At 38.9% G+C, this 144179-nt stretch overlaps 3 protein-coding genes across 4 annotated transcripts; 2 read left to right on the forward strand and 1 right to left on the reverse strand.

Annotated features, from left to right (window-relative positions):
- The first annotated feature begins 325 nt into the window (after positions 1 to 325).
- On the forward strand, positions 326 to 26180 carry LOC132087302 (putative N-acetylated-alpha-linked acidic dipeptidase). Its single transcript, XM_059493345.1, has 19 exons — positions 326 to 488; positions 1816 to 1924; positions 4866 to 5052; positions 5841 to 5942; positions 7489 to 7614; positions 9577 to 9763; positions 10904 to 10997; positions 12328 to 12426; positions 14096 to 14181; positions 15131 to 15250; positions 16626 to 16708; positions 16986 to 17049; positions 17572 to 17639; positions 19623 to 19714; positions 20537 to 20627; positions 21409 to 21673; positions 22523 to 22604; positions 23873 to 23965; positions 24659 to 26180. The coding sequence occupies exons 1-19, from the start codon at positions 371 to 373 to the stop codon at positions 24846 to 24848; spliced, it is 2256 nt and encodes a 751-aa protein (XP_059349328.1). The 5' UTR covers positions 326 to 370; the 3' UTR covers positions 24849 to 26180.
- Positions 26181 to 30422: 4242 nt separating this feature from the next.
- Positions 30423 to 60977, forward strand: LOC132087303 (N-acetylated-alpha-linked acidic dipeptidase 2-like). 2 transcript variants are annotated; one of them, XM_059493346.1, is made up of 19 exons: positions 30423 to 30550; positions 32031 to 32142; positions 35059 to 35245; positions 36807 to 36908; positions 37710 to 37835; positions 38503 to 38689; positions 39739 to 39832; positions 40162 to 40260; positions 41943 to 42028; positions 42682 to 42801; positions 43206 to 43288; positions 46028 to 46091; positions 48005 to 48072; positions 51043 to 51134; positions 52564 to 52654; positions 53309 to 53573; positions 56781 to 56862; positions 58086 to 58178; positions 59748 to 60977. In XM_059493346.1, the coding sequence occupies exons 1-19, from the start codon at positions 30463 to 30465 to the stop codon at positions 59935 to 59937; spliced, it is 2229 nt and encodes a 742-aa protein (XP_059349329.1). In that variant the 5' UTR covers positions 30423 to 30462; the 3' UTR covers positions 59938 to 60977. The 2 variants fall into 2 exon arrangements, with proteins under 2 accessions (XP_059349329.1, XP_059349330.1); XM_059493347.1 differs by lacking the exons at positions 30423 to 30550; positions 32031 to 32142 and adding an exon at positions 34433 to 34482.
- Positions 60978 to 67599: 6622 nt separating this feature from the next.
- CHORDC1 (cysteine and histidine rich domain containing 1) lies at positions 67600 to 83865 on the reverse strand. The gene is made up of 11 exons (XM_059467127.1): positions 83742 to 83865; positions 80308 to 80357; positions 78234 to 78290; positions 77594 to 77754; positions 76925 to 77025; positions 75955 to 76013; positions 74872 to 74942; positions 74491 to 74596; positions 73298 to 73417; positions 72612 to 72674; positions 67600 to 72088 (listed from the first exon to the last, which is right to left on the reverse strand). Exons 1-11 carry the CDS (start codon positions 83803 to 83805, stop codon positions 71945 to 71947), a joined length of 996 nt encoding a protein of 331 aa, XP_059323110.1. The 5' UTR covers positions 83806 to 83865; the 3' UTR covers positions 67600 to 71944.
- Positions 83866 to 144179: the final 60314 nt, after the last annotated feature.

A 144179-nucleotide genomic window follows, 5' to 3' on the forward strand; every position in this document is an offset into this window, starting at 1 on the left:
ATGGGCCCAAGGAGGTGGTGCAGTAACCATCCTTGGAGGTGTTAAAGGAAGGACTGGATGCGGCACTTGGTGCCATGGTCTTGTTCATGTGTTGGTGTTTGACCGTAGGTTGGACTCGATGACCTCAGAGGTCTTTTCCAGCCTATTTGATTCTGTGGTTCTATGAAACACGGGGCGGCAGGATGCCCGGCAGAGGGGAGGTGGGCAGCCCGGGGCAGCCGCCTGCGCTCAGGAACAGCTCACCCCGGGCCTGCCGGCGGGAGGGCCTCACCCCGGGCGGGACGGGGCGGGACGGGGCGGGGAGAGCGGGGTCGGGCGGCCGGGGCCAGGCCTGGGCACTGCGGGCGGCGAGGCGGCCGGGCCTGCAGCCATGTGGACGTCGCTCGGTGCCCGCTCGGAGTCGGCCGGCCCCAGGGCAGCCAGCGGCCGCCTCTGGGCTGTCGTCCTGGGAGCCGCGGCGGGTTTCTTCCTCCTCGGGTTCCTCATCGGTACAGTGCGGACTAACCCTCTTTCGCATCGGGGGCTCGTCCAGCCGGCGAACGCGGCTCGGAGCTGGAGTAGGGGGGGAGCGGGCGGGTTTGCAGCGCCCGGGAGTGTGTGACAAGGGTGGCCGAGGTGAGTCCGTGCTCAGCCGGGCGATGCCACTTGCCCTTCACAGCGGGCCGGTGCTGTCACTGAGCCTCTCTGGGATGTCCAGCTCCTCCGCAGAAGGGATTTTGTGTCTTTGGCTTGTTTTTCTATTTACTTTTTGTTCAAGTAAATAGGAGTAAAATAGTGGGCAAGAAAAAGGGGCGCTAGGTTTGTGAGGAGGGGATAAAAGACGTACCCCTCCACCTTTCTGCTTTGAAACAGCACCAGCTGCAGGCAGAGAGGCAGGAAGGTAAACAGGGGGCTGGAGGGGCACGGACACGAAGGGAAAATAGTCTCAGTGTCTCACCTGCTCCTGGTCCCAAGCAGGCAGGACTGAGGGTTGCTGCTGCAAGAGATTCCCCATCCCTACTTTCCTTTTGGTTCACATCTGAATCATGATGAGCTTACAAAAGGAAAGAAAACAAAGGAGCCACTTGTATTTTGCAATGCCATTTGGTATCTACTTGGGATTGCTGCCATTGGGAAGCCCCGACTGAATTCCTCTCTCATGTGGAGCCTTTCACTGTGCCAGTAACCAGTGCCTCACTGGTGCCAACTTGTTACCCTCTTGAACCCACAGGTTTGTCATTCACAGTACCCGTGTGGCTGCTGCTGCACATACACTGAATGTGTCCAGTCTGACTTTAAAACAGATGTCAGGAACACTTCTCTCTCTAGCCAGCTGTTCCTCTCATCACTTACTCTGGTAGTGCTTGCTCAGAAAAGGAAGGATTCCAGAAAGAAGCCAGACAGACCAGAGAGTGAGAAAGGAGTTACAAGACATCTGTTCCTTACAAAGTGTGCCTGTGTTTTTGTGCATTTTATGTAAAGCTGCTGCCTTATTATTGAGGTAACTGTATGACTGACAGCATGACGTTCTGGCGCTCAAGGATGATAGATAAATCTCCTTAGCATCTACAGGAGAATAACTGATGAATAAATGTAAGGTAGTATTTTATATCACTCAACATCTACCCAGATGAATATTCTCTTACCATTTATGGGACTAACACCACCATCACTTTGCAGCCTGCAGTAGGTTGTAACTACTTGTATGTGCTGAAAGGAAAACAGTTCTGAAATGTAAAACAGTGAAAATCTTGTGGTGACACCAAAGAGAAGTGGTGTGTGTCATGAGAATATTGCTCTGATGTTTTTACTTTGGTATTTTCATGTGTTGTACAGGCTGGTTTGCAAAACCTACAGATAAGAAGACATCTCTGAGTACTCATGAGGACATGAGGACAGCATTTATGGCGGAAATGAAAGCGGAAAACATCAAGCAGTTTCTTTAGTAAGCAGTGTGTAGACTAATCAGTTCAGACAAGAAAAAAAAAAGTTAAATGGGAGCCAGCCCAGTGACCACAGAATCATAGAATTGGTTGGAAGGGACATTAAAGCTCCTCTGGTTCTAAACACCTTTCACTAGACCAGGTTGCTCAGAGCTCTGTCCAACCTGGCATTGAGCACTTCCAGGGATGGGGCATCCACAGCTTCTCTGGACAACCTGTGTCAGTGCCTCATCACTCTCAAAGTAAAGAATTACTTTCTAATATCCAATCTAAAGCTGACCTCTTTCAGTTTAAAGCCATTGTCCTTTCTTATGTCACTACATGCCCTTGAAAAAGTCCTTCTCCAGCCTTCTTGTTAGCCCCCTTCAGATACTGGAAAATGCTATAGGGTCTCAGAGCCTGCTCCAGGCTGAATGGCCCCAAATCTCTCAGCCTTTTTTCTCAGGAGAGATGCTCCAGCCCTCTGATCATTTTCATGGCCTCCTCTGGGACTTGTTCCATCAAGTTCTTGTCCTTTGTGTGTTGAGTCTCAGAGCTGAGCACAGCACTGCAGCTGGGGTCTCATGAAGCAGAGTAGAGGGACAGAATCACCTCTCCGACTTGTTGGTCATGCTTAAAACAATTCAAAACAATGGAACATTACAATATCAATATTTAAAAGTTACTAAAATTTAATTTATGTTATAAATATTTCTGTTTTAGTAACTTAGAAGCTTTAACTACAAGTACTTGTTACCTGATTTGTTTTAGGGATCTTGTAAATCGATTATTTTTCTCTTTGGAGAGTGTAGTATTTGTTAAAATCTTATATTTATTCCAGTCAATAATAGGCCACAAGTCATAGTTTATTGATGGGAATTTACTTTCAGTGTAAAGAAAGAGCATTTGTAGGAATAATCAACAAATTTGGATTTGCCTCATACTCCCAGTCTGATTACATAGCATGGAGTTGTGCAAAACTAAATTACTAAACCGCTATTTTCAGTTTATAGGAAGTTTGTAGCAATCCCACTGCTTCCATTTTAGGTGTATTTGCCATGAATAAATAATTGTACATTAATTAGCTCAAAAGTATGGTCTCTACTAGGTCATGTACTGGGATATAATATACACATTCAAAACCAAAGATTTAGAAGTTTTTAGAGTCTTAACCTGTATTTTGGCTTTTGCAAAGTCACCTGTTGTTAAACAGCTCTGTGAAAGGACCTTCCTGCCCTTTGAGCTCCCTGTCTCCATGTAAGCAGAAAGCATTGTACCTCATTTACTGTCATGTGGCCAGTCCTGCAGTGAAATACAGCAGATGCTTAGTCACTGCTCAGAACTACCAGTACAGGCAGTCAGCTGAGAAGAGAAAATGAAGAAAACCACAATGTTTAGTTAAATGGGAGTGTAATACAGGAAAATGTTATTGCATAAATCAACTCCTAATGAAAATGTGATACCTAAACATTTGTAACTGCTTTAGAAAACAACCATTCTCACAAATAGCATGTAAGTGTGCTCTTGGTTCAGTATATGTCATCCAGAAGATGATACTGTCACTGCAACAGTGACTTTTAGTACAGTATTAGATTTAAGCATGATCAGAGGAACATGGTTTTATCCAGCAGCACTTGGCTGCTAAGGATTTTGTCTAGTTTGGAGAAAAGGAGGTTGAGGGGCAGCCTCATTGCTTCCTACAGCTTCCTAAGGGGGGGACATGGCAAAAGAGGTGAGCGTATTTTCTCCCTAGTATCCAGTGATAGGATGCAGAGGCATAGTTCAAAACTGCACCAGAGAAAGTTCAGACTGGACATGAGGAAGAATTTCTTTACCAAGAGGATGTTCAGACTTGAAACAGACATTCTAGAGAGGTGGTCAGTGACCCAAGCTTGTCAGTGTTCAAGAGACATTTGGACAATGCCCTTAATAACATGCTTTAACTTGGTCAGCCCTGAATTGGTCAGGCAGTGGGGCTAGATGATTGTTGTAGATCCCTTACAAGCAAACCTATTTCTATCTATTTCTATTTCTATTCTATATGTATAGTTCTTTCAAAGTAGATTTCTTTGATGGATTTAGTCTTACTTGAACTCCAGAATTTAAGTTTTTCCTAATCTCACACCCCTTCATAATCAAAGATACAATTTCTTTCATTAACATTAGCTGGTGCCACACATGTTTCTTTGGCATGTTAATGGCATGGTCATATGATAGAATGAGGACATCATGATGACAGCCTCATTCAACTGAGGGTTTTTTCAGCTGGCTTCACAACTGGGCTTTCACAATGGTCTGGACTGGACAATTTTTTTTTTTTTCCCAGACAATGGGCTGTTCATCATTTATGCTCTCTTTCACTGTTTGTTATTCATGCTGGCATGACTTTTAAGTCACAAATTGTTGAGTTTTTCTGTTCCTTGTTTAAACAGTACTCAAAACTCACTCTCTTTTACTTGCCAGCAAGACACACTAGGAGTGAACTTTCAGATAAACCAGTATTCGTGCCGAAATTAATTAAAATTGTGTGATTCAAGGAGAACATCTAGTTAATTACAAGTAAGGACCAGAGAAATTGTGCATGTTTCTAAATTGAATACACAAAAATAATTGTACTCAGTTCTTTTATCACTTCACAATGATAAGGTCTTACTGTGCATAGGAGTGCATGACCTACTATAGCTTAGAAGACAAGGAGTAAAGAAAGGACAAGACCCCATAGCTGGTGTCATCACACCATTCTTGCTAAACCATGCTGCAAGCTGTGCTAAATCAGGACAGCCTGAAACCCTTAATCTCAGTTATGTGTACAACATAACAATACATAGATGCAGAGAAGTCTTGGTCCTAATTTAGCCTGAGTATATCTGATTATCCCTATGAGGTTGATTTCCAGCTAGGCTAAGAGGAGTTCTGATTATGACCTTCAGTGCCTGACCCTGCTTATTTCTCCCTTTTCTCTAGCAATTTTACACGGCTTCCTCACCTAGCAGGAACAAAGGAAAATATGCATCTGGCACAGCAAATCCAAGCTGAGTGGAAGAGATTTGGTTTGGATTCGGTTCAGTTGGTTCATTATGATGTCTTACTCTCTTACCCTGATGACACTAAGCCCAACTACATCTCAATAATTGATGAGCATGGCAGTGAGGTACATGAACAGTTTTTCCAACCAGGGAACAAAATCACTTTCATACACCTGGGAAGGCTGTGAGGGAAAACTGTCCTCTGTTCACTTAATGGTACTGGGCCTGGTACAAAGCCCATGGAAATCAGGGATTCCAGTTTGCTTTTATATTTTGCATCTTTGTTTCATTATAAGTGAATTTCATGTGTTAGGAATACTAGTATTTCCCCTGATTCATACAGCGTCCTGACATATGGATTAAAAAACAATTAGGTAAGAGAATCTCTTGATGTTAGTCAATTGTTTGAAAATTATTGTATTATTTAAAAAGAGGAAAGAAATCCTGGTCAGCGCCATTCTTTGCATTGATTCATTATACAGTACCAATGATTCAGCTAAATTCAGTTTCTAGAAGATTAGAATTTAGGTCTCAAGATGTGCTATCACAAAGGGAATGTGTTCATTCTCTTTGTGATAGCACATAGAAGCTTCAGGGATGAACAGAATGCAAGCATTTTTACCACTGTGATCTAACCTGTAATCTGCTGTACCCAGACCACTTCAGGGAATCCTGTATTCATTTATGCAGGATTCTCTGTGAAGAGTGGAGATGGGATTTGTAAATTCACACCTTTAGCATGCCTACTGAAAAGGATGCCCAGTGCCTGCTAAAATTTTGGCCACTTCTTAGGTAGAATTCTAACACCAGAGTCTTCTAGATTGCAAATGTTTGTGAAATGTTCTTGTGAATAGAAAGTATTCCTTTTTCACATTGCCTTGTTTACCTTATTCCTTTTTTCTTTTCCTATTAGGTTTTCAACACATCATTGTCTGAGCCTCCTCCTCCAGGATATGAGGCTGTTGCAGATGTGGTGCCACCCTACAATGCCTTTTCAGCCCAAGGAGTGCCTGAGGTGAGATAGTAGAATGCTACATAGTAAAAGAAATAGAGGTAGGAAAAGAAGCAGAGACAGAAATAGAAATAATAGAAATGGATAAGATGGAATACCACAGTGTACTGTACCATAGCAGAGAATATCAGAGAGCAATACAGAATAATTTGAACTTCCTTAGGCTTTAGTTCAAAACTCACCTTATCACTAGTAGGAAAGGTGACCTAACTCCAGTGTTCTTGGGATTATTGTGACAGAGCAGCGTTCAAATTGAGCAGTCATATATATGTTTAATATTTTCCTCTAGTTTGAGTCTGAGCTGGATTTTTTTTTCTTTACCTTAAAAACTGTAGTAATAAATCTTTAATATCAGTTGCTGCTGTAAACCCCCCAGACATTTCTGTAGCTATGCGCCGTTGTCTCCCATCTTGGTGAACAAATAGACTGTTACATTTATCTGGCCAAATGAACAATTTCACTTTTCAAAATGCTGCTTGTCCAAGGCTCACACTGACAGGTATAGCTGCTCAGTGTTGACTATGCTTGAAAAGCTTTTGCTGACATTTCTAGCTGGTGATAAAGGTGTTGCTGTGATCTGAATTTAACACTAACCCTTCCTGTCTTGTTATACAGATGGTATCAGCTGATGGGCTTTCTTTGATAAAGCTGGCCTGTGTAGCAGGAGTTTTCTGTTCTGTGATCATTAGGGTTTCAAATAATAGTTTGTAAGATTAGAATTTCTTGGTGTTGTTCTCAATATCTTTCCTTTCTATATGTAGAATAATTTAGGTTGACAGAACCCTGGTCCAGGCTCTGCTTTAAAGTTCCATCTAGAAAGATGCTAATGCTTCTACTCACACAGCTCAGTATTATATCAGTCATGTACTTTGTGATGTTTGTTAATAAGCTGTTCAAATCCAGAAAACAAAAGGAATACTGTGTGTATTTGCCTCAGACACTCAAAGAAAGCTGGAGAACCAGGCAGATAATCTGCACCCTAGGACATAAGAGCTTTGAGTGTTCCAAGAATTGCAGTGGGAATTTTGGAACATAGTGTAAGATAAAATTAATGGGTTTTGACCTTTTATCATAGCATATCACCCCAGAAAGATAGAACAACATCACTGCTTTGTTTGGTTTGATAAGATGTGAGAAATGATGAAAAGTTTAAAAAGCTTCTTCTTCCTTCTTTAGGAAATTGTTTTATTTTAATTAAATATAAAACTTTGTTTCCAATGAAAACAATACCTAAAGACAAGATTGTAATTTCAAAATCTGATGCTTATTTTCACCTTATAACTTAAGAGTTTGACAAGACCTCCAGGTACTTATCTAGTGCTTTTAGCAATAGCATTCTCCAGCCAACTGTTTGCATCTGTACTGCGAACAGCACAGGAAGGAAGCATGTATAAAGCTCCTCAGTGGGAATACTCAGTAGGGCCAAAGCTCTTCTGGGTTCTTGATGGTCAAGAATTCTATGTTGAAAACCATTATTATCTTATTAGATCACGCACTCCTTTCAGCATGCTCTTTGACATTATTGTTTCAAATCCTGCCTCTCTCTCAGGGTGAGTTGGTGTATGTGAATTATGGCCGCACCGAGGACTTCTTTACGTTAGAACGTGACATGGGAATTAACTGCACAGGAAAGATTGTTATTGCCAGATATGGGAAGATCTTCAGAGGAAACAAGGTAATCCCTGTGAATAAAAGCATTGCTGCCCTTCTCAGTGTTACTCCAACTCTTCTGACCTTCAGTGTTTTCAAGAGACTGAAACACTTCCCCAAGGTGTTCTGGAGATTTTAGAGTAACAGAGTTCCCATAGACCTGTGTTCAAAGATGATTCTTTAATATTTCTAGGATAAAAGTAAATCAGTTGGAAAATGTTCCATATTTTAAAAATTGTTCCAAAATATCACTAATATAGTGTCATGCACTCCAGTTCTGAACTAGATTGTTCTTCCCTGTTGGATCAGTTGTTCTTTACTATGTGTATATTGTGTTTCTTTTTAATGGTTTCTGTATACCAGAAAGAGTATATCGCTATATGTAAGTTATTTTAAATTCTGTATTTGGTTATTCAACGTCTCTGTCATATCTATCATATAAATTTATTTTTAAACTAGTTTTCACAGGCTTCCACAACATAACAGGAAAGGACATAATCCTGTACATACTTCAGGCATACACTCAAGTTATTTTCTTAGAAAAGATGTAAGAGCGTTTGGTTCTTGCTCAACAACTGTTTTGACCCTAATTTGAGCAGGACTATAATTTGTATTTGTCAGTTACCTAAGGGTGTCAAGTACTGAATTCACTGGATGCCAGTTTTTATTATATGCTGTTGATTAATCTTGTTTAAAAGCTTGTTTAAAAGTTAAAATTAAAAGTAAAATTAAAAGCTTTAAAACTTTAAAGTTTTAAAGCTTGTTTAAAAGTTAAAATTTAAAAGCTTCTTGTGTGAAGCTTTTAAATAGATAACTCACTGGTTTACATACATATAATTTTCACCAGTGAGAAGTGGTATATAACTCATATTCTGGGTCAGATAATATTTTCACTAAATTGTTTACCACTCCTCAAGATACTATCTGAATGGAAAAAACTTAAAAATTGAAGAAAGTATTACTGTCTGTGAATCTTTCCTTAGAATGAAACACAAATATCTTAGAGTTACTAATATCTAGAGAGGCAGTTTTCCTGTGGTTTGGAAATTATATGCCCTCCCCTCATTTACACAAAGGGATATACTCAGTCTTGCAATATTATTTCTAATGACTGCTTATATACTGAAGAATTTGGTAGCCTATATAAAATCTGGAGAAATGTACTGAAACTTTTTAAACTTCCTAATGGTGTGCAAAAATAGGGTAGAAGATGAAGGGAAGTACTGTATTTCCTAAAAAAAAAAAAAAAAGAAATGGAAAACAAAAGCTATGATATTTCTGAGTTAAAATGCCCAAATTTGAAACTGTTGAGGATTAGTTGTCACTCTGTCACTATCCATCACTGTCATATCTAGTAGCAAACCAGATTGGGATGTCAGAATGATATATATTATGCAATAATAAAGTCACACAAGAACACTTTTAAAACAGTATGCGGGTCAGTCCTTCTGCCGTAATGAGCCTAAAATGTAGGCTCCCTGGAGTTAGTGTTGTTCACAGCCAAAGGCAGTTTCAAGCTCTCCAATTATAATTTTCCTGTATGGACCAGACCCTGATATCCATTCAGAGATCATTTAGGTAAATAAGGTAAATACAGGACTACCTGAAAGATACTGTTGCATTAATGTGATACAGTTTTTTCTGTTCATGCTGTGTACATTTCAATAGTCAGCTGATTCTTCTGATCTGGATGACAGAATGCAAACTCAGGTTATGTAGCAGTAATGTGGAGAATGTTTTCCATGTTACTGGTGTTATCTGCTAACAAAAAGTCCAAGCAAGAGCAAACTTTTTACTTTCATATGAAACCTGATATCTGTATGTATATGTTTCAGAAAATTAGGAGACAGTTATGGGCCCTTGACTTATCCCAAGCACTGTAAAAGATCCAGAGGAAAAATTGCTGTAATTTATACTTTGTTTTGCCCCTTGAACTCTGGAGTCAATCTATAAAGGACTGGATAGGGACTGGAAATGTGCTTTGCAGGTGAAGAATGCTGAATTGGCAGGTGCCAAGGGAATTATTCTGTACTCTGACCCTGCTGACTACTGTGCACCTGGAGTAGATCCTTATCCAAATGGCTGGGACCTTCCAGGTGGAGGAGCCCAGCGTGGGAATGTATTAAACCTGAATGGAGCAGGGGATCCTCTGACTCCAGGTTATCCTGCAAAAGGTGAGTGACTCTAGAGAAGGCATTCTCTGAGGGTCTGGTACCAAGAAAGGGCAGAGGATGTTTTCTCCCTTATAACAGCACACTTCCTTTCTTAGTCTTTGTTGCTAAAAGGCAGCTTTGGGTTTTACTGCGCAAAAATGGCGCATGAGAGAAAGTGACAGGATATTAGGGGAGCCCTAGAGTACTGATGAGTATTAATCACCTTCACCTTATGCTTCTTCAGCTGCTTGAGTTGTGCCTGTTTCATTTAGCACTAAACCAGATCATTTTGATGGAAACTCATTAAGAACTATTTATGCCAGCACTTGGGCCAGCATATCTGAGAGAGGCAATCACCTCAAGAAAGGTAGTCCTTAAGTGATAGGCAGTGTTGTCTCTAGGCAGCAGAATTTGAGCTGGAAGGGGATACATGTTCAAAACAGCAGCATGTCAGAGCAGACCAGGAAGAAAATTTCTGGTTCCTCATGCCTAGAGTCAGTGATCACACAGATGAATCCCTGGCTCCCTCAATCACAAAGGGTTCCCGTGAATATTGTATTAAGGAGGAAACTATTGTGTATATGCTTTTGTCCATGAAGATTAAGATTTGCAAAAAAAAAAAAATTATTTGTATTTGAGCTTTGTCAGATCAAAACCTAGATTTTGATTTGTACACATAAACAGCAATCCAGAATATTCAGTAGTCCAGTGTATAAGCTTTTATCTGCATCTCTTTATCAACTGGCAAAGTTTTTTAGTTCCCAGCTGAATGTTCCAAGCATGACACTGTGGGCTCCTTCTTTGCTGTTGTTCTTCATGTGTAGCTTAGTCTGAACTTCTTTCCCATGAAGAGAAATATTTCTATGTAAAAGTATTTCAACTCAAAAAAAAGTTTAAAAAAAAAAAGAACAAATAATTTTAAAATTTCCAGCCATCTTCGTATGCATGCCTGCAGACACTGTGGGGGGAACCTCGATTAGTGTCTGTGAAAGTATGTTGGTAAAGCACAAAGAATGAAATTACTGGGAATATGTCAGCTCAGCTTCTGGGAAAGTGAAATGATTATTCCTGACTCCAGTGTTAAGACTGTGCTAAGAATTGTACAGCTTCCTTCTGAGACTTGTAAATATGAAAATATCTGTATCTGTCTTTTGCTTTCAGAATACATGTACCGATTAGACAAAAGCAGTGGTGTAGGTCTCCCAAAAATTCCAGTTCATCCTATTGGCTATCATGATGCAGAATCATTACTGCGGTAAGTGCATGGGAGACATGAGGTATTTTTAGCAGATTGTTTTTTGGAAGTTATGAGAGCATTTGAAAAGAGAGTAAAATGACTTTTGCACTCTGCTTCTCCTGTAGCTGTTGAATTAATATGTTTGTTTCTTATTAGGACCTCTGTAAGAGGTAAGTGTGGTATCTGTTTTTACATATGAGGTATGTGCAGAGTTGTCTGGAAATGGTCATTTGTAATATGGACTAATATGTCTCCAAGTTTTCTTATCTTTTAAACTTTATAGTTATCTCTGTTATCAGAATTACTGCTCATAATGATAAAAATATAGATAAAAAAAAACTCTTTTATCCACTGCCAACTAGTAGTAGTGATAGAGCAGATTACTATGTATAAATTTGATGTAGCCAGATATTTCTGTTCGTTAAGTATTAAATAATACTAGAACTTGGTTTTAATAATTATGAATAAAACCTAAATCCTTTAAAAATACTGGGTCCTTGTTTTCACTTTTGTCTTGAGAAGTCATAGCATCTTGTTATTCCTGCTATCATATTTTTATATGATTTACAATTTACTCAGTGCCTGAACACATGTTGAAGTTGTTCTGTGGACTGAAGTATGTATTTACAGTAAAAGACATGCTTGCATTTACAAGAAATATATTTTGCTTCCCAAGAACCAGAACATTCAGCATACTTGCTTTGTATCTCAGAAGTTCATGTCAAAAATAAAAGTCCTTCAAGGGAATCAGTCTGGGTGATTGTGATCCACTGAATTACTGCATTTCCAGTTGTGTTAAGAGGAGAAGCATGACACTTCTGACAATGGAACAAGAATGGGTGACTTGGACTGATCATATTTCTCTACTTTAGCCATCTTTGACATGCATCAACTGCCTATGCTATAAGATTAAGTAGTGTGCAGGGACATGCACCATAAAACTACTGCCTGTGCTGTTAAGTTAAGGAATGGCCCAAGTTGCCTTTTGCTAATTCAAATGCAAATGCAGTTCAAGGTATGAGAATGTTCCAGGGACTATTTACAAGAGGCAGTTTATATGCAAAGCCTTTTGGCCAACACTTCCTTCCAGGATAGCTGTAGACCATTCCAAGCTGATCTCTATGCAGAGGATTATTGTTCTGTATTAATTTACTAGTATTCGTGTAGCTGTAGCTAAAACTCCAGATTGTTCTCCTGCCAAAGCTTGTAGTATAGATTGTCTAAAACAATGACCAACACTGGCTTACATGCATATGGGACCTAGCATGGTGTGGTTTCTGGGTCCTCATTTGTTTGGTGCTGTTGTAAGAGCTCTGTAACTGATAATGATTTTTTTTTTCCATAACAGTAATATGGGAGGACCTGCACCACCTCACAGTAGCTGGAAAGGAAATTTGAATGTATCTTACAATGTTGGTCCTGGATTTACAGAAGATCATTCTTCAAGGTCAGTTTTGTTTCCTAAGGAGAGTGTTCTTGGGATCAGGGGAAAAAACAGGTAGAGCAATAGAGTTTGACCAAAGATAGAGTAGCTGGGTTTATTTATATCATTCCTTTGATTTTGGCTGTTTCCATGGCTGAAATGTGCTCAGTGCAAAGCATTAGTACATTGTCTTGATTGGATGGATATGACTACCTTGCTTTAGTTTCTAGCTAGTCTTGAACCAGTTTCATTTGAAAAGCATCTAGTCTTTGATAAACTATTTGTTGAGAGGTTTTGGGGGGGTTTTTTTTGGAGTTTTTTTTTTTTCCTGAGTGCTTTTGTTTCCTTTTAGGTTCATGTGAGTTCAGCTTCTGGTCTTAGCTTTTTACTTATATAAAGCAGTAATTAACTGCTTCTTATAAGCAGTTTTTCTACTCAGCTTTTCCAGAAAAAGAGGAGCTTAAACTCTCATATCAGTCAATTTTATTGCTTCAGATTGTTTTTAGCTGAATTAGTAATTACAGTTTAGGACTTAAGTCTATGTGTTTTAATGTTGTCAGAGTACAATGTATTGACTTCATATGAACTGTGTAACATGGGGCTGAGTTGTTGCACCTTCAGCTGTGGTACAGATAAACAACTCTTGATGTTGTAGACAAAAAATCTCTTGATGCAACTCAGGTTGTCTTGTTTTCTGCTGCCTGAGATGCTGCAGTAATATGGACTGTGCTGTAATGTTCTTGTTTTGGCTAGGGTAGAGTTCATTTTCTTCACAGTGGCTGGTATGAGGCTGTTTTGCATTTCTCATGAACACAGGGTTGATAATATAGAGATGTTTTTGTTATTGCCGACCAGGGCTCACACAGAGCCAAGGCCTTTTCTGCTTTTCATGCTGCCACACTGGTGAGAGAGTGGGGGGTACATGGGAGGCTGGGAGGAGGCACAACCAGGACAGGTGAGCCCAGCTGAGCAAAGGGATACTCCAGACCATCTGGCATCATTCTCAGTACATAAAGGGGGGGATGAAGAAGGAAAGGGGAGACATCTGGAGTGATGGTGTTTGTTTTCCTAAGTCACCATTACTTGTGATAGGGCTCTGCTCTTTTGGAGATGGTTGAACAGTTTTGCTTTGCTTGTTTCCATGGATTTTGCTTTGTGTATAAAATTTTCTTTATCTCAGCCCATGAGTTTTCTACCTTTTACCCTATAGATTCTCTCGCTGCTAGTGGGGGAGTGGGTGAGTGGCTGTGTGGGGTGTGGTTGCTGGCTGGGATTAAACTGTGACATGGAGTCAGTTCTGATTTATAACAAACTGCAGAACATTAGAACTATTTACCTTTTGAACATTAGATGCTGTCCATTTTTCTTTCAATATTTCAAATTAAAAAAACTCGCTGCTAGTTAGTTTTTTAATTTGGTCTTTGGCGTTCTGATCCCATTATCTGTATAAATATTATTGACATCAGAAATATTATATAGCTGTCAAGGGCTAAATGCTGTTCTCATTTGTGCAAGTATAAATCCAGAAAAAAATACACTGTAATATTTTCAGATTTACTTTGGTTTAATAGGAGATAAATTTGATCAAAATGCTTTCTTTGTCATTTATATTGTACACTTTTGAAAGATGTCAAGATGTTTGTTTATCTAATCTGGTGGATTTTCTCTTTGTGTTTTCTTCCTAATACACTAGAAAGGTGAAAATGCACATTCATAGCAACAATGAAGTAAGAAGGATTTACAATGTGATTGGTACCATCAGAGGCACAGTGGAACCAGGTAAAATCATTGTCTTCAGCACAATCTGAGAGAGCAGTGACCTCTGCATGTACTTGATGGTTACAAGGGGGAGATGAGGAATATACTTTTCTCTGAAATATTGTATTGCATTATCTTTGAAATGGTGTTTGCACTAGCTTTCATATGGTTCAGGGTATGTCAGCACTTTCACTGTAAATGCTGATTTTCAAGGGGGAGTCATAACCAGGATGGAAATATTTGTCTTCGGGCAAATAACTTTGCAATTGAAAGAATATTTTGAAGGGGATATTCTTCCCTAAGAAACATGGGAATGGATTTTGCGTTCCTTTGGAAGACACTATATCCACCATTATTGACTTTTTGTCTATCTTACAGTCTCTTCCTAGAATGATGATAACATCATTTATCTTCTGACTGCAGCACTTTCCTTATGCCTAAAACACAACTGTTAACCATGTTATAGTAGCACAGAGACCTAGTCTGAATTTTATCTCAGCAATCATATCTCTGTCATGATTTAGACAACCCTTTTTGTGATTGGTTATATATATCCAGAGAAATACTGCATTCAGCACATGAATTCACAATGTTGTGAATTTCTGTGCTCTGCAGATAAAACTACAGCATCTTCACCATGAAGCACACTATTGTGAAGTATGGAAAAACGCTTCTATCTTTAGAGGAAACCTGTAGTATATTCAGTAATAAAACTAATAACATGGAGTTTGAAGTTTTAAGTCTTGTGGATCCAGTTACTGGGTTTGACAAATTCTTCCACACTGACTGAAAATGCAGAAAAATGTCTTCAGAAATTTAAAACACTTTTTTCCTTTCTATCATTTGTATTATAAACTATTAATCTCTATTGCTTGATACGTACATGGAAAATTAGAAATTACTTCAAGTTAATGTCTCTATGTCAGGAAAAAAATATTCCTAAGTAAACCTTCAAAATGAATTTCTCTAGACAGATATGTCATCCTGGGAGGCCACCGTGACTCATGGGTATTTGGTGGCATTGATCCTCAGAGTGGGGCAGCTGTGGTTCACGAGATTGTGAGGAGCTTTGGAAAACTGAAAAATGAAGGTAATGTAATAAAAGAATAAGGCACATCAAAGTAGCTGCTCTCAGCAGTGCCCATTGATTTCGGTGAGATTTAAACATATGCTTCAAATTAAAAACCTGTATCTCTGATGCAAGAGATGTTGATTCAAGATGTTTATTCAAGACTGATGTTCTGAATAAACACGCTGTTGTTGAATAAACACCTTGGTGTATGTGAAGTACTTCTGCTCAAGAGAAAGTACACCTAGAGGGAAACAAAACAAAGGGGGGATGGTGAAATAAACACTACATTTAGGTACAATTGACTGTTCTGTATTTGAGGTAGGTCAGACTGGATATGTCAGTGGTGTTATAATACTGACACAGTGGTGAACTCATAAAGGCTTCTTCAGGGCCACACTGAGAGCCCTCTCAGCACTTGACTGTGGCCTGGAGGCATATTCAAGAATAAGTGAAGGATGTCCGTGTAATGCTGAGAATGAGCTGTGCAAGCATAGTAGGAGGTAATGGTTAAAAATACCTCATGCCTGCTTGCATTAGAATAGGAACAAATGTCAGCTGCACCAGGTTTCTGTTGCTGTCAGAGCAAATGCTGTCTCCCTGTCTGACATCCCATGGAGAGAAGCTGTGACATAAATACCGTGCTAGAGAAGTGTTCTTTGCCTGCTATTACACATAAAACCTATTGACATTTAGTTTTATTTCCATTTCTTCCCAGTAATATCAGGGGAATATCAGGGGAAGCTGTCTCTGGAATGCAAATGGGGAAAAATTAAGTTAAAAAAAAGGAGTAAAAGATTAAAAGGTTCCAGTAGCTTCACAGAAAACTTTGGGCTGAGGTACAGCATCAGGGCAATAGATCCTGTTCTATTTAGCATGCTTTTAAATTGAATGGAGCGCTTCAAGTGAAAGATTTTTCTTTTGAAGGCGATTTGTCAAAGTTACGGGGAATTGCTTAAGTTTTGAAATCATTGGAAAGAAGTTCTGTAATAGATATGAAAATATGTCTCTTTTCTCTCAGAGTAGACACTGATATACAATGTATACTAGACTGAACAGAGCAAGAGGATTAGAAAAGCTTTCTTTCAAGACTTTGTGCACAGGACATTTATTTCCTTAATCAGAGTTTTAGATTCTAGAAAATTTTATTGCATTTAAAGGTGAGAGACGAAATACATTATTTGGCCCGATATTGAAGTAGAGGACAGATTGCTACAATAGCAAATCATTATTAGATAAGGTTACTGAAATTGGTGTTAAAGTTCCTTATGGATATCTCTTTCCCCACAGATCATGGTAAAAGATCAGCCCCCCAAAAATGCCATATGTTTTCACATTAGTCATGTAACAAGCAGCTTTTATTTTTGTAATAAATTTTCATTGTCTTTCATTTTAGGATGGAGACCAAGGAGAACAGTGATATTTGCAAGCTGGGATGCAGAGGAATTTGGCTTGTTAGGATCAACAGAGTGGGCTGAGGTAAACCAAGAGTGTTCAAAAAGAGATTTGCATGGTGGCTGCTCTTTGAGAAATCTGCACTAGAAAGAAGCATTTCTTCCCTCCCCCCGCTCTTTTCCTTACACACACAATCTCTCTCTCCCTTGAATTTCCTTTTGAACTACCAAGAATCTCTAGCTCCTTGCACTTTATGATATCCTTCTATGAAACAGCTGCTTCTTTTGTGAATGGGAAGATAGTTCTGAGGGACAAAAAGTTTATCAGCATTTTCTTCCTTTTTTAATTTTCTTTCTTGCAGGAAAATGCCAAAGTATTGCAAGCACGGGGAGTGGCTTATATCAATGCAGATTCTTCTGTTGAAGGTATATGGATATGACTTGTGTTTTGCAGGAATAGTGGTGGTATGACTGGGAGGGATTTTGTCTTGATGATCCATGAGACCTTCAATGTGATAATTTTTGTTGTATTAATTCAAAAACCAATATGGGGAGAAACTGTGGCTTAGAATCATAAAGTATCCTTCAGATATTCATGTTTTTTCAGGGAAAAAGTCCTTTACAGTAGTGACCCACTGTTTGGGAGGTCATAAGAGAGACAAGAAGTGTTGTGCTCTGCATTCCATGGCAACTCTTTAGAGTCAGCTTCTTCTCTTATAATGTGCATATTAGTCATGGGGACATAAGAGAAGCTTTTAAGACTTGCTTTAAGAGCTGGGCTCTAATTCAACCTAACCAATACAGTGCACCTGGAGGATCATAGGAAAACTCTTCTCAGCTTGCTCCTCATAAAGAGTGTAGCTCCCTAGTCTCTTTCCTAATAAATAACAGCATGAAATTTCAGCTGAGGGAACTTCCTTCTTCAAATAGTTTGTCATGTTTTTTCAGGAAACTACACACTGCGAGTGGATTGCACACCACTGATGTACAGCCTGGTTTATAGTCTGACTAAAAAGGTAATACCACTTGAAATTTTTAGCTGGTATGTTCAGTGGTCACTTACTTGATGGGGCTCTGTCTGTAAAAATATGGTGTCAGATCTTTCTTTTCTGATTGCAGTACCCCTTCTAGGTCAATAGCTAAGGAACTGGAGTTTTTCCTAGGATAGATAAGGGGATTCCAAGCTCATACCATTAAATTACTAACTATTTGGAATTAGGGGATTTTTTCCACTCCTCCTGTGAAAGTATTCCTTCTAAGAACAAAAGCATAAAATCATGCTGTGAACCAGAGGACAGAAACAAGCATATGCTTGGCTGCACAGATCAACTTCTAGAATGCCCGTGGTAGTAGGAGACTCTGATCCCTCTAGGCAGGGGTAGAAATTAGGGTGGCTACCATGTTGTTTTTGTGTGATGTGACAGGTTTGGTCAATGTGCTCAGCTTCTGTGTACCCTGTTAGTTATTCTTTGTCTCTGACCATGATGCTGTCACACATTTGTGTGGCACACAAAACTCAGAGATAGGGACTTTTCTCAGGAAATAGCCACACCATCTTGAATGTAAGATGTTCCTTGCTTTGGGAGGTGGTCTTAGAGCCTGGCATTTTATTTCTGCATTTTTTTTCTGTTAACTGTATCAATCAGTGAACATTTAATTAGTTTTTGTATATATTTTAGATGCTGATGTGATGTATATTCAACTACTGTGTATATTCTGTGAATTTACTCTATCTGCCTTTATCTACTTTACGTATTCAGTCATTTGATAATTTATTATCTCTTGGAAGCTGGCATTAGACTGGTGCAAAAGTAAAGGAAAAGTAGTAAATCAGTATAATAATTTTCTGGCAATTAAAAGACAGCAAATAAAATGTAGCTCTGTTAAAAATGGCTACCCAGATAAAGAGACTTCTGTCCCAAATTCAGAAAGGGTTGATCACCTGCAGTTCCCATGGTAACTTTTGCTAAATGAAGGTGTTCAGAAATGTCAGAAAACCAGGTCAGCAGAGTCTCAGTTTGGACACCAAGAGCCATCATTAAAATCTTGACCTAAATACCAGTAAAAATGCTTGTGTAACTATTCCTCAAGTTGAGAAGCAAAGGCTGATGAATGCATGTAACCACAGTTTGTTGGTAGCTGATGTCTGAAGAGAATGCTGATGAGGAAGCATGTCCCATGTGATCCCATCCGTAGTTTATCTGTGGTAAAAAGTTTTCATGCTGATAGTTCTGTTCTATGGGCAATTTCCTTCACAGACAAAACCCCAAATAAATTAGTTTTAATTTGATTCCTATTGTGGAGTAATTCTTAGATAGAAGATAGTTAGATTAATAATAGAATATATATTAATAATCTTTAATGGATTCAAAATAATAAAACCTCAGCAGTCCACCAATATAAAGGAAAGATGAAGAAACATCCAGAGTGTTTAAGCTCCTCAGTTACCTGCAAATAAGTCAGTAGTAGGAATGAACTTTAGAATGATTGCAATTTGTATTACTCTCTAGCATCTATGATCTCATAAGCACCAGGTACTATTCACTTTTGCCTTCTAAGGTTTCTTTTGCATCCATAAACATATTTTTTGTGAACTGAAAGAAGGTAGAAACAGTTTTAAATTAAACTAAGAAGAAATTTAAATTTTCTGCCAAAGTAAAGTGAAATATTTTGGTTTTGTGAGGGATTTATCTTTTGAATATTTAAATTAAATGGCTGCAAATTTCATAAAGAAATATCATAATTTAAATATTGGCTTGAAGTGTTTTGCTTTCTTTGTTTTTTCTCCCATCTAAATTTACCTACTTTTTTGCAAATAAACTATTATTCTGGAAAATGCTATGCATTTGAAGTGTTAAAATGGAAATGCAAAAAGGTTGAGGGACTTAAGATGACTCACTCATAACCCTAAGCCATAGGCTTGGTGTGATGACAGGTTGTTGACTTTTTGTTTGGTAACGTTTAAACATTTAAAATTGAACCCTTTGTCTTTTTTCTAGATACCAAGTCCTGATAAGGGATTTGAAGGAAAATCTCTTTATGAGAGCTGGTATAAAAAAAATCCATCAAGTGAATATAAAGAGGTCCCCAGGTCAGTGACAAAAGAAAATTAATTAAATACCAAACATTACATCACAAACACAAACTTGTAGAGAGTGGGTTTTAAAGAAATACTCATGAAAAGCTGAGTCCTGAAGAGAAATGGTGTGATTCTCAGCTGATATAAATTCCAGAATTTTAATGATTGCAGCTGATACACTAGTGTACAACAGGTTTGTGAACCTGTCTTTCTAGATAAGCAATATATAAAATGTGTTCTTTTAGCTTATAGAGGTTTAGACAAATAAGGATAGTATGCACAAGCCAGTGGCAATTACACAAGATGTTAACTCAACAGCTTTCCCTTGGATTTTTTCCAGTCTTCTGAAGCCTCTGAGTTTGGGTGGCTGCAGAGCACACCAGGCAGGATTTTACAACATTGTCCTACCAGGAGATTTCTACAGGATCTCAAAAACTGATTTTATTTCATGAAGCCATGCTTCATGTACTGCTGTGATTTCTTCTCTGAGTTGAGAGCTTGAGGTAGTGGAAGTTCATTGGAAGGAGGAAGGTCCCTGGTTCTTGTCAGTGATGAAAAGACAGTGAGGTACATTCTCCTCTTGAGAACTGGATATCTCTCACCCTAAAAAGGGTGACTTTGAACCTCAGAGAATGGAATTTATGAGGTGCAGGTAATTCAGGGGTCAGAGGCAGTTCATGGTATGTTGACAGAGAGCACACTGGGGAAAGACTATGTGGTGTGTAGTGACTGACTGCTGAATAAATAAATACCTGCCATGGTATACTTGGAAGCAAACTAAAATTATACCTTAAGTATTGTCACTCAAGGCATTTCCCTCTTTCTTGTTTAAAGAATAAATAAACTGGGTTCTGGCAATGACTTTGAAGCATTTTTTCAACGTCTTGGCATTGCTTCAGGCAGAGCACGTTACAGTAAAAATTGGGTAAGTCTGTGTCTTTGTAGTTTGGTCTTCCTTGTAAGTGCCTGAATAACATCATGTATAAAGGAGCCATTTAGACTTCCAGCTTTTTAGAATAGGACAGTTCAATCTGTCAGAGTGGTGTCTAATTCCTACAGCTCTATGTGCTCCCTCAAAACAAATACATAATAAATAAGAATGATCAACTTGTCACTTAGACAAAAGGACTTTTGCTCAGGGTAAATGGATGTGCTCAAAATTACCTATGGCTGATGAGGGCTTCTGAGTAGCTTATGGTGACTTTCCAATTATTTTTAACACTTTATGAAGCTTTGAATTCAAAATGGTTTGTGTTTTATTGAAAATATGGATTGGGCTCTGGAGTATACTGTGAGAGAAGATGAACTGAGAAATGTTCAAGGAGCAAACTATTCAATGTGGTCATTTCCTCTGAAAAGGAAGGAATATCCATGGACACAAAACAAATTATTATTGTATCCAAGCAAGAGAAGAAGTCCAATCTCACCTGGATTTAGCCAACTGAAAGTCATGTGTCTGTGCTTAGGTACCTTCTTTGGGCTGTGTACATGGTCAGTGGAGAGAGATTTCTCCAAATGACCATTCATCTCAGCATAGGTTAATGGCTCTCTCTAAGAGAGCTGCTACTGACCAGTTCTTCTCCTTAGACTGTTTATAGTGGCTGCATAGGATTAGCATGACCTGAACACTTAAACTTTACCAAGCCACACCGAAATAGACATTGCTGAATAATGCTTTTGTTTTGGATTGGTTTCCTTTGTTTCAGAACGTGGAAAAATACAGCAGCTATCCAGTTTACCACAGTGTCTATGAAACCTATGAAATTGTGGAACAGTTTTATGATCCCACTTTCAAGAATCATCTGACAGTAGCTCAGGTACGGGGAGGGCTGGTGTTCGAATTGGCCAACTCTGTTGTGCTTCCCTTTGACTGTAGAGATTATGCATCAGCTGTGAGCAACTATGCTCGCATCATCTATAATTTGTCAAGGAATCATGAAGAGGAGCTGGCAACATACAGTGTATCCTTTGGTACGTACAGTCTTTCTTCACATTCCTCCTCTGTTAATGCTAACAGTGCCTTAGATTAATGGATGTCTTAGTCATGAGCTGGTATCTACCTTGTGCTGTATGAACAGTAAATAAAACAAGAGCAATACCCTCCTTTATTTGAAATGGGACTATTTTGTCCCTAGCATGCCTGTGTGGGGAGTATGCCACTTCCAAATAGAGCTAAGACTTACAGTTGCATTGCTTTGACCTATGTATGATTCGCCAGTATTGACAACAATGTACCACTGTCTTGTTTCCTTAAAAAAAATATCACACGGTTTTGCAGCTTATTGTGTTGGATAATGCTGTGCCTCAGAAACTTTTTTTAATTAGCAACATTATAGAATATTCAGTTTAGGATTTGGCTTCTAATGGCCAGTATCAGGTACACATGTATGTGTCTACACACACACACACACACACACACACACACAGAGAGACATTGTCAGTCTTTCTCAAAACTCTGTGTGGAGGGACATAACAGTAAAATGCAGGTTGCTGGGATTTATAAAATCTCAGACCTACCTGAACAGTCTGATTCTGGTTCCATGATCCAGTTTTTGATATTTCTGTACATTCTTCAAGCAGAAAATACTAAACAATATTCACAACAATACTTACAGCTATTGCGTCTAAGAGAGGTTTGCACACAGATGTAGGAATGTAGGAATTTTAATGTAGGAATATGGGGTCATCTTCCTTCAGTGAGACTTATAATAATTCAGGATCATGATCACAGTGGAAGATAAAGCTTTAATTGAAGAATTTGATTTGGTAAATGACATCTGCAGAATATGAAGTTAAATAATTTGTTCCTGCTCTCTCCAGATGCTCTGTTTTCAGCTGTGAAGAATTTTACAGAAGTTGCTGCTAGCTTTCATGAGAGACTGCAACAAATAGATTTCAATAAGTAAGTTCAGCTCTTTTTTTCTTCCTGTCATGTTCTCCATGTAGTGCTCTGAGCTCAAGAGGACTTAGTCTTCATTTGCTGCCACTTAATGGAAAAAAATAAATAAACAAGATGTATTTGTGGCGTGCTTTATGATGAACTTTCAAGAAATTCTATGCACCACCTATGCCAAAAGGCCTAGGTTGCACTTGACTTAATTCTTAATTTATTCTTTTTAGGCCATGCCCAGAATGACAAGCCAGACTTCATTTTGTATATACATATATGTATGTTCCATTTCTTGGGAAGAATCTAATTTAGCCATATGCTTACCCTTATGGAACACTAACTGAGAATAAAAGCCATCTTTTTAATGGCAGCAACTTTCAGATGAAGGAGCTAACAGTAATCTCTTATGCAAAAGATGACATTTATGACATATGACATGTATCTGACATTTTCAAAATGGCTTTATTGATGGATGGCCCAAATCTATGCTTTATCTCAACTAACCAGTTTCAGTTTCTGTTTACAAAACTGTAAAATTGAAAAAAATTCCTTAATGGTAGTAGAGTTACTCCAGTTTTACTGTGATATAAATTTTAACATTTTTATTGGTGAATTGCCTTTGAAGGTCTACAAGTTACTTTGGATGTAAACCACCAACCTCTCATATATTCTGTATAACCTCATCACAGTTCTTTTATTTATTAAGCATCAATAGTATGTGCAGGGCTATTAAAAGCACACAGACACAGATGGTCTCTGCTCTAGGGAATTTAAAATCTACCATCAGAAATTCTCAGAAGTCTTAAAAGAGGATTTTAACATCACAGGGTTCCTTTTTCTGATATGTTGTGATTTTACATAAAAACAAATTCAATTTTATCGAAGTAATTTGTTGGCTTTCTGGAAAAGAGGGTCCTTAGAAAAGCTTTGTACAGAAGAAGAAAATGGTCTAAGCATCCTCATGAAAAGGAAATACAGGAATGAGAGAAAATGTGAGAGAAAGCACCTGAAACACTGTATTTTGATGTTATCATTTGGACTTTAAAAACAGCTTTAAGAGACTTTCCAGTTATGAACCAGACTCTGTCACAGCACAGATCAGCATAATTCTGTTATGCAGGTTAGCTGATGGCGTGGGCTATCTTTTGTGGCCTACAGTTAAACTTCAACTTCCCAGATTTACTGTCCTTTATAAATCCAGATGTGTATGCTGGTTTAAAAGTGGGTCAAATACACTGCTAACATATTTAACATATTCCCTTTTTTTGCTTTTTCTTTAGTCTGCTTGCTGTCAGATCACTAAATGATCAGCTCGTGTTTCTAGAAAGGGCTTTCATCGACCCTCTTGGATTACCTGGCAGGCCATTCTATAGGTGAGAAAGGCTTACTTTTCACTTTCCTCATGGAGTACCTATGAAATTCCTTTAAGATTTACAAGTCTCTAAATGGAATTATAATGATTTTATTCAACACAGCAAAACTACTTGGGACAGGAAGAATAAGATTAAAAGGAGAAACGACATTGGGGAAAACTTCAGTGTGATACACTATACAGAATGAGGAAGATTCTTGTTAGAAGCCTGATTCTTGTTGGAGGCCTATTCAGATAATTTCTCTTGGTTTGATTTGGCTTCTAAACAGATGTAAAAGTTTAGCCCTGGAGTAATTTTAAATAATTTTAATTGTAGGAAATTCAGGAAGCTGTTCCTATTAGTGGAAAGTGAAATAGTGTGAAGAACCTACAATTTGATCGATTTTAAGAGCACAGCCATGCAGGCAAATGTAGTGTGGAGGGCAGTACTGAAACAGCAGGGAAGGAATTCAGTGGTCCTCTCATCCAGGTAAAGAAGTAAATCTTACTTAAGAGGCAGTGAATCAAGTCTAGTCTAGTTTTATATTGTACCCTATGTTATTTTCTTGCTTCATGGACTTTAGCTACTATTGCTGCAATATTCCTATTTATTTACATTTCAGTGTCAAGTGATTACAGCTGGTTTATAAAACATTAAAAGTATGTTTTATTTTCCTAATACATATAGTTATTTTTTCCCTCAACTTCCCTACAGACATGTTATCTTTGCTCCAAGCAGCCACAACAAATACGCAGGAGAATCCTTCCCAGGAATCTATGATGCCATGTTTGATATTGAAAGCAAAGCTGATCAACGTGAAGCCTGGGAAGAAGTGAAGAGGCAGATTTCCATTGCAGCCTTCACTGTGCAGGCAGCAGCAGACACACTGAAGGAAGTAGCATAAATATGAACAATACAGTCGTCAGCGAAGACTAAATGTGACAGTTTGCAGAAGTCTGAAAAATTGAGCACTTGAAAACACTAGGACAATTATGATAAAGAACAAAAAATCAAAAAAACTGGGTCTTTGCAAATAATATAACCAAGTTGAATACATTTAGTAATGTTAACAAGATAATGTCCTCCATTCTGAGAGGTCAGGATTTAGATGTCTTCTGAATTGAGACTGATAATGTTTCAGATTTTCTCCCGGCTTTGTATTGTAAGAATTGCTAACCACTCAATTTATTTTCGGAGTTTTGAATTTTTCTAGCTTGATTATTATAGTGATCTCCATAGTTCTTCAGGAAAACAGAATTCATTTCATGTTTCTATCAGTTACTAATGTTGTTGTTGCCTTTTTGTTACTTACTCTGGGATTGCATAATTATACCTCAAGACAGACCTCTCAGCTCTCCTTTTCCACAAAGATTGAGATGGACATGGAGATGGGAAAGCTGTCACATACCATGTGCAGGATCTATAATAATCATAAGAAGTTTTGGGCAGCCAGCCCTGAATACTCATTCATGACATTCTTTTCCTCACATGCTGAACCTTGCAGCTGTTTGCAAATAAATTTAAGCAAGAAGATTTTAGTTACTTGAATAAAAACAAGGCAGTACATCTTGTCAGACATGTAGTCATCTCACAAAATCTTCTTTCAAGATGAAGACCCTATTGTTATACTTTTAACCAAAATCTACCCCCTGCTATGCCTTGTCTCTATAGAGGTGTTTTTAATATGAAGACAGAATCAAAGAAAACTCATCATGTCCTTAGTTTAAAAGGATACCAAATTATTTCCATTTTTGTAGCATCTGTATATCTGATGGTCATGTGCTGCTTACTCTTATGACAGACCACGAGACGACCAAGATCAGACAGAGAAGACTCAGAAAATCAGATCCCTTGATCTGAAATTTTGCCACTGGACTTTTACTAACCTCTTATACAGCTAATACTTTGTGTGATTTCATGTGTCATATTAGCTGAGACCTCTACCATGTCTAAAACTACTGGCCTGTGATCTGATGGTTTTCAGTACTATGGCATATTGATTTCTTTTCCATGAGGCTTCATTTAATCCTAAATATTTCTGCACTTCACATTAAAACCTTTTAGACAAATTGCTGTAATTAAGTCATTATTTTGCTTAACTGTTGATCTTTCTGATAAAACAATCTAGTTTATCAGATAATGGGAAATGCACTTATACCCATAGTTTTTGCCCAGTTATTTTCACATTTTTTATGAAACTGATTGGAATAAAATGATGGAGATGTCTTCCCACAAATCAGCGCTGATTGGAAACATTGCTGACTCTGTTTTTTCACTTCTGGCTGCTCCACTCCCCTACTTTTACCAGTGGAGAATTCATTATGACTGTCTATGATCCACCTCTGAAAAAAATTAGCCAGGTTAGTTTAGTTATCTTACCCTAGACGATTTTGTCTGCAGCAGTCAGGACAATGATAAGCCAAATCCACCATGCAGAGAGGAGCAGGAATAAACAGCTCCTGTTGAGGAGGTGGATGCAGTAACAGTATTTTGCTATTGCAGAGGAGGATGAACTGAAGTGCCAAACTCCAAAATTGTGGAGATCTTTCCCTATGTGACCTGTATGCTGCTTCAGCAACTTTTTCTTTCAGTCCAGAAGACATAAATTTTTAATCTCTGGCCATAGCATTATTTCATTTAAGTTTAATTACAGCCCTTTTTAGAAATAGTTAGCAAATAATATACAATGTCCTGGCCCCGGATCACACAAAGGACAGAAGTAGTTACACTCTTTAACTACCGCAATGTCCATTAAAAAAAAACCTGTTGCCTGTTCCCTAATCACTGCAGGGAACAGGATACAGGAAAAGAAATTTTCTCTCTCCTAATGACTAGAAGCTGGAGACACAGGCTTCTGTGAACCTCATGAAGTTCAACAGGGCTGAGTGCCAGGTGCTGCCCCTGGGTCAGGGAAATTGCAAGCACAAATCCAGGCTGGGCAGAGAATAGATGGAGACTAGCCCTAAGGAGAAAGACTTGGAGGTGTTTGTGGATGAGAAGCTCATCGTGACCTGGCAAAGTGCACTTGTGGTCCAGAAAGCCAGCTTCATCCTGGGCTTCACCAAGAGAAGTGTGGCCATCAGGTTGAGGGAGGGATTCTGGTCTGCCCCACCTGCAGTGCTGTGGCCAGCTCAGGGTCCCAGTGTAAGGAAGGCCTCTGCAAGGAATCTAGAGAAGGACCATTAAATCCAGGCCTGGAGAACCTCTGCTGTGGAGACAGGCTGAGAGAGCTGGGGCTGTTCAGCCTGGAGAAAAGAAAGCTCCATGGAGACTTCACAGCACCTTCCAGTACCTAAAGCACCAAAAGAAGGCTGGAGGGGGACTTTTTATAAGGACATGTGCAACAGGACAAGGAGGAATGGCCTTAAGGTGAAGTGCACAGTCCTTGTGTTCAGTGCACAATCCTTTACACTCTCAGCCTCACTGAGTACATTCTCTTGTGGAAGAAAGGGTCAAAGTTTGCAAGCTGCACTTGTCAGCTGCCAGAAATGTAAGCTTTTATTTGGAATCTGATAATGGTCCCCTGAAGCTCCAGATAAGAAAGACTCAGACTCAAAGAATCAACATCTACTACCGTTGTAATCTGATAGAAAGACTGCAGAGGCCGTGAGAGAGTTCAGGGGACTGTGCAACTGGCAGAGTCAGAAGGAAACTACTGATGTGAAGTTTCAGTGAGCATTCCCCTGTTGCCATTTTTCCTGCCAGAGCTGTCTTTCCCACAGATCAGGGTCCCTCGATCTCTCAAGCCACAAGTTCAACCTTTAGCCAGGCAGTAGGTCAAACAAAACAACAGCAGTGTATCTTTGTTGCTGCAGATATTAACCTTTAGAGCCCAGTTACTGAGCAGCTACAACCTACAGTTTACAAGCCCTGGCATTCATTCTGTGTTTCATGTACCATGACTGGCTTTACTAATTGGCTGAATAGCAGAATTATGCATTCAATACACAAATGCATGCTAGTTTTGCATTTGGCATGTGTGTACTTGCCAAATATTTTTGAGCTTTTTTGTTTACCAGGGATTTATGTGTTTTTAGTGAGTAGAGTCTGTGTAGCTACCTGCAAGTGGTCCGAGCTTCAGCTGAATCTCACTCTTGTTTTCACTGTCAGAATGAGCAATTCTCACTACTTCTGAACTCAGCATGAGGCATATGCAGTAACTAATAATTTTCATGATAATTCTAAAAGTGATACTAATTAAAAGAAGTACTGTGTGTTCAGTTTATGGTTTGGACCCTTTTCATCACCTGCACTAAGAAAATGAGTTCTTTTACCTTGTAATCTTTTCACAGTTTGTTCTGCATAATTTCTCTGACTTCTTTGGGTTGGTCTTATCTCCTTTTAGCCTCAAACTTTTGATTAAACTTAGACTGAAGTGGGTGTTTTCAAATCAGCTATTATCAGCAATGCACTTGTAGAGGTATCTCACACTGGTAATATCTTAGTTCTAGCTGGAGAAGCCCCATGTGAAATAACAGGGCGATGAATGTGGTTTTGATATTGCCAGGAAAGGACTCAAAGGAAGATGAGTATTTTGGGCTGCTGATCATCTCAAGAGCTCTAGGGTCTCTCCTTGGGTATGAAATGAGATGATCAGTACCAAGTAAGAGTGAGATGGTTGCAATGTGGGAGGTGTCTTAATTTTTGGCTTTGTTTTTCACTAGCCAAGTCTCTTTTAATTTGTAATAAATTTCTTTTCCCTGAGTGGAATGTGTTTTGCTAATGATGTTAATCAGCAAGTGATTTGTGTTCATTTCAACCCATGAGCTTTTTAATCTTATTTCCTGCCTCAGTCTTATTGAGGAGGGCATGTGATTGAAGGCAGATTTACACTGGATGTTATGCTTGCATTTAGTTGTAACATAATATACTCCACCTGTGGCTAATCCATGGCATGTGAGAACATGTCACAACTAATAACTAATAGCAATAGGGCTGTATTTTAAGTGGTAGAAGCCATTTAGCTGCTGCTTGTTGTTCAACCTCAGCATTGCTAATGCCCTTGTCACTTTAAAAAGACGTTCACATAGAAATAAATGCATTTCATACATTCTCACTGTTGCTATTCTTGCCTTCTTCCTCCACTGATGTTATTATCATGTGAGGTCTAATTTTGATAGCAATCTCCAAAAGCCCTTGTCACTTTACTGTCTATTATGTGCCAGTCCTACACCTGTGGTGCTATATAAATGCTAATAATACATCAATATGCTCATTCTTTGTGAGTTCTGTAGGTGGAGTTCCATCTGGTTTGTATATGTCAATTCAGATGCTGGTGTGAAATGTCATTGCTGTTCAGAATTTGTGATGGTTTATGAGCAGTTGGGAAATGACAGGAAAAAAAATCACAGGACTGGACCTGCTTATGATTTGAAGACATCCAGCCCTGTGCTTAAGACAGTGGCTGTGACTGGTGTGGAATACCCAAGTGGAGTAATTTTCCTCTGAAAAGCCCTAGTTTAAGTAATTGGGACATTAACCGGTCTTTCCTGCTTTTTCTGAATATTTTCAGCTCATCATAATGTATTTATGAAAGTTTTGGTACTCAGAGTACTGACATTTCCTTCACAAACAGTACTTACTTTGGGCTTTGGGAGTGTGTGGTAGGAATTTTGAGCATGCCCAGGCTCCCAAAAAAGCTTTCCTGCCTTCACCCATACAACTGGTCTCAAATGGGCAGGTCCTCAGCTCCAGAAAGATCAGTCTCAGCTTCCACGTAGCCATGAAGGAACTCGGCAGCAGGGAGTGATGCAAGGCCAGAGTAAGTTTATGCAAAATGTGATGATTCTGTGAACATATCTTTTGACTATTCCCTGGGCTGCAGTTTTTCCTTCCCCATGAGATACGGATGGATTTGACTAAATTAGGTGAGGAAAACTTCATTTTAAGAACCTTGTAATCTTAAGTGCAAGTAGCTAAAGAATATAGGAAATAAATTTGCAACTTTTCCTAGTTGCAAATTGAATTATGTCTGGCCAATCTAAATTATATTCTCAGCTGCTCTAAGTATACACTCCTTGCGAAGGATTAATGTTACCATGGATTAAAAAGGGAAGCAACTCAGCGTTTTGTTGGTAAAGAGGAAATAAATTTTCCCTTAATTTCATCTCTTGGCCACTTCCACTGGAACAGGTTATGAACAAGCCTAAATCAGGAACTTTCAAAACCAGAAAGTCCTGATAAATAGTAGAAATTAGGATCTTAAATACTACCTTGCTTGGCGCACAGCCGGGATACATATTTGTTACAGAGATACACACCCAGCTGCACAGGGGCTGTCTGGTGGGGTGAGACTAAGAAACGGAAGAGTTTAATTGCATTTGGAAAACCATTTCATCGCCATCACCCAGGGATTAAGGCTGCTTAGGCAGCACGAGAACAGAGAAGCAAAGAAGGCAGGGACAGCCCTGGGGCTGCGGGTGGGAGGAGGAGGAGGAGGAGGAGGAGGAGGAGGAGGAGGAGGAAGGCAGCTGCCTGCCAGCCCCCAGAGCCTGCCAAGTGCCGGCCAGTGTGTCAGCATGGCCGGGAGCCGGAGCAAGGCCTCCCTCCGTGTGTGGCTCGTGTTCCCTGCGCTGCTCGGCTGTTTGCTGCTGGGCTTTCTTACAGGTGAGTGCAGAGAGCCAGGGCTGAGCCCCAGCTTCCCTCCCCTGCACACACTTGTGTGTGCAAGCCCTGGTGTGCTTAACTCACCGGCAGGGAGCTTATGCTGCTCTTCAGAGGCGTGATAAAGTATTTGTCCCACTGCTTTTCTAAGCTTTTCTGTCCAGCAGTTTCAGTTTTCAGGGAGTGAGGAACAGAACAACTCTGTGCTTCAGCTCAGGACAAGCCCTGGTGAGCTGACAGCTTCCCAAAAGAGGCAGCCAGGCATTCAAAGAGAAAAAATTAGTACAAGAGTTTGAGACTTCAGCGATTGCAAAATCTCCCAGATTTATTTTGTTTTAGTTTCCTGTTTTTTACTGAAGATATTTTAAATGCTCCTATTCTGTTGCTATTTTAGAAATTAAGGGTAGAATGTAGAGGAGGAGTTTGACTGACAGCCAAGTTACTGAAGTTTTCATTATGCACAATGAACTTTACTAGAGATTATTCTCTGAAGTCACTTGCAGCATTTGATTTCAAATCAAAATTGCGTGGCCTTTTTAAACTTGTGTTGTAACACAAACCTAACTCTAAAGCATGAAACACAAATCCATGAGGGCTATTAAATATATTAAATATTATTTTAATTTTGGAGATCCCTGAGCTGCTAATTCCTGCCACTTGTGCAATGCTTATACATTTCCCTGAACATCATCTTTTGGCCCAGCTCCAAAACAGGTTACTGGGAAACATGGACTGTTAGTCTGATCAAGCATCCCTGTTCAGCTCAGAGCGTTACTACAATTGTATTTAAGTGTAACAGTTCACATATACTGTGCATGTGACAGCACGTGTATTTATCTTCCTTATGAAAATTTTTCCACTTTGGGGTTGTCTAGCTACAATAATAAAACGATTTTTGTTGTTGTTGTTGTTTTTTTTCTTAAGAAAAACTCATACATTTATATACCTCTCCTACTACTATTTATGGCTACTGAATAAACATTTTAAAACTGGCTTGGGTGACAGTTAACTTTATTCTTTCAATTATTAAATAGAATAACCCAAGTCTGTAACTATTACAATGCTGGCAGGGTGGCTGTTGTGTCCTAAACCTTCACTTTAAATATACTTACACATCTATTTCAATATACATGCATAAACTAAATAAAGTAATTTCATCATGAGTATCAGGAGTTCAAACCTCACACTACAAACAGTTAATTGAGAATTTCAACTATATTTTAAAATTAATGAGAGATGAGTCTATCTTGAAAAGGGGATTTACCAGGGATTTAGGGTTTGCTCTTTTCATTATGTCACTTTTAGGCATTTCAGTCAATGAAATATATTTTACTTTTCTGCTTAAGCCCTCAGACACTGGCAGAGAGTGCTCTAAGCCCTGTTCGTCCTTGTTGTTTTAACTGATTAATACCACAGGTTGCACCTGTGCTCAAACATGTGAGGAAATTCTTGCTAAGTGGGAAACTTTTCAAATGTGTTTCAGGATGGTTTACAAAACTGACGGAGAAAAACCCCAACTCTTCAGATGCGCATCAAAATGTGAGACAGAAACTTGTGGCTGAAATGAAAGCAGAGAACATCAAGAAATTTCTTCGGTAAGCCTTGTGCATTGTTTTTTGAACAATTTTATCAGTCAAAACCACTAAAAAAGTGATAACATCAGCTCCGAGGAAGGGCCTCTGAAAGCAGAGCTTTTAAGATGCTTTAGAATTGTTTCATTTATACAAAATGTCTTACAACTCTCCTGTTTCCCCCCTCCCCATTTTGAAGTTCTGTTTTTGAAGTGGTTGTGCAGTCAAGTGTGCTTCCCTCAGCTGCATTACTGCCAGTGCTTACCAGTCTTCATTATTTCCCTTCATCATGATTTAATGAATGAATTTTTTTTTTCTTCACAAATATCTGAATCCCTAACCTCAGATAACTGCTTTCTTTCAGACTGAGATGACTTTACTCTGTTTGGGATACAATGACTGACATGAATTTCATCTGACTGATCATCTGCTCAGTGTCTCTTTAAACTTTCAGTTTGAGTAGCTAGTCTAAGTAGAAAATTAATCTATTAAAAACCAATGCTACAAATTTGCATGGCACTGAGTTGCATGTATACTTAAAATTTATAATTCCTTTAGTGTGGCCATACTGGATAATGTGCTGTTTATTGAGAGCTCTGACATCCCATTATACCATGTCTTCTCTTTCTCAGATAAAGCGCTATGTCCATGGTCAGTTGCATGTATGGTTGGTTAAATCTTGCATGATGTTAGTAAATATACTTTTTTGCATTGTAGTGCATCCATGCAGTTCTTTAAAAACATCTAAAGTACTGGGGATATAAAAATACCCTTTTTTTTTCTTCATTCCACGAAAATTTAAAAAACCCACATTATTTGATATATTTATATTTTCTATAGAGGAACTAATATATTCACATGAAAAATAAATAAATACTCTGGCTAGTAAAATGTTTGTGTTCAGCATGTAAGTCAGCAGCTGCATCAAGAACATCAGAGGATTACTGACAAATTTGATTTCTATACATTTATTCTAAACCCAAAAGGTTTCTTACCTAACATCAATAAACTTTTTAAGTCTACAGGCTTAATCTTATTTTGTATTCATTACTTTCTGTAGATTGGAGAGTTCCTGAAAATTATGTTTGAGTAAGAATCTAGGCAACATAGCATAGCTCTGTAATTAGGCCAATGTCTCTTGGATATTAATGGTTTCTCATTTGTCTGCTTGCTTTGGTGATGGGCCAAATGCTTCATGCTGGTTGGGGATTTTTTTTTTTGCCTGAATTCAAATAAAAATCAGGAAATGCAGAGAAATTGTATTAATATACTATCCAAAAAGTTTGTCAAAGACATAAGAAAATTTGAACTTGAGAATTTTGATCTATATTCTTCATTTTTCAGACTACTACATCTGCTTTTATCACCTGGGGGGAAAAAACTATGAGACTCAGAAAATGCAGACGTTTTGATCTTAGTATTTTATCAGAGCTTTGGAAAGGATTAAACTGTTTAGAAGGGAAAATTTGGAAAAAAAATCACACGTGTTTTTCCTGATGGCATATATTTAGTATACTTAAAGAATTAAAAGTACTTAGAATACTAGTGGGAATTAAAGTGCAAGAGGCAAACAAGCAATGGGGTTTGGCAAAGGTTGCTGCCAGACTTCGGTGCATACCTTCACAGTTTAAAGAGAGGGACTGACAACAGCAGAGAGCAAAAGGTTGTTGTCTACTTAGAGAATCTGGATGCGTTCCAATCCTGGGGCCAGGGGGGACTCATGTGAAAGACCTTTATGTTATGATTGCAATGTTGCTGTAGATGAGAAATTCTGATGATTGCAAGAGGCCCCAGGTGGCTGAAAAAGGCTGGTGTTGTGCCCCTCTTTTAATAAGGACAACCTGGAGGACTCTGAGCTCGTCAGCTTCGGGTCTGGAGGGGTGACAGAACATCCTTCTGGAATCTGTTTTCAAACACACAAAGGACAGAAATATAGTTTGGAGGAGTCAGCATTTATTTACTATTTGTTTGTATGGTCGGCATATTGCCTCCTGTAAGGAAATGACAGGCTACGTGCGTGAGGGGAGACATTATTGTGGCTGTAACAACCTCGACTTTAACAAGGCTTTGGACATTATTCTTTTGAAGCTGAGGGAGTGCACACTGCAGAACAAGGGTTGAAAACAGTCTGAAGTGACAGGCTGAACTGATATTAATCATGGTATTTGCTACCACTAATTAATGGTAATTGCTGGTATCTGCCATCTGTGGGGCAGGCATTGATAAGTAGCCTGTTGGGAATTGGAAGCTGATGCAGAGTACTTGGCTGACTGATGAGCTTTCACCATTCCTTACTTGTTCACTGGGCCAAACAAATTGTACACAGATTGCTGTAGGGCAGCCCAGAGGGATGGATTCTGTTTGGTTGTGACTGTTTATCAACCTTGTGTGTTGTATCTGATATGGAAGTAAATATTGTTAAGAAGGTTTTGTTATTCAGGCTTTTGATTAAGAAAAAATATCAAATCTGTGCAGATAATTTAATGTAATGATTTTCAGGTTAAACTTCTTAGGACATTAGGACACGCTGTGACAATAGTACAAATCCAGGATCAGATACCAGAATTATCTGGAAGGCTTCTTTCTGAATACATAGCTTTCCTATATTTATTCCTGCTTTTTGCATACTGCTAATATTCTTTTGCTGAATCTTTGGCATTGATTTTCATTGCTTGTGTATAGATGTGGCTATTCCTGTTATGCAAAGAAGAAATTCAGTTGACTTATCTTAAGCCCTCAGGAAAGATCCTCTGCTCTGAGTTTATTTTTTACATGTTCTGATGCAGATTCTGATAAGCAGTCATGTTTTACAGCTCACACTTTAAGACCTTACTGTCCATGCAATGTGTCTTGAAGATTAGCTTTATAAACACTGATCCTATTTCACTTTTGTGTATCTCTGCCTTTGCTGCTTACCAGTGGTTTTCTGTTTTGTTCTAGTTCATTTACCAAGTTGCCTCACCTCGCAGGAACTGAACAGAATCTTCTTCTTGCCAAAAAAATTCAAGGCCAGTGGAAGGAATTTGGATTGGATTCAGCAGAACTTGTTAATTATGATGTGCTTCTTTCATACCCAAATGAAGAGCGGCCAAACTACATTTCACTAATTGATGAGCGAGGGAATGAGGTGATCTTTTCAATGACAAAACTTTGTTAATGTAAAACCTAAAAATCCTCCAGTGATTTCCTGTTAAAAAAGTGTCATCCTCTGCATTCTCACATACTCAGCTCAGCACGTGCTTTATATTATTAAAAAATAATCCAGTGCAAAGGGAGTTCATATTTAGAAATGGTTTTCCAGGCTATGGAGAAAACACAGCAAAGGGCCTGAGATCTCAGTGCCTCATATGGAAGAGTGAGGATGTGTGGAGAAGCTGCAGTTAACACCTGTAGACCATAAGGTGTTCGAAGGGTTTAGCTTGAGGATACATCTAGGCTAATATCCTGTTTCCATAAACAGCTTTAAGTGGATGCACAGGGATGTTTAAGAACAAAGAAATGTATTTCAGGCATGCAGTTCTTCCAGTGTCTAGCTGTTTTCAACTCAGGGCTTCTCTGAATGTGCTGAAATTAGTCTCTTGAAAAATCCTCATTAGACCTTTTCCAAGTATTTATCCAGTCAGTGACCCTCATTACATCTCTCTTCCAAGTACCTATCCAAACCCTGCTTGAACATCTGTACAATATTTGCTCCCACTACATGCTGAGGTAAGGAATTGTGGAGATACTATCAGTTTTATGTAGTATTGCCTTGTTTCCCTTGCTCTGAACCTGATCTCACTGGCTTCCTATGGTGTCTCCTAAGTTAGTGTTGGAAGTACTAATGAACTAGTCAGCCTAGGGTTTTTCTTTTGAAAACCTGGGGAAATGAAGAAGTAGATGTAAATTCTGACAAGGATCCTGAGCAAGGAGGGGAGGTGGGACTGCTAGAGAAGCATCATAGCACATAAATAAGGATGAAGAGCCAGGGGAGAAAGTAAGGAATGTGTGCTGAGGGACGACGCAAGCTTAGAGGTGAAAGAATGAAGAAGTTCTTCCAGAAACCCTGTGCAGTGTCTCAGCTGTAGTCTCACAAGGTGACAGAAGGTGGATGTGCACCTTAAAGCAACATGAGTGTTACAATGCATAGTGATGAAAGGCAGAACTGGAGTTTAACTGGGGCATCACTAGATAAGAGATAAAGATAATAATGCAGGTAGGAGAAACCACAAAAAGACACCTGGGATGGCATGGATGAACCAGATGTCTCTTTCTGTCACCACCACTTGGCAATTTTAAGCTACTTCTTTCCTTAAGTTCAGGGAGTGACAGATGAGCATCTTCTGACACGTGATCTGTCTCTTTGTATTCATATCTGCATTCTGTTACAAAGGTTCACCTCTGGATCCCTACCTGTGTCTTTGTTTGAACTTATGTGTACTAGTTAGAACTGTATTTTTTGCTATCAATTCATGGAAACTATAATTTAAACTGCTGACAAAGCTAACTAACTTGGCAAAAGCCAAGGCTTTTGATACTTTTCATCCGTAGGACTGCAATATTTTGAAATAGTAATTATTTGACAAGGAGCCTGATGCACAGAAACTGAATAACTATCTTCTGACTTTAGTTTAAACTATAATTAATGTTTTTTTAATGTGTGAATTTGTGCCTAGAATGTTTGACCAAAAACTACTGTTATTTTATAGGTTTTCAATACATCATTGTTTGAACCACCTCCACAGGGGTATGAGAACGTTACTGATATACTACCACCATATAATGCTTTTTCAGCACAGGGAGTGCCAGAGGTAAGGAAAGAAATTATGTAATGGTACTATTACCTATTTTTTGAAACACTTTCTGGGACAGAGTGCTCCAACTTCTCAAAAATTTGTTGCAGTAGTTTTAATTACCATTTGTCTTAATTAAAGAACACTTAGGCACAGATAGACATCATATTATACAAAGGTTGAGCTTTCTCAAATTGTTCAAACTCTGAATCACATAATAAGTGAAAAATTTTTATCTTGATGGAAAATTTTGGATACATCTCAGATTGTTCCATATTATTCAGTCATATGTAGAGGACTTGCTTAAGGCACAGGTAGAAGTAGCCTTTAGTAGAATAACACTAGAATATTTATATCAAGTTGAAAGACATTTTAGATTAAATTAATGCCTTCAAAGGCCACAAAAGGTCCTCACTTAATCTGCTAATTCATTATGGAACAGGTCAGGGACAACATTGCATTGCATGAATGAATGAAATTTTGTAATAGTGAGTGTTTGTGTATGTAAGTCATATCACTGCTTTGTCACAGTCAGAGAAGTTTGTCAGTTTACCAAAGTACTCTGGTTTATTTTCCAGCCTGTTTTTAGGCCTGTTAAGTGCAGGATAATAGCCAATCAGAATTTTGAGCCAAAGCTTCCTATGAAATATTGTGGATCTTTTGCTATTGTTTTTATGGGCACTGGGTCTCAGTTTTAGAAATGAAAAAATAGTTTAAAATTCTCTGTCATAGATAGTGAATGAAACTTTATTTCTGATAATGAGTATTTTGTTTGTTGACTGACCAGTGGCTACGACACTGCTTTTCCTTTCTGCCCAGGCAGATCTGGTGTATGTGAATTATGGCCATACAGAAGATTTTTTTAAGCTGGAACGTGAAATGGGAATTAACTGTACAGGAAAGATTGTCATTGCCAGATATGGGAGGATCTTCAGAGGAAACAAAGTAAGGGTTGCGTTTTAATTTTTCTTCTGTGGGTCAGACACTGTTGATGGTAGAGCTTGAGGGAATTAATAAGGGCTGTTCATTGGAACATACAAGCAGAAGGAAGCCTGCAATCTATCCATTGTGACTGCAGTCTACGAAAAACTTCCAAAGCAATAAAACCAGATGAATTTATTAAAGTCTTGAGACAGAGATGACTGCAAACTCCCCAGGCAGTTCTTGCAAGAGAATAATTCAGGGAACTGAGTAGTTTGTAGAGCCAAGTCTGTTGATACATGCCATCCATAGAACTGCAGTACTTTGAAATAATAGCAATTTGACAAGGAGTCTGATGCACAGAAACTGAGTGACTATCTCTCCTGATTTTAGACAAGAAATCTGGCAAAACTGGTGATAGTGGGGCAGTGGGGATGGTAGTCAGGTTTTGTGCCTCATTTTTATGTTCTGTTCTTCATTTCATAGCCTTGAGCAATGAAAAAAGGTTTGACACAAAAAATGAACATACTGTGTTTCACTATGCTTGATTCTTCTGCTAAATCTGGGATAATTTTCAACTCTTTCACATATTTGTCTTCTAAAACATGCCTGCATGGAAGCAAATCTCAATATTCAGACTTACTACTGCATTAAAACAAAAGCTGCATCTTAAAGCCAAATAATTTCACAGGTTAAAAATGCCATATTAGCAGGAGCCCAAGGGATCATACTTTACTCTGACCCTGCTGACTACTGTGCACCTGGAGTAGATCCTTATCCAAATGGATGGAACCTGCCAGGTGGAGGAGTCCAGCGTGGGAATGTATTAAACCTGAATGGAGCAGGGGATCCTCTGACTCCAGGTTATCCTGCAAAAGGTGAGTGCAGGTTCTGTAGCCTGGACCATCAAGTACTTCATAAACTGCTGCTGAAAGTGTGGCACTATAAGTTAATTAATTTTCAGTACAGATGCACAGAAGAAAGCTGCTTGAAATTCTTATTGACAATAGTTAATTTTCTATTGCACACTAAGTTCTGTTTCTGTCAGTCTGACTGCTTTCAGTTAGGCAGCGGAATAAAGTGTCCAGGAAACTCTTTATATGGTCCCACCCTTGTGACACTTAGAAAAGCAGGATGTGTAAGTTTACAGACTGTGAAGCAGCAGAAAATGACTGAGAATTTATAGCCATTTTAAAATATCCATGTTTCTCAAGAGGACCACTTTAGGTTATACTTTGCCATCAAAGAGGACTAATAGCTTTACTCGGAGGTATGTTTCCTTGCTAATGATAAGTTCCAGGAAAAAACAGTTTAAAATCCTTTTTAAGGGGAATAAAATTTCCTGTAGCAAAAATAAGAGCAGTCTGGAGTCTTTCAAAAGTTGGCACCATGTGCTTCTCTTGTCCTTGTTGGCATCCTAAACTTGATCTGGACTAAGATGCCTGCCAGTGCTGGGTGCTGGTGGGATGGCTGTACAGGGATGCTTCTGGAAAGCTCATGGGCTTGTGTGGCCCCTGCTGGGGACATAGGACAGTCTAAACCAGGAGAGGTTGTGTGTGCCAGGCCCAGCAGACTCAGAGAGACACTGGCGGTCTTCGACCCAGGTAAATGCATCTGTGCATGTCCTCTGCAGCTTGTCAAGCAGCTGCACGGGTGCCATTTTCACCTCTCATGCCAGCTTGGAGGAAGTGTTATAACATGGTTGGACAGCAAATCTAGCCTTGCATCAAGCATGGAGACATCTTTTGCACGGCTGTGCAGATGGTTCTCTCATTACAGTTTGGTTTTCTAGAAGCAGTGTGTGAGAAATGATGTAAGAATTAAAAAGAATCATGCACGCTGGTGGCTGCTCTGCTCAAAAGCGTTTCCAGTTTGGTTAAAGTTGCTAAGAATGCCATAAACTTTACATTTTGTTCTGTTTTCTCAGAGTACACTTTCAGGTACAAGGTTAATGAAGGTGTAGGGATTCCCAAAATCCCAGTTCATCCTATTGGATATCATGATGCAGAAGTGTTACTGCGGTGAGTATACATCAGCCCTCCTCTCCAGAAGTCAGGGTTGACAAATGTGCAGACAAATTTTTCATATTAAGATGGCAAAGTCTATGTTGTTACTTGCATTTGCTACTCTTTTGTAGTAATTGAAGTAATTCAGAAATAATAATGTAGTAATTAACGTAGTAGTAATGTAGTTATTCCAGAAAATGTGGAAAATTCAAAGCATTCTGTTTTTGCAATAATGCTTTTAAGAATTTTGTAAAACCACCTAGGTTTTGCTGCAATAATTATTAAGAGAATTTAGGGTTTCATCCTAACGATCAACTGCATTTGTCTTGGTTTTTGCTTCACAGTGCAATGGGAGGACCTGCAGCTCCAGACAGCAGCTGGAAGGGAAGTCTCAATGTGCCTTATAATACAGGGCCAGGATTCACAGGCAACTCTTCTGCAAGGTCTGTTTTAATACTTTCCTGTTCATACAATTTTGCAAAAAAAAAAAAATCTTTCTGAGGAAAAGGCTCTGAATCAACACATCTAGGGATACTCAGGAGATACTTACTTCCTTCTGCTAGGGAATATTTGGAGATAATAATTAGAATTTGAAAATAAATTCCATTACAAAAAGATAATAAATTAGCAGATCAAGCCACTTGACAATGACATTTGTCAATAAATTGCAATAAAGCTAAAGCTCACTTTTCTCTGACTTTTCCACATAAATATAGTTTCAGTTTACAGAAGGTATTATTCAGTAGGACTGTTCGTGGACCCAATGAACAGTGTGTAAAAATGGTATATCATTATCACTACTCTGTCTCCTGGATAACAAGAGTATGTCTGAATATATATATATAATTTTATAAAGACTTCATTTATCATTATTCTTTTCTGCTCTGCTTTAACACTAGCTAGCTGAAAATGAATAAAGTAGGAATAACTACATAAGAAAGCATATTTGACATAATTACAGTGCTGTTTGGAGTATCTAGAAGAGCAACAGTGAGAAAACAATATGATTCATCCACAAAACTTGTATTTTTGAGTAGAATTTTTAATATCTTCCTACTTGATAGAGTAACATTTTTGTTGTAAATATGAATTAATTCTACACATCTTTCTCAGAGCAGTTCCATATCAAAATGAACCTTTTGATTCTAGGTAGAAAGTCACTTGCACATGGGAAGTGTGCACATACATGCACGTTCAAGGCGCTGGTGTCTGTTACTTTCTGGGCAAAGATCCAGTGGCTCTCCTGAAGTGGGTTTTGATTTTGACAGCTATGCAGATTTGCTGCTGAAAAGATAACTTCAAATGTGGATCTCCTGAGTTTTTTGCCAGGCACACAACCCCCCATTGTTTGGTGCTTTGTTTCTTCCACAGCTTAAGAGGGCCGAACACGTGCTAGTTTTATCTCTCTGAATACCTGGATTCCCTTGGTTGTTATAAAATTTCATAAGTGGATTTTACTGGTGAGGGACAGGGAAGAAAAATCTGTGCTTCTAGCAGAAGGTTTTCTGCCTCTAATGGAGGATTCCCTGCCCATGACAGGGAGGTCGGAACTGGATGACCTTTAAGGTCCCTGCCAACCCAAACCATTCTGTGATTCTGTGACTGACAAATCTTAATCACTTAGATCCACTGTCCTAAACACAGATTTCAGTTTATTCCTGGATGAATATTCCTAATCTTTTTTTCTTCAAGTTCTGTATTATTGTAAGGCCTAAGCTAGGAAACCAAGGTTTATTCTCTATAAACATCTGCACATCCACAATTATAATTTTGGTCAAAATGTAGATTTTTTTTTTATTACTGTGCATGTTTTTCAGTTTATTTGTTTAGTACACAATTATCTGATTGGTTCCTATTAAAAAAAGTTCTATAAATTCTATAAATCTTTGCAAATGTATAGACTAGCCCAGCACATAGGCTTTTTTCTAAGGCATCAGCAGCAGGCTTAACTGAAATAAAAAATGTGTCTCTGAGACAGCATGACAGTGCTGAACATACATTGGATCAGTGCTGAAAACTCAAAGCAGGACAGAAGCACAAACTCTCTGGTTTATGTGTTATTGGCATTGGTTTTTTATTGTCTTATTAATCAGAAATGGTTTCTACACACTCCCTTTCATTTCAGAAAAGTCAGAATGCATGTTCATACAAGCAACAAAATCACACGAATTTACAATGTTATTGGCATCCTTAGAGGAGCTCTGGAACCAGGTGAGCATCAGTTGCTTGATGATTTTTTTTTTCCTTCTTTCTTTTGTATTTGTGTTGTACTTGTTTTGTATTTCTATTGTACTTGTGTTGTAGGAAAATTAAAATGTTTTAGATAACCGTACAATACAGAGTCTTGAGAAATTCTTAGTAGTTTTTCTCTTTCCCATCATACTATTTGTCATTGGCATTCCCAAGAATAGCATTCCCTATAAAATACAGTGATAGACATCAGAGAATGTTTTTTTTATAATGCCTGTCACTTTACAGTAGGCTTCACCTTACATCAGTCATACATTTTGCCTTTGCAAAAATTAACATAATTCAAATTGCAGAAACCTAGTGATGATTTGGAACATTAACATTATACTATTGATACTATTGATATAATATATATTGATACATTATACTATTGTAGCAGGTCATACAGAACAAAGACTTTTAGATGGAAAAATATTTATTAAATATTTATTGTCTTTAGTTGCAGACCTTAGTAGAATAGGTGAATGATTGCAGATTCCCTTAAGAAATAAACTTGTAGCACTGGTATTGAACTTCATATTTGATTTCATACAAGTAAAGATGCAATCAAAGGAAATCACAGGTAATCCTAGTGCATTTTTAATTATTAATTGATACTGTATGTTTGTTTCCAGACAGATATATTATTTTAGGTGGTCATAGAGACTCTTGGGTGTTTGGTGGTATTGATCCAACCACTGGTGCTGCAGTTCTGCAAGAAATTGTACGGAGTTTTGGTAAAATGAAGATGGAAGGTAACTTAATGCAGATGTAAAATGATAGATATGGAAAACAGCAGCTTTGAGGATCAGTGCTTCCATAAGCTGTTGTATTGATTTAACTTTTCACCTCTACAGAAAGTTTTATCTCTCATTATGAAAGTTGTAGATTCATTGAAGAGATACATATGTGGCATTGCGTGGTAGTTGGCTGAATTTATCCCCTTGTGAGTGTAATGGTACCCTCTTAGCTGTGCAGATTGAAAATATTGCATTAAGAAGAAATGCTTCTGCAGTAATATGTTCCTCTAAGGATTTTAGAGAGGATTTTTTTACTGTTATATCAGTTAAGTGCTGTTTTTAAAGCAATTGCAATTAACTGTGGTCAGTAGACTTTTAAAGTACAAGTTGAACTTTCAAATTTAATAATGTAATTGCAGGTTGGAGACCTAGGCGAACTATTATTTTTGCTAGCTGGGATGCAGAAGAATTTGGATTATTGGGTTCCACAGAGTGGGCTGAGGTAAATAAAAAAACCTGTGTAAAGTAAAGCAGAACTGGAAAGTGTGTTGCAGGTGACTGCAGTACCCAGGATCTATTACTAAACTGCAATCAAAACTCTGTGCTAAAATTGGAGTACAACAGGCTCCTTCAGGTGTTGTGAGGCACTCATGTATTTATATAAATTACCTACCTACCTAGCTTCTTACAACATAAGTGCACTAACTCTTCTAAGATTCAAAAATCTACTTTGATTCAAAGCTAATATCCCACAGTGGTCTCTATGTGGATATCTGTCTCATAATTTAACAGAATTATAGCATTTTATTTAATCCAGATTGGTCTAACTTTCTATTTGAGAAATTCCTTAGTTTCTATAAATTCAAGTCCAGATCCTGAACTTCTGATGTGTAAGCATGCCAAGCCTTTGGTACAAAAATCAATCCTACTGTGCAAATGAAAGAATAGATAATTTATGAGTGAATAGAGTCAAAATTCATGTGAATTCCAACATTGTAGATTCTCAGGGGCAGGACAGCCAATTAATTCTGCAGGAGAATCCCTGACTATATACCTGCCTGAAACAAGAATGTTGGCAAATTCAGAAATGAGGTTCTGGGTATTTCTATCTTCCTTTTCCTATTGGCCATATTCAGTTCTTATTAGATTTGTTCAACCCCAATAAGAAATATAGGTCTTACAAGAGTTTTCATTCTTTGTCTGTAAAATCCAAATTAGAAATAGAGCAGGAAGAAAACTGCCTGATAAAACACATTTCTGCTGAACTATATCAATTTATTAGTACTGAATAGTTTAACAGAAATGTGTTGTCTTATTCTTCTATTAGAATTTTATTTACAAGTTAATATTTAGCTGTGTGGATAGAGCTTTCAGAATCTATAAAATAAAAAATCTTTTAGTTTAGATTATTGGCATGTATTTCAGCAAATCACAAAATTACATAGCAAAACGGCACATGTCAGAGGAGATAACAAACCCAGAAATATGCTTCCAAACACCAAGGGGATTCCATCACTCTTCTGTTAACAAAGCTGAGATTTCAGATTTGTACTATTTTTTTCACTCATAAACTGTTTGGCTTCCAGCTTTAACAATGTCTTCATCTTACTGCTGATTTATGAAACATGAGGAAAAAGTAATTTAAATTATTTTAAATAATTTACTGAGATATTTTAAATAGTTGGCATTAAATTTTCATCCCACCTGAACTCATGAACTCCACTGGTGGCAAAAATATCTGTATGTAAAACTTTATTTATTTGTGATTTCTTTGTCTGTGTACCTTTGCATACATATAGGTGCTGTCAAGAAAAAAAAGCCACACAATTATTTTCATTATGAGGAATATGAAACAATGATGTTTAAGAAACCAATTTCTCTTGAACAAGTCATTAATAAATTAGGGAGTTTTCTTATGTTCTATTTGTTAAATATTGCTACTCCTGTTCTGTAATGGGTTTTGTGTAATAATTTGGTATCTAGTAGTCTATCATTAATTATTTCATGAAATGGCAGCTGTAAAAGGTTAGAAAACTGTAGGCACAGTTTGTATTTGAACGTGTCTTTTAATTTTATTTTTCCTTACTTCATCTTGGTGGTGTGCATTACTACTTTTTTAGACCTAAATTAGATTCAGTTTCTCTAGAGACATTCCTCACAGCTTACATTGCTCTTCTCTGCAGCTGCCAGATCTGTCACGTATTAAATCTCAAGGAAAATTAACCCATGATGTTCACCATCTTCTGTGTAACAGAAAGAATTCAGCTGTGGCAACATTCCTTTCATACACAGATGATCTCCATAGCTCATAAACAAAGATATTTATTTGTACTGCAAATACGATTTTGAGTATATGCAAGGCCCCATATAGACAAGCACAATCTTGCTCCCTCCCATCACATTCTTTTCATGATCTCCTCTCCTTGTTTTTCTTTGTTTTTTTTTACATTATGTATTTATTAATTACCAATTAAATTTTTAGTTCATGTGGCTTACGAATTATTAGTTGGGTTATAAATTGAATTACTCAAGTAACAATTGCTAACCTAATTAAAATATCTGTCACAAAGCCAAAATCTCATGAAATACCACTTGCTAATTAGAATATCAATTTCAAATATAATTACCAGTTTGAAAAAAAATAAACAAGATGTCAGCATATATTTAGCATGAAAACAATGCTTAGTGAACTCAAAATAGTCAGTCAACTGCATTTAAGAAGAAAATTTCAGTGCTTTGACTTTCCCTTTTGAAAAGGAAGATTGTAGATGTGTCAGGAGTGCTTGGTTTATCAGTGTTAAAATTGAGTTCAGTGCTGGGAGCACATATGGAAAATGATGGGATGAAAAGCATGGAGGAATTCTGGCTGAGCTCACAGTCACATGTTGCATGTTCAGAAAGTCCAGAAGTGCAGAGCTGAAATGCATGTAATAACCTAATTTTACTGTGCTACAATTCTCTCCAGTAATTTTTTCTGCTCCATTTTGCTCTTGTGTGATGCAGCAGGCAGCACCTACACTTTGTGGATGTTTTCCACAACAAATTAAGTCCCAGAAAGGAGTAATGAATTTCATATGCCCAGAACATTTACCCATCCTCAAACAATATAATTAGTAAGGTACACAGTAGTAATTATCCTGACTGAGATCTTAATGGTAATGCTCTATAAAACAATGCACTTGACCTGCTCTTGACTAAATGCCACTAATTGGAAGTAAAAATTGTACATTTACAACCCTAGGAAAATGCCAAAGTCCTTCAGGAACGGGCAGTCGCTTACGTCAACGCAGATTCTTCTATAGAAGGTGGGTCTTTTCTTTTAAACTTTACCTGCCTTTACAGCTGTAATTTTTATTAGCTCTCTGTCAGTTATTTACTGCATGAGATAACTATTGTGGTGTACAGAGTAAGTGTAGCAAATATGGAGTTAAGAGGAGAGAGAGGACAATTTAAGTTTTCACATTGCTTTCTTTTGCAAGTAGTGCCATCCATGAGCTGCAGTCCACGTGTCTGAGTCCAGAATATCTCCTCTGGAGGAGTTTATTATTCTGTGCTAATGAACTGAGCATTCTGTATGGTAAACTGTCTCTTAGCTGCATTAACTTTAATTTACAATTGCAGTTTTAATATATGACAGTCTGCTCCTTGTTCTGGTCATAGCTCCAGCTCCTTTCCCTCTGGAATTATAATATTTTGAGACAATAAATTATCATGATGGTAAGACCTCAGGCTTACATTTTGTGGGGGTGGGAGATGCTTTGGTGCTTTGAGCCAGTGCACTCACCTTTGTTGATTGCCAGGAGCAGGGAGTATGTATTTATTACAGCAGGACTTTTTTAAAAAATAGACCCTGAAAAGTGTTTCACAAAAAAACCTTATCCACCATTATCCAATTTTCTATGTCCTTCAGATTATGAGAAGAATATGCCATTTAGGAATGCTCTTAGAAACTGGCCTTTGTTTTTTTGAGAGGGTCCAACACTATGATCTATATTATGAAGTCCTTCTGAAATTGTGCTGGACTTTATTACAGAAAGACCTTTTTTACTGTTTTCTGTGCTGAAATAATAGTCAGAAGGGTCCTGTGAAGCTGCTCTGAATCATAACCTCTGTTACTTAGGGCGTTACTCTTCCCATGTCAAATCCAACTTATTTGGGCTTCCTGTGTGTGAATAAAATTGATATCTACAGGCATATTTGGGAACTCTTTTTATTCCTGTCAGCTAAAAATTTTGTCTATCACAAGAGGATTGGAAAGAAAGAAATGCCAAACCCAGTTTCTAAATGCTCAGTTGGAGCTGGGAAATAAGGAGGGTTAGAGCTGTTCCTTCATTTATGCTGCCTAGATGCTGTGTTAAAAGTAGAGCAGAATTTCACACCTAGGAAATCTCACAAATGAAATAATAGTTTACAACTTCTTCATATTCTCACCATGGATTGTAACGCATATTTTTTAGTTGGTTTGCAGCCAACATGCTGCTGCCTTAACAATTTTCTTCTGAATCTTGATTATTCAAACATGTCTCTTGCTTTATGGATTAAAGGAAATGCGAAAGCAAAACAACTGGAAAAGAAGTGTGTAATAAGGAAAAGAACACCATGTTCAGTGCACTGGCTTAAATACCTTGGACATCTCTCACCTGAGCAGTGAAATCCCCTGGGGACTCATGGCATTCATCTGCTCTGAAAATTATTTTGTTTATCATCATGTATTCTCCTCAACACTTCTTATACCACTTTTTTCTATTTATTGTCCTGTAGCAATGAAAAGAAGCAAAGCAAGTCATTGCTTTAAGCACTTTTGTGGCTTGAATTTCCAGTTTTCACATACAGACTCTCCTTGGAAACATCATTAACATTATCTGGTATTTTTTCCATCATCTCACTGTCTGCCTTCTGTTCGACAAAAGCTTTGGGAAGTGTATGAGTGACAAGGGCTTGTAGCTAATGAGGGATAATTAGGCATACTTCAGAGCCATGGGAAGGGTTAATTACATTACTGTGGATGTACTATAACCAATACTTTATTGCCTTGTAGTGGCAGTAGCTTACAAAGTGAGACCATGCAGTTTATTGCTGTATATATCTGAGGCAAAATTGTAATTTTTGCCTTAGTCAAAAAGTTCTTCTAAGAAAGGACTGCAGGGTTTAATCCATTAAGAAGATAAAGCCACTAGTACATGAAGGGAAAATTTCCATGTTTTTGTTTTATTTTCAGGTAACTACACATTAAGAGTTGACTGTACCCCTCTTCTCTACAAACTGGTGTATAATCTGACAAAAGAGGTATAGAATCAATCTACTTTTCTGCCTTTTTAACAATAAGTAAGACTCTAAGTTTATTTGATAAAATTGGGCTATCGAATAATACCAGACTCTTTTTATTACTGTGCTAGAAGATTCCACCAAAATCAATAGCAAAATATCCCATCAGCAGTACACACAGTTCCTCAGTATTCTTAGAAGGATGGAAATGTGTCACTGACATAAGTGGAATCTTATTTGCAATACACAGTAAAAAAAAAATAATAAAAGCAAAATGCTTGAGCAAGATCAATTCTCTAAAGTTATAAACATTGAAGGGAAATATTTTTGACATTGACTGGCTACCATTTTCTCTCTGTCTGTTCCCCTGAATCTCCTCCATATCTCACTCAGCCTCTGAAATATGTGATAAATATTGAAGGATTAAGAAGGTGTTTTAGCAGGTCTGATGTGTGGATTTGCTTTGTTTCAAGTGGTCTAACCATGACTCCTTTACTTTCACCTCTCGGGATATGTTATCATAATGCTGAAAGGTTGTGATTCATTAAAGCATGGAACTTTATTTTCCATATGAGTTAACCAGATTAGACTTCTGAGCTATTGCCACGACCCTCAGATGTGGATTCATCTCAGCTAACAAAAGACAGAACAACAGCAACACAGGCTCCCTGTAAAGGCATTGGGTAGAAATTGGTGCCTTTAGGATGAGATTTGTTTGACCAAATGTGGTTGCCTACCTTTGTATGTACTGAACTCAAACTATTCCCCCCCTAATCTTAAGGGAGCTCAGGTCACTTGGTCCAGTGTTAAAATCTGCCCTGCAATGGCACTTAGTAGGGGGACTCCAGCTACCAATCTCCCATTGTGCTAGATGCATTCATCCCAAGTTATTTTCAAACACAGCACACTTCTACCACCTGAAATGCCATGGTTTAGATCTGGGAAAGTTTATCTGTGCTATTCCCATGATTTTCTTTTCTGTGTTTTATTTTCCTGTCAGTTCTGTCTTAATCTTTCATCCTTGCAGAGGGAAGAAGCTGTGCTGTTCAAATATTAGCTCTGACACTTGGCACACTGAAGAGCATTCTCTTTTGTCTAAAAAAATTGTCGTGTCCTTAGTGCTGCAGGGCCCTTGATAAAATAATTTACTTTCTGTCTGCACTAAGCCACTAACTCAGGAAGACATTTCACTGTAAAAGATAAACAAAGTTACAAAAAAGTGCTCAATGCTAAAATTAGCACCTAGATCTGATCTTAAGTCAACTATTCAGCTATTGCTGGTTTGAGTAGAAAACTTCCATTAAAGTACAATGCAAAGTACTTCAGACTGACTTGTAAAAATAAATGTCACATTCACTGTTATTTTAGCTTTTAACAGTAGAAGTATGATGTTAACAATGGAAAACCTGGAAGCCTGATTGTGCCTGTCCAAAGAAAAGTTATTTCTGTTCATATTAAGGTGTCCAACATCCAGTTATCCAACATCCAAAGATCTCTTTGCCCTTCTTGTTTTTTAGTGGGCCAGTCCTCACCAGAAATAAGTCTAGTGTACACATGAAGTGTTTTCTTTCAGGGAGTTCTGCATTTAATTGTGGTCCAGCTACAGATGGGACATTGAGCTGTTGACTGTCTTCTGGGCCCTGCTTTACTGCCAGGGTTTAGACATTTGGTCACCACCAAATGGTGTCTGCAATAGTTCAACTCCAGTCCTCCTGTGATTATCACTGATTCTTTTGCATTTATACTTAGAGAACTCTTCATCTTCTCTTGAGTTAGCAGGAAGCTTATGCTGATCCTAGATTGGGATCTAAGTCAGGGCAAATATGTTTTACTGTGCTCTCAGTGTTTTATGAAAAAGCTGACTGATGTTTTTACATGACCAAAGCTGTTAGAATAACATCTTTGCCAGAGCATAGAGTGCTTTTCCTCCCACATGTCAGAGTTCAGCTTGCTCTTATTAATGTGCAGTTTTCACTTTAGCCCTAGGACTTGACCAGAGTACCCAGAAAATGACAGCAGCCAAGCAGTTATTTCACAAAGTTGTTATTTTCCTGCTAGCTGCTGACAGAATCTCAGAGGTCAGAACTCTATGCAATTTCAATTTGGAGTCTGAATGTTTTTCAAGGTCGAATTTAAGTCTCAAAAACATGGTGGGACCATGTAAGTGTCCATGAACATTTATGCTTAGTATTTTGGAAAAAAAAATTCCAATCCTCTGCACATAATAGCCAATCTTATACTTAAAGGACCATGTCTATTAAAGGTTGTTTAAGTGTAAGTGGAGACCAGGGTTGGAGTCTTGACTTATTTCTACTCTGCCACAGATTTTCTAAGAGCTTTCATCAACTTATTTTATACCCTTTCATAGTTCTGCTGGCAGCATGATGACAACACTAATACTTACCTTTTCCATCCTGGTTACAGAGTTTTTGGGGGTTTTTTTGAGGTGCAGGTGTGAGACCTACATTTGTACATACAGTGTCTTGCACAATGATTCTCCAGGCTTGGTTGAGTTCCCTTGGAACTGCTATAATTATTTTGTACCTTTCCTGCAGAACAAGCAGTCGAATTTTAGGTTTAGCCTTGTTGAGAGAATATTGCTGCTGTGCAAGGGAAACCTCAGGACAAACAGGTTGTGATTTTCATCTCCCCATGCCTGCTGAAAGGAAAACAGGTTCCAGTATACTGAGGAGTCCCACAGGATTGCATTTGCTGTTGTGTGTGTCCATGCACATTTCCCCTGTAGTAGATGAGCTCCAGGTCACATCCTTTTAACCTGTTCTTTCCTACTGTCTGTGGTTGGTTCCAAGTTCCTGTGAGATGCTTTCCTTGTTTGGGAATGCATAAATGTGAGTAACAAATGTCAATATTCACTTCCCTGCAAGCAGCAGCACTGCTGGTTAAGAATGAAGCTGGGAGCTGCAGAGATCTCCTTGATAATGAATCGAGTTAGAGGTATTTCCAATGAGATTATCATATTTCCCTCTCCAGATTTTAAGCCCTGATGAGGGTTATGAAAATAAATCTCTTTATGAGAGCTGGCTGGAGAAAGATCCCTCATCTGAAAATAATAACTTTCCCAGGTAAGTTAATATGTTTCAGGGTTTAATACCCCAATATTTTAATCATATCATGGCATGGCTACTCACTAGAATTTTTTGAGATGTGCTATTTATGGCAGCAATAAAAAACCTTTTAGTGCAAGGTGACCCTCTAGCAATAATATTTTTAATAGTAAAATAAAATAGTATTATTTTTATTTAATGATGGTGACATTATTCCTGTGATGAAATGAAGCCTCACACTTTCTAAAGTCCTTTATATTAGTAGAAAAGCAATTTGAAAAGCATTCAAAAAAAAGCAGGGTGGGGAAAGGGTTCAAAACATAGTTTAGTCGCCTACTAGATAAGATAAAATCAAAATTGTTAGGATAAGCAAACAGTTGATAGAAGCTGACTAGAGCAGTAATTAAAAAGCAGTAATTTAAAATCTTGAGATAATTATTTCTTGTTTATTCAATGAATGTAAATGTATTACATTACAAATCTATATATGAGTGCGGTAGCATTTCATATTTCAAGGTGTTGCAACTCCAAAACACTCTTTCCACCTGTGACTGAGAAAGGCTCAATCTTATTCCCAGTGTGGCGTTACTGACATAAGGCAGACAGATCTGCCCCCTTTTGTGATGTGACAAAAATCTTCTGCGTGTTTCTGGCTCTGCTAAGATGAGTTTCTGGGTTCATTAGACCCACTGAGATTTCTTCCTTTTGAAAAAGCAGCCACATTTGATCTTTCTTAGTTGATGCACATCATTCCTTATGTACACTAACTTCAGCTGGAAAAAGAGGAAACTTTTTTTTTTATTTTTTTTTTTTGGCTGATAAACACTAATTATTCATCCGGCCAGACGCATAGACCTGAAAGTTAACTTCAAATGTAAATATTTGAAAATGCTTGGGGTGCTGTGTCTGCCTTGTGCCGCCTGCTCGCCCCTGCCACGCCGCAGCTCCCCATCAGATGGCAGCGGCGGCCCGCGGTGCCGAGTGCGGGAATGCCGAATTTCCAGCGGGAATTATTTATCGACCTCGGGTTCTGCTGCGGAATGTGCCAAGCACACAGACACATCTGTCTTTACACATACTGCTGCCCGATTCGTATTAGTTTGGAAATAGATGATTGATGTTTTAAGACGGCAGGGACGTGGCTGATACAGTTTTATGGCTCCTGTGCATAAATTGTTTGTATTTTTAATGTCAGCGCTGCCATAATTAGGATTGCTGCAATTAAAAGATCTTCCTAGCAATATTGGATACTGAATCAGAGTGCTGGAATAAAATCAGTTAAGTGATTAAGCTTGCCATTCATCTAGCCTTTGATTTTGCTAGTGTCCCTGATGTGCCCTTCAGAAGAACTGACCTCAATTTCTCTGAAAAATCTGCATTTTGCATAAATTACTACCACACTGTTCAGCAAGTGCCCTTACTAAGATGTTGTCTTTTCTGCTTGCAGAATAAACAAACTGGGGTCAGGCAGTGATTTTGAAGCTTACTTCCAGCGACTGGGAATTGCATCAGGCAGAGCTCGTTACACCAAGAACAGGGTAAGTCTGACAGACTGTGTGAACAAGTTTGATAGTGCTGAGCAGTCATCCTGTTAAAAGCATTTATTCATAATTAACAAAAAAGCTTCAAAGCATCTTTGACTGGTTTGTATACAGTGATGTTTCTTAATTTAGCAAGAAACCTAAATGTTTGGAGAATAAAACATGTTACAGCGGTGTGTATATTCTATAGGATGTCAAGTTCACAGAGAGGTATTTATAGAGTCTGATTGAAGGTGGACAGTTTGTTCCACCATGCTATTAATAGTCCCCTTAATATACAAATCTTCTGTAGCTGTGTTCAGAAACAGCTACAGAAAGTAAAAAGGGGCTGTGATTGAAGACTTTTGCTATCCAAACTCCAAACTGTTTTCACTCTTGGAGAAGACAACCTCCATGCAGTGGAAAGGCAGGTCTGTGTGGGTAGAGAGAAGGAAGCCTGCTCACTTAATCCTGTGCAACAATCCATGAAATCAGATTGGTTTAATTTCTTAATACAAACACACACAAATGAAGGATATTAAATTCTGTTTTGTAACAGATAGCTTTTTTATTTGGAAACCAAACAAAGCATCAGAGTCATAAAGGGATCAATACATCTTTTAACTCCAGTCAGAATGCAGGGCATTGACAAATTTGCTTGCTCTTTTCCAGAAAGCGGACAAATTCAGCAATTATCCTGTTTATCACACTGTGTATGAGACATTTGAGCTAGTGGAAAAATTTTATGACCCCACCTTCAAGAAACAGCTAACAATTGCCCAGTTACGAGGAAAACTGGTTTATGAACTGGCAGATTCCCAGGTCATTCCATTTGACTCTAGAGACTATGGAGAAGCCTTAAAAGGATACAGCAACAGAATTTGTAAATTAGCCAAGAAGCATGAGGAACAGCTGAAACTTTACAAAGTATCATTTGGTGAGTAACAGCCACAGGTCTGGGCATTAATTAGAATCGTGCAGGGACATGTTAGATCTGTCATAGCTCTGCAAATTAATTCCTTTCTTTCCTGTTTGAAATTTGTCCTCATGGTAAAGAGCCTAATTTTTTTTTTTTTTTTCCTAAACACAACACAGGTTTAGCTCATTATTGTCTTGATAAGAGGGTGTGGTGGGTTCAGTGCTGGTCAATTACTAAGGGTTATAAGAATTTTCATGCACATTATTAATTACAGGCCTTATTACAGAGCTGACAGGCAGTCAAGGACCTCAAATGTAGGACAAAGAGGTATCTCAGCCTGGTCCTCACTTCCTTGCTTAAAAAAGAAGTCAAGTGTTTATGGCAACTGCTTGAAATTGAGGGACGTAGGTGTCCATTCCTCTTCATCCAAAACTTCATCTGACCCCGGGGAGCTCCACCATCTCCCTCAGTGCCTGGCTGCCATTTTTAAGCCAAAGGAGCACCTTTCCAGCTCTCCTGCATGAATACATCTGTTTGCTGAGCACCTGAGCACATTGTTCTGGAGCCCATGAAACAGGTCTAAAGCAGCACACTGCTGAGGATCCCAGGCTAGGATAGCTTCGACAGTCATTTTCAGTCTCCTCTTTTTTTCTTCTTTTTTCCTTCTTGCCTTGATCTCTCCTTGTGGTTCTGCACCAAGGAGATATTTCAGTCAGTCCTAATTCACTTGCTATCTGATGAACCCATGATTTAGAGACACAAATCACCTTTTGAAGATGTAGTCCTCATTTGAGGCATGTGAAACATTGTAAGAAACTCAAATTGAACCCACATTTGGGGGAAATTAAAAATTATGCTTGAAATGTCATTAATGGTTTAGGTGAAAAATTGTTGACTGTTTTGAGAAGACACCCTTTTTTGTAAAAAGGCATCTTGAGACAGAGGAAGCATCTTGTTCGATGGATCATATGGTCTGAGATTCTGTAAAACACCAAGAGTTACTTCAATGTATTCTAATGTTCACTGCAGCATGTCTTGTAAGATCAAATATTTTCCTTTTTTTTGTAGTAGTAGTACATCTATCAAAATATCTGCAAAATAATTTATTTTATTGTTTTTTTATCTATTTTCAGATTAAAAGTTACACAAACTACCTCCTGACCAATACATCTATTCTCGTTCCCAGAATTTAGAAGCAATCTTCTACTTTTAGCTTTTTTTTTCACCCAAATAACACTGAGACCTCTCCTTAATAACTTTATAAATCTGTTATTTTGACTATTTTTTACAAGGCATGTTTTTCAGTCTCATCATTATTTTCATGGTTCTTCTCTGATGCCTGATGAATTTTAAATTATTTCTTGAATGAAGCTAAATTTTCTATTTTTTTATTTATTGTATTGCACCAGAGTACATTAAATAACATAGGTAGGTTTTACAATACTGTGAAAATTAAAGTTTGTTTCACTCAGCATTTTCATAGAATTGCTTATTGTCAGCACTGAATGTCAGAAAATTGTTGATTAAGCCTAACTAAATCATATAATTGTCCTTTTAAATAATAGATTAAGGTTCTTATTTGCATTTGGATTCACATTTTAGCTGTTCATCTGCAACAATGAAGGCTGGAATGTTTTTTCCTAAAATTTGTGCATGTAGTCATATGCTATCAGAAAATAATGTTTTCAAGTGGGGAATAAAGAAATGTGATGTTTTCTAAAATAACCAACATTGACAACACTGAAGAGCTAGTGAACATGAACACCAAGTTTCTTACATTATTTTTCAGATGGTCTTTTTTTTTTCTCTCTCTTAAATCCCCTCCTACTGCTTCTGAAATATAATCTGTTGTTGTGATATGGCCATGATGTCAGCAGGGCAGGACTCTGCCCCTGGCAAACTGAGAGCTCTTGCCACAGGGTTGTGGACAAGTGTGAATTCTCACCCTCACAAGGTGACATGTCCCTCTGGGCTGCAGTCTGTAAACAGCTCGCATACATAAAATCTGTGCCTCCAATTGCACCAACTAAACAACAGCAGTAAGACAAAAATGAAGCGAGTGTAGGCTTGTGATGAATAAATAAGTTTGCTAGAAATAGAGCAAATGAGTCTGAGGAACAGTCTGAGGAACAGCTTTCAATAGCAGCCCTGGGAACAGAAAGCCTGTCACGTGAAATTGGATGATAAAGCTATAAACAGTGAAGGGATAATAGTTGGCCAGCAGAGGACTGGATTTAGGGGATGATCTAATCCTATGTCCCATCTTCCTGCACAGTTGAAGAGAGGATACTCCGATTTAGCCAAAGTCTTCAGAAACTTGTGGGCAAAATTTACAAGTTTTAAACTGTCTTCCTTTCTAGTTGAGTTGATTGTTGATGGGGCCAGAATTTGGTGTCATAACCTCCACCTGTGATTTATTCTGATAACTTGCATAAATCAGTACTTTTTCCAGGTCTGTATTAAATAGAGCCTTCCACATCACAGCTGCTACTGCCATTAAAAGGAAGGCCTGCTGCTTCTCTAAGTTGTTCCACATGTGTTGGATGTACTGGGCAGGGAAAAGCAGCGGCCGTTCCTGCCCACCTGCCTGCACACAGTCAGGCAATCCCCTGGGGGCTGAGTCGCACTGCTGGGGACAGCACGGGGGAACCTGGCACAGGCACCTCCTGTGCTGCAATTCCAGCGTGCAGCCGGCACAGGACTTGTAACCTGCTGTGCCTGTCCCTGTGTGCCTCGACAGCTGTGCCTCACCTCGCACTGCCCAAAGCACGAATCACACTCTCCTGTTGTGCTGTGAATGGCACATCGTTATCCTCAGCAACATCCTGCTGTTCTTCCACAGCCTTCTGGAACAGCTGGGGTTTCTGATCGAAGTCAGGCTTTTTATACCTGAACACGGCAGTGCATTTGTTTAACAGGAAACTGCAGAGCTCTCAGTTTGCAACGACAGCCAGTTTTTTGCTTGCAGGGCAAAGGGAAGATGTATGGTTGTGAAAGCTTTCCCAAGCACTCTGCTTTACTGCTGCTCTCATTGCAAAAGGTATTTGCTAGTAGTGCAGCTCTTTAAAGTCTGCACTAGGGAAAGTAATCAATTATGTAGAAATTACAAAATTAATGCTATTATATCAGCAAGACAAATATAGTTCTTCTCCCACTGGGCAACTGAAAGGTATATTTGGCTTAGTGAATACTGTGAAGTTGTTCACGTAGTCCTTCCATTTCTAGATCCTCTTATTTCTGCTGTGGTGAACTTCTCAAAGGCTGCTTCTGAATTTCACAGGAGACTTGAACAAGTTGACAAGAAAGAGTAAGTCAGAAAAAAAATTATTTATATATATGTATATATGAATACATTTATGTCCTGGTTTGCCTTAGGGAGCCAGAGTGGCAGTTCTTTATTTCTTCTGCTACACAAGGATTCTCTCTGATGAGTGTAGAACAGAGCTCTGAGCCCTGAGACAGGCAGTATCTTTTAAGATGAATTAGCAGATACAGGAATGTTTGGTGTGATTGATAGTATGAGCTGTAGAGCTTATTACTAGTATCAGGTTGTCATTAAAATTACTGTAATATGTGGAAAGGCAAGTAGCAATGAAAGTTAGAGTTGGACTGAGATCTGTTTAGACTATACATAAGTGCTGTAGGTGATGCCATTTGCCGGGATAGAATGTAAGAGAATAGTGCAGAAGGTAGTCTCACCCCTGAGGAGTTGCAGCTGTACTAATCACCAAAGATTAGGAACAGGCCTGCCCTTAATAGGCCACGGCTGTGTCAAATAAGAAGAAGAGTGCTACAAAAGAGTGGGTTAGCTGGGTGAGGAGAGAGTTGGAGTTTGTTGGTTGTCTGTGTTGTGAAGAAGGAGTCAGTGCTGCAAGGAGATGCCCTTGAGAAATCACTAAGAAGGTGTGGGACTTTTGCAGTATGATGACAACAATGCCAGAATTTTTCCTTTCAGCACACTTCAAAGACAGAGGATGATGACTCAGAATATCTGAGATATCCATATGATGCTTGACAGCCTAAGGCCCCTTGCAGGACTCCTATGCCCTCTGAGTGCAGTCACTGCAAGCCACATATGATACCAGTTGTGTTTAGGCAGCTGAATCCCATCCCTACTATGTTACTGTATAGACTGGAACAGGACTATGGATATTTGGTTTATGGGTAGACACTAAACTTTAGCTGTCTTCATCTGTGTAAATCTTAGTCTTCTCCATTCTCTTAAGTGCCAACTTTCCAGTGCCATTTAATAATAAACAAGTATCTGACACTCTCAGAAAGTTTCCCATTTTATTTTTGCATAGTGTAAAATGCTGTTTTCTAACCAGAAATATCAATTCATTAATATAACATGGATTTAGAATCTCCATTTGCAAAACCTCATATTTTTTTGTAAACTGTAAACCACGCTTGTCTTTTTTTCTTTTTCTGTCAAAAAAAAAAAAAAAAAGAGAAGGAAAGTGTTTTAAATGAAACTGGGAGATCATGTTTCCCTGATGTGTGATGTTTCTCTGTCTCCCTCTCCTGCAGTTTGATTGCAGTGCGCATCATGAATGATCAGCTGATGTTGGTAGAAAGAGCTTTCACTGATCCTCTGGGCTTGCCAGGAAGGAAGTTTTACAGGTGAGGCTGAAAGTTTCTTGACCTGCTGTCTGAGGCACCCTATTTTTGCAGCTGACCGGTCAGTTGAATTGCTGTATGGGTCTCACAGCAATTACAGTTCAAAACATTGCTTTAAGTACAATTCAGCAAGTAGTGGACTTTTTTTATAATCCTTAAGGAGAACTCCTTGGCTACACCAGTCTTGTGGAGCCAAATTCCTCATTTGGTTCTTTTTATTAGCTGTGGTTAAACCACAACAGCATTGTACTCTGACTTTTACTTGTAAGTGTGCAGTACTACTGCTGTTACAACTTGCTCATGTGATTGTCCGCAAAGTGAGGATTGAGTGAAGAATGAATGAACTGTATTGAAAAATAAAGTGAAAAGAGGGTAGAGTAAATGAGAACAGATGTGTAATGAGGGTCAGTTGAAGAGAGAAGCCAAGAAAGGAGAGCTTGGAGGGTTTGGAGAGAGAGGGACCCTTCAGCACAGGATAAAGGCCTGTGAGCTGTGCTGCACAGCCCCATCTGTCCCAATTTTGGCTGCTTCTGTAGGTGCTCCAAAAGATTAAACCACTAACTACTATATCCTTTCTAGAAACCCAGGGGTTTTGTTAGGAATACCTGTCAAGATGCCAGCTTTCAGTGTCAGGGGTGTAAGTACCTCACTTTGGTTTCAGTATCCCCCTTTTCCTAACAACTGGATATGTCTGACTCACTGATGGATGGCTTTCATGCCATGCCAGAAGTCTTTCAGGCAGGTAGAACTGGAATCACACTTCCATCCTCCTAGGATAAACTGTCATTAACACTTCCAGAAGAATGAAGTAATTTCTTTCTAGAAATTTTCTGTTGGGTATCATTTGGAGCTGTATGAGTTTTGTTTTTATTATTAGTTCTTACTTGCTTGCATTTATTAATGAAATTTTAATGTTTCTTTTCATTTGGGAGGACTTTTTCGCATGGTGTAAATGTGCTTTGATACTTCATAGTTACAATAAATTTAAACGCAGATCTACAGCTATTCATTATTTAGGAAAAAAAAACTATACCAAAAAATAAGATTGATATTTTGTGCAATTCTGATTCATTATGATCACATCTCTTCTCAAAAATTCATGCTTTTCTCAAGAATTCGCCCACAGATTTTTTTTCTCCCTCCTTTTAAATTCTTCCCAGGTAAGTAATCTGCTGACCATCATGCAGCTACTTAGCTGTTTTTGAGGTTTCTACTCCATTTCTCACAACACACCTGTAACTAGTTTTACTCCCTGTTCTTGACTGGCAAATTACTTAGACAGGTTTGTTGAGCTCCCATTTTCAAAAAGCGTAACATGATTTTGTTCCTAATTAGACAAATGCGTCATCTCTTCCCAAGGAGAAGGTCACCTAACCTAAATATGTGGCCTTTCCAACAGATTTTAAACTTGGGATTGTTCCTGTCCTTTTAAGGATCAATTTCCTATATGTTTAGTGAGTTCTGATCTTCCTGGGATTCATAGCTGTTTATGTAGTACACATACAATGAACCCACACCCTATTAATAGTTTCTTTTATGCAGGATAATTGCCTTTTTCTTCTTTTCCCACAGACACGTTATCTTTGCTCCAAGCAGCCACAACAAATACGCAGGAGAATCCTTCCCAGGAATCTATGATGCCATGTTTGATATCGAAAGCAAAGCTGATCAACGTGAAGCCTGGGAAGAAGTGAAGAGGCAGATTTCCATTGCAGCCTTCACTGTGCAGGCAGCAGCAGACACACTGAAGGAAGTAGCATAGGATGAGGGCTTTGAAAACTCCCACAGCAGAGTGGGGCACACAGAGCTGTCAGGCTGCTGCAGTGTCCCAGTGTCCCTGACTGCCTGAGTCCCCAGCCTCCCAAACCACATGGCAGGCGAGCAGAGCTCTGTGTGCCAGAGAGCTCCTGAGCTAGGAATTGCTGCATCTCTGCTACTGACAGAACGGCAGCTTCATGAACAACCCTGGGTGGAAGCAAATTTGGATGTGGCGAGAAGTGGGAAGGGGGGGAAGCAGGATCTTCCAGCTTTGAGGACCAATGTTTTGGATGTATAGTTATGAAAACAATTATTTGCCAACCTACATGCAAATTTTGTCCACAGCAGTGATCAACATCACACATTTTGATGGAAAAAATGCAATACTCACCCTGTACATTTTTCTTGTTCTGATAACTACTTTTATAACAGAAGACACCAAAGGCATCTCTGCCTTTCAGAATCTATTTTGCAGGACTGGTGAATGCTCTTTACACTGATTTGCTTTCTTTTCCTGGAAAAAAATAAGTAACTCTCCTACTGGTTGCCAAAGCAGTACTGGCCATTCTTGATAATCAAGGAAAACAGCTGCTTGTGCGCAGAAACCCAAAAGCACACTTTCAGTGGAGTGCACATTCATCCCTCTGATAGTCTCCATTCATGTCCCTCTTTTGAAAAAGTGCAAATCTCTCTCCCTGCTCTTCTTGGCACCTTCTCTAGTTCTGAACCCATGGCAGCTTTTGTTCCTATTTTCTCCCAGGCAATCTCTTTCATATTTTTTCATCTGAAGGAGCTGGAGGACACTTACTGTCAGCATGGAGCTTGAGATAATTCTGTCTTCAAGTAAGACCTGAATGACATTTCCCAGTAGGAGCTGATTTACATTCAAAGAGGAACTGAAAGGCTTGAGAAGGCCAGTTGTACAAAACTGTTTAGTTTGTATAAAAAGAGAAAAAAATTAAAATTTCTTGCTTCATTTGCCCTTTAGGCATAATTCTCATCTACTTGCTTTAAAACTAATAAAATTGCTAGAATTTTACTGAATCATATTCCAGCTTGTGGAAACTGACATTAGCCAATTTCATCTCTTATGTAAAATATACTACACTTTTTCTCACTACCATAAATTGCACCACGTTGTAGGAATAAAATCTTAGTTTTATGGGGAATAGAACAGATGTGGCCTTAAAAAGGAGAGAATTAGAAAAGCAGGACAGGGTTAATGTTCTCATCTCAGATGCCTTGAATTCAAACACGGGAACCAGAAATAATTTGTGGGAAGCTGTTTTGGGGGATATATGCCAGCAAGAAGAGAGGGTTTCACTGGCATTGCCTCCAATACACCTCCATGAAGGATGAAGGATTGTGTGCTTGTGGATGTTTTTCTCATACCTTACTAGTAGCTCAGTTGCTTTTTGCAGATCAAACCTTAGGCACATGAGGAGGAAATTACACTTCTACAGTCCATTCTGTTGGGAAATGGAGTGCAAAACTGACTTTGCTAGCACGCACATAAGAGACAGGAGTAGCTGATGCTGGGGCACAGAACAGGTGATTCTTTTCTCTGCTCTGGCAAGGCTCCACCTGGAGCGCTGCTTCCAGCCCTCAGGCCCCAACATAACAGCCATGTGGGACTACTGGAGCAAGTCCAGAGGAGGCTGTGAAGATGATCAAAGGGCTGGAGAATCTCTCATGAGCACAAGACTGAGATGGCTACGGTTGTTCAGCCATCTGGAAAGGGCAGGCTCTGGAAAGACATTATTCACAGCCTTTGAGTAGCTAAAGAAGGCTGAAGAGGCATTATTTACATGTGTGTAGTGATAGGACAAGGGGGGGATGGCTTCAAACTGGAAGAAGGTGGGTTTAGAGTAGAAGAAATTCTTTACTGTGAGGGTGATGAGGCACTGGGACAGGTTGCCCAAAGAAGTTGATGCCCCATCCCTGGAGCTGTTCAAGAGCAGGCTGGAAGGAGCCCTGAGCAACCTGAGGTCTAGTGGAAGGCATCCCTGCCCATGGCTGGAACTAGAGGATCTTTAGGGTCCCTTCCAACCTCAAGCATTCTATGATCCTATGAACAGTGGATACATTTTTGTTGTTTTCTTTACTTTTACCTAACTGGGGACACTCACACTTTTCATCTCATCTGTAGCTGAACTTACTGCTTAAGAATATCTTGCAAAGATGTGACTGGTACATAACTGCACTGGGTTTTTCTTCCCTTTCTCTGAATCGTGTGCCCTTCCTGCTCCATCATAACTTTACATTAACTGCAATGGGCATTTCTGAATGTGCCACCAAGGGAGGGTTAGGATATCTGGATGGTGGAAAAAAGCCATTAGTACCTCTTCCTCATGAGCAGCAGCCAACTTGGGAACTGTCAGTGGTTGCTGCTGAAGGATTATCAGAGTATAAGGCAAACAAGGAGCTTCCACATTGTAAGGAAATATTTGTTGAAATTTTCTTCTTCCTTAATTTACAGAAATGTATAAACCAGTGAACAAATGTTTCACCAGTAAACACAACTCTTTCAGTGGCAGCTAGCCTTAGAGGTTCTGTACTATTACCTTGCTGCTGCAAAAGAGCATACAATCTCTCCTTGCTTCCCTGTGCAGTTTGAAGCTGTAAGAATAAATTACAGCTCACAGCAGGCTGAATGCACAGCTGGCATTGATTGCTTTGTTCCTCTTGTCAACTTAATTGATAACTGTGTGAATGTGAGATTCATCATGACCAGCTACATCCTGAGAAATACACAAAATACATTAAATCTATTTCCATTCCTGTCTATAAAGTTCTACTGAGGCAGTGATATCCAAACCCTTATAAATAAGGAAACCAAACCACTTATAAATTGCTTATACTAACTAAATTCCACAAAATCCCTTATTCTTGGTATTTTGAGGATCAGTTACTCAGACCTCCAATTGTCTTTCCTTCCTCAATGAGTAGAATCTTAAGTTTTATAGATAAGCAAACAAGACTCTTATCTTGTTGCTCTTCCCCAGTGCAAAGTGTAGCTCTGCCTTCCCATAATTTTAAAGTATGGGAAGAGAATTTTTCATAATAATCTTTACAGATGAGTAACACTGTCCTTCCCCAATTCCAGTTGCCCAGTTACTTCACTCAGCCTGGCTGAAACAATCAGTGAATCCTACAAAGGGGAGAAACTGACCCTTCATCCTAGTAGACTGGAGCTGTGAAACAATCTGGCAAAATTAAACTTGGATGGATCAAGTATCACTTGGATATTTGGGTTGTCAATTGCCTCTTTAGAAAATCAGTTCCAAAGGGACAGTGCCTGGAAATTTATTTCAGCTTGGAAATAAACTTTTTAGTAGGACCTGTTACGTTAGTACATAAGGTAATAGTTTTGAACTAGAGAAGGGTCAATTTAGATTGGATACAAGTAGGATTTTTACAATGCAGGTGAGGAAACACCAGAACAAGTTACCCAGATTGATGCTAGACACCCCATCCCTGGAAACATCCAGGATCAGAGCTCTGACTAACCTGATCTAGCTGAAAATGGCAATGGGATTAGACTGGATAGCCTTTAAAGATCCCTTTCAACCCAAACCTTTGATGCAATGATTGAGATTCTCTTACGGTTGAAATACCTTTGCCTTGACTTTGGAAAGAAATCTGTAACCCTAGGTGCTGGAATCTCCAGGTGACACTGTCAGACTCACCTGGGGACCCCTCTCGGCAGCTGGTAGAAATTGGACATGCATGACCTGTTTTTTCCTCTCTAAATTCCCCTAGTTTTATTCATAGGATTTCAGTGTACAGTTAATAGTGCTACTGAAAAAGCTGACTGATGGTGAACATCAGGAACTTCCCTGTGGCAGAGCAGAGAAGACAACACTAATTAAATGAAATACAGAAATCTTGCTTCTGCTCTTCAGAGCAGAACCAAAGTGTTCTGTTCCTCAAAGACTAGCACCTGCTCATATAAAGTGTCCTTAGAGAAACCAGCAGGAGCTGAATTTAGAAAGCAGTCTTTGTTAAGGTAAAAGATTGTTCCCATTACATCACTGAGACTTGTGCCAGTTACAATCTATAAGGTCAAGGATGCTTCTGTCAGCATCAACAGTGCTTCTCCTGATGGATGCTGCACCCTTAAACATCTTCAGCTCGGGGAATCTAGGAGGAAGATAAGAGTGCTTTGTTAGGTACCTCATGCAGGAGGGGCTGGACCTGGTTCAATTAAACTCCAAACATGTTCCAACCTTTCATTAAGGGAAAGAACAGGAGAGGCAATAATAGAAAAGCATTTCACAGCAGGGATCGGATAAGAATAGACTTGCTAAGTTTACATGGCACCTTCCCCAGATGTGCTTTGCTAGCCTGCTGACAGTGCAGCTGACATGTTCCTGATGCTGCCATCCACACTACTTCCAAACTTGGCTGTACTTTTAGAAGGAAACCCAAGTCACAGTTGCTGGACACAGTGACGGTTGTGACAATGCACCCTTATGTAACCCGTAAGAAGCAGGAGTCCAGGCAGAGGAAACATGGCCAGCTGTGAACACTGAGCACTGAAAGATTTAGATCTGAGGTCGCTCATCCCTTCAGATATTTCTGCAACCACCACCCCCCTACTGAAGCATTGCTTTTGTTTTCTCAGCTCTGTCTCCTAAGCCATATTTCCATACTCTCCACCAGAACCTGCATGCCTAGACACCACCTGCCTGCACTAAAACTCTCTTCAGTCTGCAGCACACACCATATTATCCTGGCACTACCCTTACAGGAGTGTGGGTACTGACAGCAGTGATAGTGCTGTCCGCTGCCACGGCAGAGGAGTCACATATAAGCATCCTGCCAGTCTTATTACAGGCAGAAAAGAAATACACTTTGTAACTAAAGACAGGTTCATTGTTGGAATGCTCAAAATCTTAACTGTGTGATTGAAGAATGACTGGTCTCTACTATTAAAGAAAAAAAAAAGAAGAAATTATAGTGCAAACCTTTCAATGGAAAAGAAGTTATAATATTTATGAGCTGTTTCTCTTCCTGGGATCTCTGTTATCCAGCAATGCCCCTTCTCCAATCATCCCATATCAGTAGTCCTCTACACCACATCCCATGCCTCAGTTTTCAAGGCCCCTGCATGCATCCCTCTGCAACAGGGCACTAGAGTCAGCAGTAGGTTGCTCTACATAGTAAACCTCTTTAGTTTTAGTAGTTATGTAAAAAATAATGTCTATAACAAGCAACTACAGAATGAGAAACAAGCTAAACCAAGTAAGGCAAGAGCCACCCGGACATGGGAAAAGTTTTAACAGCCAAACAAGCCAGAACAAAGCTGCAGGCAGGTTAAAAGATTATACAAAGCAAGCCTGGCAGGTTCTGGGACCCTGCAGATCTGGAACGAAGCTTCTGCCACACTACCAGCCACAGGAATCCTGTGTTCATTGGACTGTCAGCAGAGATCAGCATCTGGGTACTACATGGGGGAGGGTCCCAAGTTTTCTGAAGAAAAATCATTAAGCACAGCTATTTATCCATAGTCATATGCACACTTAAGTGCCCAGTCGTGGTAACCTGAGAAATGGATGAAATTAACCCAGCTTTTCTTTCGGTATTTTCAAACCACCTCTGCTCACCCAATTCAGCCAGACAGGATTTTGGTTTTGCAAACACCATTCTTGTCATCTGCATTCTGATGAAAGACAACCTGCCTGAGGATCAGATACTTGTATAGGATTCAGAATGCGACTGCAGGACTTGGCACTTGCCTCTCAGGCAGCATGACACTGTTTTGTACTAAAACACAATTACCAGAATATGGAGAACCTTTAGCAAAATCTATCAGCTCTCTAACAGCTACTGCTCAGTCTGCACAAAACTATACTTCAAACTTCAGTGAAGAACACCTGCAATGCATGGAGTAAAAGGGAGGATGTACAATGCCACAGGGTTGCAATACACTCCTGAATAGTTATGCTTACTGAAATACCCTTATGGGGCAGTTTAAGGTAAAACGTAAGTGCATTATATAATGCAATTGTGAAAAGCAAAAACTCATTAAAATTACACATGGTTTAGCTTAAGAATTATGTGCTCAGCATTTGGGTATTATCACTAAACCACACTGAACTTTTGGCCACTTTTCACTGTACAAGTCCCAACTGTACTCAGGCAATGTGAGTCAATACAGCTGTTTAATTATAAATGCACATGTTGAGCTTATTATTGAGCAAAACAAGCACCGACTCTGTGCTCACACAGCAAGGAGGTAAACCCTTACAAAGGTATGTGAGAAAAGTATAAAACACTGTTAAGTTCAGCTGTTGGGAGTTTTCATTTGCATCACCCTTAGCACATCTTCTCTGAATTATTTTTCAACAACAAACATGTGACAATCTTTTTCTTAAAAGCGTATTTTCAACTACATTTCACTGTCCTCCATTCATCTTACCAACCTTCTCTTTACAGCTGTTAATTGCTCATGGAAAGCACAAGCATCCCACTTAAGTTATCCAGTAAAGTAAAACTCTGGTAACAGAAGAGCCAACAAGCTTCCAGTTCACAAAGCTGCAGTTAAAGAACTTAAACTACCTCTTTACTGTAGGTTTTGAACGTGAGTTGAGACTCCAAATGTTAACTGCTTTGACTATGAGCAGAACGTTTAAAATTTGGGTTGTTTATATACATAATGATATAACCTGATTACAAGGCATTCCCTTAAAAAAACCCCTAAATTAAGTCCCTTGGGGTATAGAAGCACACTGCATCAACTCTGCCTTGTTATACACAAGCCTGATTTCCAATTAAGGAGGAACAAATTAGGTTAAGCACATTAGCCTAGAAGTATATCAGGTTAGTTTTTTTCCCAATCATAGAATTCAGCAATAATATTGCAGTATCAGTATTTATCACAGGTTTAAATCACATTTCTGAGAACAAGGTTTCTGGACTAAAAATATTTCACAGATCATTGTAATGTAAAAGATCTGCCTCTAGGTAGCTTTAAATGAATTTTGTTGCAATGCAGCTTTAAAATTTAACAAGGAACTAATTCTTCAAATACTTGTTTCTAGCAGGTAACAAAAATATTTTATTGAAAAGGATGCTTCATTTTCTGCTTAACACTCATTTGACTGTGGATTAGTTTGTAATGTCTGTGACAATACATTGGTTACCCTCTGGTCAAAACATCTACACAAACTTTGGGAAAAGCCCAAGTATTTATTACCATAGAAGATATCAGGCTTCAAGAGGTGAACCCTTTTCTACACTGAGTGAATGCCAGAGGTCTTGGAAAGTTATCTTCTTCTTCTAAGAAACCAGAAAAAAAAATTAAAGCAACAGTACCATCAGCAACTTTAGAAACAGCCACTGTATCTGGAATTATTCCACTTCTGTTCCGTTAAGTTTGTGACAGATCAAAAGTCTTGGACTGAAGTATTTCTGTGAATGTGACAGGCCTCCATCTCAGCAACCACACTCAGATTTCTGCAAAACTCATATCCTGACTGGGCTGTAGCTTTAGAAAGCAACAAGCAAAGAAAGGAACAACAGGTGGGAAAAACCCCTTGGCGATGCAGTTTCACTCCTATATAGACCTACATGTGGAAAATGTCCACTGACAGTTTACTTCAACAACCATGCTGCAAACAGGGAAGTTCACACCCATAACAAAAGGAGTCAAACACAAACCTCAAATGCAACCAGCACGTAATAAGAATTTTATTGGATACATTTAGAAAAAAACTAGAGCATGAAGACATGAGATTAATTTCTGCGTGTACGTTTTGTGAATGTGCAGAATCAAACAGCCATGCAAAAAGTCATCTCCTCTTCAACTGTAATTCAAGACTCTTATAATGCCAAAATGATTACCACCCTTAAACAGTGTTCCAGACACGTAACTCATTACTTTAAAAAGGATCTCCTTCCTGAACAGAAGTACAAAAAATTTAGTAGCAAATTGGGAAAGACCAATCATTAACAGATATAGTATTTAATCAATACTCATGCCATGTTTAAAGAATGCAAGCCAAAAATGCATCATTATGTAGAATAGGTGTATTTTTTTCTGAAGGCAAAATTCCTAGTAAAACTAATTCCTAAACTACTGAAATGGTGACTTGATAATGTACACAATCCAGAATATACCATCCAATGGAAGATTATTCTGTCAAGTTGTATCAGCACCTTAGAGTCAATATAGCTGATCAGCCCTGTGCTTAGCAATGTATTAACATTTCACATAAATTCCAATTCCTCCAAGAAATGTTCTTACAGATACAAGAACACAGAATTGTTAAGACTGGAAAAGCCTCTAAGGTCACCAGCCACCAAGGCAGCACCACCACCATGTTCACCATTAACCCATGTCCTCAAGTGCCATACCCGTATTTTTTTTAAACGCCTCCAGGCACGGTGACTGCACTCTTCCCTGGGCAGCTTGTTCTAATCCCTGACAACCCCTTCCATAAAAACTGTTTTTTCTAACAATCTAAACCTCCCCTGGTGCAACTTGAGGCCATTTCCTCTCATCCTCTATCACTTTTTACCTGAGATGTAATGTTAGGTGTGAAATCTGTTAGATAGGAAAATGGGCTTATACATGAGGGAAAATATTAGGATTTCTGTCATAAACTTGTATACCCATGCAATTTTTTGTATAATAAAGGGATCATGAAGGTGAAGTTTTATATGCACCTGGACAGTCAGCTCTAACTCATGTGACATGCTTGTCTACATGTGTAACACATAAACCCATACTGAAACACACTACAGCTCTTAAACACTCATTTATAAAAATATAGTCAGACTGTATCAACTTATTTTGATAAGTACAGCACAAGATCTGAGAGCATGAAAAAAGGATGAATTCAACACTGAATACTCCTGCTCATATTGGTTTGCAATATAGTGTCATATTATTGAATGCTTGTGATCAGATATCACTTTGCTTCCTTGACAAATCTTGCTTTTGAGAAAGTAGCCATCATGATTGGTTTAGTACACCACAGTTGGCCTCCCTTCTCTCCATACTTACTAATAAAAGTTACAGCCAAGCCAATATTCCATCAAAGTGTTTGCTACCACTATGCATGTCAGGATGTCATTGCATGAAACACCAGGAACAACCCTTGGTGTGTTGAAGCCTGTTGTGAGCAACTGCTCAAATACAGTGAGTGATACAGCTCTTGGAGTTTCAGGATAGATGCAGACATACGGTTATAAAAAACTGCTAAGAATTGCTGCAGTTAAACAGACAGCTTATGGCAGTCAAGGCCATCTGAAGGGTTTTATACTTTTATTTTGAAAAGCATCCCAGGGCACAGAAACTATGCTGTTATTGTACGATCTATACTTTCTTGCCTGACCAAAGCTGGTGGGGTTTTCATGGGTCCTTTAATTTGTTTGCTTGCTTTTTTAACAGGTAAGCTTTAAAAGTGGTTGTTTTGCCACTGATGGGGGGGTGAGTCATTTTAGAACACCTGAAGTATCTTTTAGCTTTGTTCTGAAAGTATGAACAATAGGAGAAGAACAGGAGGAATAAAAAGCAAAAGCAAAACTGGGGACTGTGTTCACAGGAGCTTTCTCCCACTTATGGTCAAGGTGACTAAGCTACCAGCAGAACATAGTTTGGAAGAGTGTAACAAGTAGTTAAAGGATCCCAAAGTCTGCAGCATTCACATGAGATGGCCCATTCATCCACATTTCTCTCTATTTGTTAGTGCACTAAGGCAGAATACAACTTACTGAAAAACAGAAATTGTTTTCCCAAGGAATTCCATTTTCCATGTAGTTCTTTAAAATAGGTTTTACATTACATAAACCTAATGCACATGAGAATGCAAATTAAGAGAAAATATGTTTTCCATATTTTTTAACATATTTAGGATATTTATATATCCATATGCATAGACACATTTGAACTTGCTTGTTAAACAAGAACTTTATCCTGGCATTTAAGCACTACTAATTTTGCTGTCCAAGTTCAGATTTCTGCACCCACCAACACAGATGGCATGCTAGTAGCTACAGCTATCTAGAATTTTTCATCCACTGATGTTCTCAGTGTCACACTAACTAATAAGTACTCTACTTGTTGGTTCAGAACACATCAAGGAACATCTGTTCAATTTTCAGAGGACCACCTGGCAGGCATGTATTTTATAAGCTTGTACCCTATCACTTTGCAGTACCTGACATTTTCAGATTTAAAAAAAAAAAAGAGGAAAAAAAGGCATTATTAGAGGTTAACAGAATCTATACAGAAGAACTCAGAGCTGAAATTTTCTAAAAGGGCCCAAAGGAGCACACAGCCATGCTCAAACTAAGTAGTTGAAGACAAAGGATCTTGAGATTAAGGTAGAGAAGCACCAAAACAATTTTACGCGTGTGTACACATATATTTATATCACCAGTGTTACCTTCTTGGTGTTCAGGGATGGTTTCTTTGGTAATGTATTTCCTACTACTTTAAGCATGAAGTAGGATTTCAAGTACTGTTAGAGACAGAAATCTGAGTCAAATCATACCTACTGGAAAACAGCAAGATTCTCAGAAATCTGCATTTCACTTCAGAATGCCTTTACTACACCTTGCGTTTCTCCTGACACTATTCCAGGTCTGCCAAGGCTGGTAGATGATCATCCATGCATTTAACAATCCACAAACCCTCTTGTTTACGTATACAGGATTAGGCACAATAAATGGTGTGCATTTTTTATTACTTTAATAGGAAAACATCTTTATTTCAGCTGCAAGCCAAATTTAAGAAACTATTCCAACCAGAAATAGAAAGTAATGTTACTGAGTGTGTTGCTGCCTGAATTAAAAAAAAAAAAAACAAAAAAACCATCTTTACAGCTATCCTGTTTTCAGCCACACACCTTTACTGATGAACTGAAAACAAAACTAAGGTCTTGATTTCTAATTACAGTCTGCTCAAAAGATACAGTATTCTTCTGAAGTGTTGAGTCAAAGGTACAATTACAATATGAGACAGATTGTAAAGCATGTTGTTTTCCTAAGTTTTGCCCTGTATATAACTGCGCTTCTTAGATGACCATCCTCAGAGTCAAGAGATACACATATCTATTTGGAAATTGTTTTACCAAGACACTTACAGCGTGTCCTGGCTTCTCCTACTACACATATCCATCTACTTTGAGAAGAATCTTGATATTTTCAATGCTGTAAAATAGGACAGACTATACATTCTAAAGGCTGCCAAATATATACAGCACTTTGGTAATTTTACAATAGTTTGCTGTTTGCATACTCTTCACAGATGAAATGCTAAGTTATACAGCCATTTCACTGTCCATTTGCTTTTATATTTAACTACTGAAACAGCAAATATAAAAGAGTAAAAATAATCCCTTCTTGCCACCTTTTTTAAAATTTTAACCTGATCTGCTTTGATACATGAAAGACAGCAGGAGTCAGCAGTACTGAAATCCTTGGAATAACACCATTCATTTCATTCCTACATAAGCCAACAGGTACTGAAAGAAAACTTCGTTTCAGAACATGAAAGTCTACAAGCGTACAACTTCCTATTTCTGTTTATGTAACCTTTTACTCTAGATGTAGAATTACATGCCAATCAGTTCAGTCTCAGATTTTTGTATCTGCATTACTGTAAGCTTCATAACAGTGTTGAATTTAACACAGGCTACCAAATGCATTCAGACTAAACAGAACAGCTGAAAAACAAAGACACTCACTGCGAACAGAGAGCACATCTACTGGGATAGTCAGTGCATGGAAGGGAAGGCTGCAAGCAAAGGGCAATAGCTGTTTTACTCCAAATTCCCATGGAGACATCACATCTAGCATAAACATACCCATGAGAGCAAGAGCAGAAATAACTGTTACCCTTTCAAGTTTACACCCCCATTTGCTGTGCGTCAAATTTCTTTCTAGAAGGGAACAGATGAACTAGCATTAAAAAAAAAAAATCTATATAAAAGTTAAATATTTGATTACAGTAGCAAGTCACCACTTCATTATGGAAAATAACTCGTCTCTTGGAATTGTTATTGATCCGAACTCTCCTGTTTTGGTTGTGTGTTGGAGACTGGTAACTCCAGACTTGCCCATAGCAGGGGCTCTGCTTTTCTCATGGTGAGCTCAATCTTTGTAGCGGTCATGTTCACGTAACTCCTCTTTACATCGATCACCTAGAACAGTAAAGGTGTTTCATGCTTTAATTTAACAGATACTGGGGATTTAAGTTAGGGAGTACCTCATCACTAAATTTCAGTAGATGTTTAGGTAGATGAAGAACCCTCTAGTATCTTGAAAAATCAAGACTGTTTCCCATTCCCAAGCTATGGAATGCTTATGGCATAAACATATGCCGATGCATATCTAACATACATTGGCTAACATACATAACCAAGGGTTTTCTGCAATACCACTACCATGGTGCTGGATCAGAAAGGACCTTGGAAGGCCACCTTCGGTACAAAGCAATGCCCATTATGATGTCACACTTTATCTCCAGGATCATTTTATTCAGATTTAAATGTAATTTACTCAATGTCATGCAACAGAAATTATTTCAAAAAACAGAGTAATGAGGAAAACCACACCATTTTGAAAGAGAAAAAGCTAATGGCTTATGCTTCGGTTTCCTTTTGGGGTTTTTTGTTAGATTTTTTGTTTGTTTCTTTTTAATAGAAAACATATTTTTATACTTACTCCCCATAACTTCACAGTACGGTGAAACTCCTTTTCTCCTTCAAATACAATATGGATATTTACCTTAACAGGAAAAAAACCCAAAAAAATAGAAAAGTTTATCATGTTAATAAAACATCTGACACCCTGAGCATGTTTAAACAGAATAGGACTTTAGGACTTGGATCCTACTATGACCAAAGTGATAAAATTATCCCTCTGAAATAGAGATGAGTATCTATTTTAATAGATTATGATACAGTTGCAATCAACAGTGACCACTGGTATCTTATCATTTTAGATTAAGAAATAAGAGAGGCATTTAAACAGCTGTTTAATATTAGTAGCTGTGAAACAGCATACAATGAAGAATGGTATCAAATTACATTAAGTCAAATACAAGTAAATGATGACTCTATAATTATTTATACATATGGTGATGAAAACCCATCATGCTTGAGTTTTAATTATGGAAGTCAAATCAAAGATTTTTTTTTGCATACTTTATTGCAGCTTTAAAAAAACCCCACACATTAAAGTGCAGATGTCCAAACAGAAGGGAGAAAAAAGCTATACATACTTGAACAAACACAAATGCCAAGAAAAAGCAGTTACTCAAAAAAGAGTCTTATGCTATCTCTGCCTTGTAAATAAAACTGAGCAGATTTTCCTAGGTTCAAGTTGCTGAACTTAAGGTAGAGGCTCACCATTGTGCTATTAGCTTCCACGTAGCTCAGATCAGGGACAGAGTTTTTAGCATATACAGAAACAGTCACTTCTCCTCCAGTCTGGTGCCAATCATGCCTGCATGGAACTACTTTAGTACCCTATATAAGGAAAAAAGTACAGGAAGAAAAAAAGACTTAGAATTACATTTGAATATGTTTTTACAAGCTTAACAGCATAAATGCCCAGGACTTTTTTTAATAGCTAATTAGCACAGCTAATAAAGGACTGTATTTCATCTTCACAGAAGACTCAAGACTCCACTTCCAATTCTTTTTACTAAGAATTTCAGTATCTCCCTCTCAAACAAACTACAACAAAAAAAAATGTTGTACTTGGTGGATCAACTTCCTTTCCAAGGCTACAGTTAGCCAGTAGGTTATAAAAAAGAACTGAACACAGAGAAAGAATACTGTGACTCCAACAATGCTTCATAGTCCTGCAAAAAAAAAGTATTACTCTCTGTTCTCCAATGCAGAAAAAGCAAGTAAACTGTGAAAAAAACCCTCAAAATAAAAGCAAAAAGCTAAGGTAAAAAACCCCTTGCTGGATAGAAGCGGATTATCTCAATACACATACAATTAATATTCTCATGGTTTCTTTAAATGTGGAGAAACTCTTTAGTCTTTTTCTACACTCTCCTGCTTTAGACTCACCATTTCAACTTTTTTTTAATCCCTACTTTTTGCACTTGCAAATAGTTCTTGAACAAAAATATAAATATTCAAAGCAAGCAGCAATTATAAGATTTAAAAGAAGTAAAGGATTTATGAAGTAATTGCTCTGGAATGAAGTCATGAAACTACACTTTTTATAACTTATTTTTCTTTTCTTTTGTTAAATATTCATGATGTTTGCAGTGTCAAACCCTTTTTGCCTCAGCAACAGACAACACATTCATAACAAGAACTTTTTGTTCACCTGTATCCATCACGTGACCAAATACAATATTCTTAAAGAATCAGTTACTCCTGTACCCCACACTACTTCACACTCCATTTCTCAGTTTTCCTGCTATGTACATTATGTAGCTTCCACATTATGTCAAAGGTGGTGATCTGTAATAGGTCAGCTAAGGTCAGCTACAATAATAACTCAATCAAGCTACAAACTACATTTCAGTATTCAAAATTCAGAATAGCCAGTTACAGAATGCAATCTTAATGCTACTTACTGCATCCTTTTTAGTCCATACGTGTGTTCCTCTTGTGCAGCCTTCTTGAGCTAAAAATGTATTGAAGTCAGAAGTTTTTCTTTTACAACAGCTCCAATACTTCATCCTTGAAAGTTCGCAAAGTAATTAACAAACAATATTTAGGACACTGTTTACAGTGGACATTTAAGCTCTTTCTTTTATGCAGGATTACTGTTACTTCCGTATACTCTTTTCAAGCATTGTCATTTTTGATAGAAGAGGGAATAGAGAATAAATCAAGGCAACATTTACGAAGAAAGTAAGAATACACAATAAACTAGTTATAAAGACCTGAAGTTAACTGAATACTAACTCTTCACAGAACAGAGGTACAAAAATGGAAGTTAGCTGAATACTAACCCTTCATGGAAAATAGGTACACCAGAATGGTATATACATACTTCTTCTGTGCTGTGCGGTCCTTCATATGTCTGGTGGGACAAAGCATTTAAAGAGTATTACTGCTAAGGATTTGGAGCAAGGAATAAATTAAAACACAACAAAACCCAGAAATAATGACCAAAGTACGACAAAGCTTTTGGGTAAATACTCTAGATTTAATGGCTTGTTCTAGCTTTTCAAAGTTAGTGTTCAACCTTCCTTCACAGAAGGTTCTCTGGCACTGCTAAGAAGCTGTACTTTATATTACTTCAGTGGCATACATCAATGGTGACACCACCTATGCTCATAAAGGTTACTGCAGATCCTCATAGAGATTTTTGCCTTTAGAATACTCTGAGTATTCAGAGAAAACAAGAACTTAACTTGAAAATAAATTAAATCTGTCATTCATAAAACACTTGGATTCTTTACAGAAAGTAAAAATAAACAATATACAACTTAGCCACTGAATATCAGGTCAGTTCTTCCCAACACAAAGACTGCCAAAGTTCTCCTCCCACCAGAGCTTCAGTAGATAATGCAAAATCTGCCAGGTAAAATAGCTATTTAAATTTTACTGTCCCATTTTGTACAAAACAAGCCTGTCAGTGTAATTTTCACTTAAAATGACTACATAATATAATGACTAATTTTGGTACTAGATGTGTTAAAACACTGACTTTTTAATTCTTCTTGAAGGAAGCATTAACTGTTAAGATCTGTAGATACTTCTGATCTATACACATTATCAAGAGCAACTCAAGTGTTATCAGTAAGCCACCTCTCACCAACACTATATTTAATATGTTAAGTTGAAACACCTCAGTACCATGGATTTGACAAGCTCACTAATTAGAAGTTCATGACAGGCTTAGGAAAAAAAATCTTCAACTTTCTGCGAACAACTCACATTTGTTCATACTAAAGCATGCTATCAAATATGCATTTGTTAAACCCAATGGACTTTGTGCCTTTTCCAAATTAACTTGTAGCACACAAAAACCCAAAACTGCTCACTTAATAGCTGAGCAGCTGCATTTAGAGTACAACTAAACCACTTACTTTTGAACAGCCTGCATTTTTACATGCCGTCCCAATCTTGATTTCATCACTATCTTCCTCTGTAAACAGATTATTACAGAAAATAGCAAATGAATTATATAATCGACTGAACACTTTGCTTTATTAACAACTAAAATGAGCCGAGGAGGAGATTAGAAAAACCTTCCTCTTCAAGATTCTATTTTTTGCCTGACAGTGAAATCTGCTAGAGAGGTAGAGAGAAACATTCCAAAAGCTGTATTACCTATGCATCAAATTCTAGGCTCGGTATCTTTACACATTTTAAGTGGGGTAAATAAAAAAAGATGAAGAGGATCATTACAATCACAGGGGAAGTGAACAATCATTCACCTAGTTCAGTTTTGTAAAACCAAGAATGTAAAAGGCTTCAACTGCTGTCTATAAATGCACACAAGGAAATAATTTGGCTACCATGGAGAAAGAAGAGCTAAATTAGCTTGGCACAAGAACAAAAGAGCATAAAACAGCCACAAGCGTAGGCTGAAATTATAAAGTTACTTAAGGAGCAGTATAGTTCTGGAACCAAATTCCAAATAAAATGTGGGAAGAAGAAAGAGGAAAAACAGACAAGGGAGAACCAACTAGTCTTCCAAGGAATTCCACCAATTTATGAAGGCTTTATATGATACTGTCTCTGCAATAATAGGAAGTAAAGCTCATTTCTTGGTAACTCTGTCAGTCACATATTCAGAAATGGATGTTCCCATTACTGACATTCTAAACAAAATCTTAGAAAAGACACAGTTCAAATAATGCTAATGACAATGAACTGCTCCTGACAACCAAGTCTCCATGTTACCCACATCTGAACTTCAACCATCATTTCCTGGACTGGAAGGTATTTCAGATTATTAAGGAAACTATCACTTCAGAAATGACAAGATCAGCATTTCATTTATTTTTGTGACACTTAGCATCACACACCTACTTAATCTCCCTGTCTCCTTACCTTTTCTCCCTTCATTTTCTGATGACAGTTTCAGTTTATCGAGAGCTTGTTTCAAGGAAGCTGACACTTTCAGCTGCAAATTTGTCATTGGCTCATCTGGGCTAAAAAAATCCATGTATTAGTGTCAACTTACTTCATGAGAAAGAATTTATAGAAAACAAAGTAGTAACTTTTAATCTTCCTACAAGGCTCTTCCTTTCAAACCTCCCTTCAACAAACAAACTACAGTTGTAAATGCCAATCTGTACTGTTCATGAAAAAACAGACTAGAAACTTAGAAGGCAGTCAACTGGAAATCCTAAATATTCTACAAAAATAAAAATAAATCAGAGATACTAAGGAATCTCAATAGAAGCGTCCCAAAATTATTTTCATTACTGTTTAAAACATTTAAAACAGTTTCTAGTGGCATTTTAAGCTATGAGGTTATAGACTTCAATTTTCACTTATTGTGTTGAAAGATCAAGCACTTCTTTTTCATAACCAGAATTCTTTTCTCATATTTTGAAGCTCAGGATAACAACATCACTTCTACCAAAACCAAGGTCTTCTAAGGTTAATTTTAGAATTTCTAGACTTCATGAAATGTACAACACTGAATAACCAAGCAAGCTTTAACTTGACCAACTGACTACAAATTAGGAAAACCTTAAGTTGCATATACCGTACCTTGGTCTCTTAATTGTTTCCAATGGTTTTGGTGCCTGAATTATGTGTTCTTGAAATTTGGGTTTCAGTTCAGCTAGCTCCTTTCGCTCAGAGGTAGTTTTGACTTCTGGTTTAACAGGCTCAGGTGGTTTCTCGCTGTTATGGAAACCCTTTGTACAGCCCTATTGTGGAAAGCATATGTTTTAATTTATATATAAATGCAGTTTAGTGCACATACATTACAAATCAACAAAAACTGCAACAAGTCTTCTTGACTCATTTCTTCAGCTCCATCTTTTCCTGTAGCCCACTCTTAACACTGGCTGCAAAGGAAACCCTACCACTAAAGTGGAAAATACTCTCATTTTCTATATAAGTTAAAAGAAAAACACATACTTTCTGAAGTCAAGAAAGAGGCAATAGATGCTGACCATTCTTCTTAATTAGCAAGCAGTTCTAGCCAAACCTATTTTGATCATTTTAACAAAGCTTGAAAATGAGCTTTGACTTCAGCATTATATGAAAAAAAATAGAGCATATAAGAATTAAGACAGTTTCAACAGAATTAGGCTAATTTAAAACATGTAAGCACATGCACCATTTAATATTAATCACTGTCACTTGACAAGTATAGAAATTGTAAAGAATCATGAGTACATACCACAATACTTAAGAAGTCAGAAAAGTCTGTTGTTCTCCTCTTACAACATGACCAGCCCTACAAACATTTTGGAAGAGAAAAAACATAGGCATGACCACTGAACTTGACAACAGCTTTAAAAATGCAAAATATTTATTATTTTTCTTTAAAAGATGTGGCATATCAAAATTAGCAACTGTTTTCTTCCCTACTGTGGACAATAGTATCATCTGCATTTTTAAAAGTCAGGGAAGTCTTATAGTTTGCTGGTGCTGACTTAATCAAAAAGTTCAGTAAATGTGAGGCAATACTTCCATGACAAGTTAGCTGCCAACTCTGTGCAACTGAGAACAGAAATGTTACTTCATCTGATTAAGTAACATGTAAGCAAAACAAACAAAGACTACACCTGAGACCAGGCTCACCTGTGGCTCAATGCTCAAGGCCCTCTTCCAAAAATGAGAGGGATTTATTTTTTTCCTTGAGCACCACTCAGATATTTCAATTTCTTATCTTCCACCAACAGAGTTGGATATGTGCATTGCACAGCTATCCAACTACATCAATCAAGAGCACTTTTTATTATATAAACCAGAAATTCAACTTTAGAGCAAATTGCCTTGCCACTGTGAATAATATATCTTAGAACTCAAAGAAGCTTATTAGAAGCAACAGATTGACTAATGCACCACTGCTTTGAAAGCTTAAGTGGTGCAACACAATGGGTTTTAGGTAGGTGGTTCTAAAATACCCTCAAAATATAAACTATTTCCACAACTGAGGAGACAAAAGGTTCATCCTGCCCACCTAGATTATCTAGAACTCATAGCATGAAGAAAACTGCACACTTGCAATTATGATAAATTTTTAAGAGGCAAGAGGCAGGATAAGGAGAAGGAGGAAAGTGGTACTTGTTTGTAAACAGTGAGTATGTAAGAGAAAAAGGGAGTAAACATAAAGTTTTTAGCTAACTGAATAATTTCTTTCTTCATAATTATGTAGAAGATTTTTGTACTGTGCTCTGAGTACAGCTGTAATTTTGTACAAAAAATTTACCATTGTCTAAGCAACTGTACATTATTTGATCTAAGAGTGTTTGCCCCAATTTGCCAGTGAAACACGATGGTTGATTCCAGAGTCAGGTATTGCAATATAAGCAACAGCTCAGAGCAAACACACTGCCCAGCACAAATGCAGAAGCTTTCACAAGGCCAAAAGACACCACATTGTTGAGAGGAAATGCACTTCCAGCAGAAGTAGTTCCTAAGTACTAAGAAAAAAAACAACCCACTCACTCCCTCAAAGCTCATCTAAACAGCAGTTTAGTGCTCTAAGAAAAGCCACTTAGGCTACATCAGTATTAATAAAGAGCCAGGCTCCATTTTTGGACACCAGAATTTTGACTACACACAATTAAATTATTAGAATGATTTCCAGCACTGTTTCAGCAGTTATGTCTGAAATGATCCCCTGTAAGCACTTTGTATGCATCCAGTAGATCCTTGAAGAGGGAAAACAGTTTAGCACAAAACCAAGGATGGGCTGTGCAGTTGGGCTAAGCACTGGAGACCCATGACAGTTACATTTAATTCTTCACTGAAGATGGAGCCCAAGAATCCTGGACAGTTGCATAAGAGGCAGGGGTGACCAGTCCCAATTCAACCAACATTCTCATTTGGCTGATTAATGAACATGACTGTGTATTACAGCAGACAAATGTCACATACATATTAGTGCCCTGGCCACATTAGACCACAAGCAGCTGCTCTGAATTCCAAGCAGGTTAATTAATTTAAAGAGTATGAAACCTCTCAATGGCTCCACAGTCCTATTTAGAGGACCTAATTACACTGCTGAGAGACCTAAAGTCAGTTAATCAACAGGAAACAGTCATCTAGACTTGCATGGCATTTAGACCATATGAGTGGAGTTTTAAATTTCTTTTTCAGGAATTAGTAACTGTGCTTTTCTAATTTCATGGGGTTGTTCATGATAGGCTGAACATCAGTTTCTCAACACTGAAAGATATGAAATTAAAAAGATGAAAAACCAAGCAGATAATAGAAAATACTTAAAAGGACAGATGCATACTTACCTTGAGAGCATCATGAAAAACGGGCACACCTGGATGGTATGTGCATGAACCTAGAAGACAATGATTATTATTAATATTGAGGCACACCAAGAATATTTATTCATATGATTACAAACCCAGCAAAAATGCCACATTCACAATTAATGTATGCCATGAGCTGTCCCACTTCTCTGAGGGCACATCATTACTCAGAAAAATCCAGATTCCTCCAAAAAAGCAATCTGAGTGCATATAATAAACATAAATAATGAGGTCTTCTTTCTTCTTGAGGATTACACAACACAAACTAGAAAGCAGGTATCTAAGACAAACTACTACTTCCATGAGGAACAAGGAAACTCTCTATGGATCATCCCCGCCTCCATCAGTAATCAGGCCTTACAGGTATTTTGCAGAAGTAAGAAGGTGACCCTATGGCTACCTGACAGACAGAAAACACTGATTTATGGCTTCAAATACATCTTTTTGAACCTGATCAGAGCTTTGTCGAGAAGTATTCTGTTAAAAAAGTCTCTTGATACAAATCATGAGTTCATGATTTGAACAGCAACTACTTCGTTTTCTTTAAATGTTTGTAGAATCCTAAGCCACCTAAGGATTTGAACCCAAGGGTGAGTCTTCCACATGCAGGCAATTTTGATGTATCAATACTATTTATTACTAATAGATTCTGTACAAACACTACACTGTTTTTATGTGTATAATGTACAATCTCTATTAATGAAAGTGTTTGTATTCACAAATGTTTATCAACATTACACAGCTGTTCTCTTTTACTTGTATTCCTTTAACATGTAATAAAACTGCTGTGATTATATAACTTCTTACTGACAGTTACTGCATGGACAGTATTTTACTGACTTGACTAAGCACTATATTTTAGCCTTTAAAGCAAAATTAGAAACACTTAAAAGTGACACAAACAGTTACAAAGCACATAATAGGAAGCAAAAGAAAAAAATGATAAATAACTCCATTAGCAATCTGCCTACAGATATTTAATAGGAAAAAACCCAACCCAAATGGTTTTATCTTTTTTATAAAAATGTAGATTTTTAAAGAAACCTAATTTTGTACAATTTCCTTTGATTTTATATTCAGTGCCTGTGTTTAAAGCACTAATACAGTCTGAGGGATATCAGTTCCCACCTAAACTCAAAATGCACATATTTTAGGACATTAGTCCTCCAGCAAGACTTACAAATATTTCCATAAACCTCTACCAATTCCTTCAGTTTCAGCATGAAAAGCTAACACTGGCAAACCTCACAGGAAAATCAAAAAGGAAAAAGGTGGTTATTTTGCATAATGACCTGGACTTCATTGTTAAATCAAATAAAAGCAGAGGTTATTCTTTTCCAAAAGTATGAAAGTATGTCATTGTAAGTACCATGAGAGTAAAAATAAACTCTGTTTTGTAGCAAAGATTATTTCTGAGTCAGAAGACTTAAATGAACATTTCTAATTATTCACTAGAGAGATGCTGCTAATAACAGCTACCGTTTTAGAGACCAGAACCATCACAAAATCAACTAACTCAGGGGTGGCTATGCTCCAGCTCAAGGCAGACACAGACAAGTGCTGGTGGTCCATCTGGCCAAGTGCAATCCATTCTCCTCACTCCCTGGAGCCTGCCCTGCAGTAGGTACCAGGTGGAGCAAATGACAGCCTGCTTGGCTGCTGCCTCCTGAGGGCCCTGCGTGCTCCAGGGGAGGAGGTGCCAGGACAAGGAGCTCTGCAGAGCCTCAGCAGAGCCAGCGGGTTCTGACCACTGAGCCTGCTAGAGCACAGCAAAGCACCAGCCTGTCTGTGCTCACACCGAGCCCAACAGAAAATTAGGATACAAGCAGATAAAAGCTTATCCTAGTTCTGATTTGTATGAGATCAGATTGCTGCAGCTCTTGGTTGCTATTCTACATTTTCACTGAAAAAAACCCCAAACAAACAAACAAGTTACCTCTCCACTGCTGTTAACATCTTCCCTTTACCAGGAACACCAAAGTATTTCCAAGCCATTTTCTCTAACCCTCAGATAATTTCTGGAGACACAAGTACTATAATTTATCAGGTTTTTGTTTGTTTGGAGCTTTTTTTATGTCAATTTCATAGTCAAACTGATCCTACCATGCACACACTACTATCACCTTACTGCTGCATCCTTAAAGCACTTTATTAGTCCTTTCATTAAAATATCAAAGTAGATATTTGCAGGGGTCACCCATATGCAAAACCTGGTTGTCTGCAGAGATCTGTAAATAATTGCATTTGCCTTCAGAAATGCTTAGTCTAGGGCACAGTGATTCCACTACACGTTCCAGCCACTTACTGAAACAAACTGCATGCCATGAAATTGTTTCCCCAACCCAAGCACCACAGAGCTAGCATATAGCCATGCCAACCTGACCTAGTTTACTACAGCTTGATCACAAACTGTAAAGAAGTGTTACTTTTATAAGGAGCACAAGTCACAAGTCCTAATAGGATTTCTTTTTTTTTTTTTTTAAACAATAAATATCTGGTTTGCCTTTTGGGGCAAAGGGGTGTAGGGGACGGTGGTGGAATAGATCCCTAAATGTAAGCATTCCACAACTGTGCCCACTTCTGCTGTTACTAACATTAGCAAATCCTACTCAATATGTTGCCCCTGTCTATGCAAAACCACGTAGCTCAGAAAAATAAACACTCTTTATTGCCACGGTTCTAAACCATGAAAAATGTACAAGCTAGAACATGTTAGCCTACTTCTAGCCCTGGGGGTCACTAAAACTTAAATTACTACAAAGAGAGCATTCTAGAAATCCAACCAACACAGTTACTTTATAACCCAGGTGAGGGCGAGCCTTCTGAAAGAAAACTTAACTCACCCTTCTGCACCTCTGCGGAATTATGAAACCCCAAACGACAGAGGGGTTTAAATACGTTTAAACATGCTCCACTAGCTTTCTCAGCAAACACAGAAGCACTGCAAGCGCTCAAGGCACTTGGAAGAGCAGGCACATGTGTGCAATTCAGGCACATTTAATTACCTGCTGCAAATCCACACACTTAAACTAAAAAAAAAAAAAAAACAAAACCACAAAAAAACCCAAAAACAAAAACCAAACCAACCAGCCAACCAAACTAAAAACCAAAAACCCGCTGGTAACTGAGATGAATGCAACACCCACAGAGGCCGGCCCTCAGCAGAGAAGCCCACGCTGGCCTTGAGAGCCTTTGGCACACATGACAGCGCCGTGCAGCGCCGGGCCCGCCCCGGCCCCACACGCGTGTCCCCGGGCAGCCGCACCCGGGGCCGGCTGAGAGCCCCGCAGCGCCGCGGGGCCCGGGCCCGGCCGGGACGGGCTCACACCGCCCCGCAGAGCGCCGGGGCCGCCCCCGCTCCCCGCGTTGGCGGCCAGGGAGGCACCGCGCCCCGGCCCCTCCGCCGCCCTCACCCTCCGTGTTGTTCTCGGGGTCGAAGCGCTGCCCGCAGCCCCGGTTGTAGCAGAGCAGCGACATGGCCACGGCACCTCCTGCCCCGCCGCCCGGGAGAGCCCACTGGAACACGGCGGAAGGAAGAGGGGAGGAAGGAAGGAAGCCGGGCAGCAGCCCCGGGGGCGGGGCAGCTCCGGCGGCGGAAAGAGCCGGCCGGAGCCTTCCGGAATCTTCACGAAGCTTCGGGGGCCGGCGAGAGCGGGCGCGCGGCTGCGCAGGCGCTACTGTGGGGCCGCGGAACCGCCGGGCGCTGGGCCCCGCAGTGAGTGGGGCCGGGGCTGTGGGCGAATGCTCGGCCTCCGGAGAACTTCTGCCGCTTTTGAGTTTGATTTGAAATAAATGTTTGTGTGTACGTATTAAAAGGCTGTCTCATCTGCACAGAAGCACAGATGCCAGCGTCAGAAGCCTATTATGAAAAACACTAATTTATGTTCTGTTAGTTCCCTGAAAGTTTACCCGGCGGCTCCTGACAGCTGACCAACTTACACATGCTCTGTGTAGTGTGCATTATAGAGGTTGCATTTAAAATCATAGAATAGTTTGCAGTGGAAGGGACCTTCGAGATTATTTAATTCCAACCCCACCACCATAGGGAAGGACACTTCACTAGACCACGGTGCTCCGAGCTCCATCCAACCTGGCCTGGAACACCAGGGATCAGGCATCCACTGTCCCACTGCCTCAGCACCCTCAAAATAAATGTTTTCCTACTACTGAGTCTAAAATTTTCAGTTTGAAGCCATTCCTTCTCTTGTCACTACATGCTATTCTAAATACATAACTACAGGCATCTACATTACTGTGAGCAATTACAAACTGATTCCTCCTAGTTAAACACCTACAGCACAGCTTTTAAAATAGAATTGCCCAGGTGTTTGTACAGACTATGAGAAATTCTGCATGCCTGCACAGAATGAACAAAAAAAGTGCCTCTTACAAAGGAGTTTCAGGATGCAAAAGGATCATCAGGAGACTGCTTCTGATGTAGCTCTGATCTTCTGCAAACTTGTGAGTTGATGCCTGATGTCTGCTGGCATCTTTTTATGTGTGTGTCACATAAAGGTACACATTTGTTTGAGCCATTGAATACCGAGTGCTTCTTTCTGATCTGCATTTCCTACTGAGGCATCTTGTAGTTTAAAGAAAAAAACTCCGTTCTCTTGCTATTTACCAGAAGCCTTTTAGTGTATAAATGCAGGTGGTAATAAGAGTTTGGAAAGAAAGGGGATACATAAGAATGCTTCTATTTCTAGATAAAAGCATTATTTCTTTTTTGTTATATGTCTTTTAAAATAAGTAGAAGGTGGACAAAAATGTTGCATATGGGTGGACGTGCATCATTACATCATTACGTTATCAATTCTTCATAAGGTGAAAAATTGATCTTAAAACATACAATTCATGTTTCCTTGTCAGTGAAAGTGCCACATGAAAATAAAATGGGATTTATATCCATAAAATAAGTTTTGTGGTATTTCTGTGACCGTGGTTGCATTTCAGCCATAGCGTGCAAGCATACATCCATTTTAGAAGGAGCCAACATTTTGCAAAAATGCAAAAAAGTTACGCTTCTGCAGAGGCAGCTTCAATTTCTGTTCAAAGAATATTTTTTTAAAATTCAGGAGGAGTTATTTTAGCAGTATGGTATTTACTGGATTAAACAGTAGCATTCCTATGACATTAGTAATGGAGTTTGCTTCTAACACTCAGAGGAGACTTGTGAAAATAAAAATACAATCCATGTGTTCCCAAAAAGTATCATGTATAGATTCCCCACCTAATTGCTGTCTCACTGATATGGAGACCTGCCTTTATATCTTCCAGACAGAAATCAAAAAAGAATGCATTTGCTTCATAATTCAAAATTCTACAGTGTATGGCATTAAAGAAAATTCACCTGAAGACTCAGTTTGTTGTTAATTTTAACACACACAGTCAGATCTCTGAAAGTGACCAAGCTGTATCCATTGTCTTTGTATGTGATACTAAATAGAATGAGGTGTTTTGTTTCCCAGAACACTATAGAAGCAAATAATGGTTTGTAATAAGCTCTTGAAATCGTGTGTATTTGGCACAAAACAATACTAATTGACAGTACGTAATCCTCATCTCACAGAAGTCTGCACAGCTTCAAAAAGGCATTTTTTTGTGCTTGATAGGAAGGCATGAGAGGCTTTCAACACAGTTTTGGAAAGGTAGAAAGGTAGAAAGTAACTTGTTCAAATAAGATTTAGATTATCATCTTGTGGGCATGACAGACTTAAATTTAATTTATTCCTATTTATTTTGTGTAGAATCTTTTCATTTGAGATTCAGAGTGATAAGGAATAATAGTGTAATGGATGATCACTGGATTTTGGTTCCGTAGAACTTAAAATATGAAAAGTACGTAATTTTTGTGTTTTGCCCTTTATTTTCAGTTTCAAAGTCTTCCAAAGTGTTGGATTCCAGAGTGTTAGACAAGCTTTTATGGTGCCTTTAGTGATTGGATCTTGTATTAGGTGTTATAAGATATCTTATCTGAGAAATAGTGAAATATTTGTGGGTGCATGCTTTTTATTTTAAATACATCTGCTCTATTTTTCTCATGTCAGAAATGTTACAGTTAAAAAATTTTGAGAGCGGTGTTCTACCTTGAACAGACATATATATAACAGACAGAACACAGGGGAATAAACACTCTAGATTTTAGGTTTGTGTGATAGCAGAGGTATTAATATCCCCCCAACCCCCTTTTCTCCCCCCTTTTTTTTTTAATTTTATTTTTCATTGAGCTAGATTCTGTGCAAAGATTTCCCTAAAAAAAGCCACCTTGAATTTCTGCCAGTTAAAATTCATTCCATCTCATCCACGGTTAATGGGACTTAGGTGTATTTCCAATGCATTTGAAATGGCATAGCTTCCTGTAGAACTGGAATCTGTAAAGAAACAGAATGTTTCAGCTCACTTCTCAAAATGCAGAATCTTTGTAAATTGGATTTCCTTTCCAGTTTGTTGACTGAGGAGTGTTTCATCCTGGAGTCTTCAAATCAGGAAATGTCCTGATTTTGTGCAGAACTGCTGAATATGGGATTGCAAAAATGCCCCAAACTAAACCAGTTTTCAGTAAATCTGAAGGAGGGAGAGAAGGTTTTCAATACTTAAGCTTCAGGTGAGAGCTCTGTTGCATCACACCAGAATATTTTTGTTTCTAACCAGAGGCAGAGGGCATTTTGGGCTCCTTCAATTTCCTTGGAACAGAGGGTGAGTCCTTGAAATTTAAATGGATTCTAAGGACTCATTTAAAATCAAGGCAGGTAGCTCTGTTTCAGATCTGAAAATATCAAAATGTGAAATAATTAAACAAATCCTTTCCTTAGGAAGCTTAGCAGACATTTAAAATACAAATGTAAATCCTTGTAAAGCTAAAAGCCAAAAGCCTGCAGAGTTTGCAAGAAACTGTCCTGTTCATCCGAATATGTTCAGATTTGATGGGCAGAACATCTTAAAATGTCACGTTTCATGGTGAGGCAGCACAACTGACTTTTTGGGAGAGAACACTTTTCTCCCCCTTCTGTAATTTTTAAATGCCAGGTTTTCCCAGGAGGCAAGAGAGATTAAACAGCATCCGCTTCTTATAATCCGCCAGAGTGCTTGCTGCTAAAGCACGACCTGAATTTAAGTAGATGCTTCATTAAGGCTCACCACCTCCTTTGATATCAGACTTTAGCACAGGCTTGCTGTGCAATTGTTGGAATTCATTTAAGGCAGAATTTTCAAAGGTAATTTTCTAAGTAACCTAGCAGCTTGCAATATCTAGAAAACACTATAATGTTTTAGGCAGTTTTCAGAAGTCTGCTGTCAGGTGCTGCTAAGGAGACTGAAAATTTCATTACTGAGTTCAGTAGGATATGGGATAATATGTCGATGCTTCCCTATTTAAATTTTTCTAAGCCTTTGACCTTGCTGCAGAAAGTAAAACCCGTTTGATGCAATATGTACAGCCATTCTCCATAGTGCTGCTTTGTCATAACTTGTAGCAATGCATGTATTATAGTGACCTTTTTTATCCTTCCTGCAGCTGAAACAAGATTGAAATGCTACACAATCTGTGAATTATTAAACATAAATGCTATGTTGAAATTTAAAGAATTCAACTCCATAGAAGACAGAAAATAGTGAGATAATTCGTGTAGCTACATACAGCACACTAATGCTGTGACCCAAAGCAGTTCAAACACAAGTTGATGGATTACAGGAATACTGGTGGGAGAAGAACTGGAACTAAATATGCCATCCAGAGGGACTTTAGCAGACTTGAGAGGTGTGCCTGCATAAACCTTATGAAGTTCAACAAGGCCAAGTGCAAAGTCCTGCACATGGATCAAGGCAATCCCAAGCACAGGTCCAGGCTGGACCGAGAATGGAGTAAGAGCAGCCCTGAGGACTGGGGTGTGTTGGTGGCTAAGAAGCTCAACACAGCCTGGCACTCACAGCTCAGAAAGCCAGCCATGTCCTGGGCTGAATCAAATCAGCGTGGCCAGCAGGGTGAAGAAGAGGATTCTGTCCTGCTGTTCTTCTCTGATGAGATCTCACCTGCTGTATTCAGCTCTGGGGCCCTCAGCGCAAAAAAGATGTTGCCTGTTGGAGCAAGTCCAGTGGAGAGCCATGAAGATGCCAGAGGACTGGAACACCTCTCTTTTGAAGAAAGGCTGCAAGAGCTGGGGTTGTTCAGCCTGGAGAAGAGAAAGCTGCAGGGAGACCTTGGAGCATCTTTCCAGTACACAAGCAGGGCTGCAAGAGAGCTGGAGAGGGACTTTATACACAGACACATAGTGATGGGACAAGGGATAATGGCTTTAAAGGCAAAGTGGTCAGGTTTAGATTAGGTATTAGGGAGTTCTTTTCTGTGAGGGTGGTGAGGCACTGGAACAGGTTGCTTGGAGAATGGAAGTGTGAGAGGCCAGGTTGGATGGGGCTTTGAGCAGCTTTATCTAGTGGGTAGCATCACTTCCCATGGCAGGGGACTAGGTGATGTTTGGGGTTCCTCATCCAACTTAATGGTTCTATGAGTCTCTTGATCAGATATTTAGAAGTTACAGTATAGTAACATGTTCACTTTAACTTGGTGGATATTTTCATGGAGTGTTTGAGTTTCTATCTCCAGCTTTTTGTCCTTTTTTCTTATTTTCCCTTTGAGGAGGTTGAAATCTGGTTGAAGTTCTGAGCACCAGTTTCAGCAACAGAAATGGCTTACATTACAAGTGACCTGGCCTTAGTTCTGGTAAATGATCTTTACTTTGCTCTTCTACACTTTCCTCATGAGTACTCTCACTTGGTCAGTATTACCAAACTCATTCAAGGTGCTCTCTTGGACAGTTCCCCACATCTGATGTTGTTTTCAAAAGAAGGGTATTTTAAATGCCTAAATACACAGTGTAAATTTGTTTGTCATAAGGATTCTGAAACTTGAGTCTGACAGCTTCAGGCTTTTCTGGAGCTAATGTCTGGCTACTTACTGAAGAGCAAAAGAAAAAAAAGGCTGATTTTGTTCGGGAGCTGCAGAAGTTTTAAGAATAAATTGTGGCAACGGAAGAAAAGGTCTAACAGCTAAGGAGGCTATGATCTGATTATGCTCTTTTTTTTCATTCATTTTACTGCAAACAAGTATATTCAAGTAAAAACAGCTATCTGGCATACTGATTACATTTGTTTCTGATGCTGTGAAGTTAGTGGGACTAATTGAACATGCAGTGGGAGAAGTGTGCAAAACAATTTACAAGACCACTTTGTGTGAAGTATTTTTCATAGTAGTGTTAACAATGGATTTCTCTGTTTATTGATAATGAAATAAATTGGATTGAATCACAACACTTTTTTGAGAGGGATCAGACGTGGAAAAAGCCCACTTAGTTTTATGCCAAGAAGTTTAATTTTGGTTATGAAAAATACAAAACAGAAGGGTTTGCAAAATGACAGTTTGAGTTTTTGTGTGTAACTCCTATTTATGTATTAAAGAAGATGGGGCAGTAACATGTGAAGAGTGCAGACTGAAAAACAGCAAACGCATTATGAACTCAGTGTGTGCTGGTTAAATAAGTGCTAAGAATTTCTGTCAGCCAGAAGGTGGTAGCAGAATTCTCCTGTAACAGCTCTGGATTGTGTTCCAGAAGGCATTCTCAATACAAAATGATTTTGAAATGCAGTTCAGAAAACATATTTTTTTTAGTAGCAGGAACAAATAGCACTGACATTTTTTTTTTCATTTGGCAGCATCTTTGAGTAGAAAAGTGTCTGCACTTATGCCTGAGATGTCATGCATTGGGAATGCATGTAGGATCTGTTACTTGAGTTTTGTCTCTGTTTTTTTTTGCAATTGTAATTATGGCTTTTACAGACTTTTTAATGCCAAAGGGAGCCATTTATGGGCTGGAATGACAAGAGATTTATTTTCCTCATAGTATCACAAGACTAGAAGATGTCAGTACCATGAGAAGCCCAGATAACACATTATTTCCATCCAGAGGAACTCTGTCATTCTTTCACAGATGTAAACACAAACGCAAAGAGTGATATCCATCGGCTGGGACTGATGCAACACCCCAGTCATACTCTTACCAAGTGTAACAACTTGAAGATGTAAAGGGATAGGTTTTTATTACTCTGTTTTATTGTTCTGTGATGGACTTTTGTCCATCACAATGGCTCTGTGCACATAGCCATTCCTATTTCAACAGAGACGCTCTTCATCACTGCAAGAAACTTGTGGGAAATTCAGGCTCTGGAGCACAGCCTGTCCCTCATTTTTTCTTAACCATTGTGTCACAGCTCTGATGATACACAGTACTCCTCTGCAGACTTCTTTAAGAAATTGTTCTGTACCCAAGAGATAGTTTCTATGGTAACTGTGATTTTTGTGGTTTCTTGGGGTTTTTGGTTTTTTAAAATTTTTTTTAAAACTTACTGGATAGTTTGGAAATAGAGGAAGCAAGGCTTTAGTGTGACATTGGGAAGAGTCAGCACAATAAAATAACCCAGAAAAATAAAACATGCTGTGCTTGATCTAGCTACCAGTAACCTGAAACAGCAGTTCAAAAGAACATCAGTCTCCTACTTCTAAGCTGCCTGGCTTATAAGCAAGCAGGATGGAGCTGCTGGAGCTGTGCAGGAAAAAAAAAAAAAAAAAGGAGGAAGCCCAGAGCAAGTTCTGCCACTCTTACAATTTTGCACCTGATGGTCTTTTAAAAATTGGCTTTTTATAGTGACTGCAGCAGTCTCCTCTTACTGAAGTTTTGATTTAGAAAAACATTCACCTAGAAGATTAGTACAGACTATTTTATCATATGTGCTTCTCTCCCCTTTTGCTGTTTTTACAGTATAAATATGAAGTTGTTTGGGACACTGTGTGCAGAATTTGTAGTGGAGCCTCAACAATGACAGTGATGAAGATATGAAATTAACTGGTTTAAAACACAGGAGAAAATATCAGGAAATACAAATTATAAGTAGGCATGGATATCAATAGATATATAAATATTAGAATACACATATACAAAACATGGCAAAAACCAGGGGGTATATACTGTGTGAAGAAAATGCCAAGATACTGAGATAGTCACAAAATCCAAACATCCATTTTGCACATATGCTGGGAAAGCATATTCGTAGGAAAGGTCTCTTTTAGGCAAACATGTAATAAAGATGCCAGAGGTAAGACTGTAGAATACATTTCAACAGCTGGGCATTTGAAAAACCCAAGTTTTGCCAACAGCCCTGTTTTCTCTTTAGGTAGAAGCTAAGAGAGGGTTAACTCAAAATGAACTTATCCAATGAAAATTCAAATGTTTATGTAATAAATTTCCTAAGATTGTATTTAGAGATCATTGCTGTAATGCTTACCAGTTCTTTGTCTGTATTTAACTGTTTCATCTCAAGAAAAAAGGATACAAAATGTTTATTTTGTGGAACAAAAATAGTGACATGAAATCAAAGGGAGCTGATGAAGAAGAAGATGCTTTTAGTGGAGACCTTTGATATTTTGTCAGTACTGTTTAAAAAAAGCATTATACTTCTGTTTTGTTGAAAAATGTGGGAAAAAGGACCACATTATTCAGAAATTATTTGCAGATATGGAGTTCAGTTCAGCACAGTTCTGAAGTGCACAGTGACTGCAATTTCAAATGTGCAGGGTAAAAAAAATGTAATTTCTAGATAGGCACAAGTGAATCTTTTAGAAATAATATATGATTTTTTAATCTCAAAGTCTGAGAAGCTTTAATGAAACCCAAAGATGTTCCCATTTACTTTAAATTGGTATTTGGCATCTCCTTTGAGATTATTGAATGTTATTTTATCTTCATATAATGCTGAATGACTATCTGCTGAAAAATTGAGGTTCTTTTAAGGTGCCTTAGGTTGGACACTAAATTAATTGGGTTATCTGAACTCTATTAGTCATCTGAAACAACTTGGTCTCCATTTCCTGCTCCTAGTGACTTATTAATGTGGCTGTGACATGAGAGGAAAAGAGCAAAGGAGAAAATGTCAGTGCAGTTATTTGTGGGTAATGCTTCCATCTGGAGAGCGATTGCCTCCACAGTTCTTGCAAAGAGCCTGAATTCTACAAAACTTCTGGAGAGTCACTTTCCTAGAACTGAAATTAAAACCCTATAGCAGTAAAAAGGGGAAAAGCTCATATTCTGTAGGATGTCCTATGTTGACCCCTTTGAAATTTTCCATTGCGACCAAGTGAGGAATAAGGACACCCAACTGCCACATGTTCTTCACGCAGCTTGTATTTCCCTTTATCCTATTGCAATGATGTAAGTGAAGCCTGCAGCCTGTCTATTAAGCTCTAAATAAATGGACCTGTCAGTCAGTAAGAAATTTTAAAAATAGGAAAACTGTGCATCATATATAACCACCAGGAGAAACTTAAGTGCTGAAACTGCTGATGCTGATCATGTTCTCAGGAATGAGTAATTAGAAGTAGGACCAGCAAAACCAGGGTATTCATTTGTCATTTCAGCTGCTGGGCTGGTCTCAGAACTCTCCAAAGTAGCCTGTAAATAGTCATGTGACCAGCTATTTTAGCCTAAATCCATGATAAAACTAAGTTATTTCAAAATATATGCGAGCAGGCACTTAGTTACTAGTGGTCTTAACAAAAAAATCCATATTAGTTGTGCAAGGGAAGCTGGAAGTCTTTGTATCCAGACTTCTGTGGTTGTAGACTAGATCCCAGTGGATGCATGTCCTTTTCATGCTGAACTTGTGCTGGCAGTAGAAGAGCACAGAGTCTTTGGAGCAGCTCTTCTGAGAGGATGCTTAGCTGCAGAACAAGTGATGTGATGTCCAGGTCTGCCTTAGTTCAGAACCTCCACAGGAACAGTGCCTTGCAGTAATACCTAGTGGCAGATAAGTGTATTGGCAATGGGGATATGTAAACTACACAATGTGGTTTCATCTCAACATCACCTGCCAGAGGATGGGTTCTTGGTCTAGAAAGGCCGACACTCTCAATGAAAATAGTGTGACATTATGTGATACCAGACTGACCACAGATTTTACTAATTTTGAGCTTATTTGGCGAAATTGTCTGCTTTGGTTTTTTTGTTGGGTTCTCCCCCCAGGTTGTTGCTCACATCTCTACAGTTGATAGCAGTTTCCTTTCTATGTAATTTTGCCTTTATTACAGGGTGCCATAATCCTTGTTTAACATCTCCATAGAAAACTGTATTAGCAAGCAAAATATTTATCTGCACGCTAGAGTGATGAGATGGGTATTTTCATTATGATCTTCTAGGTATTTGCATTGCTGTTCCACATTGGAAAAAACAATCTCATCAGTAAGAACTGTGAGATTTCCTTGTTTTCACAGTTACGTGAATGCCACCCTTCCTCAAGTAATAATCACTTGCTAACCTTGCATTTGTTGCTCTTTCAGATTTCACAGCCGGAGCTGACTCTGCGGACAGCTTGATAAACTGTTTGCCACTTACGATGGCTTTGCCACTTCCAGGAACATTCTTTCCTGTGTATACTCACTTTGAAGAACCACTCCGATTTTTATCTGAAGCCTCTGCACAAATTAGGCAGGGTAAAAAATTGAGTTGTGGCTCAAGGAAACAGTGCTTATAATAAAAGAACAGGTTCATGTGGAAGAAGAGTTCTGTGGCACTAATAATGCAGGTACCCGTTGATGTGGATCCTATTTTCACATGGATCTTGGCAGTAAGGATGATACAGTTGAAGATAAAGTTTGCAGGTTATAACTTGCAATTCATTTCATGATCTGCTTTGGTAATTTTCTATTTGCTTTTTAGGTAATTTGGTGACAAATTTACCAATAGGTGGTGCTGCCGCTCTAAATCCTCTCTGTTCAGTCTTGAGAAAGGAATGGAATGCTGGCACTTGTGTTTCAACATTCCAGTGATTTCTCAGGCTCTGAAGAAAAATACTATGAAATATTACTCAGGTATAATCTTTTCTATGTATTCCTGGGAAGATAATTACAATAATCAATCAGGCTCTTTTATTGCAACCGTGTTATTGTGCTTGTATATAACATCTCTCAAAACAATTAGACTCATCCCACATGTGCAAGATCTTGGGCCATCTGACTCTGCTTGCCATAGTGTCAAGTAATCTGCAATGAACATTTTTTTAATACACACTGAAGTAATTATTTTCATACATAATGCTTGGGAACATAGAGAGAGATATTAAGAATGACTTGTCTGAGTCCTGTGGGAAGTCTTTATCATGAAAAGGAATGAAATACAGGTAACTTGTGTCATACCTAATTTACTTGCTGTTGGTCAGCTGCTCCTTCTTTAAGAAATAATTTGAGAAAGGATGTCTGTCTTGTCTGGCACTGACAGAAAAGTCACTGTAACATCAGAACAAGCAGGAATGTGGTTATGCTACATCTCTTTTCTAGAAGCAATGAGGCATAGCTATTTTATTACGTTTGTTGTTATTAGTCAGGGCTACTGCGTGTTTGTCTGAGGCTACCAATAAACACAGTGTGATTCATGTAGAACTGCTTGAGGGATGGCTTGACTCCAAAAGCACAGTTTAGCCTTTATTTGTCAGTTGTTTGCTTAATGCAGAAAAATGTGTTTGAAAGCTATGAAAAATGAATTTGTGCTTTAACACCCAGCTTGTAAAATCCACTTGATTTATCCTGCAGAAGATATTGCAATATAAAGGAATAATGAATACAATGCCTGCCTTCATTTTCTCTTATTTTTTGGTTATGCTGTCATCTTCAATATTATTGCAATGGATTCAGGCCTATATGGAGTCATCATGACTAATAAAATGTCTTTAAAATCAAAGATGATCTGTGACGCTGAGCTTTGAAAGGGCATTTTTTAAATCTAATTGTAACATATGTGGAATTTTCTTTCCCTTGTATGATTACTCTGATTTAATAATGAACTGAAGTGAGATATGCAGTGGAACAGAGCAGTAGAGCATTTGAAGAGGCATTGTTGCCTCTCCAGAAGTAGGTCATCCTAGATAAGTTCTGTGCTACTGTTGTAGGCTGATTATTGCCTCTGTCCTTTCCTTTGTAAAACAATGTTTTCCCTCTTTTGGCCTTTGAATCTCTGGAAATCTTTGGGCCACTTCCTTTGGGTCCTTGGTCTTAGAGAAGGTGTGGGAAAAACAAAGCATATTTCTTAAATGTGATCTACAAGGACTGCCATTTCCAATGAGAAAAATAAATATATCATGGACAAAGTAGGAAAAAGACAAAATAGTCATCAATATAAATGATGCAGAAACTGGCACATGAGAGTGAGGAATGCAAAAGTAAAAATGCAGAAACAAAAGAGATTTATGCTGAGAATAAAGCCCAGATTTTTCTACAGCCAGGTGAAGAGGGCTAAGAAGGCAATTGCCTGGAAACTCTGAGTGGTTGGATTAATCTCCATTAGCATTTAAATTTGGATCAAGAGTGGACTTTTGAATTGAAATCCCACCATCCACATTTTCTCTGCTTTCACTCAGAGTGGTCTCAGAGCACCTAAACTAGAAACATCCCAGGTGAAATCAGGATGGAAGAGGGATTCCAGGAGCACACCTGCTCCATTTTAGTTGTTGGCAATGAGCGTGCAGGAGACAGGAATAGATTAGATGTAGTCTAGTCCAGTAATCTAAAAGAAACCTCCTGAAATTGTGTAGTGCAGGCATCATATGATAAGGCTCATATGAAAGCCCTTGATGACAGGGCTTTTGTTCTGCTGATGCTAAGGACAGTGCAGCTTGGCGGCTGGTGTGCAGTGGGGCTCCACCAGTGACCATGGTGAGCCTGTGGGCCAGGAGATGCTTGGAGATGCTTCACAGTCTTCATGCTTTCAAAGCAGCCTTCTCTGGCTGGCCAAGGTGATTTTTCTGAGTGGAGAGTGGGCACCCCACGGAGAGAGGGGACCGCTGTCGGCCAGAGGGCCTACCTGGCTGACCAGCAAGGGAGCAAAGGTTTTAAGAAACTTGAAAAATGTGGCAGTCTCCCTGCTGGAGTCCTCATTATGCAGTACTGTTCCCCTAAAATGTTCATATTGTCTTGATGAAATAGTTTTTTATAGTTTTTTTTTTTTTTTAAATTTGCAGGTCCTGTTAAACACAAATTGGTTTAGCTGTGTGAATAACTCTCTACATTCCTTGATATTGCTTCCTTCAGGGTATTTAAACTGTGTTATCATCTCTCTTCAGGCTCTTTTTATCTGACAATATATATTAGACTCCTGTTTTCTCTAATTTTTATATCACAGTCTCAAATCTTGTCTTCATTTATTTGCCTGTTTCTGTCCTTAATATGGTGGATAAGCTAGCATACTGAATAGAAAATTTCTTATAATTGTAGTTAGATCATTACTGCATTATACAAAGCTTCTCAGGATTTGACTTAGACTTTTAAATATATCTACTGTTTGAGCTTCTTTTATATACATAAATAAGGGATGTTAAACTATATCTAACAGAAGGGATTTTAGGGGGTTGATTACACTTTGTTGTTGTTGGGGGTTTTTGTTGTGGTTTTTCTTGTTTGTTTGTTTTATTGTTTTGTTGTTGATGATTTTGGTGTTTGGATTTAGTTTTGCTTAGCAAATGAGATCTTCAGTAAATGTGTTTGATTAAAAGACAACTTGAAATTCTACGAAATATTTTTTTAACATGATATTTGTTCTCCTTTGCTTGCATAGGAGAGTCTGCAGTCCTGCCCCAGGAATGGATGCCTTTGCACTTGGGCATTATCTTATTAGTATCACCAGGACTTTCTACAGGCAGTAAGGTACACCAATATAAATCCAGTTTAGGGATTAAAACATAGCTATGACAACACACAAACCAAAAGAAAAGCCTTAACTAAGGAAGTGATGCATGGTTGGAGGATAAGGGACAGTGGGAATACATGGATACAGCAGATTCACAATCTGCACAGAGGCATTGTGCAGCTTCTGTGTCTCGAGGTTTCCAGGAGCAGACTGGATAAAGCTGGACAGAATGCAGGGTGATCTCAGATGTGGCCCTTCTTTGGGCAGAAGATTGAACTAGAGACCTCCCAAAGTTCCTTCCAAACTGAATTTCCCTGTGATCCTATGGAAAAGAATGATGATGTATGAGAAAATATTAACAACCCACAGGAGTAAATCAGTGTTTACTGATCTTCCTTCCGTAGTTCTTACTATATTAGATTTGAGCAACCTCAAGAAAGAACATATTTTCATTTCTTTAACAGTTGGGACCAGCCAATTGCTCCCAAAATACACACTATAGAATATTTTCTGGTGATATCTTCAAGGTGGCAGAATCAAGTTTATAAACATCTGTAGATGTTTATGTTTGACAATAGAGCCTGATTTTGGAACCACAGTATATTTTATAAGCAGTTTGCTGAAGCAAATAGCCTTTTATGTGGCCATTTTAATCAATCATGATTTGTCACTGTGAAAGGGTCAGGACCTTAAAATTTAACAGTGTATAGACTCCCTCTTAAAGAATCTTCCAATCTGCTTTAAAGTCTTATAACCTTTTATAATCTATATATATAGATTATATCTTATATAAGCTATAACCTTTTATAGCATCTTTCTGTAAATGTTCAGAATGCCTACTCACAGAACCTTGTGTTCTGAACTACCAAAATGGGGATTTTTTTATTATTATTTTTGTAGATATATTCTTCAGAATGTTTTACATATAAGTATAAATTTAGTCCAAGGTTGCTTGGCATATGAAGTCAGAGGAGATCATGACACTAGACAGCACAGGGCAGGTTTGTGACATAATTCTAAATGTGCTTTAAATTAAGGAGAGGTCAAGTATTTACCCACATTGGGTATTACACCATGGCTGAATGAGATGAAGGATATTGGTATATTTAGTATGAAGCCGCTGGAAAAAATAAACATGTTAAATAAACACAAATAAGGCATATTTATCAGAGAAAAAAATGTAGATATAAACATGCTTGTTTTGCACAAGTGCTTCCACAGAGATCTGACTGAAGAAAACACCTCATGACTTGTTCTTTGACCTCAAGAATTCACACAGCATATCTCAATGTAATCACATGTTGATTCCTGTAGCCATGGGGTAGCTGCCCATTTTCCTCCCTTCCTCCCTCTCTTGCCTGCTTCTGCCTCTCAATTTTCTTCTACTTCACTCCTGCTTTTTCTCTCTCTGTTCCCCTTCCTTTCCCCATGTCTCTCACACATCTTATAGCCTATAGCCATTTTCCTAAATATCCAGTATGTTACTGCTATAATAATACAGAAGGAAAGGGAATGAACGATAAAATCATTGGCAGATCAAGGAAAAACCTGGTCTGTATCACATGGGAGCACAGGACTCAGAATAATGTGGGGATTTTTATTTCTAAGGAAGAATTGTAATGATATGTAAATTAAAGGCAGAAGAATGGAGGCTCAGACTGCTGCATGAATAATACTTCTGTAGTTCTGAACAATGAGGAGAAGAGTTTTTCAGGTGGCTCATACAGGCACCTTTACACTGGTTACATAGAAAACCACATCCAGTTTTGTCCAGACATTTAAAGTGTCCATTTGGGGATTTCTGTTCAGGAGGTGTTCCTGATGACCTAACTCCTTGGTAGAAGGAAAAACAGAAAACTGAACACAAGCAACATTGTTGAGTCCACCAAAATGAGGGTAGGATATGTAGCTACTCACTTTTCAAGACAAGTCAACTGTGAACATCAAGTCTAATGTTCTTCAAATTATGAAAAGAATTATTAATTGTCTTATGGCTAAAGAAAATTTATTGGCATATTCAGTGGCAGGGCTTTTTGTTTTCTTTTTATGTATAGTGTTAAAATAATTGAGGAGTGAAAAATTCTTTTTAGGACTGTAATAATTAATCAAAATTGAGCACATTATAAAATATGGCTTGGATGTTCATCTGATGCAAATAAGTTCTTGTTTGAAATCAATATTGAACTGTGGCAGTTTATGCCAGCAAAGGGCTTGGCTCTTTTTCTTTTGAATGAATAATATACCCAAGCAATAATTTTTCTTTCTTATAGTTAAGTGCCAGATATCAACCTGTTCATTCACAAAGCTGTGGAGCATAATCAGTTGTAAACTACCCTGTCTCCCATAATTCAGTGCTTTTGAGGACAGGGTTTGTCACTGTACATTTTTCTCTTTAGTGTCAGCCAGGTGAAATTATGTGAGTTTAGTCATGCTTCTAGTCTGAAATTAATAGTTGAACAGGACTGTAACTTCTTCTTAACTGTGCCTCCAAAAATCTGGTGTAATACTCATGAAGTCGTCAGTGTTACAGTAATGTCAAATATTTCCTGCCCTTGGATATTTACTGACAGGAAAGAAAACAGTGGGTCTGGGCTGATGAGGAGCTGGTTTTTGACAGAGATGCAGAGGTACTTTGTCAGAGACAATGCTGCAGCATTGTAGCAACAGCGTAGGAGATCTCAGCAGGAGATTTTAGAGACGCAAGAGCGATTAAATTTTGAAACAGAGCTGATTTCATTCATTAATTCACACATTTTCACAAGCACACACAGCACCAAATCATGTATGTTCAATTATTCTGTCTTCCCTTGCAGCACCATGTGCAGGCAGGCAGACTGAGATTCCCAGTGGTGCCACAGGGACAGAGTTGTATATCACTCCCTCAGGTAACAGACAAAAGGACAAACAGAAATGGGCTCAAGTTGTGCTAGGGGAGGTTTAGATTCAACATTAGGAAAAATTCCTTCACTGAAAATGTGGTCAAGCATTGCAACAGGCTGCCCAGGGAAGTGCTGGAGTCACAGCCTCTAAAAGTATTCAAAAAAAGATGTAGATGTGGTTCTTACAGACATGGTTTATTGGTGGACTAAGCAGTGTTGGGTTACTGGTTAGATTCATTGATCTTAGAGGTCTTTTCCAACCGTAATCAGTCTATAATTCTGTTACACAGAGGATGAGAGAAATAGGCCAGGTTCTCTTCAAGTCTTTTGGATTCGGCTTAGGTTGATGATTTTGGATATGGCTTTTTTGTTCCACATATAAACTGGGGATTACTCTGTATCCTGTTCCACCTGTGGCCCCTCACGATTTTTACACTGTCTTTTCTTTCACTGTCTTTGGGTATCCTGAGAAGAAACATAGAGATGTGCTGGGATCTTGATGACCTCCTGATCTAAGTGCCATCATTCTTCTAGCCCTCCTCCTGCCACGTGATCCTTCGTGGTGCTTCCACACTTGCACATTTTTGTCTATTCCAGTTTAAACACCTCTGCTCCAATTCTCTATGCAAGACAGATGCTGTTCTCCTAATATTTAATGTAGAAATTCATTATGAACTGTGATGCTGAAAAATATGTTAATAGGTGCATTACAGAACTGATAGTGAACTCTTGTCATATTAAATAGCAGTATATCATCACTGGTGCATTACTTCCCACTAGAAGGAAGGTTGCCGTAGCAGGAGTATTGTGGGCTTGAAAGCAAACATTAAGCTTGTTTTTCATTTAATCCACAGCTGAGAATACCTCATAATACAGGTAATTGCTGTTAAGAGTTGTTAACATAATCTGCATATTTTATTCTTGGAACTGAATTAATCTCATCTAACTATCTGCAGTGCTGGCATTTACTTCTGAGATACCCTGAGTTCTGGGTTACTGGTGAAGAGAAATATACACTTCTAACTAAGATGCAGTTTTTTAAATCTGTTTTAGATACCTAGTTTAGCATAACAAAAATAACAGGTACATATGCTTATTTTCCCCTCTCTTCCCAATTTTGAAGGAAGCCTATGGAGGGTAGCTCAAATATAGAAATCTGCATTTAGTTAGTAAATACCACCCCAGATGTCTACTTTCTGTAATAATGGCCCCTTAACTATTATTGTGACCATATGTGGACAAAATAAAATTTGCCTGCTGCCCCCCAAAGAATCAAATCAGTGATGGAAATACTTTTGGAATATAAAGAATTTGAATTAAAATATCTTTTCCATGTGTATAGAATGGAGGGATTGACTTCTTTTGTGATGCAATTGAATGTATTTTCATTTATTGAGTGGGGACAAAATATATTTTTATACAAGGGGAGAATCTGATCCAGAATCACAGTTTTTCACCTGGCACATGATAAAAGTCAATCAAATGTCTCCTGCACATGACAGCATTTTGGATTCCATTTTCTTCTTACTGATAATTGAGTTGATAACCTATTTAGCTTCTCTGGTAGGTAAAGATCAGCACACAACACAACCATCTAAGGCAACTGCCTTCAGGCTGCTGTATCTTTAATATTTTGGTGTTCACTGGTTTTGACCTACTGCTGCTCTTGCTAGTTTAAAGCCTCAGGTTTCAACTTTTCCACATGTCCAATGACTCTCTGTTATCACTTCTGGTAAGTTGCAATGTCAGTGCAACTGCTGTTTTACCATTATAGTCAAGGGTTACAAATGTGGCTACTAATTTTCAGCACTCCCTCAGGAATACTTGAATCCAGCCAGAGTGGCATGGGTCTTCCTGACGACATGGCTGACAGCTCCACACTGATGTTTGAATATCCCAGTGGATCCAAAATAGTGCTATATGCTTAGGTTTAGGCATTTGAACCCTGCTCCATCTGGTTTTGAAATTCTTGGACTAAAATGCTGGACAGGGTTTTTTTTGAGCCGCATTTCAGTAAGGTAAAGGAAAAAGTAAATAATTTGTCCTGAATGGGATTCCCTTTGAATGACTCAAGGCTCGTTCGTCTACTGAAAGCCACCTTTCCTGCCCTCTCAAAGCCCCAAACCCCAAGCTCTTTTCAACATGTGTAATTGCTATTAAATCTGATCCAGATGTTAAGAAATAACAAACTGCTATTAAAAGCTAGTGGAAACATTTCCATAATGGAAGATGGTCACAAATGTGAAGTGTCCACATTGCAAGTGCTGAAGCATTTTTCAGTTTCTGACTGCAGCCCACATTAGCAAACCAAGCCTGATTCTTTCTTTTTTTGATTTCTTATATTTTTAATGTTAATTTTTTTGTACAAAAGACCTTAGGAAGTCATGCACTTGTGATGTTCAAAGAGCTTTCGTACGGGGAAGACTTGAGTTCTTTGAAAAAGCATGGAGCATCAAGAACATTGGCTATATTTACTGGCTTACAACTGTAGATAATAGTAAAATAATAGCAGTCTAAGCTAAATAACAATCAGTCGCACAGCAACATGAAAATCAGAGTATTTCACAGAACTACAATAAGTCCTTGAGCCTTTCCTCTGTTCTACCAGGTCCTGTCAAAGCAGATAAATAAGAGACAGGTTCAGAAACAAGCACTCCTTTAAAATAACAGTTGACTGCAAAAGGAGTGACTGTACCATGGAAATGGATTTTGCTATTGGAAATGGAGAGAAAAGATGTAAGAAGAGTTAAGATTATCCCTAAGACAAAGCTTCTGGAAGCAGGCTCAGTCACAGAACTCTGCTGCAGAATCCACCCCTATGAAGTGACAATGGACAACAGAACACATGTTCAAGTGCAATGCCCTGAGTTGGTGGCAGTGTGAACAGTGTCTTTGAAAGGGAAGCCCAGCAAGGACTACTCAGTTACTGGGGAAAGCTGTTTGGAGGAAGAGCTACTAATGCCACTGCATCACAGAGGTTTGATGATGGCTTACAGCCTTTCTGTAAAAGGATGAGAATATGCTATGGCTCTGCTCCTCTTATGACCCAGCATTACAAATGAGTAACAGGTCTCTGTGTGTAGATGAAAAAACATGGTTTAACTTTCTTGTCAGGAAGGCCTACTGGCACTCTTCATTCATCTCTCTTTACAGCAAAAAAAAAATGCTGTATTTGCTGAGTGAAAGCCTTGACAAAAAATGAGAAACAAGAATGGGGAAGAAGGAGGTCCTTAAAGTAATATTCTCAATAATGCTTCCCATCATGTTGAGTCTCTTCTTCTAATTTGAACTAAAATTGATGGAATTTTTTTTTTGGTGCTGATTTAGGCCTCTGTTCAGCATGATTACAAAGTTGAAAACTACAGCTTTAACTGCACTGGAGAGTGCTGATTGCAGGCTCTGTTACATTATGTCGATACTCTCATGTCATTAGTGCTGTGCTTTCATATTGCTTATTGTAGTTATCCCCCTCCTGTAGTCTATGCTGAAACTTTGCACACAGATGATCTGGCCTTGCTCTCCTTATGTACACAGTGCATTAGAGCCAATGGGTCAATAGCAGCTGGCTGAAAGATCAAGCCCTGAATTTTCAAATAACCTTTGCCAAATCTGTAGTCTATGAAATCAACATTATTATTCTTAAAATACCTCCATCTATAACTCTGAAGTGCACATTTAGGATAGTGCAATACTTAATTAAGTAATTTTATATGTGATGGATACTGTCCCAGAATGAAGGAGGAAGAACTTATTCAGTATTTTTAAGCAGAACATGCCATTGCTACCAAAGACAAACCTTCCTTGACTTCAAGATTTATTTTGTAGAAATTGTATGATAATATCCCTTCCAAAAACCTATTGTTCTTGACTGGATTACAGTGAATATTGATAGAGAATGGAATGCATGTCCACATGGTAGTTCTTTCCTAGGACCTTTCTGGATCTCTGCCTTCATTATTTTTTTAGTTTTGCATGGTAAAATATGTAGAAAGAAAATTCTTAGTTGCTGTTGTGCTGCAGGTTTCATGTCAGAAATGCTGGGAAAATATGCAGGAGTTGAGGAGGGGAAATTCTTCTTTCTGCAAATAGCCAATATAAGCTACCACCATGACTTAAATAACTGAAGGTCATCTCCTATCTGTCTTCATAAAGTAATAAATTTTACCAGCATTGTTAAAGTGAGTGTTTTAAAGTATGAATAGGCATTTAAAAGATGGCAGTGGAGTTCTTACACTGCAGTTTTTCACAAACCGCTGTGTAAAAAGCGAAGGGAGTCGACCCATCCTAATTGATCAGCATTGAACTCCAATTTATTGATCTCACACACTTTTATAGTGGTGTTAATTAAGCTCATGCGTATTGCAAAATCCGAGCTCATCATAGGTCACAGATTACACATTAACCCCTCCTTTTGTTTTCAATACCTGTGGTTTGTTATTGAATCCAAGATTTATTTTCTCACCCTGTTATGAAAGTTCTCAAGGCCTCCATGTTTGTCAACTTTTGCTTTCCCAAACCAGCCAAGGACAAGTTATTTACTCGTTATTAAAAACAACCTCAGAACCTCTGCTGTTTACATAAACGTGCCTGAGAACTTTTGTTGTTTACAGAAACAGGCTGTGAGAATTTGCTCCTCACAGCTGCCTTTTACTTTTCCATCAGCTGTATATGATTATGGCATGTCTGAACAAAACTCTGTAAGCCATTTCTGAGCAAAATTCTCCAACACCCCTGAATCTGTGGAAGTAATTGAATGGTAGGGGTGGAAATGGGGTAATTCCCTTGTCCTAACTCAAGCAGCTATGAAGACCAAATCTGAATGAATCATCGCAAGCTCTGTGTAGCTGGGGTGTTACTCATCTCATGCTAGCACAGAGACTTGTAAACTTACCTCCCAGGACTCAAAGTTTCCAAATTCACCTGTTTGCAGCATTCAGCTCTGCATATTTATAGTAGCCTATTATTACATCCATTAAGAGGTTTTTAAAAATTTTTTTTGAGTGCTTGAAGATAGCTATTCCATAATGTTAATGAGCAGACATTCTCTGCTTACAGATGAGGTATGATTCAAAGTTATTGTCAAGACTTCTGAAAGCTCAAGATAGTAGTCACTTGAAGAAAAGGTATTTATATATATGAACTAACACAATGAGTAACTTACAGAAAGGCATTAGAGGATATAAGAAGGAAGCAGTCTAAGTCCAATGATGCTCGTTCATTCAAATCAGTGATTTTGCACCTCTTACAACTTGGTGTCAATAGCAAGAGCCAGGGCCCTTGTTTACCACACACTTCACCTTTCACAGAGATTTTCAGTGGTGATTACAACAATTTTTTATTGCCAAATATCAGAAAGGTGTCTTAGGGTTGTACTTTGCCTCTTTCCTGCTTTCCTAAGCAATATGTTGCAAGTTAAGTCTTGCATTGGGTGCTTTGCCTCAAAGGCTCTTTTCTGTCATCACTGTGTATAGACCCAGGATCTGCATACTGTGGAAAATAGCATAGGTTAACTCCTTGTTAGGGTACCACCTGATTTTTTTTGAGCTCAACTACCTCAGTAGTTAAGATGATGAAGTTCAGCACCTCTGTTAGGTGTGTTTAAAGCCGTCTGCAGTGCTTTTTTGCTTGAAAATCAGTTGACAAAAGTAGAACCCAAAAGTAGAACTTCCTCTTAATATTAAACTCTCTTGCTTTAGAAAACTGGTTTAATGGTTTAGTTTTATTAGTAATTATTACTCTTTTTTCCTTGTAATGTGGTTTAGCTTGGTATTTCATTTCACAGTACCAAAGTGAGCGAAAGCTGTTGTGCAACAAAGCCTTCCCATACAATAACAGTACTACCAACTGCTTTTTTGGGGGAACAAATAACTGAGAAAAGTGTACACAATAAGTGAACAAACATTAGAGTTATATATTATTTCTGGTAAACAGAGACATAGAACCTCATAACACTATAAGTTGATTTCTTAATAGTAAATAAACCAATTTCTCCCTTTGTGAGTCAGCAATGCAGTCTAGTATTCTCTGCACTCCAACTCTGATAATTTTGTTCATTATATATCTCAAAGGCTGTTTCCATGCTGATCTTACAAGCATTAATATCAACCAATCTACTTGGTAAATATCTCTGAGATGCTTTATTGCTTAGCATCCTGGTAGTTTAATTTACTTATGTGCTAACATTGGCCACTTTTCACTTTCTCCTGACAGAGTAAGTCATGGAAAGTCTCTTTCTCAAACAAGAGCATGCTGTTTTCATTTATTTCTTTCGGAGAGAAATTTGATGCCCAGAAGTGGTGGTTTTGGAAGCAAAGGGGATGCCCTGGCTTGTACCAGCCAGTGTGATAGCCCAGAGCTCAGGAAACAGGGATGTGCTGCTGGGATGTGCTCCCAGCCTTACTCTCAGTTCAACTCAGTGCTGGTGGCAGCAACTGTCAGGAAAAGAAAACAGCTCCATCCCATCTTCTCATTTCATGCTCTCATTCCTAAGATCATGCACAGAAAAAAAAAAAAAAAGGTTTTCCAGTCTGCAGTTTGAATAATAGGGTTTGCAGAGTGAATCCTTGTTCCAGAGTACATTTCCCAAGGCATTAGGGAAATGCCCTCCACCTCCCGCACATTGGCTGTGCTGAATGGAAAAATGCTCCGTGTCAGCAGAAGAGAAAACTATGCCAAGGTGTCGTGGCAGGTTAGGAGGAAGACAGAAACCTAATCTAAAGGCAGATGGAGGCTTATGGATAGAAGAAGGATAGAAAATGTCTGAATAAGGCTGGATGACTAAACCAATGCTGACACATTCCTTTTATGCGGGGAGAAAGGAAACAAAAACATGCCTCTTTGAACTATCATAACGTGAATTTTTATAGCAAAAGAAAAGGGAAACCTTGGCCTCAGTGAGACCTGAACTAAAACTCTAATCTGTGCTAAGAACCATTTCTATAGGGACACAGAGGGAAAGAGCCTTAATATCAGAGCACATGTCTTTGCTCAGGACCCCTCTGTGATGCGGGAAGAGATCAGCATCATTCCTTTTGCTGCTGGCTGTCATTCCTTTAGTTCTGCTTTTGTGAAATAATTGCCTTTAAGCAAAAGTATATGGATTATAATAATTACTGGTTTATCCATAATCCAAATAGTGCAACTGTGAATGAAATTGAAAACTGCCATGTAAACCTCTCAAGGGGTGGATGGAGAGAACAACATCCAGCTGGTGTGTGGTGACATGCACCTGAGGTAGCATCATCCATAAGGCAGCTTGTCTGCTCTTGGCTTTGAGAGTCAATGAAATTTAGCGATTAGCCACAAAATACCTACGCCATGGTGGAAAGGCTGGTAGAGGGGACAGCTGACTAAAACCATGAAAGATTTGTGTTGGTGGTCTCTGTCTCTTCTCTCATGTTGTTTTTGGGCTTCCTTCCTGGTCCTTTTCTCTGATGTAACCTCTCCTCTTCTGGCCTATCAGGAAATGTCTTTATGCCTTCAAATCCTTAAATTAATTTTCTTTTCCACTTCCTTTCTCTGAGTTTTTCTGTAAAAAGAGTAATCTGTTGTGTCTTCCCAAGATATCTAAAATTCCTCTGCTAAAATGAGCTATTATGAACAAGATCTTTGCTTTTTGATTTTTTATAATTTGTTTTCCAGATCTAGGATATGGCTTGTAAGGCCTCTATGAACAATAGCAGAATATAAAGACAATCCCTGAAACCTATTGACTGTATTCAAAACTGGCCTGACTGGAGAATTCAGATATATTGTTTAGGGGAGAAAAAGAGGGAAATCTGTTTTTTTCTAAATAGGTAATTTAATTTGCTGTAGGCATGTGGTAGACAGCATCTAATATGTTTAAGCAAGTGCTATATATAGAAATTGAGTACCTCTAGATTTTTAGAAATCTGGGACTTTGGTTGTATTTGACCAGGGTATTTTCACTCACGGAATTTCTTGGTCACACCAATAGATGGCAATCTGTCTTCACGTCCCTTCATGTCTTCAAAAGTAAGCTAAAAGGTAGGGAGGAAAGAGAGAAAACAGTTTTCCTCAAATGCTTTTTTTCCCTTTTATGTGTCAGAGTTTCAAAGCTAAATGTTCAAATGCCCTGGAAATGAGAAATTATCTGAAAACTAGTACACTGCATGCTACCACAGCACAAATTACCCCATGCTGTCCTGTCAGATTTAATCTGCCTGAATAATTTTTGGAAGTGATGATATGGGATTTAGTTTCCATGTGAGCTAGTAAATTGAGATTAACACTGTTGCATATTTTAATCTAAGATTCAATTTCTTGCCCAAGCTGTACATTGTGAAATCTTCAATAGATATCAAAAAGATAGGAAAAATAAAAAAATAAGATAAAGAAATCTCAAGTCATATGGAAGATACTTGATCTTCCAATCTGACTGTGTTTTGTGCTGCAGCGCTGTAATTCAGAAATAACTGCAAATGAAATATCTCAGTGTCAGATTAGCAAATGTGATGGTAAAATTAAAACCAAGTCTTATTTGCTCTGCTGCCATTGTGGGAGTATTTGAGGACTTCAGAGATAGCTTTTCCAGAAAAACTGTTTTGATTAGAGAATCTGATTTTTGAATTAATTTAACCTTTTTACTCCTGTTATTTACTCATATACTACCACTACTGCCACAGAGCCCATGGGCATATGAGATAGTTTTAGGAGATATTTCCTACAAAAACTGATTTAATTGTTGCCAATTTGTTTAAAAACTGAAAAACACAAGGAAAAGAATGCTCTTGCCCTGGCTGTGCAGTTCTCTGCACCCAGGAGTGCTCTGGGACCAGCAAGTTCAGTTCATTTGGCAAATACTTATTTCAGCTGCATTGTCTTTTTGATCCAGGGTGTACCTGGATAAGGCTTTACGTGGAAAGTGGCTAAGCAGTTGCTCCCTCCATCCTGATAGCTGGGACAAAGCTCCCTGGGTCCCAGGAGGCACTGGGATAAACAATATCCCACTGGATAAGCAGAGCAGCATCACGGGGAGCCATGCAGCCCGGCCAGAGCCACAGAGGCCTGGGGCTGCAGCGGCAGAGCCCAATGCTCACTCCCTGCCCTGCACCAAAGGCTGCCCTGAGCTCTGCACCCGCTGCCCTGTGCTTCACCCCAGCCCTTGTCCTGGCCTCCCGTGGCACTGCGTGCCCTGCCTCCCTCCTGCAGCGCTCGCACCAGGCTTTGGGAAGATGGCTGTGCAATCTCTCATTCTGCCTGGCACCATCTGAAAGCCCCACGCTGTTTGGGAAGAAACAGTGCGCTTCTGCAGTACAGACTTCTCCCTGAATTCTTGGCATCCTGTAATTTATTCTGTCCTTTCTTGCGTTAGCAAAGAAAACACTGCAAGTCAGTAAACAGGCCTTAATCTAGAGTTATTGTTAACTAAAGAATGCAGGTAGTGCTGAAAATAAATTGCATCTACTAACAGTGCACATTATGAAACCAGGCATTTCTTATGGGATCCTCCCCTTCACCAAAATTAGTGCCTTGCATATAAAGAATAACTCTCTTCTTTTTGTTGGGTGTGCTCATGGCTGATGAATCAAGCTGAGGCTCAAGAGGTTGTTGTGGATGCTAAGGACAGCAATAGGGCAGCTAGAGCAGCAAGCTAAAAGAAAATGAAGTTTTACTCATTAATTACCCATTCTTCTGGTTTCCAAGTGTAAACATGCTGTGCTTCCACAAGCCTACAGGAACAGAAAAGGGCATAAAGTGCCTTGCACTGTTCTCACCTTTCATAACATTTCTGCCCTGATCATATGCTCACATTTTATGTAGGCATTTTATGTATTTTATGTGCTTCAGAGGTTGGGATTTTTTGTAATAGGACATCCATTTACTTCCAGAGGGAGTATTATTCTGCCTCTTTGTATTTTATGAAGCCTTTTCCTTTAAAAAAAGAAAAAAAGATGCCCCAGACACAGCCTAGGATTATGTGAAATGGGCAGAGAATACACAAAACCCAGCCTTCAGCCTCAGGGATGAATCTCCATAATCTGAAGCCAACACCAGATGAACTGCTGAAGGGTTGCTGTTTAAGCCTTGATACCATTACCTCTCCTCTTTGACCTGAAGGGATTGATTGTCTGCTCCTGGAGTATTAATGAGTTTGCTAAACTTCTCTGCAGCAAACCTGTGGGCATGAACTTTCTCTTGCCTGAAGGAATGGAGGATAAATCTCTGAGCTTGTTTTCATGGCTTCAGTTTAATTGCTGATACAGGGGATTTTGTAATTTCTCCAATGAACAGCATCAGGATCTATGAATTTTATATTTCCTCAAAAAAAAAAAAAATGCAGGGGAGTCAGGTAAATGTAAGGAAGGAATGGGAAAGAGAGGAAAACACACTAGCGTTACTTTTCTGGTCTCAGAAATGTATTTACTAACATAGTGAATAAATTTTAACAAGGCACAAGCCTCTGGGCAGCCCTGGCCAGTTCCCCAGTAGATCCAGAGCACTCTGATCCTAGTGAAAGGGTGTCAACTTCATTAATGGCAGCATTCTCCAGATACACACAAATTAATCAAGCATGTATGAGAAGTTAATGAGTGCAAAATTAATGAGGTATTTTTGATGCCTTTTGTAGATATTTCTAAGTAAACAAGGATGCTCATTTCCAGAGCTAGAGAGCAAAGTTAGAAAGCCACTAAGTCAATAGTTTTTTTAGGCATTTTCAGTGAGCTTCTGAGCAGCATCTGGTAGTATAAGCACTGCAGGAAGATGAGGCCCTGGGTACAGCATCGGGCTAAGAGTTACAACACTCTGCTTTAAAAGAAGAGTGGTAATCTACTGCAACTTTATAGGTCACTTTACTCCTTGTGCCTCAGTGTCCCTCCAAAAGCTGCTGTTTTTCTTCAGGGTGGAATTTACTCTTCTTGTTGAGCCCCAGTTGTGGGAAGGACATGGACTTTCTGGGAGATCACTGTGGTACAGTAATACAGAATATCTGATCTGTAATCACAGGATAGGAAATTCCTGGGCATCAATAGAAGCCCAGGGGGCACTGCTGACGTCCATGTGCTCTGTACGGTGTCACTGGAGGCCTTTGGCATTTCCTCTGTTTGGGTTCTGGACCCTTTCTGAGCATGGATTGTCAATTTCACCAAACAAGGGCAAAAGGACTAAATACAAGCAATTTTCAAAATAAATGCTGAACATATCAGTTCACGCTACATTAAGTTCACTATTATGTGGATGTTCTTTCAGCCGCTCTGTGTGTCCTGTTTATTTCACAGCATGCTTGCACATTTAATGTATGAGCTTGAAAGGGAGAAGGAATGTAATTTCACCTGTCACCTGGGGAAAGTTACCTTGTTAATTTTCTATTGTTTGGCATTCTGAGCTCTTGAGGAAAAGCATCACAAGGTTTATCCCTGCCAAAGGATATGACCTTTAGTGAGCTGAGAAACACAGCATGCAGTCTCTGTCTCAAACCAACTGTTGCATTGCTTTTCATATTTATTTAAATGTCCTCTGGCATAACGCGAGAAACCAGGAAGGATCACATGAAAACTCACCAGGATTATGTTGGTTCATTCCCTAAAGAAATACATACTTTCACACAAGCACAGCTTTTCTCATAATGGAAAAATAGGAGGAACTTTGGTATGCTATTGGAAAGACTGTTAAATGGAAGCTACATCTTCCACTGACAGGAGCAATGGGGCCATGTTTGGCCCCACAAGTAGAAGCTGGATTTATTCTGAACCATCACTCCTTTTGAAACATTTCTGTTTAGCCAAGGACCTGTATATGGGAAGAGGAATGATAGATAGTCATATTAATTCTATCTTTAGTCTAAGCTGAGACCACCAACATTAAAATGCCAGAGCATTTTTTTTTTCTGTAGCATTTCCCTAGGCTAAGTTTCTGCACAAGCCCTAAATGAAGTTTTCCATAATATAGTATATTGTGATGTCTTTAGCATGTTGCCTTGGCACTGATCACTGAATTTTCTGGGTTTATTATGTTGCTGGGCTTAAGGAAAAAGTCCCCTTAAGGAAGAAAACTCTGTAAAGAAAAGTAAAATAATGATTCCTTAAGAACCAAAAGGGCAATACAGGCTCCATTACAATCCCTAGAAAGAGATTATGCAAATCAAGGGAATGAGAAAGGGAGCATTGCAAGAGAGATGGCAAAATAACTTATGAGAAAGGAAAATTATTTCTATCATACCAAGACCAATCACCTTTCCTTCATACTATCCCCTCAATGCTTTTTCCAGCTTCCTTCCTTATATCTCTTGTGTCAGCAATAGGTCAAAATTTATGGAGGATTTGGATACAGTGAGTATCCCTTCATTTTCCCTAGTGTTTTCATGATTCAGTATAGTACATTCTTCCCCCTCAGCCTTTAAATTCTGTTCCCCTTCAGGAAAACCTGTGCTGCTTTCAGAGAATCTCTGGAGGGTTTTCCCAGTCTTCTTTGGCTGTTTTTCTCAAAAAGACTGTCTCTTGCATGAATATCTCTGTCCCCAAGCTCCAGTGAGCAAACTTAAGGTGGCAGTTTATGTCCAAATGATTTTACTAATGGGTCTTATTTATTTGAATTTCTTCTGCCTAAGCATCAGGACTTTAAAGCATCCAGCAAGGGTGGAATTTTTTCAGTAACAGGGATGTGCCCCACAATTTGTTGTTGCATATTTTTATTTTGCCAAGAATATCTTATACTTTCATTAGTAAGACTTTTCCTGGCTGTTTGGGCATAGGATGCACAGAGTCCCAGGCATGAAAATAGTGAGTCCCTCCTGAACTCTTTCTAATGGCCTTGTACCTTAGCAGCCTCCAGCTTCCAGCAGACCTAGATTGTGATATGGAGAATGAACAGAGAGGGAGCAGAATTACTGAACCTGGGCAAAGAAACTACAGGGAATGAGTGAAAACATGACCTGAATGATGTGGATTGGAATTAGGGCAAGGAGCAGGTCAGTGGTGCACTGAAGGTGAGATGGGCACGTCTTAGGCAAGAATCCAAGCTGGGAGGGAGCTGGGACTGACTGGGCAAGGAGTCTGGTGCAGGAGAAAGAGCAGGCAGTTGGGAACTGAATGTGCTTGATGTCTGATGGCTGGGATTGGGGTGAGAAACTTGGCTGGAAACTGGTGTAGCAAGGATTAGGAGAAGCAGTGATGATGAGCCATGTTGAGTGGGAGGGAGAGCAAGAGGAGAGCAGGGTAATGTTGGAGTGAATGCAGCTGGGGCAGGTGAAGGGAAGGGCAGACACTTCATTCACTCACTGCTTGCCTTCCTGCACCAGGCTGGGGTTCCCATACCATGTTTCCTTGCTCTCTGCACATATGAAAGCTTCCATCTCCCCTATGAGACAAACATATTCCCCACCCTCCATGCTGATTCACATCAAAGATGACAATCAGCACTTGCTTTCAATTACTTCATTAGTTTGAACTAGTTGAAAGCTATTTTTGCATCCTTCAGGGATTCAGCCTGGCCTGAGCTCTATGACTGACACCACATAATAAAAAAGCTTCTGCCTTTTACTGTTTTGCAGTTTGTCTGCATATTGCAGCAAGAAATACTTTCCCCAAATTCCACTCTCTTTTGCACATTTCAAATTAATCTCCTGGCCATTCTTACAAGCTGAGTCTGGTCTGTTTATTTAGCTGGATAAATGTCTGATATAAAATCTCATTAGCCCAACAATTACCTTTGACACCATAGATGAATAAAGTCTCTTTGCCATGTAAATTAGGAAATCATACTAAGTCCCTTCCAGCTCTGAGAAGGCACACTTTTGAAAGACATTCAAAATACAGAAAATCAGTTAGAGTTATTAATATTTCTGTGGTGGGTACAGTTCATATCAGACATCCTAGATACCACCAGACACAGGATTTTATTATTACTCTTCATGATAAAGCTGTCCCTCTGCATCATATGCAGACCAAAAGCCTAGTTGCTACATTAATCATTCCACTGGATGATTCTGTCAGTTCTTCCTGTGTGGCATTTCTTTGGAAAATTGCAAAAAGAATGAGACAAGAACAGGTCTACAAAGGAAAGCAAAATCAGAAGGTGAGTCCATTCTTTGCAGCGCTTATATTATCAATAATAACTTTAATAACTAGTATTGAGCACTTTTAACGCAAAAAATTATTTACAGTATTAATGCAAAAATATTTAAAGTGCAGGAAATTTGGATTTCTGTTTGATTTTCTCCTCCATTTCTCAGGTATTCTCTCTGATGTGGTGAAAAGACTTTCAGTGAATGTGGAAGATGCTCAAGATTTGGGTAGTGAGGGAGCTGGCAGAATTGCTCACTGAGCCACTTCCATCGTTAGATTCAATATTAGGAAAAATTTATTCATGGAAAGGATTGTCAAGGATTGGAAAAAGCTCCCCAGGGAAGTGGTTGGGTCACCTTCCCTGGAAGGATTTAGAAGAAATGTAGATATGGCACAAGGGGGCATGGTTTGGTGGTAACTTGGCAATACTGGGTTAACTGGTGGACTCAATATTAAAAATCTTTTCCAACCTAAATTTGATTCTAGGATTCTATTATTTCAAAGAAGCCCAAATCCCATTCAAAGCCAATGCCTTTCAAGTGGCTGTGAGACTTTCAGAAATTTAGTTGAAATACTTCTGAAGTGACAGGCACTGGAATCTTCATTGTTTGGTTTCCCATCATTGTTTGGTTTCCCAGTCCCTCAGGTCCTTTTACAAATATTATCCAAGCAGAGTTCTGCTTGGAAATGGGAGCTTATAATGGGCTATATTTGTTCAGAGAACCTGTAAAAATGAACATGAAAGTGTGTGTGCACAGAACAAAAAGATCTTTGTATGAAGTTTTCCATTCATGTAGCTGTGTTGTGTCATTCTTTCATAATAAATGGAGCTGTGTAGGTTTTCCTACATGGTGGAAAAATAATTGGATTTCAAGTAGACATGCTAGAGCCTTGTTTACTCAGATGTCATTCCTTTATGGTACAGCACCTCTAATTCTGTAGGGCTGTTGTGGCCATCCAGGTCACCAACAGCCTCATTATTGTGTACAGGTGTGGTATGCCCAGAGTGAAAAGTGACTGGCAAAAAGAACACATTGTAATTAACCCTAGCATGGTTCTCAACCTAGGATGATGGTTTTTAATATTGAAATTACATTTAACCACTCCAGTAGAGATGAGCAGAAAAGCAGGAGATGTAGAAATAAGCAAAATAATGAAGTGATTAATATTCACAGTATAAAGAATTCACTCTTCTCATCTGTTAGAGATCACTATGCATTCCACTTATCTGTCTGTAAATTAAAAGCAGACTGGTGATTTAAAAAAAAAATAGTCATTTTTTCAGAGAACTGCACCTCCCTTGATGTTTTAGCTGATTGCCCGTTATCTGGATTTTACAAATGTGGTTAATTGTCCATAAATATACTGAATTTTTTGTGAATATATTTTCATGTTTGGTCAGAAAGTGTTGTGCAAGATTATCCTAGTTATTATAGTAGAGCTTGACTGTTAAGTGCACCTCTAATTTCTGCTGAAGACAGTGGGATTTAGGGCAATGAGCTTTAAAGAGGGTTCTCCTGCTTGGCCTGGATCACTTGCTTAAGCTCTACAAGCTATATGGCATTTACTAGAGTAATTTCTTTGATCACTAACCCCTGGCCTAAGCCATTAGTATTTGGGAACTGGCCAGGTTAATGGTTCCATTAAGAGGAGAAATTGATGACAGAAATCAGGCAGGGTTTTTTGGAACTGTCCTGCTTATTTACAATGAATATTCACAAAGTTATGCTTCCCTGAACCTGGCAGAAAACCCTAGAGGCACCTCCTGAACACAGTTTGAAAATCTAATGCCTCAAATACCTTTAACTTTGTCCCCTTTTCAGGGCTGCCAGTGCAAAAGTGTTTTTCTTTGATTCACCACTTTCTTTTGTCTTGCCCCTCTGTGTTTCACGTTCCACCTGAGCATGAGGTACTGTGCAGGTGACTGCGCACTGGAACATGCTGCCCAGAGAGGCTGTGGAGTCTCCTTTCCTGGAGATACTGCAGGAGAAAGCCATTTGGACTAAAATCTGAGTAACCTGCTCTAGGGGATCCTGCTTGAGCAGGGAGGTAGGACTAGATTACCTCCAATGGTCCCTTCCAGCCTTACCCATTCTGTGATTCCATGATTCTGTCCTTGCAAACCCTGCCTTGCTGCCTTTGGGGCCAGACTCTCAGCCTACATGTGCAGGTTGAGCCAAGGTCCACTCTGGCTCATCTTGACCATCAGCTACCATGGCCAGTGGGTACCATCTTCCATAAAAGAATGTAATTTTTTCTCCTGTGGGTGAAAGATTAGTATTTAACCAATGCTGTAGTAAATGGCAGCTGTTGAGACCTTTTTTCCACATAATACAAATTTTCTATCACTCACCCAAAGTTATTATATGTATAAAAACTGGTGGGAAAGGCAAACAAAGCCGTGAATCAAGACTGATGATCTTTTAGAATTTTTAGAAACTGGGGATTGCAGGTTTTTTTAGATGAAAAATGCTATTTATATAATGTCAAAATACTATGCCTTTTCTTTTTAAAATCTGTTTAAATTCTCTTTCCTTAGCAACAGTATAGTAGGATTGCTTTAGTTTGGGTTGGTTCAGCACAGTTAAAATTGTTTTATTCTGTTGAGTGGCCTCAGAAGTTTTGGCTTTCTCTGTTTAGTAAATTTTTATACTGCATTTCCAGTTCATGCATGAGATGGCAGTTTGAGATGTTATCACTCCTGATGCTCTGGAGGCCTCCAAAGAATGGTTTCCTTCTTTCACAAGACAAAATGGATTTCTTTCCAAGTTTGCTCTGTGTTACAAGGTAGAAATCATCTGACTCCAGTGCATAATAGCTGCCAAAATAATCCAGCTTGTTAGAGGAAGTGTGGTCATCACTCTCCTGAGGTAGAAGGCCTGTGCAGTGAGGTGGTACAATGAAAAAGCCCTATGGGTTTATTAAGCTAGTTCCAACCAGATCATGTGAGACCATATCAGTAAGTCAATAGTGAAACTGTTAAACTGAACTTTGTCAAAGTATTTTATTCCAGATAACAATGACAAAAAACCCACCTGATTTTTATTAAAATATTCTCACTTTTTTTTTGGTCAGGCTGCAGCACGGAAGACCACTGGCATGCCTGCTTTTTTTCCTTCAAGATGAATTTCAAACTTTATTAACATCTGAGTGTAATCCCTTGTTTGCAGATATAACCCCAGTGACTGTCTATATTGTAGTTTATTTTTATAATAAATGTTGATGTGAGGTGTCAGTAAAATATAGGTTTCAGATGAATCTCTGAGCTGTAACCTTTTTTTTTCCTTAACCTTTGAGCTTGCTGTTCCTTGTGGGTCCTTCCAGCTCAGGATATTCTGTGACTCTATGATTCTCAGATTAGAAGTCATCTTTCAGAAAATGTGTATTTGCACTAGTTTTTCTCTAAGGTTTTTGGATATTAACAATTTTATAACTTATATTATCAGCCATTCTGTCTCTCTTTCAAATGCCTTTCCACTCCTGTGGCTTTCAAATTCTTTCAATTTCAAACTCTTACAAGTTTTTCTGTGGAAGTAGACCTCTGTATACCATATTCTAGCCTACTGACAAAAGCCTTTTATTTCTTAGTTACCCTTTTCAGATTCCTTAGAAATTTTCTGTGGGCTGCCAGACTGGAAAACCACAAATCTGCTGTCAACCCACATCAGCTGGACTGTCCTTTTCCTTTTCCCTACTACATATGCATGCTTTTACTTGGAGTAGATATATTCTTGGCAAATGCACAGTTTGTCTCTGGCCAAGGGATTCCAAAAGAAAAGCCTTTACCACGATTACCCTTTTCAGCTTGTATTGATTTTGAGTCTTGAGAGATTTCCTGCTGAAGACTGAGGTCCTCTGCTAGCTTGAAAAAGAAAGAAAGGAAGAAAGCTTTTTTAAAAAAAAAGTCGAAAGAAAAACCAAACTTGAAACAGTCAAACATCAGTATTTTCAAGGCAGTCTTGGCACCAGGAGACTTGACATTGCTCAGAACCAGTAGATTCAGTTTTTGGTTCTTCTTTACGCTATAGTCTTCAGCCCAAATACTGCTGTGCTACCACAGTTGTTTTCTACATCATTGCAAGGTCTTGTATGCTTTCATAAATATTAACACGGATTCTCAGATTCTGAAAACCTGTGTCTTACTGTGAGCACCCTGCCTAGACACCTGTCTGAGCCAAGGCTGCATTGAAAAAATATTGACATCTCTTTTGTGCCCAGTTCAGGTGTGTCATCAGTAATATTGACATCTGTTTTGTGCCCAGTTCAGGTGTGTCATCAGTAATATTGACATCTCCTCTGTGCCCAGTTCAGGTGTGTCATCAGTAATATTGACATCTGTTTTGTGCCCAGTTCAGGTGTGTCATCAGTAATATTGACATCTCTTTTGTGCCCAGTTCAGGTGTGTCATCAGTAATATTGACATCTCTTTTGTGTCCAGTTCAGGTGTGTCATCAGTAGAACTTCAAAGCTCTTGTGAGATTTCTAATGGTGCACATGGAGCTATAAATATTACAGAAATAACCAGAAATAAGACAAGAGAGATTGAAAGTATATTGCTAGGAATGGCACGTTTGTGTATTTGTTGTAAAAAGTTATGAGCTATGACTATGCCCTTGTGTCTCCTTTGCCTTGATTTTTTACTGTGCAAACAGCAAAAGAACACAAATAACCTGCCTTTTTTGCACCTGTTTTATGGAGAATCCTTAAAAATGATGCAGTATATGGTGTGTGGGATGGTTTTGTGGGGTCATAGGGATTTCTGTTCTCTCCTTGGGGTCTCTCCTTACAAAAGGGTACTACCATATTGGCTAACAAGGAAAGTGCTTGAAACAAACTGCATATACCCACTCCTCCTATTTTAGTGTAACAGAGGGGATACTCCTGGCTGCAGTTCCAGGCTCTGCCTGAACCCCCTTTATCCAGCATTAAGTCTTTTGAAGTCCTCCACAGCATGAGCTTATTGGTGATTTCAATGCTCTTTATTTCTGAATATAAGAAAGTTGCTAACTATAAACTGGCTTCCCAAACAATATCAGGAAGCTTCAAAGCAATGTGTGCAGTTCACTGTAGCTATTGGGAGTGGCCAAACTGGTCCAAAGAGGAATTTGGAAAAGTGTGCTCTCCCCAGCATGCTGAGAGTGTCTCAGAAGGCATTGCAGGAGCTCTGCTGATTATTCACCCAGTCCAAACTTAGAGGGGGAATTTGAGACAAGATGGTGTTTTTAGCTTTTTAACAAGCTGGTATAATTGCAGTTCAGACATACATGATTATGGTGATTGTGAGTCCTTGACACAGATCTTTGAACAGGGCAAGCTGCATGGAGCACTCATTGTACCCCATGACAGTGGCTATGAGGCAAATTCCAGTCAAGGGGAGTACAGACTCAGGGATCTTCAATTTTGCAAAATAGAAATACGAAAATTTGAATGGGAAGAAATCCAGTTTTGAAGCTCTGAGAAGGGAATTGCAAAAGAACGGATCTGTTTTTAAAAACCTTAAATTCCCTGAAGCTTCTGATTAATTTATTGAAAAAGTGTTCATAAAAGATGTAACCAAACCCAAATCTGTTGCTTCAGTAAAGAACACATTCAGGATGAAAAGCCCAGGGCTTCCCTTACCAGCACAGAGAAAGCATTTCAGCTGTCATCCAAGTAGGCACCTGTCACTCCCATCACAGCAGGAACAGCATGATTTCTGGCCTAATTTCTAGAGCATCACTGGTGTTGAATGGAGATCTCAGACACTCTGCAAACCAGGACCCAAAACTACAAATGCTTCTCTTTTTTTTTGCTTTTTTTCTTTTGCTTTTTCTCTTCCCCTATGAAAGCCTCAAGGAATATGAAGTCATCCTTAAGTCTGTTTCTGTTCCCCAGGCTTTTCTTTCCACAGTGGTGGGCTGATCCTCATATATTTGCACGATGGTGTGACCCACTTTGAGCAAAGTTATATGCGGATCAGTGAAAAACAGAATATGCTTTCCTGGCTTTTGGATTATTATTCAAAAGGAAAGGAGACCCAACGCAGCATGCCATGTTCACTGTTGCATTACAACACATCTGAGTAGCCAAGCTTTAGTAAAACAGACCCATGGAGGAACAGGAGTCTGCCTTAATAGTACAAAAACTTTCTGCAGGTATCCAGCTTAGTACCATCCAGAACAACTCTGTGGCACGGGCTGTGGGATGCGAGTTCTCTGTAGGAAAATGAAGTTTGCTCTTTGGTTTAACTGTGGTTAGCTGTGTGTCAGGGCTGTGAAATCACAATGCACACCTTAATTCCAGGGGCAGTCCAGCAGCTCATCCTGGTTTGTCACCTTCACAGACAGCATTGACAGCATTGTTCTGCACTGAAGGTCTCTTTCTAGTGATCTTGTCCATACCTGCTGCTTGTACAGTCGAGTCATGCTGTCATGTGGTGTTGTTCATGCATACTTGGAATTCTGTCTTGGAATTTACTTATCTGTTTTCTCTACCGAATCTGTAAGAATTAAAGGAGAATTTAATTGCTAAGAAGCATTTTGCTCTATCCTAAATTTGATTTAACTGCAAAGCAGATATTTTTTGTGAATGTTTTTGGTTTGTTATTTTTTCCCCCTGAACAGCGATTAATATAGATTTAAAAACAATATTCATAAATTACTCAGCTCTCTTATGTTTCATGCCAATGATTTTATGTTATGTTTACATCACTGCTCTTGTGGCTGTATTAATTGCAGGGATTATACAACATCAGGGACTGAACAAATATACATATCATGGATTTGCAGTTCACCAGATCCAGTGGAAAGGCTCCTCTTATTTTAAAGCAGAAGCAGAGGTGCTGCATGTCATGTACAAAAAAAGGACATGATCAGCTCCATCTGAAAGGTCCAGCCCTTCAAGAATTTGCCTCCCAAAGACTTTCTGCATTGAAGGTTACACATTTTCTAGCATTCCTAATAGAGATCTTTGCAGAAACTCATATAATTGTTGCCTTTATGAGGCCTAGTCATAAAAATAATAATAAAAGCATGGGTTTATGACAATTGTAATGTGACAAACATTTGGCAGATCTCTTGGAAAACTGTCTGTATTTTTGCCTTATATAGACCAGCACTCCTAAGTAAGAGCAGAAAACCCCAGCAGAGGTGACTGAAAATAAAATTTTAGAGATTTTCTAAGCTAGTTTGACTTGCTAGAGGTATCTGAGTATTTTTGAGGCAATCCTATGTATGTTACAATTCTGTTAATGAAAAATATAATGAAGGATTACCAGGACCAGATGAAATATTTCTTCCAATTATGCAACATAAATATATTAGGGTCAGTCCCACATGCCCTAATATAGCAAACCCCTTAAACATTTGCATGCATTTTAGTCGAAGTATATTTTTGCAACTGTTATTTGGTACAGAGTAGAATAATTGAAAAATTACTCACAGATAAAATACATTTGGCAAATTACAGATGGATGTACATAACCAAGCTACTGGATTTCTGTTTTGGATCATGAGGTTCAAAATCCCTTAACACATTGTTTTAGACTGCAGTGTACCTGCATTATTTAGATAATAAGGAGAGTTAAGAAAGACTTCCTTTTATATTTACATTTATCCTGCACTGTAAAGTTTGCAGTCAGTGTTAGTGATGAGAAATGGGACTTGTGGCAGTTGTGTTACATTCCTGCGTGGACACAAAATATTGGCGCCAGATAGGGAAGCCGGCAAGAGGCACAAGGAGCCTCCTTGTGCCTTTCTCTACCTTTTGAGTACAATCTTAGATTTTACCAGCTCTAACTCTTACCAGGTGTGCATTTTGAACCTAAACTTGACACGTCTTTGAGATGCCACCAGCTAAATGGTTTGAAATGGCACTTAATCTTTTGGCTGTGCTTTTGAGGACAAGTATGATGGTTGCCATGTTTCATGATGAAGTCAGGGCTGCCAGCAAATGTGCATGTGATCTCAGCACACCTGCCGGATCAGAACCTTGAGGTAATTTTACACAAAAAGGCACCCAGATTTTGAATCCCAGATTGCCTGCAGCAGGTGGTTTTCTTGAACCTGGGCCGGGATGCTGGAGTCCAAGGTGTGCAGCATCACAGCTTCAGGCGCTTGTTTGTAGGAGGGAGAGGCAGGGCTGTGGGTGCTCAGCTGAAATAACATGTCAATGGCCAGCCTGACTGGTTCTTGGACTCCTGCTCCACATGCCCTCCTGCTCTTGTTCCGCAGAAATGAGGAGTTCTTGGTGTTTTTACAAGGTGGCATTTAGGCCTGTGACTGGCCTCCTGTGGCAGTGTTTCCTGGCCAAACATCAGTGACAACAGCTTCTTGTCATTGGTATTCAAGGTATGTCTTGAGTGTTCAGGGTGTCAAATTTGTGCACATCCTCTATATTTTCTACTTAAATGTATCAAAATTAACCCCTTCTCCAGGAATGATCACTTAAGAGAATCACTGAGTAGAAGTGAAAATAACTAAGCAATGTTTATGTTAGTCATTAATTCATACGAATGGCATAGCTAAATAAATTAATAAATACCTTGGAAAAAACAAATAGGCGACAATAAATTGATTTTTGTTTTAGTTTGTACAAAGAGTAAGTACTCATTTGATATCAGCACTACAGCTATGACACAGGCAACTATTTATAGCCTAATTTATCATGTGCAATATATAGTGCAGAGATGACGAGTTCTTTACCAAGGTCAAGGATTAAGTAGGGAAGGAACCTGCATGTAGGGCCAGACATCTTGACACCTGTAGGTGAGCACCCATGACTTCCTTATGATTTGGTTAGTGTCTCTGTTAAGTAAATTAAGAGTGAGATTTTTCAAGCCTCCATAAGACATCAGTTGCAATTAAAACTATGCCTAGATTTCCTTTTGTCCACTTAGGAAATCCAAGGCATTTTATTTTTATTGGCTTTGCAGTATCTCCAGCTATAGACTGAGGGCAACTAGTGAAAAAACAAAATGCAAAACAAACTAGCAAAACCAAAGCAAACAAACTAACAGAAAAAGACAATTCCTGCTTCCAACAGCAGCACAGAGCTAATCCCTGCGGTGGACGTTTGTAACTGCCAAAGCAATAAAGGCTTCCACATATTTTGAAACTATTTCACAAGCTTTACTGATTTCTAATGAGGCTGAATTAGCAGATTCTTTATTTTCTAGGGGCTGCAACTTAGCATCAAGGTTGTTGGAGAGGTGAGTATGAAATCATGTAGCTGTGCACAGAGAAAGAGCAGCCTCTGAAACTGCTCATGCTTGGCTGGAGTTCACAGAGCATAAGCCAATTTTTGCGCCCACAGAGCCGCTCATTTCTTGGCAGCTGAATCGAAATAAAGCTCCAAGGCTACAGCGGCCCACAGCCTGCTGTGACTCGGTGACCACAGAGCCTAATTTGTGCTGGATAAAGCCCTAAAGATATTAACTGACTCATAACATATGCTACTTTACCTTCTACAAATGAACCTCAAATGCAGTGCCGTGTTTCTGATCCCTCTCTAAATTTTGCAAATATCCCACCACTTAGTCACAGATGTAGGGGAACCTGAAGAAGAAAAAAAATTATTATTTATACATTTTTTTTACAAACACTTCAAAAAGCTATATGCTTTCTCTGCCAAGAGTGTGACATTTCACATTAAGGAATCCATAAAAAATGCATACATTCATTTTAGGAAACCTCTGAGCAGCAGCAGTGCAGGTGTCCTACCTGCGGCACAGCCGCATAGGAGAGGCAGCTACATCCAGTGTTGAGTTTAGCAAGGGATGGCCACATATAAGTCTGTAAAAGTCACTGAATCTCTTCAGTCTCCTTGGAGATGGTCAGCAGCGTAAAAGACAGACCAGCAGGAGCAGGAGTGCCAGTCAGCAGAGTCAGGGAGTTTTTAACCAGACTGGTGAGCGTTTGCACTGTGAAGCAGATACACTCTGTGGTGCAGCACTTCCTGACTCCACACCATGCAGCTGGCTGGGATGAGTTATTCTCCCCTGGCAGCCCACACACAACAATATTGCACTGGGGACAAGGATGCTGTTATTCCAACATGGATTTGAATGTGGGTCTGGGGACAAGCAGTTCATATAGCATACAAGACTGTGAGACTCAATTAATTTCCATGTCATGAAAGACTATCTTCCCAAAGGATTTAGATGAGAGCAGCTGGGATGGTCACATGTACAGGTCATCTTCTACAGAAGCAGTGGTCTCACGTCATTGGTCTAACATTTCATAAATTCTTTTGAAAATCCAACCCTACTGCAGAGAAAGGCGTTTATTATCAATGATTTCAAATAGAGATAACTTCATTAAATTCAAGGCATTTCATCCTATTGAAATAGCAATAAATATTAGTTTAAACAGCCATTTTAAATGAACTAATAAATACTGGATCAAATAAATGAGTTGCTGATTAACAGCTCTACATTTTTAGCCTGCTTTATTATCATATCTTAAAGCCTAATATATCTGCAGACTTTAGGAACAGGGTCCAGAGGAGGGTTAAATAGGAATGAATCTGTATTTAATGGCACCTTAGAAAGGCTTTGGGTCTTTTAAGATAGTTCAGATCTCCTACACTAAAAGCTCTGTGTGTCTCCTCAAAACTGGAAATGTCATGGTTTTGAAGTTAGCAGTTAAGATTCTTCCTGGTGTCCTTTTTACCTGAAATTTTCTGGATGCCCTTAAAAATCACATCATCCAAATCCAAGTGAGAACTGAAAACATACCACCTTTAGTGCCTTTTTAGAAGCATAGTCCTTCACTGCTGCTCTCAGCAGATGTATGTGAAGAAATTGAATTACTGTCTTTTACCTCCTAGGCATTCACTCCAAAGACTGAGTGAAGCGTGTCAACTTCCATGATGCAATTGCACTCACTTTGGGGTTGTGATCATGGTCAGTGGCTGTGGGTGAGCTGATGAGCAGGAATTCATGCTCAAGTAGAGAATTTGCCAGTTATTGTGTGAATACAGTCTAAATGTAGTGAAGTTCCCAGTAATGATATAATATTGTGGTGAAGTTCCCAGTATCAATGGATTTAAGGGGGCAAGTTCAACACCATATTCTACCAGTGTGCCTCCAGGATAATCCAAACCCACAATTAATGTTCTGTCATGGGTCAGACTTGTTTCCAGCTCAGACAACGAGTCTGCAGAGGCTGTACATTTTTACACTAGCAAAACTGATTTTTATGTCCGGAATCTTGATTTTGGTATTCATTCCTCTCCTAAAATGCATAATGGGCTGGGCAGATCAAGTCCTTACCATAACTGATTAACTGGTGATCTTTCTCTCCCTTTTCTTTCCAAACTTCTCCTGAAAATGAAACTAGATCTTGCAGCAAACAGAAAAACAAAGCTCAGAAGGTGTCAAGTTGGTAAGATGTATAAAATTGAATTATTTGTGCAAATGAATGAAGCTCAGAATCCCCCCCCCCCAAGCAAAGACCCTGTGCTCCCCAATGTGTTACATATTGAGCCTAGGCACAAGTGAATAAGTAAATTCCTCCAAGACCATAAAATTGGCACAGGCCCATTGGACTCAGTAGAACCACGCAGCCAAGGATGCTTATTCAGCTCAAGGGACAATGATATGATTTTAATCTAGGATGATTTGAGTGTTATAACTTCTCCAGTAAAAAAAGAAAAAGAAAAAGGATGGAGGGGAGGGAGGGAGGAAGGAAGTGGCGGAAGTGGCGGAAGTGGCGGAAGTGGCGGAAGTGGCGGAAGTGGCGGAAGGAAGGAAGGAAGGAAGGAAGGAAGGAAGGAAGGAAGGAAGGAAGGAAGGAAGGAAGGAAGTGGCGGAAGGAAGGAAGTGGCGGAAGGAAGGAAGTGGCGGAAGGAAGTGGCAGAAGGAAGGAAGTGGCGGAAGGAAGGAAGTGGCGGAAGGAAGTGGCAGAAGGAAGGAAGGAAGTGGCGGAAGGAAGTGGCGGAAGGAAGGAAGTGGCGGAAGGAAGTGGCGGAAGGAAGGAAGGAAGTGGCGGAAGGAAGTGGCGGAAGGAAGTGGCGGAAGGAAGGAAGTGGCGGAAGGAAGGAAGTGGCGGAAGGAAGGAAGGAAGTGGCGGAAGGAAGGAAGTGGCGGAAGGAAGGAAGGAAGTGGCGGAAGGAAGGAAGTGGCGGAAGGAAGGAAGTGGCGGAAGGAAGGAAGGAAGTGGCGGAAGGAAGGAAGTGGCGGAAGGAAGTGGCGGAAGGAAGGAAGTGGTGGAAGGAAGGAAGTGGCGGAAGGAAGGAAGTGGCGGAAGGAAGGAAGTGGCGGAAGGAAGGAAGTGGTGGAAGGAAGGAAGTGGCGGAAGGAAGGAAGTGGCGGAAGGAAGGAAGTGGCAGAAGGAAGTGGCGGAAGGAAGTGGCGGAAGGAAGGGAGGGAGGGAGGGAGGGAGGGAGGGAGGGAGGGAGGGAGGGAGGAAGGAAGGAAGGAAGGAAGGAAGGAAGGAAGGAAGGAAGGAAGGAAGGAAGGAAGGAAGGAAGGAAGGAAGGAAGGAAGGAAGGAAGGAAGGAAGGAAGGAAGGAAGGAAGGAAGGAAGGAAGGAAGGAAGGAAGGAAGGAAGGAAGGAAGGAAGGAAGGAAGGAAGGAAGGAAGGAAGGAAGGAAGGAAGGAAGGAAATATTATCATCAAGAAGACTAGAAGAAGCTGTCTCAGGCAGGCATGTTTCATTCCATCAAACAGAGACCTGTGGATACTGGATATTTGGAAATAACCCACACTTAATATGTATTTAACTACAAGTTTTCCATTTGTTTGGAGGCAATCAGGGATTTATGCTCAAAACAAGAACTTTTCTCATCTAGGCTTTGTTCAGAAGGCACCATTTTCCTGTGGCACCAGCATGTGAATGCCAGGGTGCCACATGGAGCATAGTCAAACAATGTTGCAGGGAGGGTTCCTGATTTCACCGCTTTTGGTCACACAGTCCTGGCAGTAAAAGAAGATGTTTTCAGAATGCACATTTCTCCAAGAACCCAAAGTTTTCATTAACCAGGCTGAAGTGGAGATGACCTTGCACTTTGGAAATGGTAGTTGTTAAACCATGGCACCCAACAGCTGTTCCCACTGATAATTTAGAACTCCTGCACAAAGTATTCCTGAGGGGGACTTCACCATCTGCCATAAACTCACAGGGGATACCAATCAGTCCAGGGACTCAGACTCCTGTGTCCTCCTTAATAAGAACACTGAAAAGCTGTAATTTTTGCTTTACTAACTCTGTCACATTTCCTCCCTATTTGATTGATTTCTTTTCTTTTCAGCTCTTCCCTCTGTTCCCTATGTAAATGCCTTTTTCCTTTTCCTTTTCATATCGTACACATGCACTGTAGCATTTTAATTCCAGTGTTTAGGGCCTTAAATAATATAGTACTGCTGCTGTGTACTTGCAAGACTGTCCATGGTCTCTCATTGTGTCACAGCTGTAAATATCAATTGCAAGAAGAATGTAGCATGATAGAATGTAATCATGTCTTGGAACCTTGCTCAGATTGCCAGCACCTGCATTCCCAAAGGGAAAAAAAAAAAAACCAGTCTAAAAAAATGGTGTGGACAGCACTTTTTGCTAGTCTTCAACCTGCCTCAGAGCTTTCCTTTGCAAGTCTTAGGCTGCTTCAGGAGTGTTCAAAGTCAGGTTGGACAGGGCTCTGATGTAGCTGGAGATGTCCCTGCTCACTGCAGGGGGCTCACAGTGAATGAGCTTCAGAGGTCCCTCCCCAGCATCCCATGACCATGGTGCTGTGTGCCTGCTAGTCCCAGCCTGGCTGGAAGGAGGCTGTGCACTTTGCAGAGCTGCTGTGCCACAGATACAGCTGTCTGTAAGGTCTCACGGTGAGATTAGGAGAAAACTGCAAATCTCTATGATTATGAATGCAGGAAAATGGCTTGATTTTAGGGTTAACAGAGGGTTAATAGATATTGTTTTAGTACAAAAGCAGTGGAAGGTGTTTGCTTTGCAAAATAGATCATTTCACTGATCTGTATTACTGTGCATCTCCATCAGAATACAAGGAACAGGCAACCAGGAATAGGGAAAGGCAAACATCTTTTATGTTGGTTTTTCCTTATAGGGATAGCTCAGCATAAAATTATGCCCTGAGATACCATAATGTGAAACTGCACTGTCAGGCTCCTGAAGATCACCTCAAGATAATATGAGACAGATTTCTCAAAAAGGGTTGAAAAAATTCCCTCAGCAAAAACCACTCTTGTTTTTAAATTACTCAACTGAAAGACTGGTTCCTCAAATGATTACACACATCAGAAAACCATGTTCCTATTAAAAAATCACAATTTTGTTTCTCATTCCAAAAAATAAATTCATATTGGCCTGCTATTTCTGTGTGTAAGCACCATGATAAATCCCCATGGTACATCCACAGATGAAAATAGCCCTTCAGAATTTGCTAAAACACTGTGGGTACTGTAGAACACTTTCTGCAGTGTGGATTTGTTTCCATCGTTTTACCCAGTAATAAATGTTAGACTCAGCAGTAAGGGCTTAAAACACAGCCACACCAGTACTGTAAAGTGGAGGATTTATTACCTAGATCTGCAGAAGATAAATTTTATAAGGGCTGTAATTGTATAAAATGCTACATGAATCCAGCAATGTGAAGAAATATATTTTTAGGGCAAAAATTTTTCAGTTATCACGGTCCCAACCTTTGGCTGGTAATTAAAAACACTACAGGACTGAGGTGCTCAACAGCTTGTTGGAACTGGCATGTCTTTTGTTAACCAAATACAAATCTCTCTCAAGTGCTGGGAAGACTGGGAAAACCTCTCCCATTGCCTGAACTCAGCAGTTCCGGGATGTCTCTGGTGCCAGCACTGGTGTCAGCAGAATAGACTCCACCTTAGGGGTAAGTAAAAATATTAGACCTCATGGAGGGAAGCAGTGGTTCATAGGAAAGAAGTGGCCTGCCTGAAATATTTTCATATCCTAATGGTTCTCAAGTGTTATCAAGTCCACACACATGGCTTCACAGCACCTGAATAGCTCCAAGTTGTGCTCCTCAAGCAGATAGCTGTTTAGCCAAAAACAAAGTCATACTTTCCAGATCAGCTTCAAGAAAATGCCAACAATTCCTATTGAATTCATCTCAGTTGAGAAAACTCTTCATGAATTGCTGTTCCTCCCTTTCCATGCAACTGGCTCTGTGCTGACTTCGCAAGGAACAAGCAGATTTTCTTGTTCTTCTCTCATCTTGGATCATTAGTGCCAGTTGTTGTGATTATTAATATTGTGCTGTATAATCCACTGGAAATAACCCCAGAACTGCAGGTAGTCAGTGGTTTCTCCAGGTCAGTGTTGAATCTTCCTAGGAAAACCCAATTACAGTTTTAAAAGTTCACCACCTGTGTTCATCGAGTGCGTGAACATTTTGTGAAATATCTCAAAACCCTACCCCTCCTCCCCCCTCACCTCCACCAGAATCATCATGGCCATCATGAGGAGTTTGGTGTAGTTGTGTAGTAATCTCTTTTTGTAAGACTGATTTACGTATCTGAAAAAAGTTGTTTCAGGTCGCCACTCTGTGACATCTATATTTTTGGCTCTGACATGTGCTTCTCTAGGTCACACTGGAGACAAATGCATAAAGAAAGCAAAAGATGGTTGTCACCATGTTCAACAATGTATACCTAATTTTAAAGAAAAAACTAAAATAAATCTTAAGAGGAAGTGGCCGTAAGCCATGCATTCAGCTTCCATTGTGTGCTTTCAGCTCTTTCTCTTTGATTCCTCAAAATACTGAGTGCAGGATTGTCCCACCTCACACACTGGTCTTGGTAATAAATGCACTAAGGTGTAAGATGTGGACGAAGTAGCAAAACAGATAACATTTTTCATACTTGCATACATGAATTATTTCACACTTACAGTTTGTAGACAAACATAAAATAAAAACTCCAAAATACTTACTCTTTAAAGTGACTCTTTTTCTTTTTTTTTTTTATTCCAATTTCATACTTTTCTGAAGCCAAGTTCATGAGATTTAGAAGTGATTGCTCTGTGGTTTGAATCAATCTTCAGATATCCAGATATCCCCCAAGAGTTCTTTACACCAGACAAACATCTAGTGGAATCTCCCCTCTGAACTTTCAAAGGATATTAAAATCTGCTTTTGTGTTCCTGCTCTTTTTTTTTTTATAATTTTATTCTACCATTTGCCATTTGCACATTTGTGATTCTAAAAAGGCCTATTTGGTACTTTTCCCTTAGAAGCTGTGATTTTTTTGCCCTTCATAGATACTAGTTGCAAAGCTTCTATTTGTCACTCTAACAAAGCAGAGCTGAAGGAGCTATTTAGCCATATAATAAATGAATGAAGCAAGAGGACCAATTGAATTGGTGCTATTATTTCAACAAAATCCTTTCAGCAATTGTCTTTCTCTTCATAGAGGCCTTCATGGCATTATTTCACTAAGTGACACCATGAATGTAATTACTTTGATTCAGAGTGTTGGAATCACACAGGTAACAAATTACACTGCCCCCTGATGAGTAATAATTCAATTATTCAGTGGCCTTATAACAGCTTGAAATAGCCTATTCTCATTTCACAAACAACATATTTACTGCTGGAAATAAATGATTTCTCCAAAATGAAATATTAGATCTATATATCTTAGCACATGTGAACTCCCAAATGGATCACTGCGAAACTGCATATCTTTGGTGTTTTTTAAAATTAAAGGGTCTGCAGAGAAGCTGAGCCTCTTGGGTTACTCTGCCTCTGTAGATGTGTACATATATTTTGTCTATTTACTACCTGGTGAATCAAGAGTTGATTCTATAAATATTGAGCAGCAATTGTGCGCAAAGTGAGGTTTGAGAGATCTCAGTGACACCAGCACTGCTGGCATTCATCCCAAACTGAGAGCAGAAGCTAAATGTGCATCCAAAGAGACATTCCTTGGACATGACACTTCTCTTCTGTGCTCCAGCACAAATGAAGCATACAACACTGCTAATGACAGTATAAAGCAGCAGTGAAGAGGGGAAGAAACAACCCTGCTTGCTGAAAGGTCAGTTAAAAGCTGGTTTTGGGGTAAAATGTGTAAAGCCCAGTGATATTTTCAAATACACTAAGTTCAAAACTCCTAGTTATGCAATCTTCAAATCATATTTAGATATACAGGGGCCTGTGAAGATCCCACAGACATGTCTATCTTCACCTTTATGTGCCTAGATATTTTTAAAAACTGTAGGTGTTTTCATCTACTGTGATGTGATTTATAGAACTGGTATTCAGCTCAGAAGTGCAGCATTCCCTCAGGCTGTCTGCAGGAGGCATCAGTAAGGAATTTCCAAACCATAATTGCTGGGTTTGGTCCTAAAAAAAAGCAGCAGCAGATGTGCAGCCCCTTTTTCTTCTGATACTTGGCAGCTTAGGTTTTTTCTACAGGATATGGCAGACACATATTCCATTTCTGAATTTTCTTGGAGATGTCCAAACTTTTGCTTCCTTGGGGACTGCCTTGACACCCAGCTTATCAGCAAATTGGTGGGATAGCTTTCAGTCTTTCCCATGGAAGCTGTGCCATTATACATGAAATATTTAGAGATGTGTTAATATTTAAGAGCAAGATGTGCTCCACAAGTCCTCAGTTTGATTCTTCAGACAGCATAAACCACTGGGAGTGGAGGGGCCAGGGGGCTGTCTGCCAGTCACTTTTATTAAACTAATTTTACAAGAAGGAGGTGATTTTCCACCCAGGTGAGGACTTAGTCCCTAGACAATGGAATCATTCTGTCGCTGTCAAACAATTTTCTCAACCAGAACTAAAGTCTGGTATTGTAATATATTTTTTCCAGCTTAGTTTCAAAGCAATGGTCATTCAGATGGCTTTGTAAAAGTCAGTGTCACAATGTGGGTGTAAAAACATCAGTTTACAACTTGAAATAACTGAATTCTACTAAGGAAATCTACCAAAACTTTGCAATAAATTGCCACAAAGTTATAATAAGATGAGGGATGAATCCCTCAAGCGAAACTAGGAAAATTAAAACAGATGAAGAAGAAAATTAAGCTGATTTTCTACCAAGACTCAGTGCTGCTCACCAGTGCTCAAACACACATCTCTATAAGCCTTAAAAAAAATCTTCAAGATTGTGAACATGCATAAGCAATATATCTGACTGTCTACATATAGAAATGCAAATCCATGTGCAAGGAGGGGTAATCAAAGACCTAAACTTTTTAATGCATTTTTCAGATGAAGAGAATTTCTGGGGGCCTCATGTTTTGAGTGCTAATGCCAATCATCTCTAGAAGTCCTGTCATGTACTTTAATATTTAAAACTCTGAAAACCATTTCTTATATGATGATTTGCAGGCCAAGATCTCAGTACAAGTTTATCCTGAAATGAAATTTAGTTACCCTGATAAAACAGCTGTGAAGTTCATAAATTCAGTTGACATTTTATAAAGAGCAAACTGAATAATGAAGAATTCAAGACACCAGATTATTGCAATTAGCAGCATGGAGGAGAATGGAAAACTCAGTCCAAAGTGAGCAGCACCTCTGTAATGCTTCACATCCTTATATTTAAGCATATTATATGTCTTTATAGGATTAGAAACTAAACTTCAACTATGATCTACCATGCCAAGAGCTCTGTTTAGCATAGAGGTTTTTAAGTAGCACCCCTCTTATTAGAGAGGTAGAAACTAAGTCACTCCTCTAAAAGTAAGCCCAAGGTTTAATCACTCCTTGAAAGCCAATAGCAAAACTGAGTTAATGAAGCTGTGAATTCATTGAATCACTGAATATTCTGAGTTGGAAGGGCACCTACAGTGTGCAGCAAACCCAACTCCTGGCCCTGCACGGGGCCATCTCCAAGAGTCACATCACATGCCTGAGAGCATTATTCAAACACTTCTTGAACTCTTATCAGGTTTGGTGCAGTGAGTACTTCCCTGGGGATCTGTTCCAATGCCCAGCCACTCTCTGGGGGAAGAACCTTTTCTTGATATCCCACCTAAACCTGCACTGACACAGCTTCAGGCCATTCCCTTGGGTCCTGTCACTGGTCACCAGAGAGAAGACCTCAGTGCCTGCTCCTCCTCTTCCTCTCACAAAGAAGTTGCAGACTGCAATGAGCTCTCCCCTCAGTGTCCTTTTCTCCAGGCTGAACAGACAAAGTGCCCTCAGCCACTCCTCATATGGCTTCTCCTTAAGGCCCCTCACTATCCTCATTGTCCTCCTTGGGATTCTCTCTAATAGTTTAATGTCTTTTTTCTGTTCTAGCACCCAAAACTGCCCCCAGCCCTCAAGATGAGGCTGCCCCAGTGCAGAGCACAGCAGGGCAATCCCCTCCCTTGCCCAGCTGGCCATGCTGTGCCTGATGCACCACAGGCCCGGGCTGGCCCTCCTGGCCAGGGCACTGCTGACTCGTATTCACCTTGCCATTGACCAGGACCCCCAGGTCCCTTTCTGCAGCATTGCTTTCCAACCTCTTGCTCCCCAGTTTGTACATCCACCAACAGTTGCTCTGTTCCAGGTGCAGATTTGGTAATTTCTTCTTGTTAAACTATATACAGTCGGTATTGCCCTGTCATCTAATTTATCAATGTCCCTTTGCAGGGCCTCCCTGTCTTCAAGGGAGTCAACAACTCCTCCTTTTGTGTCATCTGCAAACTTGATTAGTATCCTGCATCCAAGTCATCAATGAAGATGTTGAAGAGAGCTGGTCCCATCTATGCCCACAAAACAGTGTAGACTTTTCCCAAACATGTAACATCTAGAACAGCTATTTCAGCTCTCAAAAGCTGAAAAGTTGACTTCTGTAAGATAAACATTTCAATTGATCAGAATCCAGAAAAGTCAAGGTTGTGTATCTGCTGTCATCTGTCCTTTCGTGATTACAGGTTAAGGATCTGTGTCCATTCCTGAAGTAAGTTTGAAATAGAATTCAACTCCAAAAACTAGTACTGTTGCCACCCAATTCTTAATGTGAGCAACCCCAACATCTGTCACAGTTTTTTAACTTTGATGTACCTCAGAGAGTGGCAGGGCAGCTTGACCTCTCTGCATTTCTTAAGTTTGACTGTGATCCCGAGACCAGATAGTCCCTCACATGAGGGATTTTCTCAGGAATCAAAGTCTACCACACTTCTGTAAGAATAGTTCTCATTCATGGAGGAATTATGTTTGCTGCTGTCCTCTAAAAGTAATTTGAAAAGGAGTATTTGATTGCTTTTGAACAAGAGCAATTTGAAGCATTGGCTTCCTACTTGCCATTACTCTTTACCTATGCAAGTGTGCATAGGAGTTGGAGAGAAATCAGGAAGAGGATTCAATTGTTCTTCTCATTGCTTTGTCGAAAAATGCAAGACTCATTGCCTTGGTGAAGCAAACTATACTGAATATGTCTATGTCATTTATTAAGTAGGGCAGATTTTCAGAGTAGGAGAAATTTGGAAACTCTCCAATAATCATTCTAACATTTTCCCAAGTTTTTGTGCAGTGTTAAATTCCACTCTAGAGCCAAGCACATAAAATTAAGATGTCTGAATAGTCATTGACTAAGTTTATTTTGAGAGCTAGCACTAAATAAAATGTTTTTGAAACCTTTTTTTCAGCTAATTGAAGACATTTATGTACAATAATACATAAATGTATTTGAAAACACAGAGTTTTGTGGGAGGGAATTGTCCCACTGAATACCTTTTCCTGCTAGGTGAGACTGCCTGCCACCAATTCTACTAGGCCTGCCAGGATGCATTTGACAGTCTTCCTTATCAGCTTTTCCTCCTGATCAAATAAAATCACCCCCTGACTGGAATGGCTCTGGTGACCTAAATCCCAGTTCTAGTGAGAGCTGGTGAAACTGAGGGAAATGGATTGAAGAATGAGAGCTAGGTGTTTGCAAAGAGACATAGCCTGGCAGCTCAATATGCATTTTAAATATTTCCCATATTTCTTTATGGGGAATCATTTGAGGGTTGCTCATCCATATTCCAAGTGGAAAATAAAATGACAATAAACAGGACTGTTATATAACAAAATAAAAAAGAGTCTTGCTAGACTTTTTCAAAACAGAAATCTCAGCTTTTTCTCATGCATTATGCACTTTTAGTATCTTTTAGATCAATATTTTATATGTAAGTGTAATAGCCCTCCTTTTTCTTTAAACAGAGTTGATTGGAGAAAGAAAGGCAGAAAGGTTTCACTGCTGTCTAACTGGTATTGATTTTGTAACTGCTGAATTTAGAGTAAAAGAGGCTCCAGTAAAGAAATGCATTTTTATTTCATGTGACATATATTCCCTAAGGAGAACACAGCAAAAAGAGGGCAAAGAAGGATTTGGGAAGCTAATTAACACAGATCATAAAAATCAAAGAAATCAAAGGGAGAGAGTTTAGGAAGGCTGGCATGGCCACTTCAGAAGAAGGATCAACCATATCTCTCTTTCCTGACAGATGATTCTCTGAGCTGCTTTTGAAAATCTCCAGTGACAGAGAGACTAAAATATCCCTAGGTGATCTGTCCTCATGTTTACATAACCTTATAGTAAAAAAGATTCCAGAATCATAGAATATCCTGAGTTGTGCCTGAGACCATTGTCCAAATGCTTCTTGAACTCTGTCAGGTTGGTGCTGTGACCATTTCTCTGAGGAGCTTCCAGTTCCCAACCACCCTCTGGGTGAAGAACCTTTTCCTGATATCCAACCTAAACCTCCCCTGACACAGCTTCAGGCCATTCCCTTGGGTCCTGCCACTGGACACCAGAGAGAAGAGATCAGTGCCTGCCTCTCCTCTTCCGCTCATGAGGAAGTTTTAGAATGTGATGAGAATTTATCTCAGTCCCCTCCAAAACTGAACGGACCAAATGACCTCAGCCGCTCCTCATATGGCTTCTCCTCGAGTCCCCTCACTATCCTTGTTCCTCTTCTTTGGCTATTCTCTAATGTCTTCTGTTGTGGCATCCAAAACTGCCCCCAGCACTGGAGGTGAGGCTGCCCCAGTGCAGAGCACAGCAGGACAATCCCCTCCCTTGCCCGGCTGGCCATGCTGTGCCTGATGCAGCTCAGGACACACTCAGCCCTCAATGACACCTAACCTAAATATCTGTGGCTTCGGTTCTTCCACTGTAGACTCTGACATATTTTCTACAGTTATGAATTGAGTTTGTTATTTTCTTGAGGTCCATTGTCTCTATTCCTCTTCCTTTATTTCCTGAGACAAGAATGCCATTGTTCAATGGTCAGTGCCACTTTTCCCTTCCTCCAGCTTTCACACCATCAATTCCCCGGTTTTGTAGTACACTGTAGAAGACTATTCCGTCAGCTTCCCATCTCCAGTTTATTTCAAGTACTATATAGTCTGTGTTCTGCTGTATTAGCTGACATCTCCATTACACCCAGCTCTGATAGTTGTTCTGTTTGCTCTAACTAAACCTTTGTTCTTGATCTTTCTGGCTTGGTAGTCTAAAGTGTATTGAAAGACTAAGACACTGTGGGATACAGTCATATAATTAAATTTCTCTTCTCATCCTTATTCATACCATTTCAGTCAGTTTATTCTCTTTATCTGCTGAATACAGAACAAGTACAAATATCTTTTATAAAGTAAAACTCTTCAGATTTTTGTGGTTTATTCCTCTTGAGAGGTAATTTCCATATTAATAGTTTTAGCTACATCAGTAATTCCACTGTTTATACCAGTAAAGTTGTAATTTTTATTATGCTTGGTGCTTTTATTCCATGTAGCTTGTTCTCAATACATCTTCCATTGCAATGTAGGAAAAAAATATGGTCATCAAATATGTAATTTTAAGCCCTTATTTTGATATTGACAATGGATTTGGACCTCAGTTCTTGGGTGAAATGTGCACATGTGTCTCCATGTACCATGTAGGTACTTGGCAAGATAGTGAAAGGTAGGGGGATGTATATCACCTGCTTCAGTTTCTGTGAAAAATCATGTTTTTAAAATCCAAATAGACCATACTCAAATATCATAATGTCAATAGCAGTTATAATAATATTCCCCTGTACTCGGCACTGGTGAGGCCACACCTTGAGTATTGTGTCCAGTTTTGGGCCCTCAGTTTAGGAGGGAGATGTTGAGATGCTTGAGCGTGTCCAAAGGAGAGCAACGAGGCTGGTGAGGGGCTTGGAGCGCAAGCATGAAGAACGACTGAGGGAGCTGGGGTTGTTCAGCCTGGAGAAAAGGAGACTCAGGGGTGACCTTATCACTCTCTACAACTCCCTGAAGGGTGGCTGTGGTGAGCTGCGGGTCGGTCTCTTTCTCCGGGCAATAACAGACAGAACAAGAGGACACAGACTCAAGCTGTGCCAAGGGAGATACAGGCTAGAATTAAGGAGGAAGTTTTTCACAAGAAGAGTGGTGAAATACTGGAATCATCTACCCAGGGAGGTGGTAGAGTCACCATCCCTCAATGTGTTTAAGAGAAGACTGGATGTGGCACTTGGTGCCATGATCTAGTTGAGGTGTTAGAACATGGATTGAACTCGATGATCTTAAAGGTCTCTTCCAACCTAAACATTCTGTGATTCTGTGATTTGTTGAATTTCTAATTGATTAAAGTTCACCATTGTGGTTTAAAGCAACCAAGTAGAATGTACTTTTGCTTGCTTATAGCTTAGTCTTGCTTAGAGAGTTTTCATTTGAAAGTGTGGATATTCAGCTCTGAACCAATTTCCCATAATACAGCAAACCTTTACATCAATGAATCTTAAGAATTTACATGCATAAATCTTGAACACCTGAGTCAGGAGACCTACTCATCCCCTGGCTGCACTGAATACAAGAGGTATATTTACGTCTCAGAATGGGTGAGGTCAGATGGACTGCATGCCTCTCTATAGTAGAGGGAAGTACTTGAAAATACATACTTGGAATCTATAGGCCCTTTTGATTTCAGTGGGATTAGGCAAAGTTACCTTTGAAAATCACATTCTTAGTACACAAAGAGCTTCATTGCCAATTTTCAGTACAAGATACCTTCTAAAAAGATGGTATTGTGGTCACAATGCATGCCAGATCCAGAATGATCTTCTTTGTCTCAGTATGCAGTGGCAGAAATAGTTTTTCTTGTTAGAAGACCAACTTTTTTATTAAAAATTTCTGATAAATATTGTTTATTTAAAAATAGATAAGAAAAACCTAGAGAAAATTTCCTATTCCTTAGATTCCTCTGACAGGTTAGAAGTTCACTATGAACCAAACCAAGAAAATGAACAGATCTAACGAGGAATTTCATATCATATCTAAACGAAAATATTTCACATCTCTTATTCAGAGAGTTTCTGATCAGTTTTATTCAGTCTCTGAAAATCATTGCCAATATATCTTTTCAAATTATAATTGGTTGAGAAAAATTGAAATGTCATTGGAGGTTTCAGTTAATAAATGGAGGAGTTTCATCTCTATGAAAGAATAATTATTCTTCCAAGGAAATTAGGTATCCGGGGAAAGTGGTATACTTTGAGACCAATACTAATACTATTATGAGAACATTTGGATTTACTTTACCTATTCTAAGTGTCTAAGATTCAAAAATTATTTGACAAACTAATAGAATGCTTAGTATGAGCTTGAAAATAAAATTCTGTCCCACAGTAATTTATGTGACTTTTATGATTTTATTTATTCTCAAATTAAGGGCTTTTTTGTTTTACTTACAGATCACTTCAGAAGATATTTCATTGATACTCATCTACATTGTTTTAACTTCCATCATATGTTCTGTAATAAATCTTCAATGTCAGAATAATATCACTCAAAATTTTTAATTATATCAAAGTGTGAAAATTAGGAAAATTACTGATTGATCTTTAAATGTTTTTATTGCATGGAGTCAGCATTTTCAGATGGAAAATCATGCCTTTGCGAGATGTTTTGATATATTTTATTATTTTGACATGTTGTTATGGGGAAACCTTTTCTCTTATGGTGTTATAAAAATATTTCTGTGATCAAAATGCTAACTAATTAGAGAGCCTGGTATTTCAAAACTGTGTATAATTATGCGTGAATAAGTTTGATATGTAAAAGTATTGGAGCTGAAATGTCAGAAGCCTCAATTTGTAGCACCTTCGGCAAGTTAAAGAGGTAGATAATGATATCTTGCCCTGGTATGAAGTCCAAAGAGGACCTTCTGCAGCTCTGAACCTGATGTGCTTTCAGCTCAGGAGCACAGTCATCCCCTCCCAGGTGTGCCTGCATAGCTCTGTATTGCATCATTGCTGCTTGGAGACACAAGGCTCCTACAGAGCTTTCAAGTTCTCAGAGGGAGGTTTGTCAGGCTTCCTCTACGTGAACTTTGTTTGACCTGCCTGCATCTTTGTTTGACTTTATTTAGCCTTGACATCAATTCCTTTTAATGACCAGGTGTAAATGGCTAAATTGCATCACTTCCTTATCTTTCTATGATATCCCCTGACTTTTAGGTAGATAGCAGAAACAAAATGTCAATAATTATTTCACGTAAAGTGAAATACTTATGGCCTTAACACAATTGTGTTTTGTAGAGAAACACAAGCCTGGAGAAGTGGAGACCATGTGTGTGGTGCAGAGAAGTACAGGCATGGGATTATTAGAGATGGGAACAGGCTGACCCTATAAACAATTCAGTAGTGGTAGTTAATGAAACTCAGACCTACAGCTGAAAAAAGAAGACATTAGAGATAAGAAAAAGTATAAAGAAATAGTATCTAACATGTAAAAGTGCAAAATTATGTAAGTTAAAGAGTCACAGAAGAACAGAATCATTTAGATTGGAAAAGACCTCTGAGATCATGGAGTACAACCTTTGATTGATCACCACATAATCAAATAGAACATGGCACTGGGTGCCACATGCAGTCTCTTCTTGAAGACCTCCAGTGATGGTGACCACCTCCATGGGCAGTCCATTCCAGCGCTTGACAACCCTTTCATGAATAAATTTTTCCTAATGGCCAACCTGAACCTTCCCTGGTGCATCTTCAGGTTGTGTCCTCTTGTCCTGTTACTAGCTTCCTGGGAGAAGAGGCATCTTTTTTTTCTTCAGGGGAGAAAAACCTTATGAGTGTTCGTTACACTTTAAATATAGAAAGTGTAATATTTCAATTACACAGAAATATTGCCATTGCGGAGGTTTCTAACTCAATTTCTATGTGGTTTTTTTCCTGTGTAAATTATATCAACAATAATAATGATTCTTGAAATAGACTGTTAAGGCTTCATTTATATTAAGAATAAAATTTTGCCTTTAGGTGTGTTACTCTTTGCCCATGAACAAGGTTTTGAGCACAGCAGAAGGAGATGTCTTTGGGGTCAGCATGTGTATTAGAGAATTATTTTTGCCATAGATTTCCAGGCTGTTTGCTTCTGATAGCGCATAAATCTGAGTTCACTGACACCCTGCAGCTCTGACTTGGTTTTTAGCTGTGATTTATCCCTCTAATATACTGGCAGAAATACTCCTTTTTTTTTAGTTTATTTTTATAGACATTTTTATAACCAATCCCTTTAATAATTCAGATCAATTGCTTATCCTCTTTCTAGGATGTTTCCAAAATAAGAAAAAAATTAATTTACTGTAAACATGATTGAAGACAGGAACAGATTGCGGGCAGATATTTTGGAGTCACCCACCCTGGCAATATTCAAAAGCCTAATGGACATGGCCCTGCACAACTTGCTCTGCCTGAACTTATTCTAGACAGGAAGTGTATGACAAGGTGACCTTCAGAGGTGTGTTCTTACCTCAGTTCTCTATGATTTTTAAAATTTAAGCAGATGCTACAAGGAATTCCACAGTAATTTGTCAGTATTCTGCTTCCTTGCTGACCATTTACAGGCGATGTAAACGCAGTCCTTGGCTGAGCCATGCCAAATGGTTTTATTTAATTTCCCTGGGAAACAAGTTTTGCAAAGTATAAGACTCCTAACAGCCTCTGGCTTTGGTCAGAGTACAGATTACTCAGAACCTTGATGGTTACCCACAGCTCAAATTGGCAGATGACTGCATTCTTACTTTATCTGACATATGACCCTGGTCATGTAAGAAGTCTTTGTTCCTTTATATAGAATTATTAAGACTTATGCCATGAATTTTGTAGGAAAGAGCTAGTAAAAGAGGCACAGGAAATATCTTACTTAGGGAATTTGAGGGATTTTTATCAAGAGAAGTTATTAGGAACGGATAACACAGGTGTAAATAGTTCTGATGGAACTTGGGGCTTGACTAGGGAACCTCTACAGACCATTTCCTGCCTTTTTTGTAATTTGGCCACGCAGCGAAGCTGAAGGGTAGCCTGTGGCTATGTACCTGAGGGCAAAATATGTCAATTCTGTACAAGTGGAATTTTATTTTCCTGCAGGACTAGCCTCAGCTAGAGTCACTGACATAAGTAACAGTCATGTGAATAAATCTTCTCAGTTCTGCCATCAGCCATTGCCAACACAGTCCTAGCCTTACTGACAGGGATATAAAAAAATAGCAAGTCCAGTGTGCAAGCAGTATAATATTTTGAATTATCTTCTGTAGTAAAACGCTTAAATTTTTTCTTTTTTGAGGAATTTTGCACCTGTATAGCTGCTAGTGATTTAAGTAAGTGTTCAATTTCTGAGGACAGTTTTCTTCCTACATCCTTACAAGAAGAAATAATAATAAGTCTGAATTATAAAGAGACAGGTTTAGGCTTTTCAGTAGTAGAAGAGTGTTCTTATCTCGAGGAGACTGGGTAGTGTCAGCCTTACAGGCCATTAGTGGAAGGAGACCTGGATGGCCTCTTCCACAGTAGGAGACCAGCAGTAGCTATGAGCAGAAAAAGTAACAATGAACTTCTGATAGGTACCTTGGATTTAAGCAGTGGAAACAAAATTTAGCAGCCCTTCATTTCTGTTTTAGTCTGTATAACAGCAATAAGGAATCGTGGCAGCATTGGGGATGGGTACTGTGAGAACTGGTGATCAGGGACTTGGGTTGCCTAAAGCTTCGTTTCTTGTAACTGATGGCCATGTCTTTTGGATGGATATCATGAAGACATATGCTAACATGGGACTTGTCAAAATGCAAGAGAGCTGTTTGGACTTCTGTAAATATATGGATTGCCAACTGTTAGAAGAAAAGAAGTGAAAGCACATATTTTGGCTGTGGAATATTCTATGCCAGGAGCTCAGTGAACCAAAACTTAGAATTGGCTGTGGGAAACAGAGGAGTGGATTTATGGATGGTTGTTACATTTGTGTCCATGCTGAATACCCAGCAGCAAGCACATAAAAAGGTGGAGTATTAAAAATCAACTTGCCTGAGTCCTAAAAGCTTACTAAGGGAGGCCATGCAAGGGTAAGTTGTGGAGGCTGTTCTTTCACATCATCTTCAGGAGCTATGCCAGCTTCTCCAAGGCAAAGTTCACACTATTTTTAAATGCCATCTAACTTTCATGTAGTCTGTGAAAAGGAAGAAATCCATTTGAAGTGTTAGTTCGTAGAGGGGTTTCTATTAGTATTCTCTCTGGAGAGGGCAACAATGATCTTTAACAATGGGGGAATATAAAACTCAGCAAGACTGAACTGTTAAGTTAGAAGCCCTGAAGGCAGACAGTGTGAAAGCCCCACATTCCAGCTCCTAGGAAATACATCATTACCTTTTGATGGCCGTTTCTATTGACTGCTAGTGTGATATATATATATATATATATATATATATATATATATATATATATATATATATATATATATCTTCTGTAATGTTAACAATAAGAGAGCAGTAGCAGAAACAAACTATATATTTCACAGAGATACATCTCTGGCTCCTGGAATCTGTCATTTCCTGCTGTGTTAGGGCTTTGTCTGAAAACCTTTGGAGCCAATGGACACACTCATGCTGTCTCCAGCAGGCTTCAGTCAGTCTTGTGAAATCCAGCACACCTTAGTATCTGTAAAAAAATGTACCTATTCAAAAGAGAAGCAATAAAGAAGCAGTTCTGTAGGAATGAGAGCTAATGAAGCTGGATTGCCCTTGAATTTGCTGTTTGTGAGTTGTGTCTGAAGCAACTCATAATTGTGGTATTTGGTTGTGTTTTCCCCTGTGTGTATCTTCTTGTGTTTTGCAAAGATGTGAAACTTCCTTTCATCTGAGCAGTTAAAAGTCAAAAAAGTACACTAATTCAGTTATTTTAAACACTCTTTGCTACATTTAAACAACACATTGGAGTGTGACGAGAGAAGGACAGAGCAGTCAAAAAAAACAGTAAAACAGTACTGCGATCATGACAGCCTCTTTTCTTAAAGAAACTGAGCTAAACTTTTTTGTCTCCCTTCCTTGCCATGGCAAATGCAATGCACTGGGTAAGGGCTGGGACAGTCGAAGCTATCCAAATCAGCATGAATGTTTTTAATAGCCTGCAAATGTGAGAGAAAAAACATGCTGGGTGAAATCCCTTCAGCTCAAGGGATTTGTACTGGTTTATACTTTTTTTCTTACCCAGCCATGCCTGTTTTCTGCTAAATGATGTTTAAAACTAGCTACAATTTTAGAAACATCTTCTGCTGTTGCTGTTTTGATTACCTTTAGAGTTATATCAATCTTAATATTTCCCAGTCTTTGTGTTCTCTTTTTCCTAGATGAAGACTCTTCCCTCATGGTTGCTGCAGGCTTGTAATAGTTCAAAGTTTTGAATTCACTAGGTTAGTATAGTTCAAAACCTTTGCAGGTGCCAACAATGACTATTTAGATTTAAACAAAGAAAACATCCCAGAAAAAACCTCCAAGCTTCAATTCAACTTACAGTGAGACATTAATGATAATCCCATAGCAATAAATATTTGTTTGCAGGTAATGTGTTAACTGAGCTATCCAGATATGTGCAACAATCACATAAACATAACACATTAGTTAACCAGGCATTAATTTCCACCTGTTCTCCATTCATAGTCTCCCTTCAGACCAGGTCAAATGAGTGGATGACCACCCAGCATAGTGGTCATGATATGTTTTATCCCAAGGAGAAAAATGAGTTTGAGTAATTGGAATTCCTCTGTCTCCATTCCCCTGCCCCCCACCCTATTGCCCTTCTATTTTCTAAGAAGCTTCAACTTGAGCACATCCTAAAAACTCTTCTTGGCTTATAGTTGCATGAATGTAATGAGTACTAATAAATCCCTTTCTTAATTAAAAAAGACAAACATAAAGCGGGGGAAAAGCATTTTTATACTGGAGGTGAATGTCTAAGCCTCTTTACACTGGCATGATCCAGGTGTTACCTAAGATTATAATATTTCAGATATTTTCATGTTA

Source organism: Ammospiza nelsoni, chromosome 2 (genome assembly GCF_027579445.1).
Source record: "Ammospiza nelsoni isolate bAmmNel1 chromosome 2, bAmmNel1.pri, whole genome shotgun sequence".
Classification (NCBI taxonomy): Eukaryota; Metazoa; Chordata; class Aves; order Passeriformes; family Passerellidae; genus Ammospiza; species Ammospiza nelsoni.

Bases quoted from the DNA above. Each gene is read 5' to 3' on its own strand.
- LOC132087302 (XM_059493345.1), top strand. From the start codon at position 371: ATGTGGACGTCGCTCGGTGCCCGCTCGGAGTCGGCCGGCCCCAGGGCA. The intron at 20,628-21,408 runs GTAAGTCTGTGT...CCTTTGTTTCAG, and splicing joins CACGTTACAGTAAAAATTGG to AACGTGGAAAAATACAGCAG. The intron at 22,605-23,872 runs GTAAGTTCAGCT...CTTTTTCTTTAG, and splicing joins CAACAAATAGATTTCAATAA to TCTGCTTGCTGTCAGATCAC.
- LOC132087303 (XM_059493346.1), top strand. From the start codon at position 30,463: ATGGCCGGGAGCCGGAGCAAGGCCTCCCTCCGTGTGTGGCTCGTGTTC. The intron at 30,551-32,030 runs GTGAGTGCAGAG...AATGTGTTTCAG, and splicing joins GCTGCTGGGCTTTCTTACAG to GATGGTTTACAAAACTGACG. The intron at 58,179-59,747 runs GTGAGGCTGAAA...CTTTTCCCACAG, and splicing joins CCAGGAAGGAAGTTTTACAG to ACACGTTATCTTTGCTCCAA.
- CHORDC1 (XM_059467127.1), bottom strand. From the start codon at position 83,805: ATGTCGCTGCTCTGCTACAACCGGGGCTGCGGGCAGCGCTTCGACCCC. The intron at 80,358-83,741 runs GTGAGGGCGGCG...ATTGTCTTCTAG, and splicing joins CCCCGAGAACAACACGGAGG to GTTCATGCACATACCATCCA. The intron at 77,026-77,593 runs GTACGGTATATG...GGATTTTTTTAG, and splicing joins GAAACAATTAAGAGACCAAG to CCCAGATGAGCCAATGACAA.